This window comes from Diadema antillarum, unplaced genomic scaffold (genome assembly GCF_040938485.1).
Source record: "Diadema antillarum isolate AM-2024a unplaced genomic scaffold, OU_Dant_1.0 scf00000084, whole genome shotgun sequence".
Taxonomy (NCBI): Eukaryota; Metazoa; Echinodermata; class Echinoidea; order Diadematoida; family Diadematidae; genus Diadema; species Diadema antillarum.
In genome coordinates, this window is record NW_027270973.1 from 472,868 (window position 1) to 617,046 (window position 144,179).

Consider the following 144,179-nt stretch of genomic DNA (forward strand, 5'->3'; position numbering starts at 1 on the left):
CTGGCTCCTTTGTGCCCCAGCTCATGGAGGAGGAATGGAAGCTGCTTAGGGAAGAGGACCCAACATTTGGGGTATGAAACAGAAACTGAGACTGGATATGCCCTGCCTAGCTGACCATTTGGCCAGGGGCATATTAATGGGGGAAAGTTTGTTGTATTGGGGTATGCTCAGAGCATCATATAATTATGCCTCTTGAATCATGTTAGTCTGTACACTCTTACTGCACTGCAGACTGATTGTACTGGGGTGCTTTTAATGTTGATTGCAGTAATAGCCGGTGGTATGGCCATGTAGCAAACTTGGAAGACTTTAGAAATTGGGGCAGTTTATTAACACTGAGAAGCAATCAGGGGCAAAGAATAACTTAGAATATTACTATAATGTATGACATTTCAATGACCAATGCAGATATTAAGTCATACATACCGATACCACAGATAGTGTGCTTGATCATAATTTCTGAAGAAATTATATCTTTATTTCTCTATATTTCCCTTGCTGTGTCCATCGCTATGATTTAATATAGTGCAGTTTTGCTTGGTTGTGAAATGAGAAGAACTCAAGAACCCATGTATACTGCTTTCTTCCAAGTTTGAAGTTGTACTTCACAATTTGTAGATGTACTGTTTGCAAAGGAAATGAAACTGGCCATTTTTTTGATGTCATTGGACTGATGACCTTTTGATCACATGACAAGCATTTCCAGAAAACTAGAATGATTTTCACAAAAATTTTCTGTTGCAGATGATTGAGGGTGAGATTGATCTAATGGAAGCACTGCAAGAAGATTTGATGAAAGAAGGTGAGACATGTTCAACTAATGCAAGCCTGGCTGTTGAGATAATGGTCATTTTCAAGCTTTGACAGTTGTGTAACTTACCCTTGCACTGTGTACTTCATATTGCAATTTTTAGAATGCCATCTCAGAACTGAATGCCATTAAAAGGAGTCAAACTGTAGAATAGTTGAAGTTAAAGTACAACTGTAAGAGAACACAGAAATTGAAGAGATTAGGGAAAATAGTAACATTCTTTCAAACTTGACACTTATTTGTGGAATACCAGCAAGGTTGTTTTATTCATTTACTACTCCAGACCTTGACAGTCATCTCATCCAATACACTATACAACTCTCCAGTCCAGTTTACAGAGACCATGCATTCTCTTCCTCTACTTTTAGCTTTCTTGCACTGTAATATTGTTTTTATATCTTGAATGCCAGATTGTGAGTAAGTGTGCATAAGCTTTGTGACTTTGCCCAAATTTTGATGTTTACCATGAGATAGCCCTGGAAAAATTTAGGAAGGGAGAATGAGGACTGTGTTGAATAAACTCAAACTCCATGAGACAAAGAGTATTTTTTTAGTAAAGGTGGTACATTCTGTCTTGACCTCTCTACAGAACAAAACATTCTTGCTGAGTATGAGGCAAGCTTGAGACTGGAGGAGGCCCAGTTCCAAGCTACAGTCAGCCACTTCCACTCTGATGCCGTCATGTGTCCAGTCTGCAAGAGGTAAGCCGTCTCACAAAAAAGAAGAAGAAAAAGAATATAGTACCTACAGTACTCATATTCATTTTCCTTTTCCTTATCAAAGGTAAAAAGAAAATGAACAATTTAAACTAACAAATGGAAATGTACTAGTTCTGTCATATGGCTTGTATGTCACAAGATTAATTAAAAACTCTAAATATCTAGATTGAATGTCAAGAAGTTATTTGGTATGTGACCGTACATCACAAAACCCCACCAACAGTTGCACCCCCTGATTTTATGTGAGGACTCAAAATAGGTGAATTGGGTCAATGTAGTCAATCTTGAGTAATTCATATTTTCTTAGAGAGCCATTCTTCTACATTTTTCTAAAGTTTGGTGTTATAAAACTAATATGGAGTTGTGTTTTTAGCAGTTTTTCTAGAACACTTTTTTTTTGTAAAAGAGTATGATTAGATATGTCTTAGAGGCTCCTTTTCATTTCTTAAAAGTTCTTTTTACCCTTTTTACTTTCAACTCTAATAACTTTTGAAAGGATGGTGCTACTGCTTCAAAAGTTGGTATTAGTTGTGGATAGAATGTGTTGATAAAACTTACTCAATTTCAGCTTAACCTGATAATCTCTTCATTGTTGTTGCTGTGGTGGATTACATCCTGTTTTTTGTCCCATTCATTGCACAGACCTCTTGCTAGCATGGCTTGGTAAGATTAATAGCTTAAAGGGATTGTATAGTTTTGGTTGAGACCTAATTTCAGGTTTCTAACATTTTTTGGTGAGATAATGAGAAACCTCTTATGAGATATGAAAGAGCATGTGAGTCCATGTGGAATTCAACATTTATTTGATGAAAATTGGTTTTGAAATGGCTGAGATATCCGAAACAGAGCGATTGTAATAAAGTGTGGGACCCACACTTTATTACGATCGCTTTGTTTTACTTTGTTTTTGGATGTTTCAGTCATTCCAAACCCCGATATTCATCAAATAATCTTTGAATTCCTCTTAAAATGGTATGCTCTGTACTATTTCATAAATGTTTTCTTGGTATCTTGCAAAAACTTAAAAGCCCAATTCTCATCTCCATCAATACTGTACTATCCCTTTAAATAGACCCGAGAGACCTTTGGAACCTCTTTTCTCAGAACACACTTTTCCAGAGTGTGTGATGTCTTTCCAATATTTAGATAGGTTAGGAGAGTCCGTTTACATTGAGTTATATGTCATTTCAAAGCTGAAAGTCTGCTCTTTCAATATCTGCCATTCACTAAAAATCTATGTTAACTAGCATTTTTGTTGTTTTTGTGATGCAGGCTCACATTTATATATATATATATATATATATATATATATATATATATATATACAATGTATATAGCAATTAGCATCCTATTTGATTATACAATGTGTAGTATGCTGTACATTACTAGCTTCAAAGATGTGCAAGAAAATATATGTCTAGGAAAGAAATGGTGAGCAGACTTCTTGGGTGAAATGCTTATGTTTAATTTGGAAAATAGGACAGTAGTGGCAACATCACATACATTGCAAATGAGAAGTGCGTAAACATGTTACCAGGACACTGATAATAGTATACAAATAATGACTGCTATGAGGGGCACAGTTAAAATTATGGGCCCGAGGTGATGTGAAAACCGTACCATGCCCGAAGCGAAGCTGAGGGCATGGTTAAGGTTTTCACATCACCGAGGGCCTACATAATTTTAACTGTACCCCGAATATCAAGCAGTCATTATTTGTTTTATATACTGAAAATATAGATTCCGAAACATAGATACCGAAAATATAGATTCTAGTCTCTTTTACAGCACTTGTAAGTTGTAATCAATGCTGATCGACAGCGCGGCGGTCGTTCGTATCATTGGTGCGTACATGAGTGATCATCTATGTGTACGTGTACACAGTGTATGTACGGGGTTGCGAGTTGCGACTGTCTCCAAACCAGTCCGCTAGTCTCTTTTACAGCACGCTGATCGAATGCGTGGCAGTCGTATCATTGGTGCGTACATATGAGCGATCTATGTGTACGGGGTCGCGACTGTTTTTAAAACCTATTTACTAACTGTGCCCGGGCCCCGGTCACAGTAACTCAAAAATAGGGCACAGCTATTTTCATGACTTCCCTTTTAACCAAACAGATGAGAGGATTCTAGAAATGAGGTATATAATGAGCTCTAGATTGTGATGCAAATGCTATTAAAGATGATGCAGCCTCCGGGGTTGGACAAGGAAAAGAGCTGTCCTGCACATGTGCAGAACACTATTTTCAGCCTAATTAGCATTGTCTTAGCGTTTGCATCTCGGAACTAAAGCTTGCCATTGTTACACACCCAGGATTTGAAGATGTCACTATTTCAACTAGATGACTGGTCAATTATTTGATCCTAAACCTGTATTCTCCACATATTGTTAATGCTAGACAAGACAGTGAGTGTAATGATAAGCCCAACCATATTTGATAGATTTCTCTTCCTAAGCAAAGAACTAATCATTTATGTACTTGTATGTGCTCTCTTTGGTTACAGTTCGTTATTCCGAAGGCTCTTTAAACCAAAGATTCGTTATTCCGAAGGTTCATTTTTCCGAATTTCATTTTTGGATTAACGGATCTTCGGAATAACAAACCTTCAGAATAACGCCACAAATGTTCGGATTGACAAACCCTTTTTCATTTTCGGATTAATGAACCTCTAGGTGTAGGGAATTTGTGTGTTTCGGATTAACGACCCTTCGGAATAACGAATCTTCGGAATAGCCAACCTTCGGAATAACGAACAGCACCCACTCTCTTTTCACTTCACCTTCTTTCTGATAATGCACATACATGTAATTTATCAGTAAATTTACAAGAAATTACATTTTTGTCTCTCTTTCATAGGAATGAGCTGCTGTTGAATCAAGGGATTGTGTTTTGTGTGTGTGGCTTGAGAATAGATACAGAGGTAAGATATACAAGAGTATGAAATGTAATGCAGAAAGTTGTGGACAAGGATAGGATATTATATATATTTTTTTCACACTAGTTTATACAGGGTGCTACGTAACTTTCTTTACCACTTGCCTGGTCGGGCAAGAAGATTTTCAAATTATTGCAGAACACTTGTTTGAACATGAATTTTACTTGCCCGAAAAGAAAGAATTGATTGTGAGATATGTATGTGTGTAGGGAACTGAAAACCAGATATTGAGGTGATTGTCATGATTATATAGAATTTCCCAATAGGACAGAAAAAAAGGAACAGACCATATGTTTGTGTGTATGTATGTATGTATGTATGTATGTATACTACTACATACACATGGATCATATAAAATTTATATCTTTGCCCACAAATCCTCTTTTCTTTATTGAAGCACAGTAACTGATACAGTTTGAATAGACGTTATTCTTATGAAAACGTGTGAGCATGATGTGAAGTTTTCACACTGTTGTCATTTTGTATCACGATGATTGTAGTCATTTCATGAATATGATGGAAATGTCATGCTGCTATTATGTTATACAATGTATTCCTTGTTTTATTACATGTATCTCTGCAGCAAGACTGTTTATCTCTGAAAAACATTCAAGAGATGCTTGAGATCGGCGTAGCTGAGCACAGTGCATCCTGTACCTCAGAGCCAGGCTTTGCCATCACAGATCTGGGTGGAACACACAACCTTGTCATGTCATGTGAAGTAAGTATATAGGTGCTTTCAGTTATAATTATTATAACAATTAAGATGAAATAATGATAGTAATAATGATAATGACGATCACAATAATTAATATATGGTAGTAGTAGCAGTAGTAGTAGTAGAAAGTAGTAGTAGTAGTAGTAGTAGTAGTAGTAGTAGTAGTAGAGGTGGGCTATAGAGGGTCAATTTTAGGTTATATTTTCAGAACATGCTCATCACACCTTAGTTTGATGACTTTTTGCCTACTGACACCATTTTTGAAAAAAAGAACGAAAAAAATGCAAAATCCGGGGTGCCCTGGCCGAAATCGTAAAAAATCCAAGATGGCCGCCGTTACAGCTTAAAAAAGACATTTTAGGCTATAACTAGGCTATTTTTTTTGTCTATTGAGATGGTTTTGGTGTCTAACCCCATGTTTTAGGGGTCAAGGAAATGGATTATAATGATAATTTTAGTGTAAAATCTAATCTACCACATGATACTAAGCCTTTTCCCGTATTTTGGGTTAAATTTTCCTTCTCCTTTACCCCTACCCCAACCGCCATTTTTTGCACTTTTTTCTGTATTTTTTTCAAGTCATGTTAACTACCATACTCCTATTAACAAGTTCCAGCTATCAATTTGGTTTTTTTCTACCGATACTACGGCAAGAAATACAAATCACTTACATTATACATGTGTCATGCCAATACTGGTATGTGGCTGGTGCATTCAGGATGCATGGTAACTGTGGAACCAATGCTAATACTGTATCTGCTTTATAGCATTTATTATTTCACATACCAAGGTACCAGTTTAGTGCACCTTTGTAACCCCATATCACAATGCAGAATTCATTGATGCCTAGTTCACTCTCAACAGTTTCTTCAAGGTTGGAATATGGGCAGAATTGGTCGTGTGTTGCCATTGGTTGACTTTAGATTGAATGCATTCACCATCTTTTTTTCGCGATTAATGTGCTTAGAAACATGAGTATTAGGCGCTATACAAGTGTTATTCATTATCATTATCATTATCATTATTGAACAGTAGGCAGATCAGGGGCAGGGAAATTGACTCTCCTCCAGTCTATAGAGGATCGAGTCAAGTTCACCTTCATTTCCATCTCAGAGATTTGGTTTCAATAACTTAAATACAAGTGTGGGTGCACAATAATCTTGATGGGATATGAGTGTGCAGTATGATAGTTCTCTACACAGACGTAGAATAGCTTTGAGTTTGGTGAGATCTTTGGTATCCAGGCATTCCTTGAGTTCGTCAACATTGTTAATGGGCCTCCCCATGTTTTACATTCCTGTAACAGACAGCTTATATCGATGCACATGTACGTGTACATGTACACAACTGCTTGTGCTTGGAACACATGTGGGAATTTGAAAAGAGTGAGTAGAAATAACTAATAAAGTCAAAAGACACTAATTACTTCAGCTTAAGGAACTTTCAGTCACAGAGAGTGAGATGATACCCGGTATGTGAGGAACATACGTTGTAATTTGTACATAACATCTGCTTGTCATAGAATTGGTTGAATCACCCAGATGGTGTCAAATTTTTCACCAAACCTGAGGACTCTATTGCTTTATAATAGTACTGCAATTAATGTACATGGTGGTAGGGAAAAGCAGGCATGACAAATAAAGGACCAAGTGGTGATAGTGAAACACAAAACCAGGCTATGAGATGAAAAAGTGACTGAGTTATGGTAAAAATGTGTTTTCTAGGCAAAAGGGCAGGTGCAATGTACACATCTATATTCAAAACATTACCTTTGTGCTGGACAATTGGCATATCACAGAAGGCTTATTCAAGTCATTTTACAAATTTGTACACCTACAGTAGAACTGTTCACTGACTATTGTTAAAGGTCTTATGACTAAAATGTCAATGGGCACTATAAAGCAGACAGTATTAGCACTGGTTCCACAGTTACCATGTATTCTGAATGCACCAGCCACACACCAGTGTTGGCATGACACATACATGTATAATGTAAGTGAAATTTCTTGCCGTATTATCGGTAGAAAAAACCAAATTGATAGCTGGACCTTGTTATTAGGAGTATGGTAGTTAACATGGCTTGAAAAAAATGCAGAAAAAAGTGCAAAAAATGGCAGTTGGGTAGGGATAAAGAAGAAGGAAAATTTTACCGAAAATATGGAAAAAAGGTTAGTATCATGTGGTAGATTAGGTTTTATGCTAAAATTATCATTATAATCCATTTCCTTGACCCCTAAAACATGGGGTTAGACACCAAAACCATCTCAATAGACCAAAAAATAGCCAAGTTATAGCCAAAAATGTCTTTTTTAAGCCAAAACGGCGGCCATCTTGGATTTTTTATGATTTTGGCCAGAGCACCCTGGATTTCGCATTTTTTTCGTTCTTTTTTTCAAAAATGGTGTCAGTAGGCAAAAACTCATCGAACTAAGGTGTGATGAGCATGTTCTGAAAATGTCACCCTCTATAGCCCACCTCTACGTAGTAGTAGTAGTAGTAGTAGTAGTAGTAGTAGTAGTAATAATAATAATAATAATAATAGTAATAATTATAACAATAACAATAACAACAACAACAATAACAATATAATGATGATATAATCATTGTCAGTATTGTCATCATTGTTATTGTTATAAAGTAATGATGTGATGATATTAATGATAATGCATTCATCATTCATCGTCATATTCATAACTTAGTTTTTCTTTATTCATATATTTGGCATGATCACATACAAATACAAGGAATAGAGAAAACAGCAATTTGCAAAACTGCAGAACCATGTTTTGGACACTTTCACAAAATCATGGGGGTGTTTTTTTTTTTATGTTTTGAAATCTTCAGCACGTGGTATTTGCATTATTGTGTCATGGGGGGGGGGGGGATGGGGGTGTGGGAAAGTGGTTCTTCCTTGAATATCATCAGAAGATTACATTCAATTAGAGCCTGACCTGCCACAGCATCCTTATTTTCAGGGGGGGGGGGGGAGATCTTTCAGATGGAAATGCAGCACTGGAGGATTTGACATGTAGAACAAAAGTTGCAAATTTCTTAATATTATCTGCTGCCATCTAGCTGTAAAATGATGCCAGTCCCGTTTTGTGCTTCTGCTTCTGTGTAGTAGTCTTTCTCCTTGGCTCTTACATAGGGTGAACACCCAAGTTTGAATGGATATGATAAGCCTGTTCACACACACTGGTAATAAACATGTTGTTTTGAAAGTCAAGTTTTCGCAATGTAACTGTGAAACCTTTCATTCTTGTGTATGGAGACAAAGAATTGGTTACCTCTCAAGACACTCATCATGAGGCAAAAAATAGGTCCATTTTTTTTTTCTAAATCCTCGCAATACTTTGCTCTGCAGTGTGTGTTAACGGCATGTGAAGAAACTATGATTTTTCGGGGTCCCACAATACAACTTGCCACACTAGGTCTACACACTGGGTGCCTGAGGTCACTCTCCAGTCATTATCAAGGCATGCACAGGTTGGAGATTCAAAGCATTTCGTGTGCAGCTGAGTGATATTTCTATGCAGTATGTGAATGGCGGCAAAATAAATCTATTTTTGCAACGTGATGCAATTTAGGATAACTTCTTTGTGTGAATGCTGTTATAATATCCCATTAGGGCTCTTTGTGCTTATTATTCCTCAGCTGAAATGAGAGAAGTGTGACTCAAGAAAAGCTTTTCTCTTTAAAGGACTTCATCTATCTCACTAGGAGAAATTGGTAGATTACTTGTGATTGTGGCTATTGCATTAGCAATGCACAATGAGACACAGAATATGTGTTTTTTATATCCATATTGTACATGTATTTTTGATATGTTTCTAAAAAAGGGCACCTGGCTAATATTTTGAAGTACAGATGTTGCATCCAATTTGTGCAATTGTTGTTAATGCCATTTGTTAAAAATGAATGACGAGTCCATTATCATGCCGGTTATTGTACCAACATGGTAATTATACACATATTTTACCCTGTCCAAGAAAATGTCACACTGCATGTACACAGTTTGTACAGATCTTTAGTGAATATGTTGCATGATATCCTCAGGGCATGGGAGAGTGCTTTTAAAGATTATTCAGATAACTATATGTTAAGAAACACACACAGAGTAGAATCAAGCTCTTCAATACCCTATATAACCCTGTCCTTCCCCCAGTGCTCTATTCCCTCAAACTTTATAGGATGCACCAGTTTTGATGCAAGGTTGTGAATGATGTTGCTTATTCATGTTTTTATGCCTCCGCCACAAAGTGGTGCCGGAGGCATTATGTTTTCGGGTTGTCCGTCCGTCCGTCCGTACGTACGTACGTACGTCCGTACGTACGTCCGTACGTCCGTACGTCCGTCCGCTTTCGTTTACGCGATAACTTGAGTAATATTAACTGGAATTTTGCCAGACTTGGTCCAAGTATAAAGTATGATGGGGCAATTATTTGATTAAATTTTGGGTGAAATCGGCTGAAGGTTAAAGGTCAAAGATCAAGGTCAAATCATGAAATTATATCCGTTTACGCGATAACTCAAGACTGGATGGAGCAAATTTCACCAAACTTTGTTGGAGGATGATGTATGATGGGACAATTACTTGATTAGTTTTTCAGTGAAATCGGACAGAGGTCAAAGGTCAAAGATCAAGGTCAAATCCTAAAATTTATCTGTTTACATGATAACTCAAAACTGGATGAAGCAGCTTTCACCAAACTTGGTCCAAGGATGATGTATGATGGGACAATTAGTTGAGCAGATTTTAGTGACATTGGCAAGAGGTCAAAGTCAAAAGGTCAAGGTCAAATGCTACAAATGTTGCAATTTCCCCCATACAAATTGTATCTATGCAATGCCCAAAGGTATTTTCTTGAAACTTGGTGTAGACATGTACTACTGCGTAAAGATTCTCCAGAAAGAGTTTCATGTCATAAGGTCAAAGGTCAAAAGGTCAAAGGTTAGGTGAAAATGTTGCAATATCACTTTTCTCGCAAATGGTTCAATGTATCTTCGTGGAACTTGGTACATACGCATGTACTGTCTGGCAGGGATTATCTAGGGAATTTAGGGGTCATGGGTCAATAGTCAGGGGTCAAAGGTCAAGGTCAACTCCTCAAAATTTTACTATTTCCCTCATGTACTAGTATATAGTATGCAATGCTTGCATTATTAGTTTCAAAACTTAATACATGCATTACCTAATGGAGATTCTCCGCGAAATTTCCAGCCAGAAGGTCAAAGGTCAAAGGTTAAGGGTCAAAGGCCAGGTTTCAATGCCCCCTCCAAAAAAAAAAAAATAAAAATAAATAAATAAATAAATGAAAAATCTATTTTGTACCGTCATCACACTCTTTCTTCATACCTTGGAAATTACTCAATGCATAAACTTTCCCAAAATTCCCCAAATATGTGTACCTGCACTCTTAGAAAATTATAGCAAACCCAGTTCAAGACATTTCTGACAAACCTGTCATTTCAATATTTTGCCAGTTATGTAAAACTGTCATGGATCACACATTGTGAAGACATTGTACTATACGCCTATTGGGAGAATCATGCATTATGGCGGAGGCATCAGTCGCCATAGTGACATTTCTAGTTCAATGTGCATTCTCTTTTTCTTTTCTTTTTTTTTCTCCCAATATTCCCTGATGTGCTCCCTTAACCCTAAAAAGACTGGGCTATTTTGGTAGCTCGAAAGACTGGGGGGGGGGGGGGGTTTATGGGCCCCCCTTAAGATCTCGGCCGTGGATCGCGCGATTGCCGCGGAAATTTGCACAATAGTAGTGTGCGATGTAATCTACAGTCTTCTTTTATTTTATTTTGATTAATTATGCTAATTTATGCGAGAAATCAGACTCTTTGATCTAAATCAGTAAATAAAGCTCCAAAAGTGCTCATTTTTGGTCCAATATTCTTTGTGGCATTCTTAGCAAATGTACTTGAAAAAAAAATTTGGTATCAAAATTAATTTCTTATTTATTTTATTGTTTTATGAATTTTTAATGTATTTCCTTGTTTTTTCGACCTTTTGTTTTTGTTGGGTTTTTTTTACAAAATATGTGGCAGACACTTTTTGAAGCATAATACTCCTAAAACAAATTAATTTTAGCCATTGAGAGTAAAAATAAGCATATTTATATGAACCATGTGAAAAAACTCAATTTGCATTGACTTTGTACACAAAATCAAATTTTTGAGCCATTTTCGGCCTCACGTGCATGTACAAAAAGTTATGCAACTTCAGAACCGTACCCCCGGGCGTCACAAATTTGGTGTCAAAATGTGCGGGAAACGCGAAAGAAAAAAGTCATTGAGCATCGCGGCGAGAGCATTGCGTGTTGCAGAGTAATCGCGCGAAATGTCGAGGAGGGGCCTTTTAGGCCCCCCCAGTCTTTTTAGGGTTAAGTTGGTTGGAGAGGCCTAAGGGCCATAGTGATTTTGATTCCTTTTTTTCCAACCTGGCAACTTAGGGAAGCACATCAGGGAAAGCTTGATATCTTGTATACCCTTGTATTACACTTGTTTTGTTTGTTTGTCTGTTGTTTTGATACTTCACTTGTATGTCTTGCAGATGCCAAATAGATAATGATAAATAAATGATAATAGTGATAAACAGTTTTATTACAGACAGTTATATTATAGACAGTTTTATTACAGACAGTTTTATTACAGACAGTTTTATTACAGACAGTTTTATTATAGACAGTTTTATCCCTTGTAAGTGCAGAGGATTTCAGTGATAATGTTTCCCCATTGTCTGAGTGTGTTGTCTTTTGTTGTCATTTCTGTCTTTGCAGGATTGTGGCTTCCTTCACATTGTGATTTGACCCTGCAGCTTGCAGCCACACAACAGCATGGAATATACAGATGGAGAGAGAGAGAAAAAAAAACGATGGAAAGGTGAATAGATACAGAGAAATAGAAAAGGAAATATATAGATAGATAGAGATATTTAAAGAGAGAGAGAGAAATAAAGTTGGAAAGATGAATAGATAGAGATAGAAAGAACAGGAAACAGCATGTAGATAGATTGAGAGAGAGAGAGCTAAGATATAAGTTGTTTGTCTTTTCATGAAGCAAGTGATGACTGTCAACTGTTCTGCGTCAGATACCAACTACATCATGCCAAGAAATAATTTTGTAGAGTATGAACAAAGGGTAGATAATAAGCAAAGACAGAGTAGATATGATAAAAAGGCATTGCTGGCAATGTACCTTGTAAATCTTCGTAGGATGCACATTAATTGTCGCCGTGAAAAGATAAAAGAAAAAAAAAAGAATATTTGCATCTTTGTTGCTATTCACAAGAGGATGAGATCCACTGAAGATTGTAGCCCTCCTATGCAACCTTCCAAAGTGTTACTACAAATTTTGTCGAGAGATGGCATGTGTTGTCAGAATAATGTGAGGTACATCTTGTGTTCCGTTGGCTTTTTACTGTGTCTAGCAGTGAGGAGTGACTGTAATCCTTGGACTTCCTGTCATTTTCTGTTGAAACCAAAGATTTTCTCAAGTTGTGTGTAAAGACAAACAGGCAAACTCTGCCATATCAGGGTTACACTGCAAACATGAGTTGAATCCAATGATATTTTCGCCTCATCAGCAGTCAGTGTTTCGTCAGGGAGTTTGTTTCTCAGCCAGATCCACCATGATGCTCTGTAGAAGAAGCAACATTCCCTTTATGTCTGCCATCTTAAAGGGACATATAGCATTAAAATCCTTGGGAGCATAAAGACTGACTGTAAATGTGCCTTTCATAATCTCAGCCAAGGTAAACATAAAAGTCAGTCTGTGGCATGAGCAGGAACCGTTACATTGCTTACCCCATATCTGGAAAAGAAGTTTCACAGTTACCATTATGCGATGTCACTCGCTCTTTGCAATGGACAGTACCGGTACCAGTGTACCTACAGAGGACCTGATCAGGCTTCTTATAAGAGGATATTGTTTTGCAACTCATCCGATGAAAAAGTAGCCATTTATTGTCATCTGAAACTTGCCTCTATCTATACAAACATACAACAGAAAAATATTTTAATAAAGAAGTGTTGTGCATATTTGTCTTCAGCCTCAAAGACATATTAGAATGAAAGAAATCAAAATTTCCAAATCATCCACACTTTATGGTGGATATCTCCCAAGTGACATAAAATCCCTTGCGAAACTGTAAGAGCTGTAATTGCTCGTGACTTGTCAATCAGTGCCTTGGACATTACAGCAGCATAACAATGTTTGTTTTTGCAAGAGAATATTAAGTAGAGGGGTGAAGGTTGAGGTTTTAATTTTCTCCAGTTTGTCTCCCTCTACAGGTCAGCAATTGCGATCTTACAAATTTCATTTGTTAGAGGGAGACAAACTGTAGGAAATTCAAACCTCAACATTTGTATTGGTTTTTCAAGAAGGAACAACAACTTCTGTAGCAGCAATTTGTAGTTTCCCAGGACCCCATTTCATAAAAGATGTCGGGATATAAAACTCTTGCTAGAAGAGCAACTTCCCTTAGCAACAGCCAGTCAGGAAACTAGATTCTTGTCATTATCATGGCACTTGCCATTCCAGCAAGAGTTGCTATGATGGCAACTTTTTATGAAACGGGACCCTGAGCTATCAAGTCTCCCTGATTCTGCAGGAGGCTTCCTTATAACTTACGTTGATATATCTCGTCATGTCCTTACAAGACAGTAATTATGAAGAGTCACTCTGATCAGGGAATTACTTTCTTGCCTACTGAGATGCATGCAAAACACAATCATCTTCCTTGTTGCTCTTTGAAACCTCCTTGATTTTGATGTGGGCTTGTTGGCAGCCATGGTAAACTGCATTTTGTCCATAGTTGCTAAATTATATTCCAATGGTTCAACAAACAGTGGAGAATGTCCAAGCATGATATGGGAGCTTGAGCAGAATGGGATGATACTATTATAGAAATGATATTGTAGTCTGTAAAGTATTCATTAGAAGAAAAAAAAAAGAGTTGCAAAGGTTTGTGCATTGTTGCGACATGTGTGTTGTTTTCCTTCTCAAATTTCATTGTGGAGGTAAAGTGTTTGATGAAAAGTTTTTATGATTCGACAGGACAAACTCAGCTCTTTGTTACTTTGTATGTGCTTTGTAAGCATAATGTTGGTCTCAGTGAGGCTTTTTTAATCTGATAAAGTATATTTTGGTACATGTCTGTATCCCTAGTGGTAGATTTATAGAAGTAAAATCATGATAAGAAAGTGAAGCTATACACTGTCTATCTCAAACAATGAGTATTTTTTTTGTATGTTATGTGTATCAGTTTATCTGTTGTGAGAAGTTTATATATCATGATAGAATATATGCTCAGTAATCTTGCAATTGAAATTCTATCATACGGTTATGAGGTGTTATTTATATGTTAATAAAATAGAATAGAAGGGACAGCAATGAAAAATATAAAAACAGTGATGTAAGTGATACCAAGCGGTTCTTGTGGAGCCTTAGTACTGATCTTTTTTAGCATTTTTTTAAAAAGAATATTGTTGTATGATATCCTATTACCAGGTATATACTACTGTAAACGTGGAAATTTTTGGGTGTTTTAATTTTCACATATTTTTCACTACTTTTGGCTAGGGCAATTTTCCAAAATCCGCAAAAATGTCTTCACAACTTTCTCTGCACGTTTTGAACAGGTTGACAATTGCGCAGTGCAAATTCAAGAACCCTCCAATATTTCCTAATCCACTCAGCGCGAAAAATTTATCGTGCCAAAGTATTGACGTTTACAGTAATACACGTAGTAAAACTTTGTTGTGGACTGAAATATACAGAATTGTCAGTTTGGATATCAGAGCATTTAAAAAAAAAGATAGACACAAGTACATTGTGATGTTAATTGGCAGATCTCTTCTTTATGACATTGTGCTTGTGTTTGTATATTGTGAATTTGAGGTGTCGTCTTCTATGACCATTTTCTATGTGTCATTGCATGTGGATTGATATACAAAATAAAGATAATTTATGATGCTACTGTATGTGCCTTCAACTGTTTAAAGAAGACTATGTAATGAGAATTCTATGAGAATAAAGCTTTGTATAATGACTCTTCAGAATTCCTTTGCACGTGACAATTCTGTGTTTGTAAAAATGGGGCAGTAACACCTGCAATTTTTCAGTTTTTTTTTTTTGAATGTGACAATGGGTTGAAAATGCAGGGAGCATTCTCACCAAAACATGGCAAAGTTGAACAATATTTGTACCATGTAAGTTAGAAAGAGGAAATACATTTGGGATGCACATCCAACAGAGCAGAGATTCATTAGGGGAAAGTGTGCTGCGATGAAATGGTCAACTGCTTTGGTAACTTTGATACATGTAACATTTATGTGGCATGATGCAAGAGTCTCTGTTTCAATCTCTGCTCATCGCAACAATAAAGTTTCCAGACATCAACTCAATCCATTCTTCCCTTTCATTCGCCAAGTCCACATTCCAAGACATTCTCTGGTATGTGTACAATGTAGCAGCCGACACAATCTTGCTTCATCTAGATGGCAGTTTACATGGACACCGCACAACAAAGGAAAACAGATCACTACGGAGATATGTTTTTTATAGCAAAAAATTTGTAATTTTCCACTCTTTACATCGCCTTCCATGTCAACATATTTTCCTCTCTCTCCCTCCACAGCAGGAATATCCATCAGCCAGGGAGAAAGGGGCTTCACATAGTTTCAGTCTACAGCACATGGGAACATCCGAAAATTGACACATTTTCAATAGATCAAGAGAAAATGACCCCCAGGTTTTGCTTTTATAACTTTAAAACTTCAATCAGATGATGTTTACATCTTATTTCATCTCAACTTGCACGTATTACCACCTTGGAGTCATGTCAAGAACTCTAGTGGAAATAAGTAAATAAAGAGAAGAAAAAAAAAAAACTATCACTATTAGGATACCCTTTTGCTTCATCATCATACTCCAAAATGATGGACAGAAATAGATACACACAGAACTAATGCAAGAGTGCCAAGGAAGAGAAAATTCATGCTGGAGATATTCTCATGCCATAAGAATTGAACCTTATTCTCCAATTCTCTAGAATGGCACATTTGAGGAGATCAAAAACAATGTATTACATGACATCAAAATATTGAATAAAAAGAGCAAGATTACACCAGGGCACCATTTCACGAAAGTTGTCAGCGCTGACAATTACCATAGTAACAGTCAGTGACAAGAGCGTCTCAACCAATCAAAACCAAGGATTTTACTGAAATAGCGCTGACAACTTGTCAGCACTTACTACATTGATGAAGCACCCCCCTGCATGTCAAAAACAGCGAATGCGACACAAGTACACCTAGACAGGCGGCTGACAGGCAAGAGGTAACAGAAACAAGGTAAACTCTTCACAATAAAAGGAGGGAAACATTTCACACAAATGTAAACGTGGTAAAACAAATATCCATTAATATCTAGCTAACAGCATCATTACTGAAACAAATAGGAAAGGAAAGAATTGCACACGTAAAAGAAAACAAAAATGCTTAACACATTGCACTCACGGGTTAGCATGGACGCAGCATGCGCGAGCAAAATCCCTATCGTAGCTGCATGCCAGATATGCAAGTAGGATTTTTAAAATATGACGAAAAATGCAATGACATCACCTTAGCACTCCTAGCAAACTTACATACTCGCTACAAGGGGTTCCCATGAATACATTAAGCCCTTGCATCAAATTTAAAAGTCTTTACTGCAGCAAATCAAGAAAACAAAGCATGTTCAATGTGATCACATCAGATCACAATTAATTCTCATGGATAGTTTAGAGGGGGAAAAAATAAAGGTGTCAAAAAATTTGTGAGAATTCACCGCAACCATACTTTTTGTTTCATGCCATGTATTCTTTTCTCAACCTGCCTACCCTTGCATAAGTGTGTTGCATGCATCCACAACTGAAAGCTATGGTAAGGTAATAGCTGCAGAGACAGAAAAACAACATGCCTTCCACATTGGCATATCATTCAGTTCCACCGCTATACAGTCCACTATAATAAACCCCATCAGATTTATACATGCATGGATGGTGAAAACTCAGAGCTGTTAAGTACACAACATTGCATAGATAAATGAATGAACTTGTACATGTAGTTTGGGGTCACAAGCAACATTGATACTGGGAGTTTTTTGTTTTAACACAACAAAGAGACTTGTACAATTGTACCTACATACACACACACTAACTAGGAGATCTGCATTGACTGCTTGAGAAATGACAATCGAATGCATGGAAAAGCAGTGTCTCGACCAGATCTGGGGGTCCTTTCATTACAGTGAATTAACCACTCTTTCTAAATGCACTTTGAAGAAAGAATAACATATCCAAATTGCTTCCATAGCCACACACACACACACACACACACACACACACACACACACACACACACACACACACACACACACACACACACACACACACACACACACACACAAAACAGTGCAAGGTATATGGCATAAATGTGGGACTGATCCTCAAATGTATGCCTTTGGAAAGAATACACCCTCACCTCCACTGTATTCTTGCTGAACATAAATTTACGAAGTAACACAAGGCTTGCTTTGTTTAAAAATCTCCCCCGTGGGAGGTACACCTGAAACTGTCAACCAGACAACTTGCTTGCAGTCGCTAATATCCTGGCAAAGTAAATGTATAGCATTAAATCTATCAACATGGGCAACCTCACTAAAGAATACACGTATAAATAAAATTGGCACCTCTGCTTGAAACACACATCTGATTAAACATTTCATGGAACAATATTGTTTCAGCTTTTAGATGATAAAGAATTCAGGACCATGCAAGGGTTTTCATGCTACATAGAATACATAAAATGTTCTTTAAAGAAAAAAAAATGTCATAAATTCACAAGGTTTAGCCCGAGGGATATTCTAATCATAATCGTAATATAATAAAAGCTGTAAAGGAGAATGACCATTTGACCCCAAAACATGAATATTGGTAAATAGGTATTAAAGGAGTAGGAACTACACATGTACCTATTCAGTTCTCTCCATAAAGATAGTTTTTTTTTTTTTTTTTTGGGGGGGGGGGGGGGGTTCTTCATTCATTTGCCATGGTGGAAGATTTTTGAGAAAGTTTGCTTAGAAAGCGGGCTATCTTTTAATTTTTTTTTTTTTTTAAACTCAATCAAAAAAAAAAGAAAAAAAAAAAGAAAAACCAAAAACCCACTGCCCTCTGTAGCTGGGTTTGAGCTCAGTCATTTTTATTATTGCAGCAAATGTTGTAACCACAGACACTAGCATCTTTACTTCATTGGTCATCCCCAGCCCCACGCCCACATTTGGGCTTTGAACACTTAGAGGTTGTCTCTACTTCACCAAACATAGAAAAAAAAAACATCTAAAAGATAGACGTTCTGATTTGCACATATGATCAGATCATGTGCATGATATTCTATTTCGGCTGTTGTTGTTTGGGGAGGGGGCAGTAAAAAGATATACTCCTTGTCATATCAAAAGATGGCTCAATATAGGACTGATAAAATATGCCTTCTGTTTTATTTTGTGTCTGTGTGTCTGTGTGCAAAGGTAACTAAGAGTGGTTATCTACACAAGCCCTACCCATTCCGACTCAATGTCATCTGAAGCTACCACTTGGTATTTGGAGGAAACATCAATTACATTTAATACACATTTCAGCGACATACTACCAAAAAGTGTAGTTTTTGACAGGATGAAGGGATTTCTGGAGTTATGCCATCATGTTCCTTGGAGGTGTGTACAGCATTCTCAAGTTGCTGCAACAGACTGCTGAGATCTCCATGGTGCTATTCCCAACAACACGCCACGACACTTCATCAGTTTAAACATTACTCTTACTTGCCTTCTGCTACACAGAATAATCCACTGATAGCCACAAGCTTTGCAAACATACATATTGCACTTAAAGAAGTATAAATAACACTACTCACTTATCATGACATTTGCACAAAGTGAGTATGAAGCCCATACAAAAAGCATTTGAAATAGGCCCACCATTTATCACGTGGCCACAATTTATATTCTACCAATATATGACTTTTCAATAAACCTCTATCTTTTCTTTTAATTATATATTAATTCAATCATCAAAAATTTCATAGCAATTTACAGAGATCATTGACTTCAAATTGTTGCCATGGTAATATTGTATCTCAGAAAGTGCCCTAAGGGTAGAGCCAATTACGCCATTTATTGCAAAACTGACAATTCATAAGTTTAAACCAAATTTCAGTGCAGCACAAATGCAGCACAGATGACAAACTGTGTGTTAAGGAGATAATCAATTTGACAATTAAAACAAATAATTTACAATTCATATCTCTGTGGTAAGAATGATTAAATTACACTTCTAAATCTCTTCGTCATCTCCTTTCTTGTTCAGTCAGATTTTCATGGAACATTTACTGGTCTGTTTGCTTACATTTTCTGCCTCTCCTATCAAAGTAAAGTTTCTCTTTAAAGCATTAAAACGATAAGTCAGCTTTGTTGCAGGAAAGCAAGAGTTGGCTGGACTAGACTGGAGATAAGAAAGCAACAGTTAATGGCCCAGCAAATGAGACACTGCCACAAATAGCAAACTCTCCACAGTCTACATTTGATCTACATGATTACGTTAAGTATGAGACAAGCTGTTCACTAAATCCTGTAAATAATGTTACGCCCTGAGAATGAATTGTTTGACAGATTGTTGTTTACCGACATACACACAAAACAAAGCTAAAAGCCTTACTTTAAACCTTAAAGGACAAGTCCACCTTAATATACATGTGGATTGAGTGAAGGCAACAATATTAGTAGAACACATCAATGAAAGTTTGGGGAAAATCGGACAATCCGTTCAAAAGTTATGAATTTTTTAAGTATCTGCGCAGTCACTGCTGGATGAGAAGACTACCACAGTGAATGATGTCATACAACGATATATTTAAAGGAAAATAAAAAGAGAATTTCACAAAACTTTACTTTTTGAATAAAGTGCACATTTCTTCGACTTGTTACTGACATATGTTAAGGGTAATATTATTCCCCCTGCTTTCTGAAAGAGAGAAGTCGAGTGTTCTTTTATTATGTGAGAAAAGTGGAAATGTGTTGAATTTTCTTTATTCTTTCTTTATATCGTTGTACGCATGTGACATCACAAGCTATAGTAGTCTTCTCATCCAGCCGTGACTGAGCAGAAACTTCAAAAATTCATAACTTTTGAACGGACTGTCCGATTTTCCTCAAACTTTCACTGACGTGTTTTACTATTATTGCTGCATTCACAAAGCCCACATGTCTACGAAGGTGAACTTGTCCTTTAAAGAGAGGGAGAGAGAGAGAGAGAGAGAGAGAGAGAGAGCATGTAGTTGACTAGAGATAGAAAGGATCACACATATCACTCCGATGTGGTTACATCCAGCCATAGCTACACACACGAATATCAAAGAACGAATAAATATTACAGAGAGAAGGGGTCAAAAGGAGGAGAAATTGGAGGATGCTACTTTGATATGAGAAAAGTCTCATCAATGACATACATGTAGTTCACAGAGGAATATGTTTGTCAGTAGAAACACAGTGAGGAGTGATGGCATTAAATAAAGTATGTCACATTTATACGGATTTTATGAAGAGAACGTCTGTTAACTTTCACCAGTGTATTACCAGACAGATATACCTGCAATACCAATGACGAGCAACAAGTATGCATGACTGATAAGTAACATGCACTATATTTTTATGACATGGTGAAGTAACCGATTGCGGTTATTTCAACAAAGAAATACTACGTGGGGTCTAATGTTGATCTTCCCGTAAGAGCCCTTAGACCACCTCCATAAATAGACAGAGGTGAAGACTTGGTAATAAGCATGACAAAAAAGTTGATCTCTGTCCCTCTACAGCAGTAGGGCATTGTCTTTGAAGTATATCAAACAGAATATTGTAATGATGTGCATAGTTAATAAAAGATAAACACTTGAGCAAGACAGCAGGGACAGAAACAACATAAATGAAAACAGTAATTTTTGGCAGTTTGTAACTGAGATGAAATAATAATGACTGTCAGCCACTGACTTTTCCTAACAAAAAAAAAGAAAAAAAAAGAGGGAGGAACTCAAAGTCCAGTCACTTTCCAATCACTAGCTACTGAGTCCTGAGATCAACACAATGCATATACTGCTTGTCCCCTGCTTGAGATCTGCCAGCAAATAATCTCTCATAGCTTGAGTCTCGGCACACCTGAAATGTGGGCTGACACGTCGCCCATCGCTGTTAAATTAAATTCATCTTCACCAAGATTTCTCTGTCATCTTGAGTTAGTTCCACAACTACAGACATGCAAACTACCGATGTAACAATTTGTCAGGATTACCACCACTGCTTCTGTTTTCTAATCAAACTACAATGTAGCACCTCACGATCTTACTCTCCTTTTCTCATTATCAGATGGGAGACATCCAACACAAGAGATTCGCTTTTTAACAAAAACAAACCAAATGCTGCATACACGGTGTATTTTGCTGTGTTATTATTTTCATGAACACCAGTAAACACGAGAATTTCACAAAAAATATATTGCTTCTCACAAAACAAATCCACCGTATATTGGCTCCAAGGCCAGAAATCACTGGACTTTTCTCCAGATATGGATAATACCATTTTTTCATTCTCCATTCTGATTTCCAATTACTACAACCACTCACAAAATTAAAGAAGTTCCATTTTGTGAAAATTGCAAAATATGCGATGTATGCAGTAGACATATCAGTGAAGATTTGAGCCACAGGAGACTGAAAATTACCACAAGCAATATTTCGCCTTCGACTAAGGCGGCCATTTTGGGGCACCAAATGCAAGTCATCTATGACTGGTTTGCATGTTGGCACTTTGTCACGATGTTTCAATTGCTGCTTTCAATCTATTTCAAATCTCCACTCACTTGTTGCACTTCATCTCCTGCTTTTATCAAAATGATTGACTTGTATGGGATACCTCCCCTCTTCGACTATGCAGGTGGTCAATATCCTTACGTTAAATCATTTCAAAAAATTTAAAAAGACATCTCATGGTCAATGGCCTAAACTAAGCCTCCCAAATCTTGATTACTGTACACAATAAAATCTGAGGATCAGCACATCCCCATTTAACTAACATTGCACATTGGAGTCACCCTACAAAATTTACACAGAAGACATTTGCATTGTATTTTCACACAAAGGTACGACAATAAGAGTTTGTGTCTTAGAAACGCAACACTGTACACGTACAATACAAAACTCTTTACACTGTGCTTTTATATGATTTTTCTGGTATCAACACTACAACGGTACATGTACACTAATGGAGGCCAAACATAGTGTTTGTCTCCACGTGGCGGAAAGATAAGACGCGAGGTGACATGTGACATGCTCTGTAGTGCATATGCTGGCAGTGACAATGCGATTGGATGCATAACCTTTGACCTCATCTTGCAAAACGAACACAACCCAGCAAACGACGCGTCAGATTCGGCGGAACAGGTCCTTTGGTAGACGATATGCACATGGCTTCCTACCTTGGTGTGGATTCTGATCTTGCACTTTCCCCCTTTCTGACTCCCCTCTCTCTACATAAAACTTGAGGTGATGTTCACATCTCCCATAACCCGTTGAGGACGAGCCCCGAGTACACTCAGACAAGCGTCTACGGGAAATGCGTGTTGTTGCAAAATTAAACCGTCCTCAACAGGTTAATATCAAGACTTTTTATTGCAGCTTGTTGCAAAAGAGAAAAAAACTAAATACAACGCGTGTAGTCTTTCATTGTATTACTTCTTCGCGAAAATACTCATGTGTCCAACACTACGCTAAAATGATGAGAGCTGTTGGTCCAATGTCTGTCCATTTCCAGAAATGGGTGACTTTGTCTGCCATCATGATGCATCTCCACCTGCTCACAGCTGCCTCCACATATGACACTTTGCCGCTGAACTGGAAATTGTAGACCATACATCCTCACCCAACAATACCATAAGACTATTGCTGTGCCTGTCAAATCTGAATTTGAACTGGCTTTTACAAGCACATAACATACAACTTAATGATTTATGTTTGCGTTCTACCTAGGAATTATCCCACTTAATACATGTCTGGTCGTTTCTTCTTCCATTCCTCCACTAATGTTTTGACCTTTCCTCCTTCAAAGAAAGAAAGAAAAAGGTCGGATGACGCTGGGTTCAGAGCACACAAATCACATGACGTACAAATGAGACTGGTTTCCCTATGTAAGGCAAGATTGGTGTCACAGAGAGTCTGAGAAAGTTCTCTCGAGTCTGTCCGCTATGGCTGGACGCTTCAAGACTGTCCGTATGTGGGAGAGCAGTGCCTTCTCTTTCACTCCTATGGACAAGAGCTGCAAACAAAAGAGAGAACAGAGGAAGAAAATTGATATGTAGTACTGAATACCGAGTGTAAAATACATGTTTTCATTTTCTATTGCTTCACTGTTTAATCCTTTTGCGCTGGTAATGTTTTCATCATACTACAGTACTTCCAAATTGTTTTATCTGCATGATGGAATGCTTTAATTCTTGTACATATCTGAACGATGTAAACTAGAAGAAATCAGTTCATTGCATTCAACAGCCTTGTAGGATGGCCCTTGCCCCTTTGTGCATGCATGTTGGTTACATTGAGATATCAAAGAGTGATGTGACTGGCGTAGTGCCGGTCAAACTCACCCGTCCACAGCGACTGATCCCCAGGATCCTCTTGCTGTCAGCGTCCGGCATACAGCTGAAGACAGTGAGGTGGGAGGCCCGTGAGCCACAGAGGAAGGTTCCTGTCTCCATGTCGCAGACTTTAACCCTCCCCAGCTTGGTGAGAATGTACACCAGCCCCTGGGCGGAGCTCACCTGGTAGGTGTGGACAGAGGGGAGATACCGGTTTCAATGAAAACATTACACTCTCATATTTCACTCTGAATCTCAAGGAAGAAACTCAAACTAAACACATTATATTGTTATATCCTCTCTAGAGCACTGTGACAGTAATTCATGGACTAAATTCCCTCTTCTCATTCCTCCTGAAAATCATACATAGTAATAACCTTCAAATGTTAATAAGGAAGAAACCAAAATCACATCTTCTTTATTCCCGCTCTACCTCCCTGGTGAGAGAAACAGGAGTAGAATAGGTAAAAGACCTACTTCTCTTCTTCAATCACTCTTAATAAACAGTGTTAATGTATTACAATTAGTATCAGACATATTAAGTCAATATCTACCTTTCATCTAGACATCTATTCAACTTTCTGCTCACCTTGTGATCTACTTGATGCATTCATCTGTCTAGCTACCTTTAAATCCATCAATCAATTAAGCTATGATGAATAACAGCAAAAGGTTTCTGCTCAGAGTCCAAGAAGACATTGGTTCATAACAGTAGTAAAGGAACCTCTGTGAAAGAGGTTGTTTTAACGAATTTTTGCCCAAAGGGCTTTGTCAACTTCAAAGATGCGTTATTATGGGCACGCTACCACTGACGACGCATCTTTTATTTTGATTTACACCATCTTCAAAATAAAATCTACCATTTACTTGACAAAGCCCTGTGGGTGAAAATTCATTAAAACAACGTTCTTCACATAGTTCCTTTACTACTGTTGTGAATAAATTAATCTATTTATCCACCCATACATCAAATGTCAATTCTATCATTCTATTTGTCCCATTTGTGTCTCAAGGATGGGTGAAATTTCTGAAAATATCCAAGCAGGGGCTAGTGATTTGTTTCTGCTTCCAGTAGACTAGCATTCCTTTACCAGGGCTCGACATTAACTTTTACCCTGGTGACCCAATCAGGCCACTAGCATTGAATTTGAAATGTTGGCGGCCCGAAAAAGAAGTGTAGTGGCACTGAATAAATGGAAACATAGCAATCTAATTTGAATCTTAGTTGCCCGATCGAGCCATCAGAAGATATGCTTTTTGAAAATTTGGTTTTTAGTGGGGCCCGAGCCACTGAGCAATTGCTAATTTTAAGCTCTTTTTTTCGCATACTGACAATTTCTTAGAGAGAACAGAAATGCTCAGTGCCTCGTTACCTGCACATTGACGGGGAAATCGTATCTCTCCTCCTCGTCAAAGTTGACTTGCTCCGAGTGGTTTGTCAGGGCACAGTTCCCGTCTATGTGCGGTCCCAGCTCTATGATATGGATCTGATAAGCCGTGACACAAAGAACATGGAATCATGATTTAATCTAACTACAATGTACCAAGGAATGATCGTAATCATTACAACAACCTTCTCACCATGCATGCACACACATAAAGGGGTAAAAAGTACTATAAAATATTTGGGCGTGGAATTTTCTCTTTCACAAATGCAGGCACTGACAAGGTCAAAGTCATTGACAATGTAGATATGTTTAATAATCTTTATATACATGTATGTGGCTGTTTACATACAGTTTAGTGCTCAGCAAGTAATGATTGAATTCTCAGTGCAAGCAGAATCTTCACAAAGATTTCTGATATCATACATTTGCATATACCTAAATACAACACGCATATGGGTTAAGCAAGAGTTTTTAATGTACATGTGTATTTTTGTGAAAACTAAATTCTCTGTATTGTAGCCTATTTGAATAATTCAAATTTTTTAAAGTAAAAGGAACACTACAATTGCATCTTGGAAAAAGAAGTGGGAAGAAGTGATATCTGGAAAATCAAACAAATAATCACACATTCCAGAAGATTTCCTTTCCTCTTTATCCTAAATATACCATACAATTACATGTAGATTTTCCCTTCGTACTGAAGTATTATTCCTTTAAAAGGGCCTGGCAGGTTTAACTGCAAAAGACTGAGGACCTTGGGGTGCATTTGCATGGCACAAAGTATCAGCATTACATTTCAAAACATGGAAGTCCCTTGATGTGGAATTTAGTTTGTACTGACACAAATATATCTAGAAGAAATCAAAGCCAGTCACGAAAAGGACTCTGAGAATGAGACATTTTCTTTTCTTCCTTTCTTTTCTTTTTTAAGAGAGGCTTTTGACAGAATCTGACAACAATAAAATGTCTCTAATTTCAGCATGCTCTTAAACATTCCTTCAGAGAAAGAATGAGAGCCAGAAGTGAGAAAGACTCAAGCCCACATTCTTCTGGTGTTTGTCTCCACTCATGCTGCACCTGCCCTCAGCTGGTGTCTGTCTACATACATTTTGGTAAAAGGAAAATCGGAAAACAAATGTGTAAGGTATGCACCAGGCATAGCACCCTTTTTCTACCATGTCAACACATAGACCCCGTTTACAGTGCGAGGCTCGGCCGTGGCCGAGTCCGCCTTCATTTCAGCGTAAACGCGCAAAAGGCCAAATGTGGGGCCAAAATTGGCCGCGCATTTGGCCACGCTCCGGAGGTGGTCTCGGCTGCGGCTGAGCCGCGGCTAAGCCTGGGCTTTTCTCAGTGTAAGCGCAAACTGGGCCAAATGCGCAGCCAATTTTAGTCTGGCTTCCAAACCCTCTGCCCGTACTATTTCGCTATTCAGGATATTAACCCCCTCAACATCGAAAACTAGTATAGTTTAAGGTGGTTTTGTCCTACAAAGGATTTTTCCTTCGGCAAAGGCCTTTGCCCGAACTGAAGTCGCCACGGAATCCAGTTGGAAAAGGGTCTGAAAACCAGACTATACCAAATTGCCTTTGTTTACAAGCAGAGCACCACTACGACAAAATATTGAAAGGTATGAATTAAAAGCGCGGCTGAGCCCCGCAGTGTAAACAGACAAAATTGCGGGGCTCGGCCACGCAATTGAGGCTGGGCTCGGCCGCGGCTTGGCCCAGCCCCGCACTGTAAACGGGGTCTTACACTTTCACCCTCAAAATGCTCTCAATCTCTCTCTCTCCTCTTCTGTCTCCTTTTTCTAATTCTATCTCTTTTTTTCCTCTCTCTCATTTCCTTTGACATTTTCTCCTCCCACTCATATCCGTGCCACCTCTCTTTGTCTTTGTTTTCTTTTACACTCACTCCTTCCCTCTCTTTCCTCTTCCAGTCTTTTCTTTCCTCTACCATTCTCTCATGCAATATATCTCTTCATCTGTCTGTCTGTCTGTTTGTCTGTCTATCTCTCTCCACCCGTTTCTACTTTCTGTCTGTCCTACCTTTCCCTGCTGGCCTGCCTGTCGATTGACGAGGATGAGGACGGAATTGTTGAGCTTGTTGTCGCTGCGCTGGTAGGAGGCGAAGCTGACAGCCTGCGCATCTATACACTGGCTGCGGTCGATGGTGGCCGAGTAGATCTGGACCACACCTGAAACCGATCTGGAATCTCCATCCTGTCGAGACATCCAAAAACAACATGAATGTAGGTAAAGATCCACAGAAGGGCCACTCCCACTGGGAATTGTCATGACTTTCATGACTGCAATGTCTACGGTATCACTTCAAACTATTCCAAAAAAAAGGTTGCGAAGTTAAAAATTGTGCAAGTTTTTGCCACCGTAATGTGTGTGTTCATTTTGCTGAGCATTCTGCTTCAGTACACCTATGGTTACAACATAACAACAGCCTGGGGTGTGAGCTGCTTGTTTTCTGGTGTTGCCATGGGCAAGAATCCAAACATCAAATGAACATTATGTGATTATATTGCAAATTTTCTATGGTAAGCATTCTCCATGCATAATATCACAGCATAAGTTGTGCTCAACTAGACAAATTGCATTCCAGTCTTTTTCTGGCCTTTGTTGCAGAGTTGAATAGCAACTGCCACCCAAATGTTCTGATTTCTCTACATAGTATATGCAACAAATTTTCACTGGCAATGTGAATGGTCCTAGAATAAAGAAAAGATCCATGCTCATCATAATATGTCAAAGAAAAACTTATCTTGGGCATATGTATGAAAAAGGAACTGTTCAAAGTAGACTATCCCAGGAACCAATCTATTGTTCTTGTTCCATGTTTAACAACCTTTATAAAAAGGGCTATTATTCTCATTACCCTCCCAGGAATTGTAGTTCTTGCATAATCCTCCGGGATTAGTGCATAAACTTTGTCCTACCAGAAATATATCCAGATGAATTGAGCGCATAATGCTTTATCCCAAAATGTCAAGGCTACAACAAACAGTATGATTAATATTCTGAACAATTTCATACTATTTCCCTGTTTTCTCTTTTTACTCTATCAATAGCTTGAATGTTGAATAAAAACAAAATATTGCCATTTATATTGCTGATTTTATTTAATACACATTTTATTGATTTAGATCAAAATAGCACACATTGCTCTCTTTATACTGTTGCCTTTTTAAAAGTGATGAAACTTCTCTAATACAGAGCACCATGAAAGGTATATCTTTCAACCTTGGGTGAAGTGAACAGCCTCTTAGCTGACAAAATTTATGAGGAAAGCCATCACAGCTCAGGGCGTAACTTAAACCCTTATCTTTGAATATTTTACTTGCAGTAAATCACAAAGAGCAACAACAGCTAAGGTACGCTTGAACAAGAGAGCAGTTCCATGGGATCTGACTACATGTGCACTACAGCATATGAGCTGTGAGTTCCTAATGATAATGCTGAAATAGGTTTTTATATTGCATTACTTTACTGAATATTCAAATCAAACAAAGGAAAAGAATTTGTTCCAAACATGGAAGAAGAGCCCAGGGCATTTAGAAACACAATAATGAATATTTAGAAAAATAATGAGACATTAATTACATACACATCTTTTTAATGTGAACAGGGGTGTTTGATTGCATTGACCCTTTTGCACACTTCTACACTGTCCATTCATTACTGATTTTCTTTCTTTCTTTATTTATTTGTTGTAATAACTGATGACTTTTGGTTTATGCTTGCGCAGTTATTACAGGATGGCATAGTAGCATCATGGCTCTTCAGAGAGGACAAGGGAGAGTTATTGCCTCATTTTGTTTGTTTTGGACAAAAAGACAAACCCACGGGAAGTATTAGGATCTGATGACTGGATATCATGTGATCCCTGGAAATCCAGAGCTACCTATTAGAGCATTATATCTCCTGTGTGTAGGCTACTTCCTATGGCAACAGATGAGAAGAATACATTTAAACTTCAAAATTGCTGGAGCATACTCAGGGATAATTATGTATGAACAAATTACAATTAGGCCTACATACTTTTTCACAAGTCTCAATTTAGAGTCATTTTTCTAACCTTATCAATAGAAGAATAAATATACATACACTGTATGTTGTAAATGTATAAATGATTTGCTTCATTAATCCTCCCCAGCCCCCAGTCCCCAAACACCCTCCTCTCCCCCCCCCCCCCCCCCCATAAAAAAGGTAAAGAAATCCTACCAGGTATTCTGCATCAGAGGATTACCAGTAAGCAATTTTTGGCATGAATGTATACTTGAATAATAATAATTCGCCAAATTTATATAGTGCAGCTACTATATAAATATACTCTACTGCACTGTGATGTAACAGAGCTCCTAACATTGTTACTGATGAAACACACAAAAAAATAAGTAACAAATTAATCAAAAGCTTCTAAAAAAAGGTAAGTCTTCAACAACATCCAATCTAAAAGCTGATGAGACACTTTTGGTTGGATCTAAATAGAGTCTAAACCCCAGTTACCAAAAGTTCTATTAAGAAAGAGGTCACAGCCAGAAGTCCCAGGTCCATTGTCCTAACACAGGTCATCCAGTCATCATTCTTTCCTGCCTCTATAATATAGGTTCCTATACCTGTAGGCTCTGGAACCCCCTACCCCCAGTTCAGCCCTAAGCATAGCTCAGCTCAACAACACAAGAAGCAGCAGAAGCTTTTTATTTGAATACAGACAGATAGGCTTTTCAGACCATTATCATCACACATCATACAAAATGTATGATGGTGCACTTCATGGGCATCTGGTACTTGATTACAAGAAGAGTTTTGTGTTTTACCAAATTCAAACTGTATTGTGACAGAAAAATCATTTTTTTTTTACACTCCACATCTGATAAGAATGGTCATTTCTATTTCTGTAACACAAACATGCCTCTAAAAAATTAGGGCATGAGGGCAAACATTACCTGATTAAGTATGATTCCAATCAACAGATTATGATATTGTATTCCAGAGTAGTATATTACACATCACCCCATCATCCCCCCCCCCCCCTCCCCAGGGGCGCATTCAAATCACTGCTTACTATCAATTTGCATGAATGCTGTGAATCTGTGCAGGACAAATGGACAAATGACCAACTCTCATGCATTATGAACCACTCATTTTATTGTGAGATAAGTATTTCTCTTCTTATTTTACAGGACAGCAATGATTTGACACCATTGTTGTCAACCTACTAATAGCCATAGTCCCCACAAGGTATAATCCCTGTATGGAAACTGTTCATATAGCATCCCTTATTGAGCTTTGGGATACAGAGAGGAAAGTTCTTTCTTGTGATATCAACTTGGACGTGCACGAGGAAAATGGATGACCTCAAAGATGTTTTTTCCCCTCCAAGCCAGGAAGCCAAACCTATCAAAGACATCCTCTGACATTGGGGGAACAGCTGGCTGTCATTCCGGGCACACCTGATCGCCTACCCCAAAATCCTTCATCATTTTGTCGCACCATTTATTGCTGGCTTGCCAGACAAAAACTGGGTGCTGTAAAACATGATATATTCGCGGCATGAAATTTTCGCGAATTGGAGCCGACAGCCTTTTTCGTGGCATGAAATTTTCGCGAATTGCCACTGGCGTTCAATGCATGTAGTGTAGACAAAAACTTTCGAGTGCATTTTAATTTCGCAAATTTTGGCGCTCGCGAAATTAAAGGACAAGTTCACCTTCATAAACATAAGGATTGAGAGAATGTAGCAATATTAGTAGAACACATCATTGAAAGTTTGAGGAAAATCAGACAATCCGTTCAAAAGTTATGAATTTTTGAAGTTTTTGTGCAGTACCCGCTGGATGAGAAGACTACTGCAGTGTATGAATAACTTGGATGTCACATGCGTACAACAATATAAGGAAAATATAAAGAGAATTTCACAAAATTCCATCTTTTGAAAAAAGTACACATTCCCCTGACTCGTTACCGATAAATGTTATGGGTGATATTATTCCCCCTGCCTTTAGAAAGAGGCAAGTCAATTGCTCTTTTATTATGCGAAAAAAGTGAAAATATGTTGAATTTTCTTTTATATTTTCTTTATACTGTTGTACGCATATGACTCACAAGCTGTAGTAGTCTCCTCATCCAGCGGTTCCAACACAAAAATTTAAAAAATTCATAACTTTTGCATCGATTGTCCAATTTTCCTCAAACTTTCACTGATGTGTTCTACTAATATTGTTGCATTTTCTCAATCCTTATGTTTATGAAGGTGAACTTGTCCTTTAAAATGCACGCGAAAATTCCTCGTTCTACAGTAATTTTGCGTACTTGCCATGACATACAGGGTTCATGGTCCGGTCATTTCTCATTTTGTCTGGTATTGATTGTGTGATGATGTGGTAATATCTATATTTTGGCATTCTTGGCACACAATAAACAAAGAGTTCATGAGCTGGTCTTCACTGCACCAGAACAAAAAGAGCAAATGACAAAGTCTAGTTCCCATGACAGATGTATTCCAAGAGACCAATGGTAAAGAAGGGTTCAAGGCTGGTTTGAAGGGATCACCTGCTAATAGCCTATTCTTTCTCTCTTTTCTGTCTTTCAGCAGGTCAATTAGTCATTTTTGACAGCGTCAAAGCAGACTGCACACCGACTTCTTTCAAAACGTCAAGGCTGTTCTAATGCACTGCATTTATGGAATAATTAATCCCTGTTTATATCCACAGCTGCAGTCCTTTAGTATGAATTATAGTGTGTCAGAGAAAAACAAGTTCCCCCCCCCCCCCCGCCCATTACTGCACTTGCAAATGTATTTGTAATGGGCGCAAATAACAGTAATTAGAGTGATAATGATCAAAATATGTCCTGTGCTGCCAATATGAGCTCTGTGAATCCACTGAAAAATAGAGCTACAGCCAGAGCTAATACCTCTACGTACTCATCCATACATGCCATTAGCTTGAATATGACCATATCCCTGACATGTTGTAAACAAGATCGCAGAATATGGTAGGACACACAAGGTCAACCTCACTGGAAATTTGTCCTAAGTGTCTTTTTCATTGCAAAAATTTTAAAATCTAGGTCACAATTAGGGTCACAATTAGGGTCGCATCTTTCTAATTCAGCATTCCAACTGTAAAAAAAAAAGTGAATCTTTTTGGGTCATGATTATTCCCAAAGAGCTAACCTTCCCCTCCCTCCCCCCCCCCCCCCCCATTATTTGAATGGTATGCTTACATGGCTATATGTCTCAAGGCCAATTCAATATATGCATTGGTGTGCCACAGCATGGTAAAAATAGCAAGGAGCAACATACACAGTGCACTGTGGGATGAAAAATTTAACCATTTTTTGCTGTCAACATTCTCTCTGCACAACTTCTCATCTTTTTGCAAAAAATCAGGAAATTTTTTTTGATTTGGATCGCGACCCAAACCTCATCTAAAAAAGCCTTATATTTCAGTTCTCACTTAAACAAATTTGAAATATGGGTCGCAATCAGGATCACGACCTGAAAACACATTATTCTGATTGCAATGAGAAAAGCACTAAGGCCTAAAACCTGAGCGCTAAAAAAAAAAAAAAAAAAAAGTAGAAAAAAAAAATCACAAGACCGCAAAGTGATGTAGTGATATCCTTGTACTGTCTACTCATCTGTGCAGATAATTTTTTTTCCCTTTTAAATGGAACTTTTGCACCATTCAGTTAAAAAGTACAGGACAAGTACTGGGCCCCATTTTATCAAAAGATAAAATTGATCTTAAATTTCCTTACCACACAGGCTGCCATAGACTTACAGTTGAAATCAATGTTATTATCAATTTTAACTCTTCATAAAACAGGGCCCAGGTAGGCCTACATCAGTGCGAGCATTTATAACATATCATGATACACCAACATCTCAATGCTGATATTGCTCCAATCATTAATGCTTGCGGTGCTGGCATTCTTTTCACCCAGTCTGAGAACATTCATTGTTTGTTTGTTTGTTTTTGTATTTCAAAGATATTTGGTTGGAATATTACTGTTTTCATGCTTTCCTTTAAATTTTTTTTTTTTAAGGCATGCCTACTTAATAGTAATCTTATTTCCTTTGTTTTTATTCATGAGGAATGCAAATATATCATGTGAGCACCCATACTGACACCATACACTACCTAAGTACAAATGTACCTTTACTGAAACCCAAACAGAACTTTCTGACTAAGCTGATACTAATGACAAAGAATTCTTCTTAATATTCATGAGAAGTGTAGAATGTTGAACATCTTCTATTCTTGAGAGAAAGAAGCCTCATAGGTATCACTGCACCCTCCCCCCCCCCCCCCCTCCCCTTCTCCATCCTTACTCGCTGCCATCAAAAAAAAAAAAAAAATGCGAGATGAGACGACCGGTACATTCATCACCTCCACCACTCTTCTTCATGTTGAATACAGCCAAGTATCACAAGTCTCGACATGCTGGAATAGTGCAAGTCCTTCCATTGTAAATTACATTTTCCCCAGCGACAATATCAAGTGCCCTCATTGATAATGCCACATCCACGAGACAGTCATTTGTGCCGTTTCAAAGAAAACATGGCATGGCCCATTTCTAATAGGAGCCATGGGCATTTGCTGGTTGCTGAACAGTCTGTTTGTCCGAATCATTGTACAGGGACAACACACAGCAACCACTGCATGGGGACAATTTCAAGAGCTGGAATTATATCCATTTGGAGTCCTTTAAAATTATGGCAGAGTATTAAAATGTGGCGAACCTACCAGAAACAGCAACAACATGGGTGAAAGGGGACAGTTACTGTAATTGTGTTAAGGCGTTGCATCAAAATTATACCATGCAGGGTCCTGCAGGATCCTGCATGGTATCATTTTGATGCAACGCCTTAACGATTTTGATAATTAGCAATTTTGATAATTTTGATGCAACGCCTTAGCGATTTTGATAATTAGCAATTTTGATAATTTTGATGCAACGCCTTAGCGATTTTGATAATTAGCAATTTTGATAATTTTGGCAACGCCTTAGCGATTTTGATAATTAGCAATTTTGATAATTTTGATGCAACGCCTTAGCGATATGCAGAATAATGTTGACCCATGCAGAATCACACTACCCCACCAGTGGCTACATCTAATTTTAGCAGTGACAGTACAAGGCGATAACAATGTCTCCACATTCATACCCACACCCTCACATGACCGCATTCACACTGCTATGTCACAAGTCTATTATCGCCAAGGCTCCTTACATTCACTCCTACCAAGATTATCATGGTGGTATTAAGAGCAAATCCCAAACCACCCATGTGCTGAGGGTAGGTTCCCATGAACAGCCAAGTGCCAAATTTTATTTAAAGGGGAAGGCTAGTAACTGATCAGTGGGAATCAGTGGAAATGCTGGGAGATGATTGTTCCAATCCTAATGGGATTCATTCAAGAGTTCATTGTATATCTATTGTTGTGTGAAAATGATTTGCTTCAGAACGGTCTCACATTCAAGTAATGTGCAGATTAATGCTCCGTCACTGACCAGGGACGCTAACCTGGAAGCATTAAACTGCACATTACTTGAATATGAGACGATTCTGAAGCAAATCATTTTCACACAACAATAGATATACAACGAACTCTTGAATGCCATAAGGATTGGAACAATCATCTCCCAGCATTTCCACTGATTCTGATCAGTTACTAGCCTTCCCCTTTGCTGAGGATCAACACGATGGAATGCCATTAGCACCCTATGTAGCAGTGTTAAAATGGTAGTAGATGAGTTAATGCAGACTGACTTTCACAAAACCACTAATAAAAATGAGCCACTAGTAGCTGCACAATAAACACATAAAATCTGCGTGTTCATGCTCCTCTTTTTGGGCCTCATTCCACAGAGAATTTACAGCCATTGCAATTACCATGTCAACAACCAAAATGTTTCACAGCTGAGCGGTTTTAGCCTTGCTGTTGCCATGGTATTAGCAACTATTTCATGCTGTTATTGATGTGCGGAAGCTTATGAAACAGGGGCCTCATAAAAGAAATCACATTAAACTAAAGCTGAAAGAGTAAGTATTGTTTGTAAATTGTATCATAATGCAGTATATACCACCACCAACGTTGTCAGTGGCAGAGGCATCGCACTATAGACAGTTTGGGTGTGGGTATGGTTTGGGGAAGGGTGGGTATGGTTTGGGGAGGGGCGGGGCTAAGTTTTGGGTGTGAATTCTTGCTTCTACCAAGCATCTTACATTTTAACCTCAATGCCACGTTCTCAGAAGAAGATAGCACAAAAACAAATGGAACGAGGCATGACAAGGCATTGCTGCTATTAATTTTTAGTCACAAGGAAGATTTAAAAGAGCATTTCGGGAGAGGTCATCCTGTCCAAGAAAAAAAATAGTCGATGAAGAAAATCTGCAAACACATTCATTAAATTTCTTTATAAAAAAAAAATAACCACCTCTACAATAACTTATCTCATACATTTACAACTGAATATATCTACATTAGCACTGTTGTGCACAAGTAGAGTTGATTCAAGTGATGTTGTGTAGTCACTGCTACTTGACATGATCCAAAATACATGAGAGTTTATGAAATTTGAATTCATTCCCTTGAATAAGTTCAGGTTCAAGAATACAAACCTCATAGTCGCGGTAGAGCCCCAGCACAGCAAACCAGCGGAAGGAGGGGTCAGCCTTGTAGCCCACAATTTGGCAGAAGTTCAGCCGGGCATGTCTGGGGAACGCCTTCATGGGACAGGAGAAGCCTGCAGACAAAGGGCACGGAAGAAAAAATGACATACACTACTGTAAGATACGCACAATAATCTTAGACAAGAATGATGACATGAGGTTAAAAGCTGATTAGTTCTTTATATTTGTATCTGCAAGTGATATCGAGCGTAGGTGTGTTCTGCTATGTACAATACCTGCATGATTTTTGTATATGTGTGTGTCTCTCTGTAATATTACAGTTACATCACGTGAATTTGACTTCAAGTGGTCGCATTGATGTTTTGAATGACTGGACCCTTGGAACACTTATCTCCCCATCATAAAATGTGGATAGAAGTTGAGGAAATTGGTACAAAGCTGAAATCTGAAGCTGAAGCTGAAATCTTCTCTTTCACAGCATTTCCTACAAAGACCAATAATCCCCTCCCTCTCCCTCCCTTACCCCCCCCCCCAAACCTATTCCCTAGGCAAACACACAAGGGTCATACCACATTTGCCAGCCATTACCAAGGTCAACTACTGTGGTATGGGCTGAGTTGCATTCTCAGAGACCACCTTTCACTACAATGCTCAATACAAGCAGACTGAAAAGCGAGCATGATTTTTTTTTTTCTCCCCCCCCCCCCCCCCCCTATCAATTTCTGGCATTTCAGTCTCATCCACCTGACCTTGGCCTTGGCTGGTCTACATCCCACTCCTCTTCCCACAGGAGAGTATTCACCGTTACATTATGCACTATGTTCTGAATAGTGTGAGCGGGTGGTTGTACAAGACCGTCATGGCTATGTAGTGGTGTTACCCATTATCTATTGTAACATAAACCAAACCCGGCTTGCCATGTTATGTTCATACCAACTGATTAAAGGGCAGTTCAGTTTATGGCCACGACCAAAGGTCCCAATGAAAACAAAAATAAAATAAAAAGATAAAAAATAAGCTACAATAAATATCATATCTATATATGCATATAAATGCAGTAAAACCTGTCTTAGCAGCCACCTGTCTATAGTGGCCACCTACCATAGATCATCACTAAAAAAATGTTCCCCTAGAGGAAAGCCATGACAAAGACCCTGTTTAAAGTTGCCACTGCTTTTGCCACCCTTTGGTGGCTGATATGTAGACAGGATTGAATGTATTAAACAGAACCTCCTGACTTCAAGCTGGAACATCATTTTCTTCTGTCAGCTGTATCAAAGCTTGCTCGATGCGGCCCAATTCTCCCCCTCCCCCCCCCCCCCCAAAAAAAAAAAAAAAAAAAAAAAAAAAACTGGATCTAGCAATCTTACAGTTGTACCTCCTTCATCTTTCCTTGATGCCATAACAGGAACGTAAGTAATCTAGCAGTCAACTTGGGGAAAACAACACTTCATACTTTCTTTATGGAGCAAAAGACATAAATAGCGAAACCTCACAAGGTGACTATGCACCTGTTTAAAAATCCACTCAACTCACAGAGTTCATGATATAAATTCCTTCACCTACAAGTGATTGTCGAGGAGAATATGTTCTTGCCAGGTGATTGTTCATGTGAATGTTAGCAATATTACTCAAAAGGTTAGGAGTGCATTTTGATATTTCCAGGATACAAAGTTTGTAGGTCTATTGAGGTAAAACAAAGAGGTAACATGGAGGCGTGCATTGTCCTATTATATGTCATTAGTGACCCCCTATGGCCTCAGAGGAAGTTTGTACTCTCCAAGCACTTGCAGTGTCAAGAAAGTGATTCCTTGTATTGTTCCAAAATTTACAAACAATAGTATTTTAAAAGAATATGTGACATAATCCCATTTTTGCCATGAACACCACACAAAATCTAGGTTACAAAGAGGAAGACATATCCTACTTTCATGTAGAGCTACACAACACGCACCACTGATCGCATGACATGTCATTATCATTATCATAATCATTATACTACATTGTATCATTACTATTATCATTACCACCACCATTATCTCATCATTTTGATTGCCTAATCATTGGCTGATTAGCAACAAATCATGTACTGTGCTAAACATTCGATTCAAACAGAATCTGTAAATCTCTTGTTGGAGAATGGCTGTAAATGACAGAAGAGGCAGGGATTATCGTTTGGTTGAAAATTAGTTATCATGTATGTACACTACACTCTCGTCATCAAGTCTACAACTGTAATAAACAATTTGCTTTGTAAATGACGCAGACAAATGAAGAGTATATCCCAAAATAGTGCACAGTCCCACATTATTTTGGCATTGCAAACAAAGTTTCTGCTCAGTGTTAGCTATCAGAATATTCTCTCTTTTCATTGAGATCAAGCGGCTTCGGTTCAGCTGGGTTTAATCGACAGCCATAACTCTGTGATATGTATTGAACTGTGCCACGCCCATCTAGCATTACAGAGTCCATTAAGTAATTAGCAAATTGCACTCACATTGTATACAACATGTAGGGGTATAAAGCAATGATACTAGTCTTTTCGAGTCTTTATGGTTATCGGAGGTGTGAGAGGAGGGAGGTGTATACATACTCACATATAGTATGCATATATACTGTACATATACATAACTGTAGGCCTACAACTGTACTGCATACAAAATATCAAGCACTGCATATGAATACATGGGATATTGTGTAAATTATGTATGAATTCATATAAGTAGGCGTGTTTGCTAGATGCCATTAACATGTTTACAAGTAAGTGTGCAAGCTTATTTAGACATTACAGTGTATATCATTACTCAATTTTCTATTTTTTCTTCTTTTACACATTCTTTTCTACATGTGAGCCTCCATTCAATATTATCTAGTGTCACTGTGACACTTGATCCTGAGCATACTATGTATTGACTCGGCCTACAGGATATGTGTGTACATTTCAGATGATTTCACTTTCATTATACAATGATACCCCCATAAATACTGGTTTCAGGGAAGCAAGTGAAAACATATGAAATATTCTGGGCTCCCTTATATTTCTAATATTTTGTTGTTGTTGTTATACTTCCTTTTTGCTCAAAGGACAGTTAATAACAACTCAGTATTCATAGCAGTGCATTAAATATTCCAGTGATATTCAACTTGATGCTACAGATGACCACACACAAATTAATCCCTGTAACTTGATAATGGCCCATCAACCATAAGCTTATTGAAGAAGTAACTCTTCAGCCCATAAACTGTCCCAAGCCACCATGTACACGTCATGCAAGTATGGATAATGTGTGAGTGTGTGTGTTCACTGCCTGGATCATATCACTTCTATCGTATCACACCACTCTGCAATTTAATCTTCACTAAATATGGCATACATCTGGCTACACCCATGCATAAAATTGTGTAATATCATTTCTCCCTTCTGTGACTAAACAGAATGACACTGCAAGAAACCTTGAAGTGCTAGAAGGGTTTCAAGAAACCTTTGAGTGCTAAAAGGGCATTTAAGAGGCTCCTGAAGCAAATTCATGATGAATGAAAGCACTCCCTGTCTTGCCTGGATATTCCCAAAACCAAGAGAATCAATATTCCCCGGAATGGATATGGCCGAATGGAAACAGGTTACACTTGTCGATGCTTTCAATCGAGATGGAGCTTTAAATAAACAAGAAACTACCTGACTATTGCTCATCCTTCTTGATTGGATGATACTTGAGTTGACACTTGATCTCTGACAGACATTTCCAAAGCTCATGGTCAAGTGTAAAGCCTGTTTATTCATTGAAAGGTTTGCAATTACTGAAATAATTACAAGATGTGCCTTAATAATAGCAGCAGCAAAGAAACAGCCAATCAGCTACAAACATTTAGGCTGTTGCCTTGGTGATAGTAATGATAAACAACTTACAATAATTGCGACGCGTACTTGTACAATGTAAAATACAAGCTCCCCTCAAGACAATTTGGTCAGACACTGCTTTGAAAACTTGTCGTGCCATTCCAATGCCCTACGCAATCTTGAGTGGTTGAGGGATTCTTGGCATGCGGAAAGAGAAATGATCACTCCTGACAGGACACCCCTGGGACGCGTGTTTACGACTGAATCTGGTTCACTGACCAAGCATGCAGGGAGAACGCTTGATATGACAGGGAAGCCGGTCTATTTAGCACACACAGACACATTGACACACAAAGACAAAAAAAAATACACACAAACACATGATTGTATATTCACATAAGCACAAAAATGCACAGAAATATGCACACCGTTGAACATAAGGACATACGTATGCCTACTCACACATACACACACGCACACACATTACACACATACAAATGTTACACACACACACACACACACACACACACACAAACACACATGCCCATCAGAAATGACGGAGCATCTCCCATGCCTGTGTTTGACAAATGTTTTTGTAAACACGCAATCTGAATGGATTTCAAAGAAATGCCAAACGACCAATGCCCTACTGCCATGGGAGATACAGTATCACTCTCATTCCCTCCAGTTTTCATGTAACTTGCAACATTAAAGACACTTGAATGACTTAACAGTCCTGCTTTTAGAACAAGTATGCACACATGTGCATAATGAGAGTACAAAGAGATAGCAAACTAAGGAAGGGAGCGTCAATGTGCAAATTTCACATTTAACAAGTAGAAGGATGGTTATCACAATTATGCAATCTGTTTTTATCCAGCTAACTCAATCTCCTCGCTGAAATTCAGTTGGTGTAAAATTTGAAATTGGTTCTGCATGCATTCATGAATATGACATCATCACAAGAAATGGGCACATTTCTATCAACCGCATAGGCCGTAATTCAAATTCGTTGAAATTTGTCTACAATAAAAAAAAAACCCTGTGTGCATTATTTCAATATATCTATTATATACTAAAGACGCAAACCCATTCATATGTTGAGGTTATGTGATAAACAAAGTGCTACCCACCTAGAGGTGAGAGATCCCAGTGGTAGATGAACTTTGACCCCACTATGCCGATGACATCATCGTTCAGCCAGGTCCAGTATTGCACTTCGTCTTTCATGTGGCAGCGATAGAGCTGCTTCTCTGCCACAATGTTGAATATCTGGAAATGTCTGCCAGCTGTGCATGTGCGTGTGGGGAAAGCAAATGACAACAAAAATGGTTCATTATTGCGGGTTGAAACTCAATTATATGATACACCAGTTTACTATAACTTGAAATAAGCATATTTATGCATGCTGTAATAATAATGATTGCACCTGCCTATCAAAATAATATAGCAATCTTGTAGTCGTATAACTCAAAATCAAGTACAGTACTGTGGATATATTTCCAGGATACACAGGTGAAATTCACTTCCTTTTCATGTACATGAAGGAATGTGTAAAACAGGCAAACAGCTTCCATATTTCATTCAAAGGTCACTAGCTGTTCCCGGGGTGCAGGAGTCTCTGAGCATCGGAAATTCTTTTTAACATTCCATTACCGTCTATTGAAATGCATTTAGAGTACCACCCATCCGACCGGCAACTGCAGGCTTGCACAGAATTGATGATGAAAACCTCCCGGTCATTAGAATGCTACCTGTCACTACAGATTGAAGCAAAATGCTGCTAACGAAATTGGATTGGACTAAGCAAGGCCGATCACTAAGGATGAAACTTACTCCATGTGTAGGTTGTATACTATCCCTCAACCCTTTCTTTCCTCTCCATATCTCTTGTATTGCAAAGTAGACAACACTTTATTCCTTCCTAATCCCAATCCTCAACCCCTCAAAAAAAAATCACAAATTCTAGTTTCCAATGTCAAATGATCTATATTCTTCATCAAATAATATCCTATGTTTACCCTGAGCATTGGAACTACAGTGTGGCAAAAAAAAAAAATGAAAAAGTTTGTCCAGCAAGAAGAGAAGCAAATTGTTGCTACAAACAAAATCTCTTGTCAAAATTCAATTTGGAATACAGATTGAATGAAAAGAAAACAGTCAGAATGCATTCAAAACATGAACATAGAGGAAAAAAGGAGAGACGATGTGACCTAGAAACTCCACTGGCCTCCTGTGGGAGATACATGTACAGCAGTCTAATTTGACTGGCTGGCTAGCTATCCAGAGCAGAAAATAGGTCAGTCAGGAAAATGGTTGGCATACATGAAAGATTAGAAAAGGTATGGAAAAATATTATTGTATGGAGGAAGAGAGAGAGTCAGACCAAATGCTAGATACACAAAATATGCAATATGCAAAGAAGAGATGGAAGAGGCGAAAATGAAGAAATTGGAGGAAAAAGATGTCAAAAGAAGAAAGACCGATGGTATAGAGGAGAACAGTAATGAAGAAAATTGCAGAAGAAAAAACTGCATAAAAGAGGAGGATAGGGCAAGAGATAACATGAATCTGGAATAGGGTTAGAGGGGGAAAATAGGGAGAGGAACTGGATAACAAAATGAGAGAATATACAAAGAAATGGGGAAAAGAAATGATATCTAAAGCATAGACAAACATGTGAAAAAAGTAGCCAAGGAGATTTACAACATGATGAAGAATAAGAAACACAAGAAAAAAAGAACAGAAGATAGAGAAATTGAAATGATAATGACGATAATGACAACAATGATACTATTACTAGAAATAATGAAATTATAATCATATTATGTCAAATCAGAACAAGTAGTTCAGGGAGAAGCAAGAGAAAGAGAAGATGAAGGGGAAAAAAGAAACGAACAGGAAAAATCAGAAGAATAAATAGAAGATGAACAATATGAGAGAAGAGTAGTCAAAGTGGTGAAGAAACCACTTTTATTGAGCTGGGCAGCAAACACTTTAGAAACAGTGAGGCCAAGGCTAGTGTCAAGTTTCTGGCTGGGAAGTTCTCCCTCTTCAAATTCTCACAGGACTTTCGATTTTGGCTCTCCTTTCACCAGCCCGCTATTCAAATCTAATTTTTTACTAAACTGCAGTTGTTCCCTCTAGTCACCCTGAATAGGGCTCTTTGTTATTTTCAGGACCCTGGGAATCCAAGCAAGGTTTAGGCACAGTACATAATATAGTACAGTCAAGTCATATTGTCTACCATGTAGCCTATACAACGTCTTCATTTCAAGAAAGACGATTTACTGTTATTCTTTTTTGAGTGTTATCATACACTTAACAATTCCATGTCTGACAGGTTTTTTTTCTAATATCACACTTTCAGTACACTGGGGTAAAGAAAAGAAAAATCATACTAAATATGGCAAAAAACACAAGAGATGGCAGCTTTGCAACAAAGTAGGCCTATTTGAATTGAACAAGTACGCAGCTGCTAATAATACAAGATTCTTTAGCAAAAGGGCATCAAAAACTAAAAGAAATGAATATGCAGATAATATCTTGATCAAAGCCATAAAAAGTGTTCTAGGCATACCATTTACTGCAGTAGACTTGATAGACTGAACTTTCAAACAACTGATGGCCGGCCATTGCAAGAATGACTTAGATCCTTGGCTTTACACCTCAAAGAAAATTTCAGAGCAAGTTTCATGAAGAATCATCAGTCCTCATTCCTATACAAAGAACTGTCCCTTCCTGGATTTAAAAACCAGTGATGTCTTTGGGACACATTCATGAGTACTGTGACTCAGATAAACTAGTTGTATATGGCATGCAGTGAACTACTAGTAGTAGCAACTATGCTCCCACATACCAGCCCCAATTTCATTTTCCACCTCAATTCCCCTCCTTCTACCTGAAGTAATAGCTTTGAACAAGTTCCTCTCACAATGACCCTGACTCTATCTGTCCCTCTTTCCAAAGGGAAAACTTGATACCTGGGAATTTTTATCCAAAAGGGATTTTTTTTTTTTTGCTACTCCTGAGATGTGTCCATAAAATTCTACCCTCAAAGCTAACTTGACAGGAGTTATCATCTATGACCCCGTTTACAGTGTGAGGCTCAGCCATGGCTCGGCCGCGGCTCGGCCCAGCCCCGCTTCAGTGTAAACGCGCAAAAGGCCGAATGCGAGGCCCAAATTGGCCTCGCATTTGGCCTTGCTCTGGAGGTGGTCTCGGCCGCGGCGAGCGCGAGCCCGGCCTTTTCTCAGTGTAAACGTAAACTGGGCCATATGCGCGGCCAATTTTAGTCTGGCTTCCAAACCCTCTGCCTGTACTATTTCGCTGTTCAGGATATCAACCCCCTCAACGTCGAAAACTAGTATAGTTTAAGGCGGTTTTGTCCTGCAAAGGATTTTTTCCTTCGGCAAAGGCCTTAGCGCGAACGACGACTTCGTCGCCACGGAATTCAGTTGGCAAAGGGTCTGAAAACCAGACAATACCAAATTGCGTTTGTTTACAAGCAGAGCGCCACTACGACAAAATATTGAAAGGTTTGAATTAAAAGCGCGGCCGAGCCCAGCAGTGTAAATGGACAAAATTGCGAGGCCTGGCTCTGCACTGTAAACGGGGTCTATGAGACCCACAGTAGGTTTGCCCATCAATAAAAAAAGAAAAGTTGGGGAATGTTGTACTCTGACAGAGTCTACAAACATCCCATTCCATCTACCCTCCCAGCAGCTGGCAGTCACGGTCGAAGAAGACAGTTTCCTGGCGAGAAGAATGCCAGCATGTGCCAGGAAAATATTTTTAGTGGAAACAGTCGTCGTTCCGAAGCCAATAGATCCCCAAATAAAACTTTGATGATGACAGTTTCTCATAAAAGGTAAGTCAGACACTCAGGGACCATTCAAACTTTATACCTGCAGCATTTGCTCATTTTTCTTCTTTCCCACTGAGACAAACCTGCCCTCATATCATTTTGACACGATACAACAAAGGCGCTCCTTGAAATTTGCTATTTCATTTTCAATTCATTTCAAATTTGTGGCTGAAAATGTGCTACTGTATTTCACAATGAAGTTCTATTGCAATTTTACAATGAAGTTCTATTGCAATTTCACTTGAAGATCTCAAAGAGAATACTCATAATAAAAGTCATGTTCAATTGAAGCAGCAGAAGAAAATAAACAACAACAGCACAATAAACTGCCTGCTGGAATATGAAACGACTATAACTTACCATAAAGATATCTGAATGTCAATAACATGCAATCAACTCGGAGGTCCCAGCAGAAAACTTGCCTCCTTGCCAGTATCTACCCTTCTTTAGGTATTTACACACACACACACACACACACACACACACACACACACACACATCCAGTTTTAGAAACCACATTCCAATTATTTGGTGCTGTACAGATTGTTAATCATAACTTTTAGTATTCATTCAAATTTGAATTATGTTATTAATTTGTATATAAAACAATACAAAGTAATATAATGCTCACATGACCACAGAATATTTGAAGGAATTTGAAATCACACAAGCTTCAACAAAACATTGTATACAATTACATGTATACCAATATTGACTTTGTATTTTGATAAATAAATAAGTGAGCGAATACAATTTTATTTTTTGAACTGTGTATGGAAAAGAGGAATTCACAAGAAAAGCATAGCTTGTAAATTTTGTGAATTACTCTAGGAGATAGTGTTCCATTAGGTCAAGTACCAGGAAGTAAATTTCTTCTCTATTTGAGCCTGTTGGTGTTCAAATACAGTTGTTTGTTTTGGCAGAAGTTCTAATAGTCTCTAAATTGCTACATGTTAAAATTCATCACTTATCCTTGAGTGGCATCACACTTCAGGAGATAAAAGTTTCTACTTCTTTCACAAATCAGCAAAATTTTGAACATTGTCAGACAGCTAATTTGTTTTGTGTGTATTTGATAAATACAACCAATTCCATTAAACTATTTTTTTTTTCAAATAAGATAGTCAGTGAAATTCAAAGAGATAAAGTCTTTGCAGCAAAATTTCACCAGGATTTGGTGGCTTGTAAAGAAATTAAATAGCCTTCATTAGACCAATGGATTATACTACTGGTGTCTATACAGGAAAGAGTGGAAGCAAGACTTACTGCAATCACCTACTCATACAGTACAGTTACAGAGAAAATGTTGCTCAAGCAAAACATGAATTTTTGTTGGCTGTACGTATACTGCTCTCCTAAAACGCTGTCCATGGGTTGAAACTGAGAAACTTCCCCCAAGGTTTCCTTTAAAAGTTGCCCTTCGAGGTTACCAGTGGTGTGGATATAGATGACTTTCTAGTTTCAGTATCATTTTTTTTTAAATAAAACATTGATAATTAAAATTGCTTTTATTTTCTCTTCACTCAAAACTTTCTCTTTGGGGTTTTGTCTCTTGCAAGAGTCTTAATCACATTAGCAGTGCTCTTGCTGGTAAAGGTGTAGAATTGTGTATCACTCTCATTTCTGTAAGTCATAAGCATAACAAATTAAAATGCAATCTTTACTTTCATGACATAATATCATTCTCTAATTTGGTTTTTTCTTATTTGAAGCTGTCAATCATCTCTTGCACCAACACTGAGTAGGGTTTCCATCTAAAAGGGATTACTTTCATGGCTGCCTTGCAGCAACATAATACAGGAAAATAACACAACATTAAAAAAAATTCCTTATTAATTCATCGATTAATGGAACATGTCTCATTAAACTTTCAATTGTACAGTGCACACTACATTGGAGGCCACTGGCACTTAGTAGGAGGGGGGAGGGGGGGGGGGGGGGCAAGGGAGGGGGGAATGAAATAAATAACAAATGAAGATGTCAGTCTTCCCACATCTTTCCAAAGTGGCTCTTTGGGGGAAACATACACATGGGCGAAAAAACTAGGAAATACAATTGTACATATTATTAAATTGTTGCTGCTGTTTACATTCATTCAGAGCCAAGATTGAGAGACTTTTCAACGCTCCAAATGACAAGCCTTCGAGCCTTCGTACAAGACTAAAAGAAACTCCCCCGCTGGCAACACTGACGTGCAACAACATTGTAGATTGATAGGTTTGTCTTGGTCTTTACCTCTCTCCTGAGAAAAGAGGTCCAGGAGACAAAGTATACTCCTGGGAAAAGTGCACTGGAAAACCCTCCATCAAAAGGAGAAGAAAGAGAAAAAAGAAGCGTATTACAGCAGTCAAAGAACTTTCACTGTGGTGGGATCTGAGTTTGTTTTTGTGAGCTTCTCACATGTTACACACAGCTTTGCCCCATATACACATTTCACCCGAAACGCAAGCTTTGCCTTCTGCAATATGACGACGACATCTGGATATTTCTTCATCACAGGCACTTACAACTTGCCTCAAACACAGCAAACACCATCTGTGCTTTCTGTTTCTCAATCAAGTTTTGGTTATTAATGATGACTTGTGGAGATGTTACCTCTCAAAAGAAAATGCTTTCAATATCACAAATATTTAGGCCTATATGAGGTTGATGAAAGTACAGTAATAGGGCAAACCACACTCAGCTTTGTACAGTGGTATACACACAGCATAACCAAGCAACTACAGAGGATTCGAACATCCAGTCAACATGGGACCATAAAAAAGAACAAATTACTGCTGGTATCATGGCACTGGCATACTTTTAAGGACTAATCATTTGTGACTGGCGACAATGGTTTCAGGCAAAAGTCGGGAATTTTGACAATTCACTTTTTCATTGAATCACATTGCCCATTTCCTAAGCTTTGCATTGATATAAAACACTTGTATTCTCCGACACCGTAAGTGGGCATATAAAGCAAAATATAATGCACTTTTTAAGTTGTTAGCCTGACAAAATTACGAGAAAACGGGCTTTGAAGATTCACCTCTTTCTCAAAGACAATGTCCGAGTGGCGATGCAAGGTGATAATCACCTATCCGTACGATGGTGCCAATCAAGATTAAGCTCCGCCTCTAGCAAACCACAGCGCCTTCTGATTGGTTCACTGAGAGAGTCAAATTTCCCGGGCACCTTCCTTGGAACTCGGCGTTTGGAGCCGACATACACAATGCGTTTCGCTCGGGTTTGTTCACCAGTACGTCTTTCAAGATGGCGGATAAGATAATCGCATGCACTGAAGCCTAATGGTGAGCGTGTGTATGGTGCACGCATTACCCAATGGCATTTTCACACACCATGCCCGTGTGTAAATGTCACTGAGCGGGTGGCAAATCCGCATCTGCATCTTTACAAATTGCGTTTTAATTGAGGTTGATTTGTCTTTAAATCATTAGGGACGTTTCGAAGGCAGAAAAAATAGCTAGAGCTGGCAAGGGTCTGGCTTCCTGTTTTGTTTTGTTTTGTTTTGAAGCCATGAATGTGTTGCATTGTGCAGTGGTGTATATTATAAAAAAACACACAAACACGATTAGGTAGTTTTCTGGTGCAATCTTGACATGCAGTATTTGAATATTGGTCATTTGTGATCCCTCCTTTCCTCTCATCTAATGTCATTTGAGTCAACCTGCTGTCATAATATTTACTACGAGTTGACAGTTTTGAGAATATCGTAAGTTTTCTTTTCACACAATTATGTCATATCGCAGCAATTGACGGATGAGTTTGGAGACCCTGCGCCGTAGCAACACTGGGCATATTGGCGCGGCGTTCGAAAGAAGCTCGAAACTGACGAGTGCGATCCAACATAGGGTGTTTAAAATTCCATTTTCGATAGGAAAAACTTACCTGGTAGTCTTATGATATGAAATTTAGTGTAGATGTAGAAAACATATCAAAGATTCGATTTCTGCAAAAGACCAAAATCGACAAATATAATGGTCAAAATCTTTGTACCCCGCCTAGGAGAGAATTTGCTCTTGTGACTTTTGCCTGAAACCGTTGTCGCGGGTCACATTTTGTTCACTCCCATAACCACAATTTGCAAAAACTTTCAAAACTTTCACTTCTGATCTCTGTAATCCATCTGCCTACTTCGCTCAAGTATGTTTAGAGACACTTGCACAGAACATGATGTCACTGTGATATCAAGTGAGAATAGACCAAGCCACCGCATCTGACGCCATTTTCACACAGGTTCAAAAATGTATAAACTGCAATGCTGAATTACAATTACAATTCGCATCATCTTCCTTACGTACAATCAAGGAAGACTTAACGGATTCTGCGATTTTGAATTTCAGAGCAAGGAGAGGAGGTGTGGCTTCTTTCTGAGTTACCATAAATCACTCTTGGGTAGTAAGTAGCACTCGCCTTGACTACAGTGCGAGCATTTGGAGAGCATCTTTTCTGTGGAAGTGGTTGAAATGTCACCATAAGCTCTGTCCCCAAAACACAATTTGGAGGTCAATCCACACACGAGACTGTTTCACTTTGTAACTTTTCTGGAAAATTGTGATTGGAAAACACCACTGGACTGATATTTGAGTCATGACTGGAATTACAATTCAAGTCACACTCTGCGATTCCAGTTTGCATACACATGACCACAATTTATACAATATTTGAATCACAATTCCAGTGATACATCATTAGAAATAGAATCGTTATTCAAATGACACACTCTCTGTACACGTCAAAACAATCTTAATGCCATATTCCTGTCGAATCCTGTGTCACTTACACATTACAGGATGGCAAGTAGCCAACATCTAGAGAATAATCTAGGAGAAACTAGAAATATCACTTAAGGTGATTAATACCCCCGCCCCGTGACGACAGTCTTACCCAAGGAATGATCTTTCCTTGATCTTCTGCCATTTAAATGCCATTACCATGGCAACGCAACTTCCGACACGTCCGAAAAATATGTCTTGCACATCTTCCCACCAAGACTATTGTGTGTGCCACATTTCATAAGCTTTTGTCAAAAACTGAGGAAGTAATTCAATCCACAAGATCTTTCCTTGATCTTCCACCATTAATATGCCGTTACCATGGCAACGCAGCTTCAGACATGTCCAAAAAATATGTCTTGCACATCTTCCCACCAAGACCAATGTGTGTGCCACATTTCATGAGCTTCAGTCGAATACAGAGGAAGTAGTTCAATCCGCAAGATCTTTCCTTGATCTTCTGCCATTTATATGCCGTTACCATGGCAACGCAGCTTCCGACACGTCCGAAAAATATGTCTTCCACATCTTCCCACCAAGATCAAGGTGTGTGCCACATTTCATAAGCTTTGGTCAAAAAACTGAGGAAGTAGTTAAATCCGCAAGATCTTTCCTTGATCTTCTGCCATTAATATGCCGTTACCATGGCAACGTACTTTCGGGTACTGTCAAAAAATGCGTCTTGCACATCTACAACCAAAGGCACACATCTGTACCAAGTTTCATGGAAATTGGGCAAAAACTGAGGAAGTAGTTTGCAACACAAAATTTTCAATCATTTTGGCTCATAATATGTGAGCTGTTACCATAGCAACATACTTTTTGTCACTGTCAAGAAATGTGTCATGCTGACCTATATCCTAAGACAAACATTCAATATGAATTCCATGAGAATTGGAAGAACACTGATGAAGCAGTTTTGCCATGAAGCATTTTGCCCTATATTTTACCAATAACATGCCGTTACCATGGCAACGCACTTTTTGCCACTGCGGAAATATGTGTCTTGCACATTAACATATTCAGATGAACATCTGTACCTAATTTCATAAAAATTGATCAAAAACTGTGGGAGGAGTTCGCGACGCAAGATTTGTACCCATTTTTGCCCATAATATGCCGTTACCATGGCAACGTACTTTTGGGTACTGTCAAAAAATACGTCTTGCACATCTACAACCCAAGGCACACATCTGTGCCAAGTTTTATGGGAATCGGTTGAAAACTGAGGAAGTAGTTCGCGACGCAAGATTTGCAACGGACCGACCGCCCGACCGCCCGACCGCCCGACCGACCGCCCGACCGACCGCCCGACCGACCGCCCGACCGACCGCCCGACCGACCGCCCGACCGTCCGCTGATTCCTATATACCCCCTTCAAACTTCGTTTGGCGGGGGTATAAACATCTTGTCCCATTCCCTCTTCCAGATGGAGACTGCTTGAGATATGATAAAACCTGCCACCCTACACCACCAATTGCAACAAGCATTCTTCACTCGCACAATGTAAGGAGGGGGAAAGACATTAGATGAGATTTCAGACCTGGTAGAGAACTTGTTTATAAATGTGTTTAGAAAGACACCTAACGCTAATATGCCTACTTTTGGAAGTTTGAAAGCAAAACTGAATCATATTTCCACTGTACAAGGTTTGCTCCATTCTGAGTTTGTATCAGTGATGTGAATGGTTGGACTCAACATAACACAACTGATGAAGTAAAGCTTGTCATGATCCTATATTCACCTCACCATTCAGCATGCATACCTATAAATCTCTGGGAATGTATCAAGAGATGTTTATTTGATCAAAAAATGTTGTCTACCACGTACAGTTGACAAGTAGTCTCACCGATGTGTCTAAATACAGAAACATAGAACAAACCTGTCACACAAACATAATCATAATAAGGATTATTTTGCAAGTCTGAAACCCCTGTCTTTCTTTATTTCTTTCTTCATTCTTTTTCTTGTTTTGCTATTTCACCCACAAACCACTCGAGCTCTAAGTAATGCCCACTCTTGAGGGAGACTGGTAAAATTCACCTCCTCAAGACACCAGCATGTAAACAGCAATCTACTCCAATCTATCTTATTATGTTTGCTTGGCCTAGCCAGGGCAGGAACTCTGCAGATGGAATCAACACATATGGGAAGGTGAAAAAAATACAGAAGAAGATGCAATGAAGAAGCACTGAAGAAAATGCTGAAGGGGGTGGGAAGGGGGGGGGTGTATCCAGTAGATCTGTTCGCACCATCATCTCAGAGGCAGAAGGTAAATCAATGACAACACCATGGAAGATATCTACTGTCGTGCAGCTCGAAAAAATTTTCCTCCGTACCACATCATCGAGATCCTCTTGAAGGGACCAGATATAATAAGACTGTCGGTGACAGCAGACTATCAAAAGAAAATTGTAAGCCCCTACCTGTTATCTGTTACTTCTGAAACCTCCCTGTACTATTTAGAACTTGCATTACAGCAGCAGCATGCAAGATGTTGTTGAGGAGAAGAATGTTAAGAACATGACCTTTGCGAGGAATTTGCTAAGTACTTAATACGTGTTTGTAATCAAACCAAAGAAGTATGAAAAAAATGATGTCCTCTTACAAATAACTGGTAAAAATTAATGAGTAATGTTTAGTTTGGCCAAAGTGTGCCCATGTTCACATCTGGTCACACATATTTACCAGATTCACCCATTTCCTGACTATCAAATTTCTTAAAGCTGTATTCCTTCTTCTCTGGATGACTATGGGGAAGTGTGAACAGACCCAATGTGCATGGCTCCTTCGTTCCTAGTGCCCTTGAGTCTAATCTCAAGTGCCTGTTCTATCTGCCTATTCACATAATGGACAAACCAGTACAGGGGGATGCTACTGCCCACAGAAGACAGCGATCGCTTAGAATTAAAGGCAGACTCCATGTCAATTGCGGGATTACAGTGTTACCACAAACCATAGGTTTTTGCACATTTTAAGTTATTCATCAGAAACTGCTAGGATCGAACAACCAGTATGTGAGTGAAAAACACAGTAAAAAAGATCCTCCTCAGAAGTGGCATTTTTTAATTAACTCCACAGTTTCATTCATTTATTTGTTTTTATTTAGTTTAATGCTCTCTCCCAATCTTGCCAGTTTTATTTTGTTTTTTGGTCATGTGACATCCATATGCTACATTCAAAGACAGCAGCTGGTTGTACATGCTCACTACGAACGAAAAAATAAAAATAAAAAAAAAGATGACAAAGAATTCATGAATATTCCCATTTTCCTTGAACATGCATATCTCCTGCTAAAACATTGGAAAGTTTTCTACAAATGTAAATAGTACATCAAAAATCTCTGGTTTTTCCATTTTAATTTTTTTTTTTCAATGTAAATACCCCTATGGTGTCCCTTGAGATAACTACTTGTGAAGAGTCACATCACATGAAACCATGCATACTAATACTGTATTTTGTGGTTAACACACAAAGGGTGATGTTTATGAATGCATACAGTGTAGTGTCCCATCCAATAACCAAATATGGACACTATTGATAAACTATAATCACAAGTTGTAACTCAACATTGATGAAAATATCAATCTTTTCTTCTCTTCTTTTCCTCTTTTTAAGGTTTTCAATGGGGGAAAATAAAAGAAATTTGAAAAAAAAAAGTCTGAGAGACAGATTCCTTTCAATGTTGTATCAAACAGAATAATCATCAACAGTTCCCTAACTTTCATCATAGTGAACTGATATAAGTCTATAACTGAATGTTGAAATATTTTCTTTGTCATTATTGCTACATTATACAGTTGTAACACTATTCCTGTCAACATATTATCATGACTTCCAACAAAGTATACTGAAACATTTACTCCAAATCCAAACTGCTTTTAAGACAGCAACGCATCAACTGTATCCCATTGTGTAAATGCCATCCAAGCTTTCATTATCCAACAGATCAACAAGAGGGCTGCTTCACCAATGCACACTGCATAACATGTGCCCTGCTTGCCAATCAATGTAGAGAATGCAGGCTTGTGTTTGATCAGCTGAGCCATCCAGCAAATTACTTCCACCACTCTCATAAAGCTTGCCACTTTATTTTTTTTTTCAAGCTGGAGTGTTGTCCTAGTCATCCAGAGACTCCAACTCTCCCGTTTTCGATGGGAGATCTCCCGCCGAAAGCCCATTTTTGCAAAATCTCCCGTTCTCCCGCTTGAGATTTAATTTCTCCCGCCCTGGCTCTGTGTCTCCTGCTTGAAATGATTTCTTACTTAATGTCATTGTATGTTGAAAAATAAGCCTTAGATAACACGAGAGAGCATCTAGAACCCCAGAGCTTCCAGGGTCCTTAGGCGGGCCCTGGACCCCGGCCGCAAAGAACTTCGCGCTTCGCACACATCAAATTGGAGTCTCCCGTTTGCTAGGGGTCTCAGGCGGGAGAATCTCCCGATCAGAAGGTGCTTGGGGTTGGAGTCTCTGGTCATCCATGGATTGAAGTAAACTTGATATCATGTACTGATCAGTCATTCAGTTTTGAGGAATGTGTACATGTATGTATGTGTGGGGTTTTTTTTGGGGGGGGGGGGATGTGTGTGTGTGGGGGGGTGAGAGTTCCCTATGCCCCCCTTAACACTTCATCATAAGATGTGGACATACCAGTACTGTTTCGTCATGTGTGTGAGTGAGCACACAGTTCCATAATTGCGGTTGTTGAGCATGAGTGCATGCTCCTGTTGTTGGTATTGTTGTTTGCAACTTCAAATTTAACTTTATATTATGAGTAACATTACATTGTAAATGTTGTGAGACTCTCCTTGTAGACATGAAAACATATCGTAAACACAGAAGACAAATCCACTGATTATTTTGATTGCTTCCAGAGAGCAAAGCTCTAGCTTGAGAACTGTAGCATGAATACAGTGCAAGGAATAATAAATTAACACTTGGTACTGCAACATTAGTCTCAGTGAAAGTTTGAAAACAAGATTCAAAAATATAGTTTTGGTGTTGGAACACTGGGTGACAGTACCAGAGGATATGATTGGACAACAATACAAAAAAAAAAAGGACATCTAGAATTATGAAAGAGCAATGGACCAACCACTTTACAGGGGGAATTTTACCCCAATGTCAATATCTGATGATTATTTTCCCTGCAGTCACCTCTTGTCTCCTCATGGTTCCAACACCAAAACTTTAAAAATTCTGCATCGTCCGATTTTCTTCAAACTTTCAATGTGATGTTGCTGCTTTCACTCAATCATTGCTCTTGGGGTTTATCTTCCCTTTAAAACATAAAGCCGAACAGTCCTCATATCAAGAGACAACTTCTATGGTTACCTTGCAGCCATTTGATGGTTGTTCTACGCCACAAATGGACCCTATTCAAATCCATTAAGACACCTCCTCCCTCCCCCAATGAATAAAGTAAGCCCTTTACACAATGTATGCACTAATATTTGAATTAACTCTGTGAGTACCACCTGCATCTCTACAGCATATGATAGAGTGGTGCTTTAAATCAGTGGTTTGGGGAGGGTTAAATGGATTGTACAGTACTGGTTGAGGTGAGATTCAGCTTGTAACATTTTGCGAGATATTTGGAAACCACTCTATGAAATGTTAAAAAGCATACAATTCTAAGGGGAATCAAAAGTTTGTTTGATGAAAATCGTTTTATAAATGACTGAGATATCCAAAAACAAGGGAAAACAAAGAGATCCTAATAAAATCCGTGGTCTGTCAATTTATCAGGATCACTTCTTTGGATATCTCGGCCATTTCAAGACCAAGTTTCATCAGATAAAGGTTGAATCCATCTTGGAATTACAAGCTCTTTCATATTTCATATGAGGTTTCTCATTATCTCACCAAAAAATGTTAGAAACCTAAAGATCAGTCTCAACCAAAACTATATATTCCCTTTAACAGCTTTCATCTCACACCATCTCCAGTTGTTGGTATTGTCTTTCCCAATTCTGTCAATCCTGTCGCCACACTATACAGGGTGTATGAAATTAATCTGCAATCCTGACGGCATTTACAGCAAAATTTCCGGGGACAGATTCCTATGCAGGAAGAATGTAAAGAAGGCAAATTTTTGATAATGGCCTTTAATACCATCTCCCACCCACTCAATTACTGCACACACAAGAGATCCTCGGCGGCATACCGTGCTGGATCAAAGTGTGGGGTTGGTTCCACAATCAGGTATCAGTTCCATAGTCACCATACACACACATATGACAGGAGCGCTACATGCACAGATGAGTGCAGGTCGGAAGATGGGGGAACCACCAGTGAAAAGCGGGCTCATTCTGTCTTTTTCTGATACATTGCTCCACACTAATGCCCTGGAATTTGTAAGAGTACAGAAGAAGCCATCAGACTAATAGGACATGTGCCTGTAGCATAAAACGTTTGCGGCTGGGATTGGGGGGGGGGGTAGAATCTTTAATGTGTGAGTAATGAGTACATTTTCACAAAACCTGTCGTAAAATTGCTTAATCAAAATTCCATCTTCTTTGAATGAGAAATTTACTCATTGTCAGGGTGTACTCCCAGTCATGACAATTTATGCATATGGCATATCAATACTTTATATAAACATTTCCTTTTTTTTTAAGAGGTATGATTTATCATTTGTAGAGAGAAATAGCTTAGATACAAATGGGATTTGTCGTGCGGATATTGGAAACACTGTACGTTCTTTCTCTATGTCATTCCATGCACGATACATAATGCGGGACGTAAAACCCAAAATTTTCATGATCATGAAACTTTCGGTATTTCGCGAGGAGCCACGAGTCACATTAGTAAAATGCATGCGAAAAGTTTTGTCAACGCCATCCAGTACATGGAGCATGCTTATAATTTTTCTGATGGTTGGCAATCAGCAAAACTTTCATGCAGTGGGAAAGGCTCAAATTCACAAAAGTTTTATGCCATGAATGTTTCTGGTTTGACAACAAACACTTCGTGGTCTAATGTGGGTTGCTACTTGCTTTGAATGCCCATGAAGTTGTTTGATAATACTCACAGATGGAATACTAATCTTCGCTCTGCTACAAAAGACGATCTTCACATTTTGTGCATGGCTACAAAATCGCATAAATTGGCTGTGGGAGAGGAATTATCAAGTACATCGACAGACCTCCACTCATACCGCTTAAAAAGCAGTTACTTCCAACCACACCTGCTCCCAGTCCAGCCTTTTCACCATTGGAATGAATCTACCAGATCTTAAAATGGGCCAGAACAGTGGATATGGTACAGACCACGAATGTAAACATATCGAAATGCTGCTAGACCAAATTGTAGATCTTCAGTAGGAGGGAGTACATTGAGTTTTGTAGCCTTCTGTTGTTAAATAATACTGAAAAGTTGCCATGAGGTGGAGCGAAACTTGCAATAACAGCATTCCACACCATCTGTAAATCATTTTCACATATTATTCACACTATCATTGATGATAGGCAGAATAATTAGTTCCGCACTAAAAGTTACATTCACACAGTGTTGTCATTCATTATCGATGGTAGGAATAGTAGTTACATGTTGGAGCTATGAGTTAAATTTGATGATAAATCTGGAAGTAACAGGCAAGCAAACGCCTGGCGACCAAGACTACACACCCCATGGCCAGGAGCAAAGGGTTGCCACGCACTTTTGAGAGACAAACTACCGCGAGGAGAGATTGGGTTGCGCTTCAATCACGGGACGCGGCCACTGGCAAATATCACCATGGGATGACGCCCCTTCAGTGATGGGAGAAAGTGGATTGCGGATTGCTTAGTCGTCCACAAATCATGTTTATGCTCCGAGCTAAAATCCTTCCATGCAGGATATTAAGAAGGCTGATCTCGGAGCTTTCGTGTACAGGCAAGGAATTTCTAAAGCACACGTTTAATGTCAAAGCAAGTGTCTGGTATCTAAAATTTACATTTAATTTGAAAAAAAAAAAAAGTCTTTCTAAGGTGTCATATTCTGGTTTGCATGTGTACATGCTTTCATTCAGTAGAATATGTCTATTTTTCCATTTTCAAGGCAAATTGTACAATAGGATGTTTATGTTTTTGGTGCATTCTGCCTAAGCTCTATGCTACTGTGTACGTGGATCATTAAAGGTGTACATTTGTATTTAGATTGTATTGAATTTTCCATTCATTTACCATGTGCTACAGGAAAAACAACCAATAAAACAAAATATGCTTTGTACATTACCTTAAATGACTCGACATTGACAAGGGAGGATATTACGCGGTTTCATGTGACTTGCCAACAGTCGTTAAAACCTCCATACATCCTTCTTTTCTTATCTTTAAATTGCCAACTGTCCAGTAGACAAGCCAGCTGTTTGTTTACCACCGTGAGGAAGCCGCAATTACCGTGCACCCGTCAAATTGATTTGTGCGTCATTTTTTCGCCCACGCCCATCACAAAAGCCAGCAGCCGTGGACGTAAACATGTTCCACTGATTAGAAGAAAAGAAAAAAAAAGAAGAAGACAAGGAGAACGAACAAAATGCCATTGGTCATCTCTCCATGATGACGGCGAGAAGTGAAGTAACTGGCAGGGAATGAGTTTCATCTCGCTGTTTGATTGTGGAGACCTCTTTCTACTGATGATGTTGTCTTGACCACTCCAACAAACTTGCAAACTGACCATCTGGATTGTCCTTTGATGTTCCATCAAAACACTTGCCCGAGAAGCCCCTGCCAAAGAGTGCTCTAACCAACTCGTGAAGCATGCTTATCACATGAGCAATTTGCTATATTTGTCGTTACTATGGTAGCAGCCAGACAACAGCCAATAAGCTCTGAGCATTTAAAGTGTTGCCATGGTAATATCATTAAATATTCAATTTTGGTGAATGCAAAACTTTTTATGTGCTGATAAATCACTTCTGTGGGTCCTTTTAACCCATTGCGAGTATACTGAGTATGACGAGTATACTCGGGCAGGGGTCTATGGGAAATGCGTGTTCTATATCATAGCAAAATCAGTCCGTCCTCAACGGGTTAAGAGTTGTATAGTATCCCCAAATTACAGTGTATTTTTGAGATGCATGATTTCCAGGATGGGAAAAAAAAAATCAATATAGAATAGAATATGTTATAAAGAACAGGGAGAAAAAAATGCTTGTAATCATGATTTATCTGTTTACAAAACCAGTATATCTAGAATTTATTCCAGACAGGTGCAGCAGCATAATTATGGCACCTCCCCCCCCCCCCCCCTTCCACATCATCTCTTTTCTCATTTGTATTCATGGAGTACACATTGTAGATGGTTAACATGACATGTACAGATTTCCAACTGACAGGGGATCCAAAAGGAGACATAGCTGCAGGGAACCCAACAGCATACATCACATCTTGTCACATCTTGTAGAGAAATCTGCTCATCTTCTTCTTCTGCTTCCTCCTTCTCCTCCTTTTCCTCCTCATCTCAAACAATCACATACAGGCATGATTTATGCAGTTGTGGCACAAGTGTGCGAGGCCAACATTTAAAAAATGACAATCAAGGGGAGATTTTTATGACCCTATCCAAACATGCACTTGGACAGACAGACAGATAGACAAACAGACACACACACACATACACACACACACACATAGATATGTTGTACGAAAAAAAAATATCTATTTACTGTCAAATGAGAAACATTCATGGCATGAAACTATTGTGGATTGCAGCCAATGGCTCTTTCAGCAGCGTGAAACTTTTGCAAATCACTACTTGTACTCAATGCATTGTGTAGACAAACACTTTTGCATTATTGATGTACATTTTCATTTGCATGAATCTTGGCTCCTTACGTAATTTGCAAAAGTTTCATGCATGCACAAATTTCTGGTTTTACAGTAATGATATACATGCTGACTCACAAAAAAAACAGCCAGACAAACAAACAATGCATGCACACACACATATTTTGTACACCAACATACCGTATACCTACACCCACACACACAAGCACAGAAGATGGCACGTAGATGGTCTGATTGTTAATTATGCCAATCAGGTCTCAAATGCAGGAGCTCCAATTTGGGGGGACAAAGGGGTACCAGCATCATGCAGCAGCTCATAAATATTCACACTCTCAGTAGCAGTGTTTTTAATACTCCACTATGTTTTTCCTTGCCTCATTGACTACCACGTGCATGGTACACAGAGTATCCAATAATACACTGTATTTAATACGATGTATTACTGGATAATCTGTGTACCATGCACGTGGTAGTTGATGAGGCAATAATTAACACAAAAGGGAGAATCGCATTAAATATTGCATCATATCGACAGCCCCACGAGGAGTTATGATTTAAAAGACAGTGCCCAGTGATCCTGACCCAAAGTTCCATCATATTCCCCATAATAACTCTTATAAGTTAATGCTAATCATGAAAATGTGCACCTGCGACAAATTAAGCTTGATTGTACATAAACTGTACCAACACAGTCCATTAATGAAACATGAGCCATGAATCAAATACTGCCTCCGCTCTTGTCAAAACGTTAGTCTTGATCTGATCTTCTTGACATTTACTTTACACACACATACCGTATACTCACTGAACGATTTATATTTCTCATATCTCACTGCGTCTACCCTGCATTGTTCTAAAAGCATTCTTAGTTGTTGCTGTTGTTGTTGTTTTGTGTGTGTGTCTCAAGAAACCAGAATACACAAGTTCACATTTATTTGCTTTAATAACTGTATACCTCCAGATATCACACACTACATATAAATTCAGTACAATGCATCAAAAAGGAAGAAGGTGCAAAAACTGCATCTAGGCCTATACATTGTAACTGGCTACATTCCACTGCTATGGTGATATAAACTGCAATGCGCGCATTCATGTTCTCCGCAAGTATGACAAATTTAAGCTGGATGCCATCAAAACAAGTTGTGAAGTCTCTTTAAAACAAAGACAGTTTAGAATGATTAAGACTCAAAGAGAGCATCTGCTGAATGTATATGTACAATGTGACTCTGGTGATCAGAATGAAAGAGACCTGCAGAGATATAATAACAGAAAGAGAGAGAGGTATTTGAGACAATCTGCTTGTTTTGCTGCTGAAAAAAAAAAGGGTGGGGATGGTGCAATAGGGGAAAATGATAACTTGCATTACTACGGACCAGAATATAGCAGCTAAAAATAGAAGGATAAAACAAAAATAACATAAAGACTTATAAGCCTGCAGCACCAGGCTTTATGTGATCACTAATATCCTGACAATCTAAATGCGGTTGGCTTTTACCCCTGTTTTTGCTCTGGACGTGATTGGTAATTGTAATCTATCCAGACAACATGTGCCTGATGAAAAGTCCCCCCTCTTCATTTGCATAGGGGCTTAAGAGTAATCAGACCCTAAATTTAGCACAAAAAATAAAATAAATAAAAACAGCTCAGGAAAAAAGAGGCCATATTATTCAATAAACCTCTTCAGCAAACCATTTGTACAGCTTGTAAATTATCTGACTTCTACAATTTCACAGAAATGAATTGAATGAAGAGAGATTGAAGAGAGCACTACAGATACTGTACAATGTATACGGCCTTGTACATAGACAAGCATGCATGCAATATATACGATTTTGACAGTATTTGTGTCAAATTGCAAACTATGTTTTAAGTGGTTAAAGAAGTGTGAAGAAGGGAGGATATTTAACAGCACAATACCCTATAAATGCACTGAGGCATTAAATCATTCCATTTATTTGCAAATCACACTGCAGTTGGCCTGTATACAGAGTGCAAAGGTAACAATGTAGGCCTACAGTGTATGTTACATCTTTAGCAAGTTACATCGGATATACAAGTAAATTTTCATGAATCAGGACTTTCTGATAATCTCACAAGTGGTTAAGTCTGTGATCTTGGAGAACAATATATTGAAGGGAGAAATGTATGTAGGCCTATGTACATGTATTCATGTTGGGATCAGAGTTGATATTTTTGCATATAAATTTGTGGTAAGTATACAACTTGCAAAATTCACAAAAATAAAAACCCTGCAAAGTATAGGCCCTATGGCATACACAGTATACACTGTATTGTACAAGAACAGTTCAAACCAAAAATGGTGACGGCAGGAGACATGTATACTGGTTAAAAGATGAGATACTTTCTCACTGTTCTAATGCCGAAGATCTTTTAACAAACAAGACAATTTTTCACCCCACATGGTACCAATAATACAATGTAGGTAATTCCCCCCCCCCCTCTCCAAAAAAAAAAAAAAAAATGCAAAGGTCTAAAACTGAAGACTAGGCATAGGGGGGATGGGGGAAGTCCAGGATATGAGTCAAAGAGGTAATCCACAGCCAGGCTGGTGGTACTAATGATTTCCCCATCTAGGGGCAATTACCTGGCGAAATGAGACCCTTCATGACGCATGGCCATGATGAATGGATTCCAGCACGCACTCTGACTGCACATGATAATCAGAATATCTCCATACAAGATGCTGGATTTGGAGGTCATGGTCAGAGTCCCCAAAACAAGAGACATATATATGTACAAATGTATCCTACAAATGTATTTCTAGGCACTCACAGAGACATGCCAGTTTGATTTTTGTGAGGACTCACCATCTATTATGTTCATGTATTCATAGTGTAGGTGTGCTATTCTTAGATGAACCATCAAAAATAACCCAGACACCATTATACTATGATGCATTAGACTGACAGGTGTAAAATTGCTGTTTCATCATCTATATGGGACAGCTCACTGTTCCAGATTCAATACTTGCTGTTACAATGTAACATAAAGACAGTGGCCAAGGGCAATACCAAAAATAAGTAACAGACCCCCAAAACATGGCAAATGTAATATTCAAAAGTGTCAATATCATCTACTTTGCACACATGATTTAGAATTTGTGGCATTTAAAAAAAAAAGAAGATATTTGATGTCCTATCTTAAGATGAGCATTGAAGTAAAACCAAATTCTGCTCTTATTTTTGTATATCTTTCAGAATAGTTTGTACATATGTACAGCTGTACATATCATTATCAATCAATCATGATTCATATTGTGATAATAATATTGTGCAAATAATTGCTACTTGTTGTTTTATTTCATTTATGGGGGGGGGGGGATCTGACTCATTTTTCGAAGTACCAAAGTGTGGAAAATATAACAAGTGTGTGGTACCATCATTGTAGAACAGGTGCCCCACATCAAAACATACAAAAACTTTTTAACTAGAAAAAAGTACTGATAAAATGTCACATGAATACATACTTCAGACAACATTGCTAGCTGACACAAAACAAAAGGGGCCTTTTTTTAAACGATGATTACTCCTGCAACTGGAAATTCTACGGAAGCTGATGTCACAACTCTGTTCACAGGAACATTGGCCATAACTATTACCATGACGATATCGTCCTTAAAAAAAAGTAAAATGAACAGGCACCCTTAAAAGACTTCCCGCGGCCCATGAGCTGGGTCTATTTTCAGCATGCCCTGCTGTTGCTCACCACATTACCCATTGTCTTGGGGACAAATATAGAACAAACTTCTAAAAAGGGAAAGTTGACGAGAGTGTCACCATTCATGACATCACAGTCAGGGTAAATACCCTCAGATTTGAATGTTCTTTGACACAGCTCGCAGTAAGGTTTTAACTTTTATATTTTGTAAATTGACAAACTGCTCTGTGTCATTTTCTGTTTATACCTCTTGGTACCGCTACTTTTACAGACAAGGGCTGCCATACTTACATTGTGATCTATAAATTCAAGCAGCTTCGTACAACAGCAATGTACCGATGTATGCAGAGAAAAATATACACTGTAGATATTATGCATATTGTACATGTCACAAAGCACACATCTGCATCAGGTTTTAAAGCAAAACATGCATGACACATTGTACATATGTATACATGTATAATATTGTACATTGCGACATAAAAACAAACACACAGGCACAATACTGTACATGGATTTAAATATAAAGTAACGGTACACAGGTATACATGTAGTACCTACAAAACATCCTGTACTACACATGTACTATCAGTATATAAATATTTTCACTCATGTGATGGTGAAATTATTTTTAAGGTTAAGGCAAGTAGACCTACACAAACTTGGACTGGTTTTGTGTTTTAATGGCATGACTGACACAAGGATACTGTAATACCTGGAAGCATCTAACCACATACATTATGCATACATTGTAGATCAATAGCATATAATCACAAGATCTCATCAATGAAGCTGCCTAAAAAGACCAAACTAGGGGTGAAAAGGTATTGAAAGTTGAAGTTGTGTGGATTACACTCAATTTGTTGCCTAGAATAGAATATTGTTGTGTGCCCTGACCCTAGGTGAGAAACAATCACATGAGTGAAGGCACACTCATACTATGAGAAACACTAAAATAAAGCTCATTAAGATTGCGGAGTACCTCAGATATAATCAACTGAGCAGTTGGTTGCATTTAATGAGACAGGTCTGTTTACATGGGTCATTTCCCAGAAGATGAGTAAAATGTGATCTACATGTATAAAACACACAAAGGTTCATCATCCCCTAATCAACCCTGTGGTCACTCTGACAAGATTAATCGTTGACCACTGACGCACAGGAACACCTCGGGGCCACTCATTGATTAAACAATCCCCTAAATGCCAACCTCCCCCACATGACTACATACTGTTAACCCTGTCAGCCCCATAATGTCAGAATACTACTGAAATTATACATGAGCCTGTCACTGTTAGTACTGACAGACGTATTCAACCCCTCAAATCCCTGAATATTTGTGTGGCTTTGACAACATGATAAAGGTCAGTAAATGTTTATTTCATCAGATTAAAGTTCAACACTGCATACAATTATGTAATTTGGGCTGTGATCATAAACTTGGCAAGACCTCTGAGCGCATCGCTGTAAATGTACATGTACAATTGTAGTTGAGGTACAAAAACTATTGAATAACATTATCTCTTGTGAACTGTCCTCGTCAAAAACGCATTTCACAGAGCTCAACAAAATGACATAATTTCCAAGGGGGCATCAAAATTCCAGAGAATATTCAAATACACTGTACATGCTGACAAAATTCATGTATCAAAATATCAGTTTCACTACAATCAATACGCGTAGAACAATTGTATTTATAACCAATGCAGATTAAGTGATGATTAAGTGATAATTAAGTGATCTAATTATTCTTCATATCACTACAAAACCTACATGTATGACTATGCATTTAATGTACATTTTAACCCACATGAGCTGATTCTACGATTTCCCAAAGATACTTGCCTGAGTCACTCGGAACTAGTCTTCAATGGATTCTATATGTACAACAACCTTGGTGTCCTGGTATTCCACTGATCATTGTGCCCCATTATTGTGCCCCACATTATGCCTTCTGTCTGTCTCTGATCACACATCCACATCCCACACTACCAACACCAAGTCCCATGCACAAAACCTTACTCTCTTCTTTTAATAACCAACGATGGAAAAGTAAATCTTTTCCTTCATTTCCTTTTCTTAACTCTGTGATCAAACCTTACAAGAATCTGCAGTGATTACCATCTTGTTCATCTCTTCTTTATTAAATTAGGAAGAGAAAGAACGGAAAGAAACTCTTCCACGGTGAGACGAGGAGGCTGGCTAATCTATCACCAGGTAACCTGTCACATCCTCTTCCATCTCAGAAATCCCCGCGAGACTTTCTCCGCTCCAGCTTTCTCCAGTGCTGCTGCCCCAACTCTTACTGCTCTCCTGCAATATTTTCCTCCAGAACGCCCCCCCCCCACCCCCAAGTCACATGAAAATGACTGCAGTACTGCAGGAAATAAGGCTGATGTAGCATACTGTAGCATGACAAATTACCCTATAACACTTCGCTTCGCCCAGGCCACATACACAGATCCAGATGTGCTCTTGTTGTGTTCTTAAGGTTTTGTCATAAAGCCAAGATTCCAAACGCTATAACAGTATCCCATGGATGCTTTACATTAATGCAATGAAGTTCTGTCAGCACAGATAGAAACAACCCAAACAACAGCCAGACAGATAGATGGGCAGCCTATAATAACTGACACATGGATGGACAGAAGAATACTGTACGAGCTGAAATCTTCGCGTACAGATATTTTCGCGAATTGCTACTTGGAGGACATTTTCGCGTGTTGTTAATTTTGCGGTTGCGAGGGTCTACAATGTAACTGAACTTAGTTATTCACGCGTTGTTATTTTCGCGTGTTGTTATTTTCGCGGTTCAAAGGCGATTCACAAAATTCGCGAAAATAAAACCATCGCGAAAATTTCAGCTCGTACAGAACTACCTTTCCTCACATAGCATCACAATGTGCTTCAAACAGGCAACTTGCCATACATAAACCCCATAAGTCACTTCAATAGCAGGTTTCGGAGCTCATTTCAGCACAAGTTCTGATTTGACAGTTTTGAAAATAAAAATTGATAATTATGTACTACAGATGTACACATACAGTGTACAATACATTGTTTTATATTTCCCATTTCCCAGGTATACCTTGTGAGAGAGAAAGGTGACAGCAGAAAAGACAAAGTGTTCTGTAGATCACACAGCGTAGTTTATGTTTCCAAGAAAGCAGAGGTCTGAGGGGGAATGCACAATAATGTTTCCAAGAAAGCAGAGGTTTGTGCCTTTCTACATGCCCCATTTTCTCGAAAATGGCAATACACAAGGGGCCCATCATAGCCTTGCTTTCATCATTATTCTCTTTGATAGTATGATGTTATTGCCAACGAAGCATGTGATCATTTATCAGAGGGACTGAAGGTAAGATTTCATGAGCCTCTTTTAATCGCTCCAAGTCATATTTTATCATCAGATCAAGTATTGACCTCCTTTACTCAGAATATCTGCAGCAATTCTTCATTATTAAAGCTTGCCCCAGGCTTGCATGACCTGGCAGCAATTACTGAACATACATACCCAAAGCATAAATTCCACCCATTGACATTGCTGTGCTCTATGAAGCAGTACTAGCAGAAATTGTACATTATTAGGAGCGACATCAAAGGTTAGATTATCCATAAATTTTTAAGCATTCCCGAATGAACTGGTATTATATTGAATACTATAGTGTATATTGATTACATCCTGTTTTCTTTCCAGACGTCTTCTCGTTACAGGATGTTTTGGTGAGTGTCCACAAGGTGGAAAATATTAACTTGTTTTGGCTATCTGGCAGTAATAAGATGTACACTGTATGCAAAATGCACCCACACACACACACACACACACACACACACACACACACACATACATAAAGAGCATTAAAGAGCAAACTGAGAACAGTGTTGTAAAGGAATGACAGACACATCCCTGATTCATGTAGATTACAATTGTACAGTTCTATTGAGATGCCTTCATCTGTTCTCTTGGCAAGCTTTACTACATTTTGGACATCTTCTTCAAATGCTTTAAAAAGGAAAAGTTTAAACTAGACTAAATGACCAAATTCTTGAATAGCGGAGTCTCATGCACAGAGAAGATGAATGGTGGCTTGATCTGCATCAGCGTCAGGATTAAGGCACCATACAAGATTAGCATTTTATACACACAAGAGAACAGAGTACATATGTAAGAATTTTCAATATACAGAACAATGAAAGAAGAGACTGCCTCCTTGTATCTGTTACAGTAGCAATGCACCTCTAGATCCATACCAAATATTGTTTAGCACTTTTTTCTATTCAACCAAAGAGCATGTGTACACACGTACACACACACACACACACACACACACACACACACAAACAAACACATACATTGAGCATGTTTTTTGAAAAGTTATTAACTACTGAATGCTGACTTATCTAAGAAACAAACTTGTTTGCTGAAACATAATGTTACTCTGTATGTCATGATCTAATAAAATAATTTAGCATGGTAAACATGAGTTATCATTTGATAACCGATGCGGACCATTTCCCTAGGTCCCCCACCTAAGAAAGAGAATAAATTTTTAAAATATTTATACAAGCAAACAACAAAATACAACTACACATTTTACCGACTGGGCCAGCTACCTTACAAAAAGTGGAGACATCTCATGAGCAGATTCCTCTAAATCACACTGTAGGAGGAAAACAATTTCCTCAGATTGAAAGCAGACAGCAAGGAGCAGCATAGCCTCCTCTTCCTTCATCTACTCTACCCTCCAACCATCTTCAAACGCACTCATCAAATATTCAGCCCGATTTTCTCCGGGAGTCCCGTAAGCCTGATTACACCGGAGCAAGATGAGCAAAACATCGCTTGAACCGGGGCATCCTCTTTAAAAAGAAAAAAGTAGCAGGGAGATTTGCACTATTGAAGACGGAGCAGCAGTCACTGATAAAGTCTTGACATAGTGTAGCATCAAGCTTCCCAGTAAAATTACATAGGCTGTGAAAGGGACTCTGCAAGTGAACAGTCAAGTGGTTGCCTGCTTTAAAATAAGCGCTTTAAAATAAGCATTCATAAGTACCACATAAAACAAATCATATCACATGATATTGTGATTTTATCCTTTTTTTGATAAATGAAAATTAAAAACAAAGAGACTATGTTGTGCATTGAAGCAGTAGTATTAAATTGTAAATGTGTCTAGGTCTACCTTTACAGGTCTCATGCTATAACGTTAATGAGCGATGAAGATACATTGTAGTCCTCAAACACATGACAGGCAGGTAATGGATGAAGAATAGAAATTGCTTTATAAATGCAGCTTTAATGGTCTGTCATTGAGTGCCGGACTAAGCAAGTCGTACGTACTGTAACGTGGAATCAACTAATGAAGCAATCAATAGGCTGCACATCAGCCCATCAGCAACCCCTGCAACTGGATTGGGAATACATGGCACCTCTCTCTCTCTACCACTGATACTATGAAAAGTGAAAGATGAGAACAAACATGCACAGGTCTTTCAATGAGGAAAAGCAGAGTTCACCAGAAAGTCTCATCTTTTCATACTGTACACCCAGTGTGAAATCTTGTTCCAATGCATGAATAGAAAACATTCACCATTTGTTTTATACAATATCCCAGATAGAACTGGCAAATGATCTGCAGTCAACCAATCAGGTAGCAAGAATCTTTATAGGAATTGTATACTGCCACCCATGTACATTGTACACTTGTACACCGTGTATAAACTCAAATTGTGGAGCTGAGAGGGTTAGGGGAGGGGCTAACTTCCTGGGCAAACCTTCCACAGTCCCCTTATTTGCACCGAGTATGGCACACTCTTTCCAATTTGTACTGAATATTGGTCTTACAGACAAATCTAAATGATATACAAACACTGCGTGCTGCTCTATGGAAGAGACATCCTCTTCACTCCATAGCAACCACTCATCTTTCTTGGCAACCGCTGATGTTCAAATCTTGGGGAAGATGCTCACAAAATTAACCCAGTCCTCCTGAGATTTAATGAGACAGTACAACTGCACAGTACATCACAGCATCATCTTTTCCCCCGAAGGTTTTTCATAGATCTTTCTTGGAAGTGAGCTCCACTTGTACTGCCATGATTAAATTATTTGTCCAATATTTAATCAGATGTCAACCATTACATTTGCTGACTTATTCTGAATTATTATTAAACTGTTGGTTAAAGAGCATGGAACATCATTTACACTTTAGGTACCGGTACTGTACACAAAAAAACTAATCTCTCATCCAGATTCTACAACGTATTGCCAGACTGAGCAAAGAGCAAGGCATTGTCTCTTGCATTAATACTGCATGCATTCAATGATATGCAACAAAACATCTACATATAATGTACATCAAGTATAGCGAGTTGACTTTCATGAGGCTGTCATCAATGCAAGACTTTCATAAATCATCACTTTCATTTTTAATGCAAGGCTTTCATAATGCTGTCGTCAATATCGACAGCAATACGAGAGCTCGGCCCAGCAGTACTACGCGCCGTGTACAAGGTACTTTCCTCGCTCTCAACTGAAAGCCTGAGCATCGCCAGCAAAAGCCACCCTGACTTTGAATGCTTTCATATCATGCATACTTTCACCACCAGCTGTTGGCACCGAGGATTGTGCAATATTACAGCTGTCATCCTCCATGGCCTGTAGACACAGAGTATTTCAGAGGAAAGGAGCAGTAAATCTGCCCGTAGTAAAGGAGACTGCCATTTCGAGCACCTACAACTTTGCCCTGCCCTGGCATTATGGGAGGCTTTCTATTATACCCCTCATCTATCACCATCTGTCATGGCTGCCAAACATCACGTACAATGTATCTTCATTCTGGATTTATGCACTTCTTGGCTTCCTTTGACTTTCAAGGAAATCACTGTCCTGTCACATCTGTAAATCGATGAAGATTTGTCTGTGTACACCTCTAACACGTACATTGTATATTATTGGGGAAGTCATTTCTTCAATGATAAGCAATAGGCTGCTACACCTGCAGTTCATTTTGAAAGTACTTTAGCAGGCCATGATTTAATCTATCGATCATGACAATATATTTGCTCTCTTTCTAATTTATGGGACAAATTTATACTCTCATGGCAGTAAAACTGATTAGAGTCAAATTCCAGATAATATTTGTAATTTAATGTACAGTAACTAGTAGTAGTAGTAATGTAGCATTCCAAAATAAAAGTAGTAGCAGCAGCGATGCTCATAGCAGTAGTACTTAGTAGATACCAGAACAGCTTCCAGAGGGTAGAAGAATTGCCTTTCGCAAAAAAAAAAAAACATGTTTGTATCTAGGTCCTATTGGCCACGAACTAGCAACTAGTATTAGGTGGCATCATACTGCAATTTGTGTATTACTCAGGTGTCCACTGTATGAAGTAAATCACAAGCATTTAATATTGTATATATGTAAGTTGTTGAATCGTTCTTGATTCATTCTATTAATCTTGCCTAAAATGTATTCTGTGCATCACGTCGAAGTATTACATTTGTAGATGGCAGGGGGGGGGGGGGGGGGGGTGACATCGGGGGGGTAGGAGGAAAATACTCCCAGGACGATTCATGACTTTCAGCCACTACAAAAGATACACGACCACACCATAGGAGTCATAAAAACTACTGGGCTGAGACAAGCAACAGTGACATTCTGTGCCACACTCTCCCTAGATTGATAGCCCAATTAATGGACTTCTTCGCTCCTCTGTAAAGCTTAATTTATATTCTACGTGCCTCTATTCGTAGGTTGACACTTGAGCCGAGTCCATATTTTCCAATCACACACGACAGCAACCCAACACGGTTATCAGACCCCGTTCTGATCCCCTCCTGCCCTTGTCTTTGCAATAGATTCTGTCATCAACTTGGGATTGTCTATCTTTAGCAATTCACTCAGCTGTTTGCTGTCTAATGGCTGAAAATAACCACAACAATATGACTTCACACACCAGGATGTTGATCTTTAGCACTGGCATGAAGAAACTAAAACACAGCATTGTATACGTGTACAAGTATACGTACAAACAAGCCCGTACACAGGCACATTTTACCTGCCTCATTTATCCACATTCAAACGTGCACTGTACAATGTACTTGATTTTATGATTCAAGGGAGCAACAAGTGTGTCCACAATCATGCAATAATTGTCTGTTGCACCAAGCTACATGCAAACAAGACCTTTTTATTTCATTGTGTAGGCCCTACTGCATACAATAGCCATACACTTCATCATAGATTATAATGCAGGCTTTTTATTCCAGGTTCAATGGAAGCAATGGTGTGTAAACTGCAGCACAGCCCCTCTCTAAAGTGGATGTCCATCGTTTAATAAAAAGTAAAGGGATTTAAAATAGACATAATTGATGCATGGGTACATACACATTTTACAAAACAAACTAAGCCTGATGGAATACTGCACAAATCCCACACAATGGCCGACAAAAGTGCACATCACACTTTCTAGCAATAACCTTGCACCTTTATTGTACACACACTGTAGGCCCTATGTATGTCAACAGAAAGGGATTTCATACATACATATCTCAATCTCCATAGGCTTTTACTCTGACAAAGAAGTCTTGTAATCATTTTTGCAAAAATACATAATTTCGTTCATGGCTACATTTACAAAGTGTTTTTCAAAGAAAAATCTTTCCCTGCTGATCATTATTCTGTTATATGACATTTAATACAACAGCTGTATCAAAGCCCTTGGCCTTTAAATCAAAAGCACAACTCTACCAACACTTGTAAAAGTTGTAACATGCAGTACAAGTGCATGTACAACACTGTACCTACTGTATACTAACTATACAATGTGTGCATATTACATTGTATCCTGAAAGAAGATTATGCTAGGATCCTCTTTCTAAACTGCTCTACACACTGTACGTACCAGTATCAAGATGATCAAATTTACAAACACACGATACAATGCAGGTGTTGTGCTCAATATGAGTAGAACTAATTTGTGAAACACCTTTTTTTTTAACACTATGATTGGCTGAATATAGCACTCTCTTCAGTGGTGGATCGGGGGGGGGGGGGGGGGGAGGGGGGGAACAAGGCTTGCACCCCCTTTAACTTTTTTATTTTTAAAGAAATCATCTTTGTCAGCGCCCCCTTCTTTATTAAAGCGTACTATACTGTACCCATGCCAGAGGAGCGCTCGAACTCTCCCAAAGCATACTATACCATGATCATCTGTAGTGTACTGTTTCAAGTCCTTCCTGATAGTAGCAGCCAACCACCTGAGTGTGTACAGTGTTCGATATCTTACAGTTGTATTTTACAGGTTTAGAAATGTCAATAGTAGTCAGCATGAAGCTCCACTATCTTATACAATGCATTTACTTTAATAGTGACAAAAAAAAAAAATTGAAGCAGGCCTGTTTAACATGAGAAAGTAAAAAGGAACAAACAAACAACAACAACAACAAAAGGAATCGCGACTCCTGAAATTCATACGAGCACTTCCAGAGAAGATAATCAGTGAAAAATTGAGCATTTCAGACAAACCTTTGAGAGCCAACCATGGCTTGCGAGGGTTCATCATGGCAGAGTCCGCTGAGCACGGCCAAGTGATTGCCCGTGGCGTGCGACGCGTGAGGTTGATAGCCGTCACGCAGTTGTCGCGTTTCTTCTTCTTGCTGTTGTGCCGGCAACAGATCCAACGGTGGGACGACATTGTGACCCGTGGAAAGGTCACCTGTTCTGACTTGACCCCATACGAGGACAGCTGGAAGGAAAAGGGGGGAGGGGCAAAGATTGAGGGGGGACGAAAGTTTACAAAGTTTAGCAATGCAATATGTGAGTGCTAGTAAATACAAAGTTTAGCAATGCAATATGTGAGTGCTAGTAAAACAAATGTACTATTTCCAGTGTTTCATGATCTCTGTACCAGTACTGGTTTATTATACATTGTCAATGCATGCATATGTTAAATATATTGTATGTTTTAAAGTACAGCTGTACATTTAATAACGTGCATTCTTTCCTTATCAGTACTTCATGACAATCTGTACAAAACTTGACCAAATGCAGGGCTACATACTAATTCATTTTTCTACTGGTCGGACCTGTCCGTTGGACCAGTAGGTACCCAGTTTTTCCATGTTTTACAGATCCATTCCTGTAAAAGTCATTGGTCCAACAATGATTTTACTGGTCAGAGACTGTCAGACCAGTGCCAGTGTGCAGCATTGCCAAATGAAAGAAGAACAAAATAATGATGTCACTTACAAATGTACACACAAAGTTAATCCTCAAGTTAAATCCATGACAAAATCACACTTAGCCCTTCAGCTCCAATATCACAAAATCAACTTGGCTTTGCTTTGTTTTGTTTTGTCTGGTTAAATTTGACCAGAATGTAGGCTTTAAAGCAACACAGGCAGCATGAATGCCTTGTAATGTATATTACGTACACTCTGTATGTTTAAATGTAGGCCCTACATGATGTACATGTATTGTACCTGCACCAGCAGCCCAAGATATCATGTAAGATTAAGAATACCCCTAATACAAACGATATGTTCTCATGGCATTCCTAAACTCAATTGAAGTTTTAATCCTCAAAGATTAGCTGGTAGTTCATAGCCTAATGTGGATACACTCAAAAGTTAGCAAGATCTTAATAAAGATTAGACAATGATTAGAACCACAAGACATCTTTGGGTTTATACTCTTTCCATGAGAGGGGGGGGGGGGGGTGGTTCCCCACTTGTACAGGGTAGTTTAGCATCATGTAGACATGATAATCAACAAACTCGAAAGTTAGTGCATGACCTCTCTGTGAACCCTATTCCCCCTCAGCTTCCGGGTCAACCTCCAGTGCATGTTGTGCACTACTGTATCGTCACACATTACCAGGTTTAACGCTAGCACTGCGTGTATAGTATCTTCCTGTTCATCAAATCATCTCATGAGTGGCACTCTAACTTTAAAATTCAATCTCTAAGATCAGGTGTCACGTACGAACACTTCGCAGTTTAAAATTACATTGTAGACTACAAGCTACTCAATCTAACTTTAAAATTACGAAGATTGCAAATGATATGTGAACGTAACTATTCACACATCTAATGATGTCCACATCTTGGCATGGAATATGACATTTGATATCATAATATGATGTATCATCTACGGCATGATGAGATTAGGCTCTTAACTGGCCATAGAAACTGAAGTACATCTGTACTAATGTACCATCTCTTCAATGCCCTGTCAATTCACAGAATTTCTTCCTTGTTCCCATCAGCATCAGCACGTACAGTTGTATGTAACACACTTTCCACTGCAATGACCTAAACATTGAGGTACACTATATTTTTACAGAAGCTACTATGTATATCACAAATAAATGGTTTGTTCTAAAGTTCAATTTGTTGAAGTTAGTCATGTCTTAAAGGACAAGTTCACCTTCATAGATATGTGGGCGGAGTGAATGCAGCAATATTTTAATAGTAGATCACATCAGTGAGAGTTTGAGGTAAATTGGACAATCCGTTCAAAAGTTATGAATTTTTGAAGTTTCTGCTCAGTCAAGGCTGGATGAAAAGACTAAGTAAGCTTGTGATGTCACATGAGTATAACGATATAAAAAAAGAATAAAGAAAATTCAACATATTTCCATTTTTCTCGCATAACAAAAGAACACTCTACTTCTCTCTTTCAGAAGGCAGGGGGAATAATATTACCCTTAACATACATCAGTAGCAAGTCGAAGAAATGTGCACTTTATTCAAAAAATAAAGTTTTGTGAAATTCTCTTTTTATTTTCCTTTATATAGTTGTACGCATGTGACATCATACACTGTAGTAGTCTTCTCATCCAGCAGTGACTGTGCAGACACTTAAGATATTCATAACTTTTGAACGGATTGTGCGATTTTCCTCAAACTTTCACTGATGTGTTCTGCTATTCATATTGCTGCATTCTCTCAATCCTAATGTTGTGAAGGTGAACTTGTCCTTTAAGTCTTAAGTCTCTTAAGTGTTCTTAACTACACACTGTGTAGCCTCAGCTCAGTAGGTCCAAGCAGTACAAACCCTTTACATTCTCAAGTACAATGTACATTAACATTCAGGCTCAAAGCCGTATCTTTTTATTGTTACTACTCCTTACTTGATTATCACACACACCCATCAATGTGATCTTACTCAAATAAAAATGTTCTTCACGGAATGTCTCCTGGCTGGTATAAAACATCACACAGTTTCTGTACTACAACTTGGGACATGTAAAAAGATAATATCACAAGTGGTTGAATTCACTATTGAAAACCAATGAACAAATATTGATGAATACCACTACCAGTAAGTATGAAAACTGTATTATCACCTTTCAGGAGAAAATTTACTGAGTTCCCACTATGGAATCCAAAAAGTATCAGACACAATACATGTCATAGATTGTGTTACAGGAGACAAATGTTTTCGCAAGCTATTAATTTTGCAGTTATCAGATTAGATCATGTCATAACGATAACAAAGCATTATTTGCCTGGTGCCCTTGAAGAGTAACATGATACTAGAGCGAGCTATCTAATAAAGTTAAAGCAAAGTTCCTGAACAATATGAATGTCTGGATAAACACCTTTAACATTGTGATACACACATGTAATGGTTACACGTGCACCACCGATCAAAGGAAATGAAACCAGGGAGAAGTCTGTCCTGTGATTTACTCCATAATCTGTCCTGAACACTTTATATTACATGTACATTGTATGCTGTATAACATTTATTAACCTCTCTCAAGATCTAGGAGCAATTCACTGAGTAATTGTGATAAATGGGGAAACGAAAACTTCTTCTGCTGGTTACCTCTTTGGTTGCATCTATGATCATTTCCTGTGTTGAATGTATCATTTCCTTAGAGTTTTAATGACATCTTTTTTTTCTACAAGGTGTGTAAACACACCTTTGTTCAAGCATTGCACGGCATGTATGATAAGGGACTCAAACAAAATGCTGCACAAAGAAAATATGTCTCATATAATAACAACACATGCCTTACAATCTAAAACTTGTCAGATTTCCCTGGTGAGAACACAAGGGCACTGTGCCTCTAACAAAGAACAAAGGATTTTCAGGACTTTGATACCTTGTGCTTGTATGCCAGTTTATACACATTCATGGTTTACTGTTTGAAAACCTTTGCACAAGGATATTACCACTATTTGAGGGTAAATATTTGGTCACATGCTTCATTACAATTGGTGTAATTGAGTGTGGTGATGTTTCTTTCCGACTGCACTGTTTACATGTCATCTGTGGTTCACGGACTACAAGACAATCAAATTATTTGCCTGCACACGTCACATCCTGTGTAGTTTGTGTGTTTGAGGTGTTTCTCAAGTTCACATTGATTTATGATTACTGGGGTAATGGGAAGTTTATCACAAACATGAATGTGGATTCAGTCATCATATGGACAAAATATATTAGGAAAACAGTTAATTAAGTGTGAGGAAAATTACACAATCTCTTTAAAAGTTCACAAGAAAATATTACGAGAATTCCACATAATGTTCATATTTTACACAAAAAAGTACACATTCTCTACAATTAATACTGATGACGATTTAAACATTTGTACACGTGTACACTGTATACAGCTGTGAAGTACAAAGTTTGTATGTTTATATCCTCCTGCCTCCTGAAGTGGAAGTGTCCTTTCACTACCGGTACGTTTAATAGAAAAATGAAAATGTGGAATTCTCTTTATTTTCTTTGTACACTTACTTTCCACTTCTTACAATGTCACTGAACTGTTGTCTTCTCTGCAGAAGGCACATTGCTTGACTTGTATCGAAACATTTACATGTAAGAATTCAAACTGTTTGAACGGATTGTCTCATTTTTCTGAAACTGCACTGATATGTTCAACTACCAAGACTAGAACTGCATACACTATTTAAAAGCCACATACACAGTGTATAGGCCAACAAACCAGTACATACACACTGCTGTATATATTTCCAGAAAATGCCCCCCAAAGTTTAAAATGTAGGTTTCCTGCTCACTTCAGGGCAAATTTGAATATTGAAAAGTTTATAGTACAGGGTATGATTCATTTTATGTAGAGTAAATGTGTATTATGCATAGAATGTAAAGAAAATACACCCTTGTATGTGTAATGTAGAGAAGAATTTATTACCTGTACTGGAATAGAATTTGCAAACTGCTAGCTACTTGAAACTGACCATGATGGTTGCCTCACGGTCAATGGTGAAGCTTTGAATTAATCATCGTTGACCACGAACAGATGGACATACAGCTTCAATATTGATCACACAAATGGGGGTCTGACATGCAATTAAAGAGCCAATCATGGGCACAGAAGCAACGTCAAGCTTCTATCACATACAGATTGTACCCCATGGAGCATGACACTCGTCTCGTGCTAAAAATACATAATTTATATATATGTAAAGGGGAGATCAATATTCCTTATATAGCATCAAACATACCCTCAGTCTGCTCACAATACTGTGAGTATGTGTACACTATACTATGAACACACATCATTCAACACCATATCTTTGGTGCATAGAGACTTACTGTACAAAATGTAAGTTGCACCTTGTCTCTAATATTTCGTGCAACTTTGGAATAAAAAGATACAAGTTTTTCTCTGACATCTTCTGACAATAAACAGTATCTATTTACAATTATTTTTCCATCATTTAATATTTTCTGATACTTGTAAATATACTAATTAGGTAAATTTGAACCATATAAAATAGGAAATTGTGTCAATATTGGCTCTTACAATGTATATTCTCCATCATCACCTGGTGCATTGAGAGGTTCTGGATTGTTGACATACATACAGTACATCAGTATTATTTCTCAAAGTAAAGTAGCATAAAACAGTGTATATCAAAATCAACTTTGTGCTTTCATAAGGGACACTTCCTATAGTCTGAAATTCACATTCCTGTGAGTGATTGTTCACAAGTTGGAAAACAGTTGTGCAGTTTTTTTACCAGTTTGGATCAGTGAAACTTCAAATATCTACAAGTTTGGATATGAAACTGTATGATCATCAATTAACTCGTACAGTCAACTTTTAATAAAAGCTACACATTTGTAGTCTGCTACACAAGGGACATCCGAATGGAGCTGTACAGGGATTCCCGCTTTATGATTCTCGCTGAAGGGCTTGTTTCTCTTTGAGCTGGATGATGGGCCAATTTTGAATTGAGTCACCTCCCACTTTGCTGCCTTTTCACATGCTATACCTGATGAAAAGTATAAAGGCGGTGATTTGATAGATATGCCCTCTCTAAAGTTTGGTAGAAGTTGAATATTTGCTGTTAATTTTGACACTTACAACTCACTCAAGATTCACAAGCTACTGTATCACTGCGTATACATGCTGGCTGCACAATTTGAAACTGAAGTCAGTTGCTAATATTTTCTTACAAATTAACTTTCAAGTAACTGAGAGCTAAAAAAAAAAAAAGACGTCTAAATGATATTAATATGGCAAGTTGAATAAAGTCACATGAGAAATGCAGTTCCTAGATCACACAAGACCACACACACACACACACACACACAGAAATACTGAAGTCGAAGACAGACACATACTTGCACACACATATACACCCATACATTTCTCAAAACTGACTTCTTTCAACTTGCTGCAATCATTGCACACTGATTTTTAGCTCCTGTGTTGAGTCTTGTTCACACAATTAGACAGGTAAGTTTTTGTTTGTGCAGACAGTGTACACTGCCAGCTCTCGCAAAGAGTGACTTTGTTTTGAGCTATGACTTGAAAGTTGACATCAATATTGACACTTTCCGACAGCCGATTTAGGTAATCATGTGATAGGAAATATGCTACATATCCTGTGATTTGGGGTGCAATTTAATTCAGTGGAATGTGAGATATCTAGCTACATGGATTTTGTGCAAAAGTATATTAATTAGCAAAATTAAAATGCATGCAAAAGCAGGGGCGGATCCAGGAATTCCCTGAAGGGGGGCACCTTTACAAACTCAAAGGGGGCACACGCACCCCCTCCATTTTCTTCTTTCTATTTCTTTTGTTTTAACAAAAAATAATGGGGGGGCGCGCGCTCAGTGCACCCCTGCCTGGATCTGCCAATATGTTGCAAAAAGTTCTTGTCTTGAATGCCAGTGGCAGTTCACAAAAGTTTTATGCCACAAATATTCTCGCTTTATACTAAATTACAATTTATCAAAAAGAACAATCTTTCTGTCAAATTGTATATAAATTAGCATCCACATGTGGTACAATCAATTGTACAGTATATCATTAATAAATTTATAATAAATCTAACATGAAGACAGGGTTTTACTGTACGAGCTGAAATTTTCGCGTACAGATATTTTCGCGAATTGCTACTTGGAGGACATTTTCACGTGTTGTTAATTTCGCGGTTGCGAGGGTTTAACTGAACTTAGTTATTCGCACGTTGTTATTTTCGCGTGCTGATATTTTCGCGGTTCAAAGGCGATTCATGAAATTCGCGAAAATAAAACCACCGCGAAAATTTCAGCTCGTACAGTACTTGTAAGGCTTGTTACAGGGAGACATCTAGTCGCGTTCACATAATTTAATACGTAGTTAAAATAGTTCTAACTTATACACAGCCCTGTCGCTGTACAAGCCTGTACATGTGTCCGTGCTTCCCACACAGCGTCTGGTCAGGCTGTTTTAACTTTGACTGAAAGATCGGTCTGTATCTTGTCGTCAGGGATATGTTCCGCGGAGACTACGCCTGGCTTCACATAATCCCCTCAGACGAGAGTCGTTTAACACTTTAAAATTTAACAAAATGATAAAAGACCCCTCCGGACTGATGGATTTTTCTGTCTACAATGTAGTTCTACATCGGGTAGCTATACCAGTACTAGAGTCTATACACAGGCACAGCCCTGTCACTGCGTGTACAGATGTTGCGACATCTGGTTGGGTTAACTACTAAAAAGTAACACATTATACATGGCTCGACACTAACTTTTTTGTTTGGTGGCCCGATGGGGCCACCAAAATCCTAAATTTCACATTTTTGGTGGCCCGAGAGAAAAATTTGGTGTCCCCCCCCCCAAAAAAAAAACAATAAAAAACATTAAAAGTCCTTTTTTTCTTTTAATGAGTCAAATATTTGTTTTATGAGAGTAAGAATTAGAAGTTGGACATATCTACTCATAAATAAACTTCAACAAACTTGCAACACTCACTCTCAGGCACTCATTTTTTTTATATATCCGTTCCTTTGCATTCATACCGGCATATGCACCCAATCAATCGCAATTTCAAACCAGGGAGCGTTGTATTGTTTTGTTATTGCATTTTAATCATGAAGTACAGTATGCTTGTGTCCACGATGGCGCGTGTTGTACCATAGTCTCATTTCCCCCTTTTTTGTTCTTTTTTTTTCTTCTTCTTCTTTTCCCCTTCCTAAGTTAATTTCATGTCAGTTGACATTGGTTTCTTTGACTTTGTGTATGTATTTTTTGAGGGTCCCATACCCTACAAGCTGTGATTTGCTTTTTAAGTGGGACCCTCCAAGTCCATTCTAATCTTTGTATTATGCACTTGTCAATGTAATGACGCACCCCACTACCCCCGGACATGGGTGCGTCATGGTCATTTTTTGACTGACCACACAGGGTTTTTGACGGACACCACAGTCACTTTTTTGACGGACATAACGCTGCAAGTGACGAACACCACAGTCACTTTTTTGACGGACAACACGTTGAAAGTGACGCACACCTCGGTCACTTTTTTGACGGACATCCTCGGTACATTTGACGCACCCCCGTAAATACTGAAACGATTTTTGCATACGTTTTATTCAAGCAATTTCATTTTCTTTTGGTTCGTACACATAATTTGTAAAAGTTTCAGCAAGTTTCCCTTTACCATGTAAGCACCGTATTGTCATTCACCGTACATCACGCTGCTGCTACGATATTCCGTGCAGTAGTATGTATTCTGTGCATGCAATCCATACATGACAATCACATGTAATGTGTGCAGAATGCGCTGTGTGTGCGCGGCCATTGCCTAGTGCGGTGGATGCATACTGCTGCAGCGCAGGTAGGTACACACCACGCCACGGCATTCATATTCCCGCTCGAGTACTGCGTAACTACAGCCAAGTCGCGGTACGTAGAGATTCGCACAGCTAACAGCGTCGCGCGCGCGTTTGGCCAGCTGGTCGGGCTATCCCGCGAGCAGAAAATGGCATGCGGCAAGCAGTTCTTCTGCTGCCGTTTCGACAGGAAAGATTGAACTAAGTTGTTACATCGCTGAACAGTCCCTGGTTTGAGATTGAGTATGCATGATTTCATGGGTTTGTTGGAGGGAAAATGTAAGGAGAAAGGGTGGCTTTTAAATTCTTTGCTTGCCAGATTCTGGCAAGCATTTTTTCCTCTTATTCCAAAACGCTTCCCGACTTTGATTTTCACTTGCCGCGGGAAAGCGCTCACTGTAATTTCACTCGCGGTGCGTGTATCCAGCGGGCGAAAATGCGTGTTATTTTCCATAGCCAAGTGACGTACCATGACGCACCCCTCGGTCAAAATTTTGACCGACATTGATGGGATTTTGACGCACCCCTCGGTCAAAAATTTGACGGACAAAGCTGGTAAAATGACGAACACCTGGGTCACAAATTTGACGGACCAAACGAGGAAATGACGCACCCATGTCCGGGGGTAGTGGGGTGAGTCATTACATTGACAAGTGCATTAGGTATATACCTTAGAAACGAAATTCTGTTGTTACTCGTTACCACTTGTACGTTTTCTTTGAAATTGTTATAAATTTGTTCTGTAAATGTATTGTATATATTTTTTCTGTTTATTCAATGGAAATGGAAATAAAATTGAATTGAATTGAATTGAATTGAATTGAATTGAATTGAATTCAGTCCTTTTCATCCATCCTTTAAACAAATTTAATTGCTAATTTCCGGCACAAAAAGTTACGAATTTATTGACATATTTTTCAAAAAATTTTGGTGGCCCGAGGCGGGCCACCAAATTTGCCCTTTTTTGAAATTTGGTGGCCCGACTTTCATTTTTGGTGGCCCCGGGCCACCGGGCCACCGTTAGTGTCGAGCCCTGCATTTAATACCAGTTAGGTACCTAGTATAGGTCATAGTGACCAGGTGATTAATCTATCTAACGTTAGACCTACAAGTACATCGTACATGAGTACATACACTAGGCACGGCCTACAGATCTACATATTTTAGACAGGGACCCCATCTACAGCCTGGCTTTACAGCTACTTGGTGCCTCGCTCTAGAGTTTAGTGTCTAGTGAATTCAGGAATCAACTAGGATAGTCTAGCTACAAAATAATGTACAATACACGTGTACATAACACAGTGTAAATTTGTTAGATACCTCTAACGTTAACGTTAACAGACTAAAAGGTATTGTAATTTGTATTAGTATTCACTTAACTGTAGTGTTAGTGTTATTAGACTAGGTTAAATTCGCTTTGACCGAAAGATCGGTCTGTATCTTGTTGGGGATAGACCCTATAAATTTAATTAACGTTATAACTTGGCAAATTTAAGCTATGTTTTGCGGAGACTGCGTCTGGCTTTACGGAATCCCCTTATGGCCTTATTGTTAATGTTAGTAAAATCAAAAGAATTATTGGTCTAGGTCTATATTTAGAAAAAATATAAAAAAATTATAAAAAAAAACCTCCTCCGGACAGACGGTTTAATTCTGTCTAGACACGGGTCCAGTCGTCGCTAGCTAACCGTGCATGCTCACTATTAAGTTTTGTCTACACAATATCATATGTGCTTGAGTAGCCCCGGAGACCGCACCGCCAGCTAGGCGGCTGTCGCAGTTAGTGCTTGAGTTGAGAGCATGCAAAGGGCCCTTCACTATCTACCAGCCCCGACTTTGCCCGTGACATGTCCTTCATTTGACGCTCTATCTCGCAGAGATAACCATGCGAGCACAAAAGCCAGAATGACACAAACAAAGCAGCGTAACCCTTTCAACATGTTCAAGGACGATTATATCTTTGCAAGGCCAGCGGACAAATGTGAAATACTTACTTGGAAGACTTGCTGAACATGAACAAGTGGACATTCTCCAACTTTGTCCATCTTTGCTAGAGGATATTCCTTACGTTATCATCCTGCGGAAAAAGAGAATTAATGTAGCCGTGAATGATTCACCCTAGGTCCTGAGAATGAGAACGTGTGTGTGGAAATTTAAGAGCCGGTTGTAGGGGTGAATCGTGGCCGTATCGTATCGGATCCCTGACCCTGGTACGGTGGAACCCACTGCACTGTACGTCGTCGGTGCTCCAGTCTCGGTAGCCAGCTAGCCGAGCCGTGTGTTCACAACGAGTGACAAGGCAACGATAAGGGCTGGCAATCTGTAGCTCCCATAGTGTGTGTAGTTTTATGTACAGGTGCATACTGTACCCGGCCGTGTATCACTACACACAGGATAGACATCGCCAGGGTCCATACAATCAATCAACCCTTGGTTCGCTAGTGCGCCCTCCCCGTTGAAATACCATACAGTTTACGATTTTATTGTACAATCACGTCATTGATTACATGTAGTACAAAGTAGTACAAAGTAGGACACTTGTACATGTATTTTGTCCTGTGAACACAAGACAACCGTTAGCACCGCTACCATTTGAGGAGGTATGAACTGCGTTACACTTTCATCATATTATTATCATATTATTTAGCGTATGATAATGGAATGGTTGAATATTCGCGTAGGGGAGATGCAGGAGAGTTGAGCCATTTTTTCTTATTTGGGAAATATTTCCCAATAATTCGTTGCTTTTTAATAACAAGTGTTTGCTACCGAATTGAAGTACAACCATAACGCTGTCTTGTACCTCTGAAATTTTTATTCTAAATTATTGCCTAATTTCAAAAAAAAAAAAAAAAAAAACTTTCTTTGAAAAAAAGAATGTAAAGTGGTTCAACTCTCCCGCAGTGTGAGGAGAGCTGAGCCATATCTTCAGAAGAGTTGAGCCAGCTTTTGGAGACAAGTGCCACATGTAGGGGAGTTGAACCATGGTGTAAACAGAATATACTGGGAAAAGATGATATTAAAAAATAAGCTTACAAGTAGCCAGAAACATACCTTTGCAGCTAACAACGTTGGTTTTATCTTACATTCAAGTATAGGAATCGACTCATTATACGCACTTTGTCAACGTCCCTTATAAGGATCACTCGCATTACAATGAAGTTTTGCTTAATGCTATTTTGCAATGGGACTTCATTACGTTTACTCATCGCTATGTCTTAGATATTAGGATAGTCCTTTACATAATAAAGCAAAGTAAAAACAAGCTACTCATCGGAACTGCAACCTGAATCTTAGAAAGTATAACGAGGCACCATTGTTATTGAAACATGCTAAGTCATATTCTTGTAATATTATAGCAAACACATATTATTTTCCTTTTCAGAGTGTTTGTACTTTGTATCAACCTCTGTCTAATTGATATGAATGACACGTGAATAAAAACTACAGACAAGTAATGTAAGATAGCTAACAAAAACCATGAACTTTGTGAGAATATAATCTGTCTTTCTGGCTAGTAAAGTACAAAATATTTCTGGTGCCATTGCAGCAGAAAAGTAGTCATTATGTCCAAGAATGACACGTGTACACCGTAAGTTTACATCCATATGTGAAAAGCAAAGATCATTAGGCCTATATAGGTATATAGTACACAATGATTTATGGCATGTGCGCTCAGGGATTCGCTGATATTTCCTTTGGATACATTATGATTATTAGTCTAAGGATTCAGGCTTCCCCTGATGTGCTTCCCTTAGCTGCCGTGCATGAAAAAAAAAAACACTAAACATTTTTTTTTTTCAATGGCTCTTGGGCCAACCAACTTAGGAAAGCACATCAATTAATATCTACAACAGATTGAGCACATACACCCAAGGTAGTGTGGTACATCATAAAACTAGAACTGTCTTTATAGCGACTGGCATGCCTCCGTTACCTCACACTTTTATCCCAACAAGTCTACGGACCATTCCGCCAATGCAAGACAATGACTTCACAGGATTAACATAATTTATAACAATAGTGTATACATTTTCATGACTATACTTTGAGCCGTTACAAAAAAAAATGATATCAATCTTATCCATGTGACATTGGTTGTTTCTTTAGAAAAATTCCCTGTGATGTGTAGAGTATAAGTGATATGCAAAAGTGATGACGACTGAGAAAGGATGATTTTTATAAGGTGTGAGACTGGTTTATACAGGAGGAGACGTATAGAAGAATGACTGGGAGTAACAGTTATTCGCGAGCACATGCTCATCACGACAGAAAAGGTATATAGCGCCATCTTTGTCTTATAGGTTTGCACGTGCCTGCGAGTGGAACGTGGTCCAGGATGTTGGTGTAGAGTTTGAAGGATGTGCGTGTGTGTGAAGGGGGGGGGGGGGGGGGGGGTGGGGATTATACAAAAGAAAAAATCACGAACCCAGACAAAAACAAAAACAGACCTGAACAGATACTAGCAAAACAGCAAACACAAAAAGAAAACCGATGGTCAGCTTTAATCCATTGTTTACCGGAATCGAGAGAAATCATGACATATATTATTGGAAGCAACGGCTTAACTTTGAATACATCAAAATCATTAACGTTGCTCTGATTAAAAGTTCAATTTTGAGAACTATGCTTAAACATATGTTTTTGTGGACCAACATTGGTGCTCCAAATATAGCATGAAATTAGTTTTCTTGATAATGATATTATTCAGCATTTAAATCAGTCGGATATACAGTCAGATATGAACTTTGTCGCTGAAAAGGCTGCTCGAACGCTCACCACAAGTAATGAATGCTGACACTAATGCAATGAACTAACACTCATATTGAAATTTAAGGAGAAAGAATTACTTGCTGTTGATCAATCTCCTTCTGGGTGTCCTGTAAGGGTTTTTTTCCTCGTACAGCTATGTTGAGACGTCTTCAGCTTCACACATTCAAGCTTTCTCCTTGTCTTCTTCGTCTAAAGAGACCCACAATTTCACCCTAATACGATTTAGAACACATTTTCCAGAGTGAATTGTCGAAACAAAATTACAGTAAAAATATGCCAGGTCAATCGTCAGCTACTTCTAAGTTATGATATGTCTTACAAACGAAATACTTGGAGGAAACGACTTGATCTTTGCACATCAGTATGTTCTCTGCTCCCTACAATCAGAAACAAAAAACCTATAACATAAAGGTCTATAAAGAGAACCTATACGTCAAGCCAATCGGGCTGCAGGTCTTGGTTACATGGCTTACTTTATGTATTGTCTGTTGGCTGGAGACAAAAAAAGATGGTAAAAAGGGCTCATTATTACCCACTCACAGGTAGTAGCGGCCAGGATTGCGTAACTAAAGCTACGGTCACAAAGGTTCGTACGAACGATGCGTTCGTACGAATGTCACTGTTCGTATGAATTCTGGAGTTCGTAGAGATTCGTAGATAGGGCACAGATTCTAACGGCTTTCTTACGAATTTCGTACGAACGCTGTTTAATTCGCAAGAACAACTTAAGACCTTTTAGAGAAACGAAATTATTTTCAGTTATACAATGGCCCTAGAATTTGTACGTTTTTTGTAAGAGTGCCTTGAGTTATTCTTTCGTATAGACTTACGGCCATCTTACGATTTCTTTTTGTCGCAAGATGGTCGTACGCGCAACTCACGGCACACTCAAGTCATTCGTAAGAAGATTTTACGAATTTTTAAAAAAATATTTTGTCGGGTTGCTAAAAAGACGCTGCCGTGTCCTGTCAAAAATTCTGTAACAGTTGAAAGTTTTATACTTCAAGATGGCAGCAGTACCAAGGAGACTACAACTGTATGATTGCATGGATCAAGCGCATGATGCAGCTCTCCTCTGTGCTCTCCATTCGGCATTGATCTTGAGTGATTTATTGACCTGGTCTTTGTTTCAAAGTTGTACCATCCTGAAGAACTAAGCTCAGAGATTCTGCAGGACTTATTAGAGGACATATCTGCATTAAATGGAAGAGAATTTTGAAGAAATTTTATTTGTGAATCACGTCAGTTTCTTTGAGTTTGTGCTGGAGCCATGTTTAGCTGCAGAACCTGCAACAGCTCCTTCAGTACCTGGCCATGCATTGTTTGGACCTACAACACCAGCACCTGTGGAATAAAAGCATCAGTCTGGTCTTCTGACAATGAGTCCTATTCATCCTGTTTTGGTTGCTACCCTTGGCATTTTAGCCTTGCTGAATGTGGGAGGGGAATGTGCTAATTTCCCATCCTTGCATCACATTGTGCAGCAGCCATTCACAAGGAAACAGTTTCTTCAAAGAAGAATTGCCTACTATGTGAACGGGTCAGCGACCTTCCAATGTCAGCTGCCGAGGGATGGTGATGTACACCCTAACCCAGGTCCGGATGAGCGTGAATTCAACAGGGAATCAACGTGCAAGTCATTATGTCAATCACAATATACTTCGCAAGATTTATTGGAGCTGCAGTATGGAAGTAATTATCTCCTGCCTAAACATGTGTATGCTACAATCAAGACACTTGGATTGAATTGCATAAAACCCACAAGGCGAAGCAAGCGAGGTGGGGTAAAAACCAGAAGTTGCCGCCACCAACGGGGTACAGCTCCTAGTCCAAGTGTATGTTCTTCCAGCAGTAATGCTAACATCACACATCCTGCTGCTCAACTTACATGTAATCTTCCCAAAGATACTCCAATCTCTGTTATCACTGTCAAGCATCATAAAAGAAATAGGCAGTTCAGTAATCTGACTAAGATTATTCCCCAGTCTTCTTTTGCAAGTTATTTCAAGCTTTGCTCTCTCAATGTGCGTTCCCTGCGCAATAAGTCAATCGCAGTGTTTGATTATATATGTGATAGTAAGGCAGATTTGCATGCTTTCACAGAAACTTGGCTCACCGACAAAGATTCGGCTGTTATTGGTGATGTTGTTCCTACCGGTTAAATTCAGTCATAGGCCTAGAACAGGCCGTCGGGGAGGTGGTACAGCATTGATGTATAGAGATTGTTTGCACGTTAAGAAAGTAGATGACGGTGAAAAACAATCATTCGAATTCAGTGTGCATAATATCACTATCAACTCTTTTCAGTTTAGAATTATCAATTTGTACAGACCACCTTATTCTGAACAACACCGAATTTCATTTGGAGTTTTCTTGCATGAGTTCAGTGAGTTTCTGCAACCACACCTCTTTTGTAAAATCCCTCTTATAGTAACAGGTGATTTTAATGTTCATGTTGATGTGAATGATAATTTGGATGCGATAGCTCTCCGAGAATTGCTTGAGTCTGTTAGCTGTATACAGCATGTAGATGTCAGTACTCATACTCATGGTCATACTTTAGATCTTATCATCAGTAGAAGTTCAGATGACATAGTTGTTGGAAAGCCTTGGGCTGATTCATTGGTTTCCGATCATATGTCAGTCATGTGTCATTTGAGAACACAAAAACCATCAGTAAAAGTAAAGAAAGTTATGTGTCGTAAGATTGCATCAATTGATTTTGACACTTTTCAGAATGATTTGAGAGCAAGCGATCTCAGTACTTGCATGTGTGATGATTTAGATGAATTGGTCTTATTGTATGAAAACTCTTTGACATCTGTTCTTGACAAACATGCACCACTTGTAACAAAATATGTGAGTGAGAGGCCCAAAACACCTTGGTTCAATGAAGATATTCGGCAAATGAAACGAAAGAGACGTAAAGCAGAAAAGAAGTGGATGAAGAGCCGCAACAAGTGTGATCATGATGATTATAAGAGTATACGGAATATGACCTTGTCTTTAATGAATCGTGCTAGACAAGATTATTATAATGGATGTATAACTGAGAATGCTGCTGATCAGAAAAAGTTGTTTCATATTGCAAAGTCTTTGTTAAATATGAAGAAGTCCATAGTTGATTTACCACCACACATTGATACTGAAAATTTTGTAAATGAGTTGGGTATGTATTTTGAGCAGAAAGTAGTGAAAATGTGTGAAGACATTCAGTCAAAAAGAGCAGATGGATTCCCCAACCAATCTTCTTATTCAGAAGTTCAAAATAAGTTGTCACAGTTTTCTCCGTTATGTGCACATGATGTGCAAAAGTTGGTTCTGAAGTTAAACAAGAAGACATGTATATTGGATCCAATACCCACAAAGCTGGTTGTAATGAACATTGATATTTTATTGCCAGTTCTTACAAAAATTATCAACCTGTCTCTGACAAGTGGACACTTTCACAGGAATTGGAAGTTGGCTATAGTTAGACCATTACTGAAAAAGCCCGGTGCAGATTTACAGTTTTCAAATTGTAGACCTGTTAGTAATTTGCAATATGTGTCCAAACTGGTTAAAGCAGCAGTAGCAGGTCAAATTCAGCAACATCTTGTAGCCAATGATTTACTACCACCAATGCAGTCAGCATATAGACAAAACCATAGCACAGAAACAGCCCTATTAAAGGTGAAGAATAATTTGCTGTTAGCAATGAATAAGCAACAGGTGGTATTTTTGGTTCTACTGGACATAAGTGCAGCTTTTGATTTAATTAGACACGACATTCTTGTAAATGTTCTCCAAACACATTTTGGAATAACTGACAGAGCATTGTCATGGTTTGAGTCCTATTTGAATGATAGGAGACAGAGGGTTCAGGTCGATTCCAGTATGTCCAAGGAGTTTGATGTACCCTGGGGTGTGCCCCAAGGCTCCTGCCTGGGTCCCCTTCTTTTTACTTTGTATGCTAGTAGGTTGTTCCATGAAATTCAACATTATTTCCCAGAAGTAATGTGTCATACCTATGCAGATGATACACAGCTGTACATATCTTTTTCGCCTACTGCAGCAGATGAAAATTATACTGTGTCTATTATAGAGCGATGTATTGTGCATCTTCACAATTGGTTATTATCCAACAATCTTCTACTCAATGATAAGAAAACCGAATTTGTAATATGTGGCACGCAACAGCAAGTTTCAAAATTACGCACTGAAAGCCTGAAAGTGATTGATGTTGATATTTATCCTGTTGATTCTGCACGGAATCTGGGAGTGTGGTTTGATTCACGCCTAGCTTTTGACAGATATATCTCTGAAGTATGTAAAAATTCATTTTATCATTTGTTTAATATGGCACATATTCGGAAGCATTTGACACGGGAAAGTACTGAAAAAATCATCCATGCGTTTGTCACAAGCAGATTGGATTATTGTAACAGTTTATTTATGGTTTACCTGATAATCAGTTAGGTAAACTACAAAGGGTGCAAAATGCATGTGCTAGAATAGTTTGTAATTCTCCTCGTTTTTCTCATTGTCGTCCATTACTGCGTGCATTACATTGGTTGCCTGTAAAGCAGAGAATCATATTTAAAACTCTGCTAATTGTATATAGAGCTATTCATGGTACAGCACCAGTGTACATACAGGAACTTGTAGAGTTAAAAACATCATTTCAAACATTTTATCATCTTCGAAGTTCACGGGATCAAACATTATTGAAATATCCATCGGGGAAATCAAAAGTTACTCTTGGTGACAGGGCATTTTTGTACGCTGCACCAAAATTATGGAATAATCTCCCTTTGTTTGTAAGACAAGCAGTTACAATTAATGAGTTTAAGACCAGGTTAAAAAGTCATCTCTTGAAGTTGTGTATTTTCTGTTTGAATTTCTTGTATGCATGTCATTTTGTAATGCGCAGTAGAGTATATCATTATAGTAGCTGCGCAATATAAATGTCCTTTTATTATTATTATAACTGCAGCTGCATCTGCAAGTAGAGGAGGAGGAGGAGGAGGAGGAGAAAGAAGAAGATCGAGTGGTTGTAATCGCAGCGGTCCCCCCCCCCCCCCCCCTCTCGCTCCTTTCTCCTCATCTCCCTCCTTTCTTTTCTCCCCCTCCCCCTTTTCCCTTTGATTGCCTTCCCTTTTGGTCCCATATTTAACAGAGATGCTTTCTGGTCGAACACCTAAAACAGAGTGAGGATTTGAACTTCGCGCGTTTGGCTTTATACCCCCTAAAACTCAACAGTTGCACAAATTGTGATGACCTACGCCTTACGAGTCCCTTACGAACGCCTTACAAACTCGAAGAGTTGTTCGTAAGAACGCCGTACGAATCTCCGTTCGTAAGGCATTCTTACGAAAGACGTAAGAGCCCTCTATGAACGACTTAAGGCGTTCTTACAATCATCATAAGAATTTAAGGCTTATAGAATTGTCTCTCGACCCTACAAAATCTTGCGTAGTTCTTACGATGTTCGTACGACGTTCGTACGGCCGTCTTACAAAGAGAGGGTTTCGTACGAAGTTAAAGAAAATCTTGGACAAGACCATCAAACAGGCTACGAACTTACGGTCTACGAACAGTCTATACGAACGCTGGTTTCAATGTCTAAAAATCGTTCGTACGGCGTTCGTATAGCAGTTCTTAATGGTATTTGTGACCGAGCCATTAAATTTAACTGTATCTGGCTAATTTTCAATTAGCTACACTAAGGGGAATAATTTTTCCCCCAATCACCATCTGGACTTTATCATACTCTGTCTTTTAAATGGAAATGTGGCACTGACCAATGAGCCACTTATCAAATCATGGAACTCGGTAGCTCCGATGGTGACACGACATTTGCTCTTGCGACAATCGGTCTTTTTTCTCCAAGTTCTTAAGGTTAGGGTTAGGGTTGTGATAAAGTTTTAGGTTAAGTTTGATGTGAGGATTAGGGTTAAGGTCAGGGCATGCTTTTGGGTAGAAACTGTGATTGGCCTAGTGTGTAATGGGAGCAATATTGTCGCAGGGGCAAATTTATGTCATGGAACCTTATCCGTAGTTATCCGATATCTCTGGTAGTCAACCCTGAATGGGAGAAGTGAAATGGGGAAGTGAAGCCTATAATATGCGCTTAGATTTTTGATGTGAATTGGTGTTGGCTTGGTGCTGGTTTAGCATTTATACCAGGCATCATTATAATCGGTAAATTCACATCAGAACTAAAGTTTCGTATGAGACATGCACGCATGTCACAGAGGGCATGGAAACTTATTAAGACGTATGGGGCTCAAGTCAAAACATTTAAAACACAATGATCCGTTACACTGGCGTTATGAGATACAACATGAAATAATGACGAGCGAATTGAAAGGGCACGGCCATTTGACTGACTTGAAAAGAGAGGTGGGAAAAGAGACCGGGGGGGGGGGGGGGGGGGAGGTAAAGACATGGTATATCGTGCGAGCGGGGGGGGGCGGCGGAACGAGGGAGACAGACAGACAAAGACACAGATAAATATCACTGCAAACACCTCATCAAGGTTGCATTTCTCGAGAGTCGAGAGGCCTTATTTCATTTTTCCCTTTGTCACCTGCTCACTGATGCATGAGAGTCACCTTAAAAAAAGGGCAGAGATGTATAGCGCCTCTCCAGGCATGGTAGATCACAGGAGTTGCTATAGCGAGCTCCTATAGTTAGATACATTGTAAAGGGTCTACTAGTAAAGCGGTAGCGTTCTGGTGCAACCTATTGGTAGATGATAGTCCCCTCTCCCTCTCTCCATCTCTCCCTCTCCCTCTACATCTATATATACATCTATACAGTAACACTATACAAAAAAGTACCCCCGTATTCAAAATAGTGCCAAAACAACAACAACAAAAACACACACACACACACACACACACGCACACACACGCACGCACACACACACACACACACACACACACACACATACGAGTCGAATCATTTAACACGATAATTCGCTCATGTATTTACAAACGTGATAGTAGTGGATGGGTATAATATTTGGGGAAAAAATACTGTTCAACCCTCCGAAAACTGCAAAACCCTTTCAGATTTTTGTTCAAACGTTACGCTATTCTGATGGGGGGGGGGGGTACTTTTTGCTGTGATCTCTCTCTCTCTCTCTCTCTCTCTCTCTCTCCCCCTCTCTCTCTCTCTCTCTCTCTCTCTTTAAAATAAAATATATATATATATATATATATATATATATATATATATATATATATACATATACATATATATAATACATATATATTATATATATCATATACAGTTGTATATGCATGTGTATGGACAGATATATAGATATGAAAAGAAACGGAGAGAGAGAGAGACGAAACATTAAAAAAAAAGAATAAACGAGTAAAACGAGCAAGACAAAGAAAAATGGAGGAAAATTATGTGTTCACCTTATGTATATGGAAACCTTTATTCAAATGTACGGCATATTGTATTTGATAAACAGCAAATAATGATGACATATTTTGAACCAGCAACATTTGACTCTGATATATTAATTCTGAAGTTAAATAGTGAACAAACTTACAACGATACATCTTAGAAGTGCATTAGAGTCATGATGAACAAATCTGTAGGAAGAACTAAGTTTTGTAGTAACCATGACAACCTTTTCTTCCCCGAGCAATAGCTCCAACTAAAAACAATTAAAATTTGTGGAAATGACACCTGTAAGTTCTATTAACATTGATATTTAAACTGATGCTAATATTGAAGCTTCAGAAAGAAAGAAAGAGTAAGTTATCTTAAATAAGTACATTAAAATATAAAGACCGCGAAATCAGTCAAAAAATATGAGCGAATTGTGACAAGTTATGACAAACGTATGGACCGTTGGTATGTCAGCAGATCATGGTTGATTTTTTTTTTGTTTTGTCGTAATAATTGTCTTCATCATGCAAAACCGTGTTTGCGTCCTTTCTTTTTTTGTGTGTCTTCACAAAACAAATGAAATGACCTATCGAATCTCTTTGAAGAAAACAAAATTCTTTCACACAGCAGTAATGTGTCTCTGCCACGCGTCATGACGAAAGTGTTGTCATTTTGAGAAAATACTGGTATTCCAAGGGGTCCCAGCTTCTTTGGATATCTTTCAGATATCGCTCGAGTAGTCCACAATACGTTGCTTTTGTTAAATCTAATCCTCACATAAAACAAACTAACAAAACTATTTCCGTAAGATTAAACTTAAAAAAAAAGAAAAGAAATCTATGCTATATCTGCCACAAGACGCATTTGATGGCGTCTGCGCTCATTTGACGCACACATTAAAAAAACAACAACAACAACAACGGTATCTCCTGCTGTTTGAATTCTGAACAGAGAATTTCTTGTGTGTGCAAGATTGCAGGTCGTATATAAATAAATTCTGAGCTCATACATCTGCATTTCTTTTTTGTTGGCTTGTTATTGTCACGTCATATATGTTCTGCAAAGGTATGGTTTGATATTTTCATAACATTACAAGAAAGACGGATTTTCAACAATGATTCTTAGAAAATAGATGTAAACTCTGCATGCACCATAATGTGTTCGACTATATAGTACGAAGTCTATTATTGTGGGATATAAGCGGAATACGAAACGAAACAAACCCCGACATGATTTCAGTAGCTATGATTGTCTCTAGAATTGCGCGCAGTGCGCAGAACATCTAACCTTCTGACGAGGCCTCTAGGCTTGGGTTTAATAAAATATTCGACAAAACGCGTCAGATCTGTTCAAGACTAGCTTGTCACGGTGCAGAACCACAAGCAAACAAGACTGTGAGTGGCGCCACTTACGTGCTCGTTCTTCCTTTCCTCAACATTTTCGTCTCGTCGCTGCACCGTGTAGAGTGATAGAAATCTCGCCCTGACGGCCCTGCCACAAGGCTATATCATATTCACATAATACTTATCTTACTTAGTATTTAATATACCTCCTTTTTGTCATACATTGATATACCGTCATGTCAGCCTGCGAGTCATAGTGAGATGTGTTCGGATTTCAGAGGCTGGAAACTCTTCGCAGCAGTAATCCGGGCAGTATAATAATCACGGAAGAAAAAAAGATACTATTCAAAAAGCGACGATAGCTTCCTGAACAAACCAATTTCAGTTTTTCTTTTTTGCATGTTTAAAACTACTTGCATAGACATGGGTTATACGCATTATCAATATCACTACATATTTTTGAGCCTCACTTGTTTACAAAAAAAGAAAGAAAAAAAGCTGACATCACAAAATCGGTACGTCTATATATAATATTCCTGACGATATATGAATACTTTTGATACGCGGCTACTATAATATTACACCGATTTACCAATGCTCTTCCGGACATCAGGAAAGCTCACCTGCGTCCAGCCTGACATAGCAACAACACCAATGCATAACAATGTTATTGTCATATGGATTTTACGTACTATCGTCTATTCAGTTTGAGCTGAATACTTTGTTAGGTCCTCTATACGGAGCATGATGATTCATAAGTTTGAATACAGGTATACAAACCGCGGCCTTATAGATATAATACAATCTGTAAAATCAAGCAAGTTCACGTATTTGGCCACGTGACATTTAACTATAACGATGGTAAAAATGGCACTATAAAACACAAACAAAGCCGTACGCATGATTTTTTTTTTTTTTTTTGGGGGGGGGGGTACTTCTTACGGCAAAGTGTTTTCCTTCAAGTATATCACTTCTTTTTAGTACAATAGTTTGAATCGTGTCTATTTCATATCCAAATATGCATAGTCTTTGTATCATGGGAAGCCGTATACATGAACTTTCGAAAAGGGGTGTTGTCTGCGTACGACCCTGTATACCAAGCATCCTATATTGTAATAAGCAATTATATGGATACTCTGTAACATCATATTGACGTCAAGATATCATACACATCGTTTCATGAATTGACGACATTATCATACATCAACCACTATGCACACTAACATTATGTGCATATCTACAATTGAATAAATTCATCGAAATATAAATTCATGCTTTCGCTACTTTTTTTTTGCAATATTGTTGCAAAGAATCTATAATCTGCTCCGTAATTAGGGGTAAACATGCAAGTGTTAATAACACAAAGAACTGAACTATTACGCGAAAATTAACCCTCTTCGACTATTCGTCCATGTTTGGTGAACAGCAGTAATAATTGTTACTCTCAATGCGTACTACGGCAAAATCAGTTTCAGCATATTAGCTTCCATCGGGTGTAGTTCCTTCGTATCACCCTATAAAGGGAGCAAATCGCCAAAAATGGATGAAGCTTTCGTTTATCAGACTCCTCAGTAAGCGACCTATAGTAATGATATCAATATCATGGCGTAAGAAACAATCTTTCATAGGGGAGAAAGCTTGGTGCACACTTACAAGTAAGTGTTTTTTTGTGGGGGGGGGGGGGTGAAATGCATCTGTATTTGCGGGTGTGCCGAATTACTACACGCACATTGTATGCTATTGGTGTGTGTTCGTGTTAAAGGGATTGTATAGTTTTGGTTGAGACCTAACTTCAGGTTTCTAACATTTTTGGGTGAGATAATGAGAAACCACTTATGAAATATGAAAGAGCATGCAATTCCAAGAGGAATTCAACGTTTATTTGATGAAAATTGGTTTTGAAATGGCCGGGATACGCAAAATAGAGCAATCCTAATTAAAGGTGGGATCCACATTTTATTAGGATCGCATTATTTTACTTTGTTTTTGGATGTCTCAGACATTCAAAAACCGATTTTCATCAAATAAACTTAGAATGGTATGCTCTGTACTATTTCACAAGCGGTTTCTTGGTATCTCACAAAAAAAAGTTAAAAGCCTAATCCTCACCTCCACCAATACTGTACCATTCCTTTAAAGTTCATTATATATTTCCTTCAGCAGTCCGCATTTTAGAGAGACCATTGCTGAGAATCAAAGGAAATTCTTGGACAGCTCCAAGCCGTCATTCCCAGCCGTCCATGCTCGAGGATTCCTTTTACACCACAGCAAAGATGTGCGTTAGTAGAAAGGGCACAGCTTCTTCTCCTTTATCTTAGCACACTTTAACTGCTGAGCACAATATCCGGCAGGGAATTCAACCAGATACTGATCCTTTTCACTTTTTTTTTCTATTCCCCCACAAAGTCTGTTAAAGTCGGATTGATAGAGGGGCCATGTTCTATCACATGGCGAAATATCCCTAGAATTTTAGGCGATTCCAGGAGTATTGGATACCTTTCTCTGCATGTGCCTATAAATAAACACAGAGTCAAGTTGCATGTAGGCCTACTTCGGCTATCTACGTTCATGTAAAGCCATAACCGAACGATGCGAATAAAAGAACTGCGTTTATCGCCATGCCATGTTAACATCACTCCAGTTCTCATCGATTAATTGTTATCATCAAGTTCTTAAATCTTCCACGCGGATGGCTGAACATAGTATCGTAATATGAACGACATCTCGCACTTAGCCCATAGCCATGCACATGGAAAGTTACACATATTTGAATTCGCTATATACCAGTAACGATTTAAGATGGTTAAAAAGAGCGCTCAGTTGTCTGCATAACTGCTTCTAAGTTCCACCGTCGCATCAGCTTCCCGCGGAGAGGCAGCGTTTGGAGCAGAAAGTGAACGTTGAGGGCACAGTCACTCCAATATTAGCCCCCACGTTGACGCAAAGGATAAAGTTTTTTACAGACAAGTTGCATGTTTCTCGGTCCCGAAAGTCTCTTGATGATGAAACCGCCAAGGGTACGGCAGGGAGGATGTCGGGCAGGTGAGAAATATGATGCGATGTTCTTCGAAGGCGACGTCGACCACTGCTATGCCATGCTCTCTGGTTCAACGCTCGAGTTACCATCGACCGTGGTCGACTGTTCCTCGCCTTCTTCCTGACGGGTGACGACGCCGTCCTTGTCCATCCGATAGTATAATTTCCTGCAAGAAAATTACGAAATCAGTTAGAGTGAGACTTACACATTAATGGAAATGTGATACTTCGCAATAGCGACAGCAAAAACTGTATCATATGGATCTGGGATCACCTTCCTCTCTTCATTTCTCCTCATCTGATTGTTCTAGCGATATTCTGTATCATTAGTGGATTCTTGCAAGTGAGAATGTGTTAGAATATCATTGATGTGCTGCTTTCTATATTTCAGTGAAAGCAGAAATTTACCCGTGACAATTTTCATGTCTAATGTTCATCCATCTCCCTCAGACACTAATCGACAGACTGAAGGATTTGGAGTTAAGTTGACGATCACGTTGCGACTTCCAAAGCACTGACGAAGATCGAACCTCGCAATAAAAATGCAATACGGAATAATGTTCATAAAATAATATGAATTAATATGAAAAATAAAATAAAATGGAATAATGTATATAAAAGTGACTTGTTTCCTGTTGACTTACACCGAAGTTATTCCAGTGTTAAACAGGATAGGAAACTTTATTGTTTGCCGTAAAGTAGGGATATTTACATCAAGTTTTTTCTTATATATATATTTTTTTCTTTACTCCTGTTGGCGAATTGAACTGGGTTTTGAATGTGAATGGCCTGTGAACTTGAACGAATGTTTTGATGAACAACAAAGGGAGGTAAGGGTGTTCTTTTTTTTTTGTAAACAGATGGTGGGTTAAAAGTTCACTTTTCTGCCGATAAAATTCTGTCAGTAGTTGACGTTGAATCAAAATTGATATTGACATCATACTTTTGGTGACGAAAATAAAAAAAAAACCCGTTTGGCGTGAAGTGCAGTAATATGCTAAAGCCACTCAGCCGGTCTGTCCAATGCAGTGGAAATAAAAGACCTGCTCGAAATGACATCTGATTTGTCTGTCCCAGTGGGTGGCCTGGAGGTACTAAAAAGGGTAAATTATGTATCTATTTCAAATTAAATCTCAAGCGGGAGTACGGGAGATTTTGCAAAAGTGGGCTTTCGGCGGGAGATCTCCCGTCGGAAGCGGGAGAGTTGGAGTCTCTGGGTATACAACATGTAATTGCTCTATCTTCCTACTCACAAAGAGCTTGCCGACTTTATGTGTTGCCTGTTAGGATGTGATACGAGTGAAAATTAATTTTAAACACATTTTAAGGGTAAATCGAATCTATTTACACGAAGGAGGCCAAACGTACAACCTTGTCGAGACACCATGGACAAATTAAACACTTTGCGCACGGGATCATATCGTCACACGTAGTGCATGGCTAGGCGTGAATAAGCCCGCAAACAGAGCATGCATTTTCTGGCAAACACCAAACATCACGATCCTACACTAAATACAGAGTACTAGTACATGTACTTGCTACCTGGAGCTCCATATTTATTTTGAGCGTGTGTGTGTGTGTGTGTGTGTGTGTGTGTGTGTGTGTGTGTGTGTGTGTTGCTATAATGACGTAGGGAACAATAGGTCTATAGTAGGAGATTGGCAGGGTCATACAGCAGACGATATTTCCCCTAACTAATTCAGTTTGGTATTGCTTTACCACTTTACCAGTTAGAAGGTGATTGTATATATAGTAGACTTATCAATACAAAACATCTTAAGATGAGAATGAAAAAGGGAACATTATCAACGTTGATCGATTATATTGTTCGTGAAAGTAGGGGCTGACTGTCGACCATCTACCTACTTTAAGGATATACTGCATGGCTCCAATGCAACTGAATATGGTTTTATACGTGCATTACATGTACACACTATTTTATTTATCTATTTATTTATTAATTTATTGAAACATATTTATACAGGATAAAAAACGATCAGCTAAAAGCTGTTTTACATCGAAGTCCTGTGTAGAACAATGCATTTTCCTGCACTGATGTTAATGATATCATATTATGATACCATGTAAATGGTATACTATATTATCCTTTACAAAAAAAGTTACATTTTTGTAACTCAGAGACTATCATGAGGAATACCAGACATGAAACTGGTAACTGGCTGTCTTCAGGTGTATCAAGAAAGGTCCATAAAACACACGCCTTTTTTACGTTTTCTGTTGGTACTATATGATTCTACCCAGAGAGAACTGACAATTTATGTCCTCAGACGCGGGGGAACTATAACACATACAAACACACAAACACACACACACATACATATATACACACACATACACACACAAACAAACAAACATTACATACACACGCACACACAGACACACTGATGAACACAGGTTAAGTGAAAATAAATACGAAAAAAAATCGCAAAAGACTGTATCTATATCGTTTGCAGTTGATTTTGTTTAACGAGTATTTGAATACCTCTCTGAAAAAAACCCTCAAATTTAGTATTTAGCTTTGCGTTGTAGATTTATGTGAATTCATTCTCATAGGAAAAGACCTTGGACGCGTAAAGAGTTGTTGAGCAAATCCCAATTGTAAATAGCAAAGATACAAAATCCCACCCTTCCCGAACTCGGTAAATATCTCGACATTTTGTTCCACCCTTTCTTTGCAAAAATAAACATTTACGATAGAAAAAGAAACTCGAGTGATCTGCACCATGATGTCGGCACATATAATAATTCTCGTTTACTCTGAGCGCCGTAGGCAAACCTTTATGTCGTCACTTGGATGAAGCAATACCGTTTATGGTAAACCGACATTTGGATCATGCACAGTTCATTCATGGTAGGCCGCTCACCGGGAACGTAAGGACACACTGCCGTATAAGACAAGACGATTAAGAACATGTTCTTGTATAGCATGGGACCCCCAAAGAGCACGCAGTGACATATTGCCGTATAAGGCAAAGTAATGAAGAACATGTTCTTGATCTTGTAGCATAAGACTCCTTGAAGAGCACGCAGTGACACACTGCCGTATAACACAAAGTAATTAAAAACACTAGTGTTCTTGTAACATAAGATCCCTTGAAGAGCACGCACTGACACGCTGACGTATAAGACAAGCTATAATTAAGAACGTGTTCTTGTAGCATAAGACCCCTTGAAGAGCACGCATTGACATGTTGCCGCATAAGACAAAGTAATTAAGAACACTAGTGTTTTTTGTAACATGTAGATCCCTTGAAGAGCACGCAATGATACGCTGCCGTATAAGACAAGGTATAATTATAATGAATTAAGAACAAGTTCTTGTAGTATAAGTCCTCATTACGAACATCTGTTTCATGTGTACATTCCACCACCTTATTTTCATTTCGTTGAAAAAAATAGAAAAAACATATTTTGTGGTTCAGAAGGACCACGTTCGCGAGTTCATGCTCACACTCGAAAGTCTGTATAGGTCCTATTCACTGAAATACTTTTTATCGCGTAAATTGGTCTTATCAGTAACAATGTGATTGAATTGAATTTATTGCCACTTCATGCGGTAATAAATTCAATTCAATTCAATCAATGTGGAGATTATATATTGTCATTAAATTTGACGCGATTTGTCATCATTGTCACTCATCGGCCGCGCCCTGCAATTAATTGTACAATGTCCAGGAGTTCTGCTTGCGCGCTGAACAATATTACATAGAACAAATAGTACGGACTTTGGCATATACCATAATCACATATACATCTCCACCCAGCATACTCCAGTAAACGTCATTTTTTTATGATCGGAGCTGACATTTTCTCACGCAGATGACGTTCTTCCGCAGGAACCGTTTAAAAACCGGAGAAATATAAAGAGGGGAAAAAAGAAGAAAATTGACTGCAATAAAATGCGCTTATCTATCCGCCCCCCCCCCCCCACCCCAAGTTATGACGTCTGTTTGGAAGGCGTTGACTGCCGCACCCGTATATTTGCATTCCATTCACGGAGAAGGGGACAAAAAGAAGAGCAATTGTGAATTTCGGAAGGGCATTGTCCATGCACGGGAACACATATTATTGCCATAAAGACAGTAATACACTGGAAGGCGTTTTGGGGATTTTCAGCGGAATGATAGTCTATTTAAGTGTATTCTTTTTTGCTGCTGTTGTTGTTTTTTTATCCCGATAATACTCGTCAACACTAAACTAGAAACTCGGGTTTTCGGGTACTCAAGTATATAGGGGCGTAGACCTTTGAAAGATGAGGAAAGTATCATATAAGGCCCATGATTGATGATCAATGCTATCATTCAAAACAAAAAGGCCCACTTTTATAAGAACGTGGTAGATAAAAAGAACAGGAAAGCCATTTAGATATTTGTTGTCATAATCCGTAAAGTCATAGATATTATTTTTTGAGTAACGAGAAACCCCTGTAAAAAGTGCTGCAACTCAGTGCGGAACTAACAATCATGATCATTACCAAAAATTCGAAAATATAGAAATTTAGAAGTGTTTTAGAAAATACCACTAAAATATTACTTTCAAAAGATTATGCCTGTATTTTCTATCACTATTCCCCGTCTCTCTATCTCTCCCTCGGATATGTAAGAAACTGATGAAAGAAGTGTCTAGCTACTTCCAGTGAAATCTTCTTTCACTGATGTTTCTCAGCAAGCATGGTTCTTGGTCATTCGAAGAAGAATGAAACTCAAATATGTTGGTAGATCGAATGAACGTAGCAATATTTATAGAGCGCATCAGTAAAAAGTTGAGGAAAATCGGACTATTCTTATAAAAAAAAAGGTGAATTTTTCCTTCTGGTGAGAAGATGAGAAGAATCCATGTACAACATTTCGTGGCGTCACGCATGAACAACGATATGAAAAAAATATAGAGAGAGAATTATTTTCATTTTTCTAGCATAAGGTGAAGCACTTGAATAACCTCTTAAAAACAGGGGGAATTATATTACCCTTAAAGTACGTCAGTATCAAGAAAAGGGAATGTGTACTTTTCATTGAAAAAAAAATAGATTCTGTGCAACAATACATAAGAAGAGAATGTGGGATAGTTAATGTAATACATATAGGCCTACATTAAAGGATGACTCACAGCAAAAAAGGAGAAAAAAAAAGGTATCAATAAGTAGAATTATCTAGGAATTCGACGCACACGATTCTGAAGGGAAAGTGCAATCTTAGCCTGACATTTTGTCTGAAAGTACAAGTTAATTAAAGGTGTAACACTATCATTACCATTAAACCTTATCATATGGAGAATTATTGTACAGTGGGTATCGCGTGGGAGTCGATGCAGAGGACTATTGTCCTACCGCCAAAGTTCCGGGGTGCTTTGTCCGGATTAGTTTTCCTTATACACTATAAGAGCTTTGACGTCACAAGAAGATTAGAAGAAAAAAAAATGAATTGAATGAATTGATGTTGCGGCAGGATACAAAATGAAAAAAAAAGAATGCTATCATGACGATGATGTGGTATGGAAATGAATATGATTGGGCTTGAAAGGAAAGAACCCAAAGACACCCATGGAATACAGAAAAATAAGAGCGAGATCCCACATCCTATAATAACTGTTTATGGCGTCGAATTCTGGAAGAGAATAATACTGTGGTCCAGATAGGACTCTAACTCGGGCACCTGCAAGTGGTCAGAGATAGCCAATGATCGCAATGGGTGGAAACCCCTCTTTGCTGATGATACCAGGTTAGGCAGGAGGGAACACTGGGCAGACAGGACATAGTATGATGAAAGCTTGAGCAACCTAACTTGTTTGTTCAGTGTCTTCTATATACTAGTGGCTGACATTGGTCATTATAGCTGTCTGTCGGTGTGTGTGTGTGTGTGTGTGTGTGCGCGCGTGTATGAGTTTCAGGGTGTGTGTATGTGCGTGCGTGTGCGTGTGTGTTGAGAAAGAGAGAGAGAGAGAGAGAGGGGGGGGGGGGGGGGGGAGGGGGAGAAGGAGAGGGAGAGGGAGGGAAGGGAGTATACTTTATTACGAAGTAGAAACGGCGCAGAACAATAATTATGATGCACGATATCATTTCACAGATTATTACTACGTAGTGCTTCAAGCTTAGCTTTCTGTTTCTTTATAAGCTATATTGTTATACTCAAAGTGCTGCCCGTGTGATGCAATTACTTTTTACATGGTTCCTACGGGACAGACACACTGTGTTTGTTTGTTTGTTTGTTTGTTTGTTTGTTCGGTTTTTTTTTCGGGGGGGGGGAGGAGAGGTGTTACAATTGGTCAATACTTAATTTTCTACGAGTGCCAATTAAGAAGCCGCGAAATCGAAACCGATTTTAACTGGAGTCGATGGCATTTCATCCAGCGATTTGTAAAATCTCTTCAGGATCGTGGTCCTGTAGCCCTTTCACTTTCGTTTTTTGTTCTTTTAGGAATTTCAGCCTATGATAATGATCGTAAGGGCCAGGAACAAAACTTTGTTTCGTTTAACGTTTTTTTTTTTTGTTTCTGTTTTTACTTTCAAATAAAAAATGGGAACTGGTTATAATTGATTGCTGTAGACAGGAGTCGTTTTTCATGGTACAACGCTTTTCTTTTGTGTTTTTTTTTTCAAGAAAGCCATGGGACCGTGAAGGGAAAAATACGTCCAGCATACCGCTGGTAAATTGGTATGATGGTAGAAAATAATAGAAGAGATTCAAGGTGACATGCTGTCTGGTTATAAACTATGGGATGTTTGGTTTTGCCTCATTATCCATATCTGAATGAATTGAGATGCACAGACATAAAGTCACACACAAACACAGACATGATAACACTTATCATATATATGATTCATGATATGTATTATGATCGAACAAACCCACGCATTTGCACCCACAGGAAAACAAATAAATAATCAAACTTAGTAAAAAAAAAGGAAACGATCCTGAGAGTCATTCGTGCAAAGCATTAGTGGCGAGAACAATGTGATGAGAGGGAAGAAAGGGAGAAGGGGAAGAAGAAGAAGAAGAAGAAAGGACAAATAGAAGAAGTAGGAGAAGAAAAAGACGAAGAAAAAGAGCAGCAACAGCAATAAATATAGGATCAATATCTCATCTTTCAATTACACGTCTTACTGAAATCGTAAATAGCATAACCTTCACTAAGACTGGAATGTGTAACTAATTACACATTTACATTTTATCTTGATCATTAATGAAAACCCACACCTAAGTTTGTTAGTGTGTTTGTTTTTGAAAACATTTATATAATAATACAAGATGATTTCACCAATGGATGCCATCATCTGTTGTTTCTATAGTTTCGTAACGAAAAATTGATAAAAGCCCCATTCATGTGCTTGTTATACTTTCATAATGAATGAATAAATTAAAAGGTACTTTCATTGGGTAACATCCATGGCAGCCCGCAGGCTGAATTGCAAAACATAGTATATATATATATATAATATTGCACAAAATAATTGACCATTTTCATGTCACTACTAAGAATATAGCTCACAGTTAAAGGGGATGGCTAGTAACTGATCAGTGGGAATCAGTGGGAATGCTGGGGGATGATTGTTCCAATTCTTGTGGGATTCATTTTTTAAGAGTACATTATATATCTATTGTTGTGTGAAAATTTTTGCTTCAGGACGGTCTCATACTCGAGTAATGTGCAGTTTAATGCCCCGTCACTATACAGGTATGCTAACCTGGAAACATTAAACTGCACATTACTTGAATATGAGACCATTCTGAAGCAAATAATTTTCATACAACAATAGATATATAATGTACTCTTAAATGAATCCCACAAGGATTGGAACAATCATCCCCCAGCATTCCCACTGATTCCCACTGATCAGTTACTAGCCATCCCCTTTAACAGGATTGATGAAAATCTTGTTTCGCTCCTATTTTGACTGACTGTATATCTAAACATAAGGGAGTCTAACTTTGAGCGATTCACTATTATAGCAAGCTTCTGTTCGTCTGGTTGGAGGATTGGACGATCAGGTCGCCTAAGGAGGAACGAACCGGTCCAGGGAGGAAAAGCATCTTATAGTTTGGGTTTATTTTCGTTTTATTGTACATTCGCCAATTTGGGATCACTTCAAGCGAGATAAGAGACGCGTATATCATATTTTGGAATTTCTATGACGTTTATATATTTATCTGGCCAAAAATCGGACAGATAGAAGGTATAAACGCATTGTTCGGCTCCTGAAGTCCAGAGTAGCAGACAAAAACTAGCCAGTCAAATTTGTAGGTTGGGTGAAGCTTAATATTTGTCGTGATATATTTTGGCCCAACAGATAAAAGTTGTCTGTATTATACTACAGGTAGAAGCAATTTCGAAGAAACAAGATATTAACATGATGCCTGAAGGAATGTAAATACTTGCCTCTTGTCTGCAATGAGCAAATGAAGGGATAATCTAACCACAGAATGACATCAGACAGAACAATAGGTAAGAACACGAGTGTAGAACTCTTTTCACTTGTTATGTTCACATGTTTGTTTTTCGTTTTCTTTTAAAACCCTCTCTCTATCCGTCATTGTCCGTTGTTTGAAATACCAATACATCTTCATGCGATTGAAAAAAGCGAGTCATTTGCGGTTAAAGTTTTAAGTAGGGAGCCTATTATAAAGTCAGACATCGTGTCCCCTAGGTAAAATATAAAAAAAAGAGAAAGAAAAATAAATACGCCTGCTAATAATGATAGCCAATCCCAATGCATTGTCATAAACTTCATGGTACATTGTTGCAAACATGCATTGTGATCATAGACGTCACTGTATTGTCCCTCGTGTATTGCGTATATTGCTGGGCACGTTTCTTAACCGAGCACCAAAATGCACCTCTTTATTTCTGTTTCAAGGCCCATCCCATCCAACTAATCACTGAAGCTTTGTGTAATGCGTTTCCCACACCAAGTTTAGGCTCATCAAGGAGTGTCAGGTAACTCCTTGGGCTCATCAAGTTGATATATTATGTCCCATAGTATCAGATTAGTGACTTGTTTTTGAGCAGAGTGCAGAATCAAAATGGTTGACGATTGTTACAACTGTATTACAAAGTGTTAAATCTATACTCTACGAGTATCAGGAATTTAAACGCAAATGCATAGAATAAGATGGAACAGTAGGCTAGTTAACCTGACAATAGACGCTGCTGTTGCTCTGTTTGTGAACTGAGGTCTATAATGATTGATGACCTTTAAGATTTTTGACCTTTTGGAGAGTGGTATTGGTAAAATACTATTTATCATGAGAGCACATGGGAAATGGGCCTACTAGTACTACCATGACTACCATCGCTACTTAAGTATGATCTCTCTTTTACTTATATAAGTATCATTTTCCACAAAAATGGGGTTTATATTATATGTAGGCCCTAGATATGTACATAAGTGCGTGTTTGTTTGCGTCTGTTTGGTTTTTTTTTGTGTGTGTGTATTGCACATACAATCCATGGAAAGAATGCATTTCATTGTCTGTCTGGTAATATGCAAATAAACCACTTCTGCATTAGATATTCACACACAACACTTATATACAATCATGACGACTCCCAACCATCTTTCATACATCAGTTGATGTGAATGATGGTATAAGCATAGGTGAGACTACAAGAATGGTAAATAAAAAAAAAAAAACCAAAATAAAATATAACCCGTTTTTCCTCTTCTATATCGACGGTCAATCGTTAAATCCCCCAAATATGACTTGTCATTCTGCGCATGATGTTTTGCATTCACAATCGAAGGAGAGGAGAATGGTAAAGGTGATAACAAAGTTACACTTTTTTTTTCTGGTCTCTTTCCTCTGGTCTGTAATTCTGGGCTAATTCTTACTTTTTAAGCAAACCACTAAAATGTTAGAATGTGTATTTTTGCAAATACGTATTAGTGCTGTCACTCCAGCATTAGTAAGTAGAACACAGAGTATGTCTTGTGGGATAACTTGATAATCTGTCACAAGTTGTTTGGATAAAAACATCATCAGACAAAAAAACAAAAACAAAAACAAACCAAACATAATTACATCATTATATCTGGTATGTAAAGGTTTTTACTTCATCCGACAACCTCCACATATATCCGAGAATACCAATGCACTCACATCTAAACGACGAAATTCTCTTCCCCCCCCCCCCCCCCCCCCCATCCATGGAGAACGATTTTGAAACCAAGAAGTAATTTCTTACCTGGACAAAGTAGGGTATTCATTGATCATTAGGTTCTTGAGTTTCTCGGCATCCATGTTCACCAGACTCTGTAACTCGTTGATCCTACTCTCGAAAGTCACTGTTGACTCGCTGGATTTTCGAGGTCTTATTCCCGGGATCGACGAGCCCTGATCCTGTGCTGACATTGACGTTGATGAGAATGACGAGGACGATGGGGCTGGTGGCGGGGACGTCGGTCCCGGGAAAAACGTGGCCGGGAATTCGTCGTCGCCTTCTCCAAAGGCAGAGTCCCTCGAGTCGGCACTGCCCTTGGCTGATCGCCTGCTTGCGACGTCGGAAACGTCGACGGTGATAGGGTCAACTGCTGGAGGAGGTCCGCGAAGTTCGGCGGGGGGACCTCGTTTTGGCGGCCAGACATCCGCGCTTAATTTTCCTGGAGTAGGTCGCTGTGACACATTAACAACCATCTCTGAAGTCTGGCTGTCATTCACAGAAGATTCTGACGATTTTCTCGAGGCGATAGGGGTCGTCCGTTTCGACGACGAGGAAGAAGATGAGGAGGATGTCGTTGAGGTCACTGAATTAGTTCTCTTGGGCTTAACGGAGGACGATTTTGATTTTGATTTTGACGATTTCGAATGGGAGGACTTTGAGTTTGTGGGTGGAGGTGGCTCCAGAGGTGGTGGCCCTGAGACAGGTGATACCACCCGATCTTCACCTCTTGCTCCACCACTGGCACCCTCTCCACTTGCAGAAGAACCAGGTGGACCCCCCTCCGCGACACTCTTCCCCATAGCCTGTTTCCTTCTCATCTTCAACATTCGCTTCCGTTTCAAATCCTCGAAAGCCTCGATGTATGCCTGAAGCTGCCAATACGTCAGTGCCTGTGCCTCCTCCGGTTTATCACAAAGAAATGCGTGCAGTACCAGGACCTGGTTTGCTGGGGAAGGGTCGTCAGTCATTTTGGTTATGATGGCGAAGACCTGTGGATGTGTTAGTGATCCTACCCCATACGTGATGTGATGCAGTGGTATAAAAAATGTCAAACCCTCCTTCTTCGGCTTTAAGAAAGGACCCGAGACCTCTCGACACATCATCCCGTCGACGTTGAACGCGAGCAGCGTCTTAGGCAGTTTCTGCTTCTCTCGAAGTTTGCATAGCTGGTGCACCGGTTCCTCGACGGCTTCGCGCCCGTATTCCGCATCGGCCGGCATCCTGCCCAAATAGTGGACGATAAAGACAGGGTACTCGTTGGGACTTGTCATCAACATGCCGGACATGTCCTTAAACTTTCGCCTCTCCCTCTCCTTGAGCTGTGCCTCCCGTTTCTGTCGGTCTTTGTCGTCGATGTTCGAGTCATCTTTGCTCCTCGGTTCGTCCGCCACAGAGTTTTCGGGCAAGTCGCGGGTGGCGCTCACCTGGACGCTGTGTCGCTTCGATCTCTTCAGCTCTTTTGCCTTTTCCTTCTCTTCCTTCTTCTTGGATTCCTCCTCCAAATCGACGCTCTTCTGTCTTCCGAACTTCTTGATGAACGACATCTCTGCGCCACTATCCTGTACAATTACCTTTCCACCTGGAACCGATTGTCATGCAGAACACACCTACAGCTCGACAGTGTGGCCACTGGAGCAACAAACACGTTCGGCTAGCTCGCAATGCCGTCAGAATCGTCTGCGAAAGAAGAATATCAGATCAGATCCTTCACGTTGTTCTGTCAAACTGGCGCGTTCCCACGACCTTGGCCGTGGGGCACCTCTCAACAAAAGCCAATTTCGACAAGTATTCGATGAGTTCTGCACACTACTGTGTATGGATGGCCCTCGTGTACCCGTCTCCACAAGCTGCACAGCGTGCGATTTGAGTTTTCCACTGAGAGTACACAAAAGGGATCGTCCCTCGCCTACGCAAAGTCAACAAAAGAGCGCCATACAATCTACTGCATAGAAAAAGTAGAAAACACCATTGCAGTCCAGACACAATCGACTTCGGATGCCTGACACGATTTTCACGGCGTTGTAAGCCCGCCGGCCCGTTTAACCGTTTCACGCCAAAGTCAATCCCCTTCTGATGGCTTTGAATTACGATGTCCTAATGTTGTCATACGATACTAAAATTCACATGACTCCCACATAACTTTAATCTGTTGATTGCCAAACTCCATTCCCACTGAATTTTCCCGTTGTTCCGAAGGCTAGAGCACAGGGCGCGAACAGTGGCGATCACACAAAATCGATGCTGAGCACTGCAATACGCTCAGCGCTACAGAAAAAAAAGCAAAAACAAAAAACGTGTTCGCCAGTCGCCGGTTCGCACCCCTTGCCCACATTCACCTCCAGAGGAAATGTACAGTGCACCGGTGGGACGTTATACATGCTGCGCACCCAGTCAGGCGTGGCGTGCTTGAAGCCATTGTTATCTGAAGAAGAAAGCTAACGGATGAAAGGAAGCAAAATGAAGGTGCATGACGAATCAGTTCGCCCCTTTTGAGATGCAAAGGAGGATTTGGGAATTCCGTTGGGCGATTGCACCCGGTAAGAAATACAATCTTATTGAGGCAGCTACTCGAGGGTGAAATCTCTCTGGTCTGTGAATATATAGACATCCAGTCATAGCCGATCTTCCTTCTTCTCGCAAAATTACCCGCAGTAAAATTGTCGTCTGAGACAGCAACTTGAGTGGATGGGTGAGACCAACAGACTGTATTTTGAGCATGGGTTCTGTGAGGGAGGTCGACGTCATGCTTTCTGTTTTCGCGTAGGTCTTTTCTGTTACATCGTATGAAATATATTAGGTTATTTTCTAATATTTTTCGGTTATATCATCATTCATCATTCAATCTCATGACCCGGAAGTCGAGGAGGAGTCGGGAGAAGTGATATGGAGATCGGTTGTCGCCTACCGGCTCTGTCATCTGTGCTGCTGCAGCTATACATTCTTTGAAGTTTTCCACCCAGGATTTGGGTTGTCAACCTCTGCTTCTGTCACATCCTAATGTCCCTTGCATATATATATATATATATATATATATATATATATATATATATATATAAACACTCATATATACATATATATATATATATTTATATATATTTATATATATATTTATATCTCCATATGTATATATGTGTGTGTGTGCGTGTGTGTGTGTTTTTTTTTTGTAATCGCCAAATATATTCTGAAACTTCAACGTTGAAAATTCAATCTATAATCTAGTTCATTCCATAGCTTACTTTTTCATGTTAATTTAAATATTTCTGGTCCACTCTTCTCGGTTTATGGATATTACTTATTACACCATTTTTGTCAATAGACAATAAAGCTGAAGAAATATCGAAAGCTTCCAGCTGGTATCTGGCGACATTCCTTGTCATTATTTGTCATATATATATTATATATATATATGTATGTATATATACATATATATATATATATATATATATAAATGAATATATATATATATATATATATATATGAATATATATATATACATATATATATATGTATATGTATATACAATATATATATATATATATATATATATATGAATATATATATACATATATATATATGTATATACAATATATATATATATATATATATATATATGTATGTATAGCGTTTGTGTGTGTGTGTGCGTGTGTATGTGTGTGTTTAATACATACACATCACATAGATGCCTACCTCACATTTCCTTAAGTATCTTTTGATTGATGTTGAATTCCGCAAATTTCAGTAAGCTTTATTACACGAGTGACTGCTTTACAGCCATGACCGATATAAATTCGTCATCAGTATCTTGCAGATCATGAAGCCGGTAAACACGAAAACAGGACAAGGCAGTGATCCTTCACGTGTTTACCCAGACCCGTCGCCAACATACTTACGTGATGTATTCGATGAAAATACACACACATACACACACACACACACACACACACACACACACACACACACATACAAACAAAAAACAAACAGATCCATTTACATGTTTATATAGTTATATGCATGTATATAAACATATGTATATTTATTATATTATAATAAACAAATATACATACATATTCAAGATATATATGATATATTTAATATAATTGCATAATACATATATATATATATATATATATATATTTGTGTGTGTGTGTGTGTGTGTGTGTATGTGTGTGTGACAATGATGCCACAGGATGTCACAGGAAGCTAGACTTTCTTAAAGCTTTGGACATGATTTTATGCCTTCATCAGCTCTATTTGCCTTTAAAACTAGTTTGAATGATAAAGAAATAAACAAATAGGACCCCATTTTTTCTCTCTCTTCTTTCTTCAAATCACAACAACAAATAAACAAAGGAGTATGGGATCTAAGCATGGAACAAAAAATAAGATACGTAAGAAGGGAATATAATAGAATAGATAGAATGAATATAACTGGAATGGACTTACTGTACTTTTAATTTTGATATGTTCATACATACACTTATTCGTCAAGTACTTTTCAAATGTTTCGTATAAGTCTGTTTTATTCTATATCATGTTATTCCTTCTATTTGTACAGAAATAGAGCTAATAAAGACATGAATGTCGAAATTTTCAAAAAAATCCTGCCTCCTGCGACATCTTTAACTTGTCATAGTTCATTCTATTACACCTGTAATACGCTGCAAAGATGGAAAATGCCAATATTATATCAGCATTTTGCAATTACACATATCATTTTACATTAGATACATCCTACACAAACTAAAATTGAGTCTGTGACATATTGATATAATGCAATCATGTTGATAATGTTTGAAGTGTTAATAGTTAATATCATATAAGTAGACTGGGGGTAGAAGTGCAAATGATTGCGCCGTAGAACAGTAATTTTGCATTTTTTATTTATACTAATAAGTTCATAAAGGCCTTATGCTAAAGTAGACGTTCTAGGCTTGCAGCCCCTTTTCCTTTCCTTGGAAATTTCTCTCTTGAATCTGTAAAATTCGCAAAGAGATTAAAATATGATTAATGGACAATGTTCTTTGTCAAAAAAAAAAAAAACTCACAAAAAACACTCACACACAAGAGAATTAGAGACAATGATTTAGAGTCATGTTACATGTGTGCTCATTCCTTTCATTTTACTATTTCCTTTCCCAGGACGGCATTTCTGGACTCCTTATACGAAAGATGGTGGTGTCATCTCCCCTGTTTCGAAATTTTTGTGAAGTTTTCACTTTCCATCGTTGAACCCCGAAAAGCTAATGATCTAACAACAACAACAACAACAACAACAACAACAACAGCAACAACAACAACAACAAAGACAACAACATCAACAACATCGACAACAACAACAACGACGACGACGAATCATTTGAAATGCAGACCACTCATACAACCTTGAGAGGCTGGGTAACCCACTTCTACTTTGTAATTCACAACGAATCTGGTTCAAGGTGAACGTTTGAAAGCTGAGGTAATTATTGAGGTCCACGCTTGAACCCCATGACTATATAGATAAGATCACGCTATGGAAGTCACAAATAATAGATATTATTCCTCTTTATGAACGAAAAAAAAAAAAAAACCTTGGTTATTGTTGTTTATCACGATATCTCGCCGACCCACTGTTGTTCAGCTAGGCGACGGAAGTGCCACAAGGGTCGCGGTTAACTCTCAAGCAATTAAAGGTGTAGACGAACCACAGCGATATCTACGAGTGCTCATACGTCTGGAACAAACAAGTTGGCGTCAAGTTTTCAGGTTCAAGGGTGAAATTGTATCTATGTATTACTCCTCTTAGTTTATTTATTAATTTTCCTCTTTAGTCTTTCTTTAGTATAAAAGTGGAATTGGGTCACTTGCTGACTTTGTTAAACGACAAAAGACTCATTCAAATTGTACACATGAGCACTAACTGCAAAGGTTACCACATCATTCAGATTTCCGCGCACGAGCACTCATAACAGAACACACAAACCAAACCTATACAGAATCTACTTCATTTTCCTGTACCCATATTTATCGCGCCTCTGACCGTAACACATTTAACACCAAGACAGTTTCAAAGCCACAAAACAACAATAACAACACCAGCTTTTAGGACCACTGTCTCAAGCAGGCCCGTAAGTAGAATTTCTACGGGGGTTCAGAATTAGAGAAAGTGGACCACTTCCGGGTTAATCAGCTGACAAGCAAATACAAATTCAAAACAAAAAAACAAAAAACAGTGCATTTTTTTTCGTTTCTCATGCCACTTTCGGGTTTCATCGCCTGACAAGCAAAAAAGCAAAATCAAAGCCTTTTGTACCTTCTTTCAATGCCCACGGAGCCTTGGAATACAAGGAAAAGTAGAAATCACGCGGTGCGTAATATATGTCCCCGCCGGAAGTAGCATTTAGTAGCAAAATGTACAATATAGGTAAAAAGATCAAGGTCAAAGGTCAAAGAAGTCAAAGGTCAAAATTCTATGTAGAAGATTTGAAGCCCTCACCTAGTGCCATTACATAAAGCAAACGGAATCGAAATCGGGTTAGAAATAGCGAAGGAGTAGCATTTTGTAGCCAATGTACAATATAGGTAAAAAAATCAAGGTCAAAGGTCAAAGAAGTCAAAGGTCAAAATTCTGTGTAGCAGTTTTGAAGCCCTCACCTAGTGCCATCACATAAAGGAAACGGAATCGAAATCGGGTTAGAAATGGCGGAGTAGCATTTGGTAGCAAAATGTACAATACAGGTCAAAAATCAAGGTCAAAGGTCAAAGAAGTCAAAGGTCAAAATTCTGTGTAGAAGTTTTGAAGCCCTCACCTAGTGCCATCACTTAAAGCAAACGGAATTGAAATTGGGTTACAAATGGCGAAGGAGTAGCATTTTGTAGCAAAATGTACAATATAGGTCAAAAATCAAGGTCAAAGGTCAAAGAAGTCAAAGGTCAAAATTCTGTGTAGAAGTTTTGAAGCCCTCACCTAGTGTCATCACATAAAGCAAACGGAATCAAAATCGGGTTAGAAATGGCGAAGGAGTAGCATTTTGTAGGCAATGTGCAATACAGGTCAAAAATCAAGGTCAAAGGTCAAAGAAGTCAAAGGTCAAAATTCTGTGTAGAAGTTTTGAAGCCCTCACCTAGTGCCATCATATAAAGCAAACGGAATCAAAATCGGGTTAGAAATGGCGAAGGAGTAGCATTTTGAAGCAAAATGTACAATATAGGTCAAAGGTCAAGGTCAAAGGTCACAACTGAAATTCTGTATATAAGTTTCAAAGCTCCCATGTAGTGCTATCATATAAAGCAAACAGAATCAAAATCGGGTTAGAAATGGCGAAGGAGTAGCATTTTGAACATTTTGATCACACACGGACGCACGGACAGACGGACACGCGGACACACGGACACACGGACACACGGACACACGGACACACACACGTTCGGAGCCCGTTTCATAGTCCCCTGCTCGAAAAAATGGATCTGGGGGAACACTCGTTGAGGTGTTTGTGTCTGGTGTTTGTGTCTGGTGTCCGTGTCTGGTTTCCCGATTCTCTGTATTGCTCTATCGATGGTGATTAAAGCCGAATCTTTCGAAGAAACAGACTTCAATCTGTTCGACAGATTTCATGTTCACTTTCTCTTGGTACCTGTGTGCCTAAATAACTACATCGTGTATACAGTTGTGTACCACACAGTGGCACATCCACTACAACTGTCACTGAAAGCTGAAATAATGCCATCTCCCGAACTCGCATCCATTGAACAATAATGACCAAGTGCAAACTATTAAAAGTACAGTTTACCATTGGAAGTAGTAATTTTTTAATGTTCGAGTTATCACATTTGGGGCTTAAGTGTAGGTCAGTTGTATCACAAAACACCCTACCATATAAACATTTTGAAATAAAACCTAAAATATAAGGAGATATCATTATTTTTCTCATTAAACCATAACTGAAGACGGTTTATTCTAGAAACATTTTTATTATAAATATTGTTCACATTTTGTATATCCGGATTAAAATTTTTACATTGGTTGTTTCTTTCCCTGACATTTTAGAACTACATGCATTTTGAAGCACTAAAGCTGGGTTTTTGTTTCATCTGCAAATGGTAAATAATGCCTTCAAAGATAATGAGCTTGCATTTGAAGGAAACAAAAACAAGTGCCAGTAATTACCGAACTACTTTTTACTTCTTCATTTTAATACATTTACAATTTTTTTCCCCTTTTAGATGGGGGTGGGGGTTAGCTTGTGAAAAGAAAAAAAAAAGGTTATTACACAGCTTTGTACATAATCATAGTACCTGACCTATACATCTAGCTTGGCTCTGAAGTGAAATGACATATCTTGTCCACATAGGACTTTGGTTAATGTGACAAGATAAATTTTCAGATTCTGCAAGATGTAGTTGCATCACTGAAGTCTAAAAATCAAACACTGTACAGTATGTCCCCCCCCAAAAAAAAAAAAAAAAAAAAATGCAATCGAATTTCCGCATTAATAACTTTCAGTATGATTGAATTGTCTGAATGATATTTCAGGGTTTAAAAATATAACATCTTACCTATATTTTGCAGAAAACCCCACCAAGTTTGGTTGAGTGGCCACAGAGAAATGTGGATTGTTGTTCGCATTCTCTAAATTCTTATGTATATGAAGATGGACTTGTCCTTGAAGCATGTCATGGGTCTGTTCTTCCAAGTTTAGCACTTTGATGCTCTTCTTGGAACTGCATATTAATATGTACACACAACGGACAGAACTTAGGGGGGAGGAATTCCTGACATGCTCTACAAAGATCCTCATTTGTCTTTGACAACTGAATAAATCGGATGGGGTTTTCTGTAAGATGTGGTATGTCATAGTTTCATAACCTGAAATTGTCTTGGATTGAATCATTAGTTTTAAAGTTATCATTACGGAAGGTCTGTTGTCATTTTTTTTTTTTTTTTGGGGGGGGGGGGGACATACGGTAAACAAAGAAACAATTGCACTCTGATCTCAACAAATGATGCCTCTGTATTTACCAGCAACCTAAATTAAATGCTTTCAATAGACAATGTCTGACAGTCAATATTCACTGGTCAATTTTCTGAACATTTGAATTTATTTTCAGATTACCAAATGCAACTTTGGGTGCTTGCATAAAGTCAAACATAAACAGTACCAAGTATTGCAACACAATACAAACAAAAGTACAGCAAGGAATGACAAGAAAGGAAATTTATGTACCTTAATCACATATGAAATAAATCAGTATGAATATAAGCATACACGACATATCTTTACTGATTGACAAATTGCCCTGCATCGACGTAAATCGACGTAAAAATCTTATTGTACCATGTATCTTGTGCAGTTCACAAGAAAATTCACAAAGATTCATATTCCTTCACAAAATGGGGGGAAGCATTTTTTTTTTTCAGGTCAATAACAACCACACACAGATAAAAAAAAAAGTAAAGAGAACTGTGGGTCTTGGGCTCATTTGAGCTTTCATGGCACTCCATCTGATGTTTGGACAAAAACAAAAACAGAAACAGGATTGGGGGGGGGGCACCATCGCCATTTGCACAAACAACGATCTTTTTCAATCATTGATGATTACTGCCAAGTTTGGAGGAAAAAAATAAAACCATCAATTTTAAGGAAGATGAAAATGGGGAAATACTTTATGTATGACACATGCCAGATGATGTAAGATCATACCTAGCTTAAGCCATGTAGCTCGGGTGTGCTGACAAAGATGAAAGAATCAGCATAAAGAATCTGAATGAATGGAGCAGAAACCTTCAACTTCGTGGGATGGTTTAAGATATCTTGTGCAGACGACATATTTAAAAAAAAAAAACTATCAAGGTCCAAGGAGAAAAAATAAGCATACAATGATTTTAATCGGATTTGGATGACACAAGACATTCACACCAATCAGCCACACATTTGATACATCACCTAACCTCATCAAAAAAAAAAAAGACAAAAAAAGACAAAAATAAATAAACTGGTCAGGAAAGATGAAGAAGAAGCATTATGAAAGTGACCACAGATCAAAAGACACTGAATGACTGATCATGAATATAAGGTACCAATCTCAGTAGACTCATCAGTCAGCAGGTGGATGAAACAAAAACTGGTATCAATCCAAACTTTGCCAGCAAAGTTTTAATTAAGAAATGCCTCAGATAAAATGTACACTGTATTGCCACTTAACAATGTTTGTATTTGATAGGTGCTATGCTCGTGCTCATTTTTCAAATAAAACACCATAACCTTTTACACACTCCTGTACAAGAATGTTGATCAGCTATCAGTTGGTACATAAAAAAAAAAATTCATAACAAACAAAAGAAACAAACAATACAGTCAAAACCACAGTACATTGTACAGGTATACTGTTAAACGAGGAATGTTCGTGGGCATTTTAATTTCGTGAATTTCACTAGAGCCAATTAGATTCATGATATCAAAATGCATGTGAAAGTTCTTTCCTACACTAATACGCATTGAATGTAAGAGGCAACTCACGAAAATATCACGCCGCGAAAAAGGCCGTGGGCTCCAATTTGCGAAAATTTCATGCCATGAAAATATTGTGTTCTACAGTATACATATTTCTCTGATGGGTACATCTATTCTTTCATTTCAGTCTAGCAAATATACTTACTTTGCCAGATCCAATGTGGTTTCCTTGCATCATCACTTTTTTTTTTCATTCGACTGGGGGTAGAAGTTCTTTCCTATATGTCAGAGCATTCCCTATTGGTCCCTAACCTCGCCATGTCATATCACATAACCCTGCCATGGCAAAAGGAAGTAATGAAATAGTATTTGAAATCACACCACTGACCTCTTATTAACAAGCAAATAAAAGTTTTCATTAAGTTTTTCTTTTTTCCAAGGCCAGGATGAAGCACTGCAGTGGAGTAAAATTCTATACGGTAAATCCCGAATGTCAGGGGTTAAATGATATGAGATGTCAACGTTAGGGAGACAAAAAGGCCCAAATTCACAAAGGTGGTACAATCTTTGTCCATGGTGTAAACCATGGACAAAGATTGTACCACCTTCGTGAATTTGGGCCTAGATGTCAGTTGCTAAAAGTCAGAGGAATCTAAAAATTTCAGTCAAAATATTGCATCTAATATCACTACCAAGTTTTGCAAAATTACAAATATCTATCTCTGATATTCTTACTTCTTATATTTTCCCCACTCACATTATTACCTCTGATATTTTCGCCTCCGACATTTTTACATCTGGTGTTTTAGCTGGAGCATCTTTACCTCTTAACGGTTTTACTTCTTAAGTTTTTGACCCTGCCAGTTCAACCTCTACTTTTTGTTTCAAACCTTTAAAGGGATGGTACAGTATTAGTGGAGATGAGAATTGGGCTTTTAACTCTTTGCGAGAAACCAAGAAAACACTTCTGATATAGTACAGAGCATACCATTTTAAGAGGAATTCAAAGTTTATTTGATGAAAATCGGGTTTGGAATGACTAAAAAATCCAAAAACAAAGTAAAACAAAATGATCGTAATTAAGTGTGGGTCCCACACTTTATTAAAATCATTCTTTTTTGGATATCTCAGCCATTTCAAAACCAAGTTTCATCAAATAAACATTGAATTCCTCATAGAATTACATGCTCTTTCATATTTCATAAGAGGCTTCTCATTATCTCACCAAAAATGTTAGAAACCTGAAATTAGGTCTCAACCAAAACTGTACGATCCCTTTAACATATGTTTCTGACACTTTCACACAAAGCCAAAGGACCAGTAAGCACCTCAGCAAAGCAGTGTCACAGATATTATGATGTTTTGAAACTTTGCAGCTCCAACACAGATAATTTTGGTACATTATGCAACATGGCTGGTAACACCATTTCTGCCTGGTTTGATTACAGATTGTGCTGAGTAATCACCATCTTCTTGCAAAATCACATGTCAGCAACATCTCTTTACTTTTTTGCTCAATTTGGTAATTTGGTTGAAACATCACAACACATTATGCAAGCGAAACCACTGTTGGCTATTGCTAGAAAAACAATGAAATCATCCACATGTGCATCATGACAAATACATAGAATGTTTGGAAATACTGTAGTAGAATGTGCCACACTGCTCCATAAAAAGACACCTAAATCTTGTCTTTTTATTCATTCATTTATCTCTGTTTTTTTAAAGTGATAAGAAAATTCTGAATGTGCATGGAAAGACTAGTTTGTGAACTCTTTCACTTTTTTAGTATACTTTTCTTTGGTCATCTGTGTGTGCATGTGAGAGCATCTCAATGCTTGAACAGCAGTCTATGACACTGATGAACTGATTATTAATACCCACATGGTTTAATCTAAAAGTGTTGCCATACCTCTGATGAATGGTGCTAGACATGGTCATTTCAATATTGACAAATCCCTGCTGTTTTTAGCGTTAAGAGACATACTCTGAGAACAGCAAACACATTTTCATGCCTTGATGAAATGGCATGCATAAGACTTTGGAGGTCTCTGCCACACTCCTTAAAGGGACGTTCCAGACGATTTTCATAATTTCACATCATGTAGTACATAAATCGACAACTTCATGTACAGATTTATGGAATTTATTGTGGTTCTTGAGCAGAGAAACAACACTTTGAAAAACCTTAAAACAAATTACACTGAACAAGGATGATGACATAGGAGGTTCACATATTTCAGAAATGTAGCAGTGTAATTTCATTACAATATCGCTTGCTTGCGAGTTCACCTGTGTATAATCTATGCATGCCTTCTTCTTTTGTTGTGCTTCCTTGAGCCCCAACTCATGCATTCTTATGGTTACTCTGCCATGTCTTCATCCTTGCTCATTGCCATTTGTTCTAAATTTTGAAAATATTCTTATTCTTCATCCAAATTATCACAAGTTCTGAAACTCTGTCTTCAGACTAGTAGAACTAATTTATAGTTGTTCAAGTGTAAAAATCTGAAAATCATCCGGAGGTCTCCTTTAAGACAGCTGACTCACATGGTATTTTTTTTAGCCTTGTGATGAAAGACTGCCATCTATCAGCAGAGGTTGGTCATTGATTCTGCTGGACACCCAAAGTAAAGTGGCACAACATTCACATACTGAAAAAAAAAAAAAAATTGCCCCCTTTCTTGTATCAGCACCAAGTATGACGTCCGTTCCATATCAACTCAACACATCACAACTAGTGTTATTTTGTGTGTGTGTGTGTGTGTGTTTTGTGTGTGTGTGTGTGTGTGTGTGTGTGTGTGTGTGTGTTATTTGCATTGCAATTTGTTCTACATTACTGCCATGGAAGCAATAAATGGTTGTAAACAAGCACCTATGGGACCAACAGCTCTAAGGCCCCTCTGACAGATTAGGCAACGAGGGTAGAGCACCTTGCCTGGGGGCATTAATGATGCCGCCAGGGGACTTGAAAGATGGACATCAGATTGACAATCCATCATCTTATCCACTGGGCCGAATGCATAAAACAAGCAATTGCTTGTAAGCAATTGCTTCAAGCAAAAGCACAAGCTCGTCTAGTAAAAGGTGTAGCTCAAGCAATTGCTTAAATACATATGCATAATCTTTTGCTTGTGCACATACCTTTTGCTTGCATTCAGCAAGCAATTGCTTAGGGTTCAAACAATAGCGTCACGCCTGTGCGAACACAAGAACAAAGGCGAGTGTGGCAGCATGCATTTGAAAGGGCATGTGTGTGCGGAAACATTTCCTGACATAGCAGAAGAGCTATGAAATGACACTCATAAATGCACACACAGACGCACACACACACAACTATACACACACTCGTATTACTGGCTGATTCCCACCACTGCTTACAATAGCCCGCATCTGCCAGATCGCACGTGGAGAGACATCTCCTTGCTCTCCACCGAAGTGAGACATCCTACCTGTTTTTCATCAAATTTTGCGTGCTAACCACTGGACATTCCCGTTGTTGAAATGAAAAATTTCTTACTCTACTTAAGAGTAATTTCTTGTAGATTTATACCACTCCTTCACAATTGTTGTCTTTCTTCCATGAATATGAAAATGATACTTAAAAGGGAACGTCCTAGATAAGCAAAAGCTCAAGCTCATTTTACAGAGCTTGGAAAATCGTAAGCAATTGCTAGCTAAGCAATTGCTTGCGGACAGCAAGCAATTGCTTGTACTTGCTAGCAAGAGCTTCTGCTCGCAAGCAATTGCTTGTTTTTATGCATACGGATTCGAGTAAAAGGCTAGCACAAGCAATTGCTAGCGTTTATGCATCCGGCCCACTGTATGTTGCTGCCCTCCATTCACCCTCTACATTGTAGATGCTGATGCAAGAAGGTCTGCATTTCATTGGAGGTCAAAGGTCGTAATGATAATGGCGATGTATGTCATAATGTCATATTTCGTCTACACGAGACAGACCTATGCACTTTGCCCCATCTAAGATTGCTCATATGATGAACAGACAGAAACCAGTAAGGAGCAGACTTACGATGTACTTCATTCATTGCATCAGAATCTAGATCCAATGACAAGCTTCCTGGGCAGAAGACTTTGACAGCAACATTTAGGCATGATGCACTTGTACTTGATAGCCAGTGACTGCCGTTACTGCAAAAGTGGTTATTTCAGTGCGAGTAATTTTTCACACTTGACGGGGTAAGATGAATTTTGCATGTTCTTAATTCTGCGGAATCAAGACGTTTTACTAGCGGAACATATGATGTGTAAAAATATTCACGTTTTCATTTTTGCGCTGGTTTCTGGTCGCGCTAAATGCGCGAAAATTTCCACACCATGAAAATTTCCAATTTCATAGTAATACATCTCAGCAACAAACCAGTCTGGAGTCCATCAAAGCTACCATGTGATCCAATCTCAGAAATAGTCTGTGGCTTTTTTCCTCGAAGGACCTGAAGACGTCCTCTTTGGTAGGTCTAGTAGATTGTCTGTCAAGCTAGCGGGCTCGGACTGGCTTCTCGTCGAGGCGGGGCTAGCCCCAACAAGTTGCTGCCCTCGCTTGGTGGCCGGTGACTTCCCTGGAGTCAGACCCGGAGTCCTGTTCGGTGTTCCGCCTACAGAGGGAGTCCTGCTGCCCATGGAGCGAGATGGGGACGGTGTGTAGCTGGCACGTAGCGCCTTGTCCGCATGACCCACACTCCGCTGGACGAGTTTCTGGGCAGCAGAGGACAGTGTTCGTATTCTTTCCATGGAGTTTACAGAGCCAAACCTCTTGGGAGATGGGCTGTGTGATAAAATGTGAGTGACATCGTATCAGTCAGAAAGAACCTGCCATAAATACAGCCGCAATATGAAAAGCATCACTATGACACAGCACATTAGGCATGATATGAAAAATCTATCCTAATAACTTCGTCATACGTAAATATCCCTTTCTGTATCCAGTCTTATTCAATAGCAAGTCAAAACACAATGTGACATTTTGCTTGCTATCTTTCATCTAAAACCACAACTGCAAATAATTTACAAAGGTACACAAACAATAGTACATGTACAGGTATATTAAAACATGATGTGATTTGATTTTGAATCATGATTTTTTTAATTCGGTTGTTGAGAAAGCAGAGAATTTCTGAAAGCAAGCAAAATAGGACCGACAGCTTCAAGTCCGTTTAGAAAGACTACGTAGTGAGGTTTAAGTGTCTTTCCTAGCAATACAACCACACCACTGCTACCAGGGAAATGGAACCAGGAACCTAATGAATTAAAGGTGCATGGTCCCCATGTTTTAGTCAAATGCGTACGCGGGCGCACGGCGCAAGTTCCCTATAGAGACCTACGCTATCGACTCCTCTTTAGCGCTTACGCTTTGGCCCACTTCCCCGAGTCCGAAGAAGTCCGATCCACTGTAGTCAGTGGTCCGATCACAGTTCGGCTCATGATTCGGCTGAGGGGGATGACAGCTTTAGCAAACTTCTTTTGTGACGTCATAATAACAAGCACATGTGCACACACCCTGGCATTACTACAGACAGTGCGATGCGCAGAGAAGATTACAAAGGCAACGTTACTTAGCAACACCCACGCATTTTACTCTTGATGACAGCTCAACTTCGGTAATCTTTGTATCAATGCTACGGTGATCGGCAGCATCATCAACAGCGCCCTCTACACTATCGGGACTATGCCCCTTTAATAAACCATGGTCTTATCCACTGAGACACTACAGCTATTAAAGCAGAACAAAACAAGCAGGTCTCCAAAAAAGAAAAACTGTACAACCCTCTTTTCCTCTTTACCTGACAAGATTCTGGGTGACCCTCTTGAGGGCCTCCTCTTTCTTGGCACGGTTCTTCTTGGTCACTTTGTCGACCAGCGACAGACCAAGCCTCTCCTTCCTTGGAACTCCCGGCATCTACCACAAACAGAAATATGTACATACATGAAACGCCTTCGTCCAGCTCAGAGTCTAGTTCAGTTTCACTCAGGAGTCTAGTTCAGTTGCACCCAACTTCCACTTTTCCTTGGTTTAATAATTATCTGCATCCAAGTTTTCATTTTCTTTTCTTTTTTTAATGGGGGGGGGGAGGGCTAATTCTCTTGAAAAGCAAAAGAATGTCACAAATATACAGATACTGAGGTATGTGAGTCTGCTAGTGTTTATTATAGGGACTGTACAGTACTGGTTGAGGTGGGAATTCAGGTTTATAACATTCATAAGTAAGATAATGAGAAACCTCTTATGAAATATGAAAGAGCATGTAATTTTAAGAAGGATTCAGCATTCATTTGATGAAAATTGGTTTTCAAATTGCCGAGATATCAAAAAAAGTGATAATAATAAAAGGCGACAGGCCACGCCTTTTATTAGGATCTCTTTGTTTCACCTTGATTTTGTATATCTCAGCCATTCCAAAACTGATTTTCATCAAATAAACTTTTGATACCCCTTAGAATTACATGCCCTTTGACATCTCATAGAGTGGTTTCTGAATATCTGGCAAAATGTTAAAAGCTAAATCCTCACCTCAACCAGAACTGTACAGTCCCTTTAATCATTAAAAAACAAACAAACACATGATTTGGTGTAATTTTGTCAACAGTAGTCCTATGGTGATGTCATTTAGAATTCAAGCATTCAAGATTCAAGTGATAGTCACAACTACTTTTGATGCTCATCACTGAAATCTTTGAAAACAATTTGCTCCATTAATTCCATTCATTCTGCTAATAACTTCTTATCCAATAGGTCCACTACACAACACTGACATATTCCAAATCTTAGGTGTCATGTGCAACATAAAACGGCATTGTTTGAATTCACAGAACTTGCAATACACAAATACGTATATACATATACAGGTACAGTGTTGTACATGTATATTCATTCTGTATGCGTATAACATTCATATACTCTAAATGAAAAAACAAAAGAACAATTTATCATCAATGACTACAGAAGGCGTCAAAGTCAAGTGTGACCCACTGCTGGTCACCTGTGCAGACATAGTTTTCAATTCATAAGCAGGACAGACAGTCAGAAGATTAAAGAGCTGTGTCACAGGAGTGACAACTATACTACATGTACATGTAAGTGAGCATTGGGAGGTACCTTGAACTGCGGACCTCTGACCACAGACACGGGTGTGTCACCCCCGTCCAGCCTGAAAGGGGTGCCCTCGATCTCCCCCCATGTCATCATGGGTGAATCATTCACACCTGCAGGTCAGATCACAAGAGTTTCAGAGTAGGTGAACATGCAACGAGGTGACAATGAATAAACACATTGCTTTCATGTAGGAAACAGACATAAAGGACAAGTCCACCTTCATATTCATGTGGATTGAGTGAATGCAGCAATATGAGTTTAATAGTAGAACACTTCAGTGATAGTTTGGGGGAAATCAGACAACCTGTTCAAAAGCTATGAATTTTCAAAGTTTCTGCACAGTCACTGCTGGATGAGAAGACTACTACAGTGTATGATGTCACATGTGCAGAACAATATTTATAAGGAAAAAAAAAATTCACAAAACATCTTTTTTTTTGAAAAAAGTACACATTTCCTATCTTGTCACTGACATATGTTAAGGGCAATATTATTCTCACTGTCTTCTGAAAGAAGCAAGTCAAGTGTTCTTTCATTATGAAAGAAAAGGGAAAATATGTTGAATTTCCTTTATATTTTCTTCATATCCTTCTACACATGTGACATCACAAGCTGTAATAGTCTTCTAATTCAGCAGTGACTGAGCAGAAATGTCAAAAATTCATAAAAAACATTTGAACATATTGTCCGATTTTCCTCAGACTCTGATGTTTTCTACTAATATTGGTGCATTCACTCAATCCGCATAGCAAAGGTGAACTTGTCCTATAGGAAAGGCAAAAATCAACAAAGATAGCATGCAACCTCACAACAACAAAAAGAAACAAAGAAAGAGAATGTATATCACTGGTTCAAATTTGCAAGTTGTAGTCATTTTTATGTGTACCTCTCATCACAATTTGTGAATGAGCATTACTGAATAATGTGTTTAATATAGAGCAGCATAGCTCATCTAATGAGTGTCAAAAGGGCATTATATTCATGAACTTACTGTAATATTAGCCACCTTCTGGCTCTACTCTGGTATCACACTCTTGCTGTAACCTATTTCTGCCTACTGATTGTATATCCGGGAACTCTATTCATGTACATACAGTGTACACACACAAACCTTACACATACACATACATGCAAAAAATATACACATGTCATACAAGTGTACATTTTTTCTCTGTTAGTATGTAAAGAAGTACGGTCGGGTGAAACTGTCCCATTCAGTCGAGCAAAGCCTGTACGGAAATTTGCCAGATAGGAAATGCCACAAAGTAAACTTTCTTTTATATTTTCAAGCTTAATCACATAACTTCTCAATTCGTCCAATGTCATATCTTAAAAGACTTGAGAAACAGTGCTTTATTGAGAAAAAGGTTTATATCAGGCTTTGTGGCACTCATGATGTTAAAACATCTACACAGTGTATAAGAATTAAATTCATATTACGCATGAATGTCTCACTGAACCAAACAAAATCCTGCAGACAAAGAGTGGACACCAGCTCACCCGGTGCTGGAGAAGGTGTGGCCACAAACCCATACCCATTGACCGTTGGCCCTTCCGCTGGGTTGGTCTCCTTCCCATCGGGTCCCACCTTCCCGTCCCCCTTCGTGGTCCTTGCGAATGTTAAAGTCTCGCTCGTATTGGGTCTGGCGAAGGGGTCAAGGGTCAGTCTGGTGTTGGAGTGAGAGATTTCTCTCTCCTTGGGCTTCAGCATGACTTTCTCTGCAACACTGAGATCAACACCTGAAAGAGCAAGTGTAAAGTGTAGCCCCACGGCGTCACTAACTCTGCATCCACTCCACTCTTTAAGTGACTAAGTCTCTGTGGCTTTGGTACTGAAGGAATATACAGTTGCCACTGTTTAATGAGGACTCCACTAAATTGGATCACTGCTGTAATGGGATATCATATTTCTTTTGCAAGCATGAAAACTTCAAACGGGATGAGATGGCAGTTAAATGGGACGAAAGTTACATGAGATAATCACACAAAATGGAAACTTTGCACAAGATTTCTCTTTCTGAAGACGGCAAATTCAAAGTATTAACAAGAAAATGTAACCATTGGTGTAGACAATCTTGTAGTAGTCATGAAAACTATGTATACGAAGAAATGTTCGACAACATCTGCAGATTCATAGCTAGACGTACAGTACACCACAGAGTCCATCAAGCATGCTAAACCCAGCATGACTCCTAAATGAAATATGCCTTCATTTGTATTTCTGCATATCGATATGTGTTTACTGAACATAAAGTACCGTCAACAGTGATGTAAAAAACTTTGGTGAATGCATATAATTACATACACTATTTGAGTTTGTGGTAATATTCAAGTATGTTTGTAGTTAAAGTGTGATAGGAAAGCTTGTGCAATGAACTTTGAACTGTACAGATGACATAACTCTGACTGCTATAAATCACAACAGTTCCTTAATCAGGGCAAAGGGTCTTACTGTATATGCCAAATATTTTGCGAGGTTTTAATTTTCGCAAATTTCTCAAGTCAGGTGCTATTCGTGAATCTAAACACACACGAAAATATCAACGCTGCTCCCGATATGAATGTAACATGCACACATACATTTCTCTGTTCAGTACTGTGTTTGACAATCGCGAATCTAACCACTTGCAAAATTGTTGGGAAATCCCGATAAAATAAAACCATGGTTATCATTTTCAGTAAAAATGGCAGCTCTCTGACAATTTTTACTCTTTGTTAGGGCCCAGCCCACTGGCGTTTAGGAAGATTTGCGTATGAATTGCACGCAAAATTGATTTATATTCGCTAAGCATTTACAACCAAAATTTCGTGCAGCTCAAAAATTCTGGCGACGGAAAATCATGCCTCTGCAGATAACTGCAGATGTGTGCAGACGTCTGCCGACTCATAAAAGCATGTTTCACGAATATTGTGGATGTTTAGCGAATATAAAAAAATTTTGTGCGCAATTCATATGCAAATCTTCCTAAAACCCAGTGGGACCGAGCCCTTAGTTCCTACTGTGTGTAATAGCATGTACACGCGTATAGTATCATAGGTTTGCCTGGATTACATTGGAGAAGTACAATATGTTATGTTGCTGGATTTTATTGACCAAATTGCTGACACCCTTCGATCATGGCATACCTTCAGGGACATACATGAGGGCGTTCTTCGCCTGGTAACGCCAGCCATCCACTGAGTTGCTGCGGGACTCGATGGCCAGCTGTTCACTGCTCTTCAGCTGCAGCATGCTGGCAGCCTGCTCCTCGTGGTTCTGCTCGGCCTCGTAGAGCCAGGCGTGCTTCTGCCGATGTTTCTCCGCTGACTTGGCCATGATCTCGCTGAAGGACTCGTTGTCTTCACTGGTGTGCTTTGCCAGGTACTTGTCCAGGGAAAGAGACGTGTCACTCTTGGCTGTGCAACACCAGGTTGAAAGAGAGAGAAAAATAATAACCACCCTGATGCATGAATGCAGATTTGATCTTGAAAGAAATCCCCTCTAGTAAGAGGCCAAACACTCTGTCCCTCAGATTAGATATAAGAGACTTTCTTTATTCAAGTGTTGCACAAATTTGAGACCAAATTTGCAACTTTTACGAAGCTACGCCCACTTTTGTAACTACAGTCAAACCTGCCTTAGCGGCCACCTCTCTATAGCGGCCACCTGTCTATAGCGGCCACTGAAAAATCCCCCCGAGAGAAAAGCCATGTTAAAGACCCTGTATATAGCGGCCACCTGTCTAACGCGGCCAGCGGCCACAAATTTTGTTTCCCGCGGTAGATTTTAACCTGTCTATAGCGGCCAAAAACCCGATGGAGCCGTAGCCGAGCTGATAATTCAGGGTGTTTTTCTGCTTTTTAGCTGTGCCAGTCATTTCTGGGCAACATTCAGTGATCGCCACCGTTGCATTCATCACTTATTCAGTCACAATAATGCACTAATTCATGACTGTGCACATGCTACATCTAGTGTACTGTGCAACAATTTCATAAACACCGGCATTGTGCTATGCATGATACACACGTGTGCATACGTACACACATAAATGTACATGTATACAACGATGATACATGTACATGTAAGCAATGCACACAAAGTTGGATTACCTGTCTATAGCGGCCACCTGTCTATAACGGCCACTTTTTCCGTATCCCTTGGGTGGCCGCTATAGACAGGTTTGACTGTACATGTCTCCCCAAAATGGGTACAATTTTGTGATTTTGTGTACATTTTCTATGGAAAACAGTGCTCCATCATGAAACTAAAAAAAACCTGATTATTTTCACTATTGATCACTTTGATTGTCCTCAACTTCCAGCTGCGCGCCGTGCCTCGCCCTAGCAGAAACTAGAGCATGCATATGCAAACCTCAAAATAAAATCCATAAAATTCATAAAAATTTCTGGATCACTACCAAAATTTAATCATCAGTTTCTTGCGTCATTCTCAACCTTTCCTCTAAGATACATCCAAATCCATTCACAACTTTTTGAGTTATTTTGCACAGGGGAAAAAAATAAAATAAAATAAAAAAAACGCTGATGAAAACATAATCTCCTCCCTTGGTAGAGGTAATAAGTGCTGTGAGTGGTCTGGAATGGGCTGAAAGGAGTCTTACATTTTTCTCCCGGCTGAGTCAAATCTTCTTCCTCCTCCTCCAGTGGCCTGTCCTCATTCTTGTAGTCTGCGGTGGTGCTCCGCGGCGTATTGCCGGGAAACTGACCGGGAATGGGAGTCTCAAAGGTTGACGGAGTCTGGTCCCGCTCTGTGTAAGGGGCAAAGATTTAAAGTTGGAGCAGATTTCAAAGAACAAGATTTACTATCGGAATGGCAAGTGATAAACTGTTTATGTTCTACACTAACACAATATAGAATGATGCACATAAACCACTAAATTGGTATGATACAGGTCATCACACAGTATAAGACTTTCTGCTTTAAGAGGGGCTGACTGCATAGTATGTTCAATTAATGTCACAAGAGTAGCATATAGGATATACAGGGTATATACATGCACATACAGACAACACAGGGCTTGCATGGGAATATACAAGGTAGTCCATGTATGAATATTAAACTTAATAAAAGGAAAAATGTAAGTGCCAAACACTACTTATTTTTCACAATTTGATGCCACAATTCCTGAAATGAGGTCTCAATGATCCCACTAATTTTTGCAGGTGGTGACTTTTGTAAGTGAAAATGCACAGAATGTTTAAACCCCAGGTGGAACAAACATAGCAAAGAGATTATCAGTTCCTTGACATCGTGTCAAGACTTGTATTAAAAGTTAAGTAACCTCCCTCAATGGCATTTCAAACCCTTCAGATGGATTACTTGGCATGCAACTCCTTCAGCAGTCATCATCTATATGATGCTCTCTTCATTTAAGCATTGCTTGAATTTGTACTCTAATTTCTACAAAGAGATAACAATTGTAATTTTTAACATATTGATTTGCCATTTAATGGTTTGGATTTGCACAAATCTTTTTAGAGTGAAGTTCATAGGGCTATGTTTGGGTCTTGAGAATGATAAATACGGCTTTAGCAGGAAAATTACAAATGTACAGTGCAAAATCACTAAAAACTTTCTGGCACTTATGCATTTGCTTGTAACTAATGCCACAAATACTGTATCATGTGCCACACATGCATGGCATGAATGACATGCGGTATGTGTGTAACATTTCTCAAATATAATATTTTGCAAATTTGAACTAGTAAGACAATTTTAAGAGAGGCTCACTTTGAAATTGAGAAATACATTGACAGAATAAAAATAAGTACTGTATCATCCCTTTCAGGGAAAGACCTAGTGATTTCCAACCTCGGGGACTACATAACGTGCTAATAGTGAACATGCTACAACAGACAATTCAACACTCTATCATCGTCTTGAAAAATTCATGCACAACCATCCACTCTAATTTTCTGACCTTGGAGTGGTGTGATGCCAGAGGTGCCAGGCCTGGAGGTACGGTCAGTCGAGGCGTACTTAATGGCCAGTTCTCTCATCTTGACCAGGTCGTTCTTCTCCATGGCCTCCATGTACTCCTTTTGAGCCTTCAGCTTCTTGAGGTCAGGGAAGAAATCCCGCTGGATAATCTTCTCTAGATCCTACAAAAATTTAATTATTCATACAATCATTGAGAAATGCACACATTGCTAATAGTAATACATAAACCTTGCATTACATTTTGCAGTGTTTTGCCGTGATACACAACTGGTGCATACAAACATTAGATGTTTATTCACCCAAATGTGAATCCATTGTATATCACAAAACAAGAGATAAATGCATGACTATAGGTGTGTCACAAACTATAGCAGTAGAATCTGTCGAGCTGAAATCAGGTTGTAAATGTATCACTGAATTGTAACTCACAGAAGAAACTTTGACAAGGTCTGATGATTGTTCAAGCAACATATCTGTGTTGACAGCACCAAATATGAATACACATGATGTATTTCCAAATGGCACGATTCACTTGTGCAATGCTAGACTACTGCATTATGAAGTATATCCACTTCATTCTGTCATGTGGGCAATGTTTAAAAGCAGTGTCCAGTAGCAAGGTCAGTTTGTTATTGTTAGAATTTGGGGTCTTATTTTACTTCACATGTAATTTCTCTGGAAGCAGTTGTGCATATTCTCAGCTCTCAAGTGTTAACTATTATGATGGACCTACATGATTAGATAAGTTTCAAATTTGAAGTGGCAATAATGACAGACAGGGCTGCACACTAACCCATTTTTTTTTTGACTGGTCCCACCTGTCTGTAGGACCTGTAGGTACCCAGTTTTTCCATTTGTTACTGGTCCATTCCAGAAAAAGTTGCTGGTCTGACAGTGATTTTTACTGGTCAGGGACCATCAGACCAGTGCCAGTGTGCAGCGTTGATTATGAATTTCTCTTTTTCATTGATATGGAGGTATGTGAAATTTGGAGTATTTGGAAGGCACTGAGAAATCTCTCAGTTGATACGCTTTGTAGATGACCACATAACTAACACATAGAGTAATGGTACTAATGAATTTTGATGATATTGATGATGATGATAATGATGATGATGATGATGATGATGTAGATTTTGCATGGTTTTCAAAATAATAAAGGGTCCACTTGTGAAGTCTCATGGTACTCACGCTGACAAAATCCTCCTCATCCAACACCTTCCTCTTAGGTGGTTTCTTCTTTGTGGTCACGACATCCAGCTCGGATGAGGCTGCAACGGCCAGGGCCTTTTCACCAGCCTTCACCAGGGCCATGTTATCCTGAATGCTTCACATTAAGAGTACAGTAAAGGCATCAAGCATGTGTTCAACTTCATGCAAATGACAGTGACTCCATTTTAGCATTCTCTGAAAAAAAAGTTCAATTATGACTCTCTTTCATCCAATGTACCCCCCTCCCCTCCCCCAAAAAAATTAGGATATAAATATGTCTCTTTTCATATCCACTTTCAAAAACATACAGCTGGAAAATTTGAAAATCGGGTAATCCCATAACGCTATACTATAACAAGTCGGCACCTACTTTATAATTCACACTATAAATAAGTGTGAATTTTAAGTTCATACCTTCTTTTCAATTTATCATTTTGAACAAAAAATCTTTCTGCTAAAGCAACTAACAACTTTAACATGTCAAAGAGCAAGCAACAGAGCAACAGCTACAATAGAGCTATACTGTCCTGTACGTTTAAAAATTAAAGGGATGGTATAGTAGAGGATCGAGTACTGGTTGTCTTGAGGTGAGGATTCAGCCTTTAGCTTTAAATTGCAAGATACTTACCAACAACTATATGAAATGAAATTCTATGTGGAGTCCAAAGTTCCTTCAATGAAAATTGGTTATGAAGTGGCTCAGATATCCAAAAACAAAGTTAAACAAAGCAATCCTAATAAAACAAAAGGGTGGGTCCCACCTATGGCCACATTTTAATATGATTGCTTTGTTTTGGAAATCTCAGCCATTCCAAAACCAATTTTCATCAAATAAACTTTGAATTCCTTTTAAAATAATTAATGTGCTCTTTCATATCTTATATTATAAGAGGTTTCTGATTATAAACACCAAAGGCAAAAAATCATTATAAAAAAAATTTAAACCTGGAGCGTCTAGCCCATATAGAAAGCTAAAGCTCTATAACTAATCAACTACCAACTAGACTAAAGCTCTATGAACTGTCTAGACCTAAGCTCTATGAAAAGCATTCAGTCAAGACGAACTATTTCCCTTTCAAGAAACTGTTGTGAAATTGACACTGATCTACTGCATTTCTACCGACGGGACCCCCAGGAGGGGTACCCCAGAATAACATAAATAGAAAAAAAAAATCAGGGGAGTTCGATGTCGACAGATCTCCTTGCAGTGATGCCAAGTTCAACAAAATTTTATGAGTGAGATTTTCATGACTCGGCATCTCGGCATGCGAATGTGCACGCGAGCGAGGGTGTGGGAGGGGTTTTTCCCCCCTGTGGCCTCCCACGGTAGAAAGCTTTTTCAATTTTTAGCTCTTAATGGTGCGATCAGGTGCATACTAAAGTGACTATTTTTTACTTACTAGTATTTTGAAAGACAAAAGGGAAATATACCTTCATTTGCACCTATCACTTTAATTTTTTGAGCTATGCTCATTATTATAGGCCCAAGTTGCAGACTTCGCCCCATGCGTGAGAAAAATGGGTGCCATGCGTGAGATCGTGAGATGGCCCCTAAATGCTTGAGTCTCACGCAGAATGCGTGAGACTTGGTAGCTCTGCTCCTTGTAATGTAATTGTATAGATTTTCATAGCTGCCATTCCATGGCAATCCATTCCCATTAAAGAGCTTTTTTACCCACACAGAATCAAAGGAAAGGGACCGTTGCTTCACCGCCTTCTCCGTGATCTTAGTCTGGTCACAGGGAATTCAAACAGTGAGAAACATTTAGTTCATACAGACCCGATAAATAATGAGGAAGAATACATACATACCATCTAAAGACGTATACTTCATATAATCACTCGTATTATCTTCGTTTTCATCAACGTTACGTAGGCCGTAGCAGCATACAGCGCAGGACGTGAAGGTGAAGTGCAGTGTGTCATTCCCTGTTGTGGGTGTTCAACGTTTTGGTACGGTACGATCACGCAGTAAATATAGTACAGTTGTACATACAGTCGTTGTTGTACATGTATGTACAATTTTCTTACGTTTTGCTTACGATCGGATACTTCATAGCTGCCCCACATGAGTGTGTGTGTGTGTGTTGGGGGGGGGGGGGGGGGAGGGGGTGGGGGAGGGGGCGGTCTATCGCCCGGGTGGAGGAGGTTTCTGTAGAATAACAGTAGGCCTAGTATTTTATTCAGAAACTCAAAGTACAGAGTAGTTAGCAAAGATCGTGTGTTGATTCACCCCCCCCCCCCTCGAGATTCTGCAATCGCCATGAAATTTAGCACAGGTATGCATTACCTGTTGCGTAATCTACCAAACTAGGCCCCTATACAAAAAGAAATGGACTAATTTTCATTCTAATAATCAATTGTGCTGATATATGCATAAAATCATACATTTTGCTCTAAATCAGAAATGTTATTGAAATGCTATTGACAGAGAAGCAGACACATGAATTATTTAACGAGCGATGAACGTCCATGTGTAGGACTATGAGCATATATCAATATACTACCCATCACTTTTAATAACCTTGAAGAAGGAGCTCTGATGAGGAGAAGAAAAGGAAGAGGAAGGCGGAAAAGAAGAATAAGATTCAGAAGGACGTAAAAGGAAGAAGAAGATGATGAAGGTGATGATGAAGACCCTATACAAGCTTTGCTTTTTAGTGGGACCCTCCATTTTCATTCCAATCTTTGTATTATGTATATGTATATACTTTAGAAAGGAAATTCTGTTGTTACTCGTGACCACTTGTACGTTTTCTTTGAAATTGTTACAAATATGTTCTGTATATGTATTGTATATATATATATATATTTCTGTTTATTCAATGGAAATGGAAATAAAATTGAATTGAACTTAATTGAATTGAAATTGAATTGAAGAAGAGTGAAAAGTAGATGACGAAGAGGTGGAAGAAAAAAAGAAGTGAGAAGCAAAGAAGAAGAGGAAGGAGAAGCAAAGAAAAGGAAACAAATCCAAAGAAACAGAGTAGGAGAACGACAAAGATAAAGAAGAAGTTTAAAATGATTACGAAGTTAGCATGTGTTCACTAGCTAATAACACGAATGCACACAAACGGACATACTCAAACACACACACGCACAACACCCAAACACATTTGACAATGAAAGCAATTTATTGACAAGTAAACATTCAAATTGGGTTTTTTATTTTTCAGTACATGTAACTAAACCTGTCTAATGAAATCCAAGGATACGAGTCATACAATTATGATCTAACAAATAAATTGTCGATGCAAGTGTATCAACTCTGTGATCAAACGTATGAGTCCCATAAAATAGTGATCTAACAATGATTGTACTCAATATTTCATGATTTAAGTGCTTTAATACCATATAAAGTTAGCCTCATCGACCAAAACTAGTGTAGCCACGTTGTTCTTAGCACCAATCTTGTTAAATCATATAGGGCCTTTTCCTTTTCTCTGGTATCGACAAGTTTTATACTTGGGACAAGAGAGGGTAAGCACTATCACCAACGATTCTTGATATTCATTGTCCTCTCTGATTTACGCACCGGCCAGGATTCGAACCAAGAACCTCTTAACGGGCCCAGAGCCTCGTTTACTTTACCTCAATGTCCATCACTTTGGTGATCTTCAAAAGTACAATCGGTCTCAGAAAAACAACAACAAAAATATAAGAAAAGACATAGGAAAAATAGATCGTAAAATTCCGCGATACATTTTGAGCCCATGATATGCGAAGGAGCCTAGATCACATAATTATTAATACGACAGCAAATTATAGAGATGGAGTGTATATAAGATCATTATTACAGATTATGATGTATATTCTAAATAGCACGACTCTCATGTGAATTACATAATATACAAAGAAATATTTCAAAATAGAAGAAATTGGATAATTTTGGTCGTATTTGAAGACCACGCTAAAGATGGTTGACAGTTTACTCATACCATTTAATATGCAACCTGTACGTTATTCAAACAGCATATTTTTCTAGACATTTCTCTCAACGGTCTATAACGTTGTCATGAGAATATTATCATAGACAACAAGTCATGCAATTAGTTACTTATAATCTATATCTCTCAAAGTGCTTTACTGTTACTAGTGTTATTGTATCTGTTAGCATATGTAAAATCTATTCAAATCATAACAATCTTTCTGTAGAGTCAATTGTGCAATGCCGAAATTACACACATTACAACAGTCTCCGGCTGCAGTATGTGCTGTGCTTAAACAAATGAATGAAATGAAATGAACTGAAAACAATAATATGCTTTGTACAAATTCAATGGAAGCTTATTAATAAAACGAACATTGATTCTAACTGTCAGAAAACTATATAGATGTTGTTTTGGGATTGTCGACAGTTTTATTCAAAATCAGGCATTATCTTGACATTTGTGGATCCGGAAGTAATCGATGTTTTCTGCTGGAAGTGCTTAAGAGAGGAAAATCATATTAATATATCAAAAGAAAAACAAATGACAGAAATGTAATTCTTTATCATCATAATGATAATGGTATCAGTCTATGTATTTGCTAAAAAAAAGTATACATCATCAATGGTTCATAGATTTTGATGTCTTCTAAGAGATGAACTATATTGCATGCATTTGTTTTTGTTGTTGATGGTTTTTTGGCTGGTTGGCTGGTTGTTGTTGTCCTTGTTGTTTTCTTTTGACCACACTTCCTCGACCAAATTGGATGAGGAATGTGAAGAAAAGTATCGCCCCGGCTCTATGACTGTAGTTTTACGGTCACAGTCTTAAAGGGATGGTGCAGTATTGGTGGTGATGAGGTTTTGAACTTTGAAATAGTACAGAGCATACCATTCTAAGAGGAAGTCAAGTTTATTTGATAAAGTTCGGTTTTGGAATGGCTAAGATATCCAAAAACAAAGTAAAACAAAGTGAGCGTAATAAAAGATGAGTCCAACCTTTTATAAGGATTGCTCTGTTTTAGGTACCTCGGCCATTTCAAAAGCAATTTTCATCAAAGATATGTTGATTTCCACTTGGAATTACATGCTCCTTCATATTTGATGAGAGGTTTCTCATTATCTCACCCAAAATGTTACAAACCTGAAGTTAGATCCCAACCAAAACTATACAATCCCTTTAAAATGATTCAATTTTATTGTAAACAATTTCTCTGTATAAATAACTTTTTCTTCGCTTGCCGGCCAGTACATTATTAAGAGACTTAGTTATGCCGCCTCGTCAGCTCCAACAATCACAATATTGTGCTATAACAGAACGTTCTTACATTATCATGATTATGACACAATATGAGTATAAAAGGATAACCATCTCGAAAAATTATTTCGAGATGTATTACACGTTGCAGCACTTTTCCATGCAGTGGTGAGCAAACCTATACAATATTATGACGTATAGAATCACCTGACGTATATTCATCCGCTGTACAACCAAGATCTGATATCCGGAGGATTCAGTGTGTCCATGTCGTGATTTGCGGAAGATGTTGCGGTCAGCAATGGACACGGGGCATAATTTGTGCTGGCTTTTCCCTCGAGCCCGGGGATCAAGAGAAAGTTAAGTCTTAACCGACAAGATTTCCGGTGACTAAATAAACCATAATATCAAAGCATAATCTGTAGGCCCTTATCATATCCCGTCTGGACACCGCAAAGCGGTTATTTGCTACTAAAAAAAGGTTCTGTGGATAAAAAGAGAACATTCGCGTAGGTCCAAATTTCTACTACGGTCAAGTCAAGCTCAATCTGCCCTTGTACCCATTATAATCTGCCCTTTAACGTCTGATATCATAAAATTTTACTTGAGCAACTTTTTTTTTTTTTGTGGTCCTAATACCGTCAATACTGGTCAGAAGGCCAAATGAAATCATCCCAAAGGCACGAGATGTGAAACGAAACATTTATTATAGACCTACAATCTGATTGCATAAACCTATAAAAAGTTCGTATGGGTAATTTTGCGTATCAAATGGAAACGGATTGCTACCCGTATACTCATGTTTGTTTCACTACATTTAGAGTTGAATCAAACAAACAGAACGATTAAAGCTCAACAAAATCGGACAAAATGTAAAAAAGTTTTAGAGCTTTAAACTTTTACCTGCTTATCAAAAGTAATAATGGTGATGCAAGTTAAATGAGTGGCTTGAGCCTTCACGGATTTCCTTTGCATATACTTTTGCACACGAATTTTCAGTGATTTTCGAATGAATGCAAAACAAAACGAAACAAAAAACAAAAACAAAAACAAAAACAAAGCACCTGCAAGATAAAATCCTGTCTATCATTCTATTCCAGCGTTGTTAAAACATTTTGAAAATTCATCAACAAGAAGAGTTCTGAGTAGGATTCAGAACAATAATGACTCAGAAGGCCATCAGGCATGACATGATAGGTGTCAAGGTAAAATTTACTCCTCAGTGATTGGGTTAAGCAAAAGAAAAAGCATTCGTTGCGATGAACAAAACTCTCATGTTTTGTCAATATCAAAATGATGACGTAAAATGGGAGGTTGCAGAAATACCATAGAAAGAAACCATCCAACGCATCACAGCTAATAAGAATTTTAAAAAAAATGTACAGCTGTGACACCCCCGCCCATGTAAGTAAAAGAAAAAAAATAAGAGAACATAGTTTCTGGTTCCCAAAAATGCTTAAAGTCTGTAGGATTTATGCAATGTCGGATTGACTACTGTTAATCCGGTAAGTACACCATCTGTCTATCTCAAACTTCTACTTGGCATCATATTCATTCAGGTCTCCAAAAAAAAAAAAAATGTTAGAGTTCACTCCAGACATTGACCTGTATAGACGAGGTCACCCACAGTCGATGTAAATATCTCATTGAATTGAGTAATATCATTATTGATTAAAGTAGAAAGTTGTATTGGATGCAGGGAATGAATATTTTCCTTCTCCTTTATTGCTCCACTTCATTGTTGATAAGCGTAATCCTACACCTAATTTTTTGTATTCGTTGTTGTTGGTACCGCTAGAGCAAATGACTAGACTTTTGTTTAAATTCTGAATTTATGAATCAAACTGTACTTATCATGGCTTCATGTTATAAAATCAACACACATTACAATCCGGTGAAAGAATTTGATTTTCTGCAACGCCTCCATCGGCGGGTTCCAAGTTTCCGAAAGATGTAAAGTCTGTCCGGTGTGCAGAAAACAATCTCACCGCTCGGCTGCACCTGTAGGTAGTACCAGTTCCTGGCTGGTTTGTGTATTCTACGATCGTTGATGAGATGACTGACTTCCTGCGTATTAATGATGTAGAGACTGATGGTTACCAGTCCCTTCTCGTGTTGCACCCAAGCGACGATCACCGAGTTCCGCCATACGGCTGGGTAGCCCTTTGCACCGTCGGGCCCAGTGATGTGACGTAGATGGTTCCCGAGCCCGTCCAATAGCACGACTGAATTCCCGTTGTTTCCTCTGGTGACGAGATGTCCATCGACACCAAGCGCAGATATTTGCGTAGGCTCAAGTCCGTCACACGATACATCTTGTATGGGTCTCCCGCCAGAGGGTCTGAAGACTTGAATTCTGTTGATGATTCTTGAGTAACCAACGTATATAAAATCATTGTGGTTTACGCAGAGACCTCCAAATGCATCAACCTTCAAAGTGGCGAAGTGAATGTCAAGTTTCTCACCTGCTGGCGTGTAGATGTTAAGCGTGCCTGACTTATCTCGTATCACGTAGTTTCCGTTGGACAGTACCCCCACCATTCCGAGTTTCTCCGCTGTCAGAAAGGTCTCTTGCAACACGCCGTCAGACGAATAAATCTGAAGACCTCCAATTTCGCAGGCCAGGACAATATCACCATCAGGGGTTAGAGCCATTCCATTCGTGCTGCCTGGGTTCCTGAGTTGTACCTCAGTGCATTCTTCAAAGTCAAGCCTGCCCAGCTGCAATTCATTCCGACTAATGAACCGGTGGAACTTTAAAGACTTGGCCCGGAGAAGAATGTCCTCAGTGGTTAAATGTAAGTGGTCGTCGCCTTTGGCCCTTAGGCTTTGGCTCAATTCGGTGCAAAGCTTCTCGTATCTATAAGTCAGTCGTTCTTCCTCGTCAGGGTCCACCAGAATACTCTCAAGCTTTTCTAGCTGATCATTAATTGTGTTAATTTGCCTTGTATTGTCGTCTTGACTAGAATGCAAATCTCTGAGTAACACTTTTTCATGCTCTTCACATTCAGCGATGAGGGCGTCCTTTCTACATCGCAGTCGTTCGACTGACTTCTCGTATGTTTTCATTATCTCACACTTATGATCATTAACGATGGCAAGCAATTTTGGCCTTAACTCGACGAAGTGAGATTTGCGTTTCTGGAGCTCACAAAGCTTGTCCTGACCCTTCTTCTGCAAGCAGTAGCCATTGGAGAGATTCTCTTTGTCGATTGTCGACACATGTATAATCGGGTGGGCAGACGGTTTTTTGGATGCTTTCGAATGACAGATTGCGCAGACTTTTATCCGACAAGCGAGGCAGAAAAATTGCATATCTTGGGAGGGATGGACAATGCATCTCGGTTTGATTCGAAAGGTGCTGGTCTCTACGTCTTCCACCCTTACTACCCTATGAGTGTTGTTCTTCCGCCACCTGGCGTGCTCTTGATGACACGAATCGCACAAGGAGTCTCGACACTCGTAGCAGTATACCTTTGCATCGCGACTCTGATGGCATGGGTCCAAAGTGCAGGTTTTCGTGAAGCGTGAAAGTCGAGAGGGTTGTGCACGTGATGATGCGGTAACCATGTCAGAACGCAACGGAATCTGCTTTACCTCCAAAACAACCCAAGATTCATCTAGCTCTGGGAGCAGGTGAGGTCTTGGCACACCACGGGGTTGTTCACAGACAGCGCAGTACACGTTTCCATCAGGGGCTGGCTGGGGAGATTGCATTTGAGCGAAACAAGCCTGACAGAATATGTGAGAGCAACTCAGTGTCGTACCGTCGGGGATTTCAAGGGTGCAGAAAGAGCACCTCTGCCCGTCGGTCCTCGGTGTGTGGCTTGCCACATCTGGTGGTAGGTCTGTTGAAGAAAAATAGAAACAGAGGAACAAAAACAATTAACTTGAATTTTTTCCCCTTATCTGTCACACAATCATGTGAAATGTAAGAATGTTCGCTACAATTACATTAAAGTGAAGCTGCCCATCATGTAATAAAAAACAAACAAACAAACAGAATACTACATTAAAGATCTTTATTCGCCTTAACTTTCAAAGGCTATTTGCTTTCATTTATATTTAAAGTTTATACATCTCTACATACATTTTTCTCACTAGCAGTGGTCACTTATCAAGGTGTTTTCTTCCAGACGACCCCAATGTCTTATATCTGGATATGACATACACGATAATTTCATTGAACAACAGAACTATGACTAACAAAACTCAAATGCCAACTGCCTTTTATAATAACGGCTGAATGATTGGACGTGACAGGAATGAAATAAAAATACATTGACTCACAGGAAGGTCATATTTGGCTATCTGTAAACCAAAACTTAATCAAATCAACTTAGCAATGTTGTGATTATCCATCTTACAAAAATTCCATAAAAATCATCATCTACTCAGCGATGATGATTTATAATTACATGTGTATTATCATAATCATGGACACAATGCGTAATATTAGTACTTAGTTATAATGTTAATCAAAATAATATCCTTCAAAGTCATAGATGAATATCTTGGAGGGATGTAACTTCATGGAAAAAAAGCACGTGACAGATTGTTTTGTCACTGCACACTTTGATTGCAGGAACACTCATACAATAGGTTACAGCACTTCATATTGTATGTTCATGCCTCCTTCAGCAAAATGTTCACTCTAACAAGGGTAAAGCCTCGACAGTGCTGATAGCTCTTCACGTGGCGACAGTTCACACGCATACTGGTGGGTGGTAACTATAGAGAAGTTAAATACGGCGTTTGTCGAATGTTATTTTCTAAACCTATGTTTATATTCTGCCGGAAGTCTATGCACATCATTTAAGTTACTGACGAAGAGCGGCAAGTACACACCGTTCAAGCACTACAGACATCACTGGCAGGATTATGGGCTTATTTGCATTATCCAATTTCACCTCCTTTAAAGTCATCTTACAGTAAATTTGACCCATCGGCCTCATCACCTGAGTAGGCCTATCAGCCAGCTTTTCAGCTTTTGTTGTTTTGGATAACTTCATTGGAATTTACATACCTATACCCTTTGAAGAATAGAAAAGAAGGCAAGTGGGTTCTCTTATACGTGCATGTAAAGGTATGACTCTTCTACACGTGGGACTGACGGCTTAACTACTCCTTCGAAAGACTTGGCAATGAATAATAAGGAGCCTTCCCCCAAAAGACATTCGATATCTTCCACAGATTACTGATTATGTAATTACTCCATGTTACCCGGCAGAGAAGAAAGCTGGACGTGTTTTCTGGGTTGATGCTTGTTGTAGGTAGGAGAGGATGCCTGCACACCCATCAGCTCCCGAAGATTTATTCTTCATTTTCTCTGTTCAGTCCAAATATTAACACATTTTTTTCATGCTCATCCATTTCTCACATAACAAATTATGCAGTTACACATTAGATTTCTTGCCTCTTTTTCTCCCCTAATGACAGGAATATAATTACAGAACCGAACCGGAAACTGACGAGAAAGACAGACGCTCAATTCTGAAATACTCAACTCTGCTAAAGTGGTAGTTTTTTTCAAAGGCTGGACATATATTCAAATAAAAATGTTTCAACACTTACCACAATCATTGCTTGAAATGAAGGAATCCATTTGAGTTCCTGATGCTTTCACAACGTGCGGACAGCAGGGATGGTTATGTTCAAATTCTCTTCTTTTTTTTTTCGAGAGTTAGAGAATGATAGGGACAGAGGGACATAAGGGATATCCTAACATGCCTTATGCTCGCTGCCCGTCCAAAATTGCAGTTTATTCACCACAAAGACCAGAGTACAGTGAGTCCCGGCAAAGCGTAGGAAGCGTTGCCTTTGTAAAATCTAACGGATGTTGAGCAATGAGAGTAACTCATACCCTGGGTATTGCATGCAACCGAAAAAACCCAACACAACAAAAATTGCAAAACAGGCGTTAAAGCCCTTCCAAGTTTGCAAAGTTCATTCAAAGGCCTCGTGAAATTCTGTGGCTATAAGATCTTATTTGCTGATATCTGAGCATTATTTTCGAACATATTCGAACAAAACTAATGCAAGACATGGAAAGCTACATTTTAAGCAGGAGAAATGCATCTTAAGCTGGACACACATATAGCTGAAACTGGAGAAATTCAAACTCAAGCGGGAGAGCTGGAGATTTTGAGAAAATTGCTTCGAAGCAGGAGGGTTGGAATCTCCGAAGCACACATTCTATAGCTGCGGCTTTGATAGGGCGGATTTGAGGTGCATGATTTATGGGAAGGGGCTTCAATGTTAATTGGGTACATGGTTGCACGAAAGAAAAAAAAAAGTACAATGTTCAAATCAAGGTCACATTGTCAAAACAATCTGACAGATTTGACTATACATCAGTCGAAAGGCAAATGGCCGAGATGTTTCAACATGCTCATGAAAAACGCTTAGTAGCATATACTAATTTTCCCAAAAAGAAATTCCTCTTCAAACGAATTTCAGCGAACGTACTTGAGGGAGTTGTGGAAGGATATGTAAGGGAGGGTACCCTCATGGTATCAAACGGGTGATGTTCGTTATTCCGAAGGTTCGTTATTCCGAAGGTCCGTTATTCAGAAGGTTCGTTAATCCGAAAGAC

The 144,179-nt window shown here is 38.7% G+C and overlaps 4 protein-coding genes across 4 annotated transcripts in view; 1 reads left to right on the top strand and 3 right to left on the bottom strand.

Moving 5' to 3' along the window:
- The window catches only part of LOC139717879 (RPA-interacting protein B-like), a 14,005-nt gene extending 1,996 nt beyond the window's left edge, over nucleotides 1–12,009 (top strand). Inside the window, exons 2-7 of the mRNA XM_071629367.1 lie at nucleotides 1–71; nucleotides 745–802; nucleotides 1,401–1,512; nucleotides 4,389–4,452; nucleotides 5,051–5,188; nucleotides 11,980–12,009. The exon at nucleotides 1–71 is cut by the window's left edge and continues 115 nt beyond it. Of these exons, the coding sequence (XP_071485468.1) occupies nucleotides 1–71; nucleotides 745–802; nucleotides 1,401–1,512; nucleotides 4,389–4,452; nucleotides 5,051–5,188; nucleotides 11,980–12,009 (473 nt within the window). The remainder of the gene's footprint in view (nucleotides 72–744; nucleotides 803–1,400; nucleotides 1,513–4,388; nucleotides 4,453–5,050; nucleotides 5,189–11,979) is intronic.
- A 10,903-nt stretch (nucleotides 12,010–22,912) lies between these two features.
- On the bottom strand, nucleotides 22,913–83,229 carry LOC139717887 (clathrin heavy chain-like). The gene is made up of 8 exons (XM_071629375.1): nucleotides 82,979–83,229; nucleotides 72,418–72,637; nucleotides 40,928–41,083; nucleotides 35,945–36,069; nucleotides 27,349–27,522; nucleotides 25,286–25,399; nucleotides 23,922–24,095; nucleotides 22,913–23,593 (listed from the first exon to the last, which is right to left on the bottom strand). Exons 1-8 carry the CDS (start codon nucleotides 83,027–83,029, stop codon nucleotides 23,483–23,485), a joined length of 1,125 nt encoding a protein of 374 aa, XP_071485476.1. The 5' UTR covers nucleotides 83,030–83,229; the 3' UTR covers nucleotides 22,913–23,482.
- A 24,498-nt stretch (nucleotides 83,230–107,727) lies between these two features.
- LOC139717880 (uncharacterized) lies at nucleotides 107,728–109,902 on the bottom strand. Its single transcript, XM_071629368.1, has one exon. It carries the CDS (start codon nucleotides 109,249–109,251, stop codon nucleotides 107,728–107,730), a length of 1,524 nt encoding a protein of 507 aa, XP_071485469.1. The 5' UTR covers nucleotides 109,252–109,902.
- Nucleotides 109,903–122,346: 12,444 nt separating this feature from the next.
- Nucleotides 122,347–132,503, bottom strand: LOC139717881 (splicing factor ESS-2 homolog). The gene is made up of 8 exons (XM_071629369.1): nucleotides 132,378–132,503; nucleotides 131,167–131,347; nucleotides 129,847–129,993; nucleotides 128,372–128,641; nucleotides 126,746–126,985; nucleotides 125,249–125,355; nucleotides 123,936–124,051; nucleotides 122,347–122,920 (listed from the first exon to the last, which is right to left on the bottom strand). Exons 1-8 carry the CDS (start codon nucleotides 132,498–132,500, stop codon nucleotides 122,554–122,556), a joined length of 1,551 nt encoding a protein of 516 aa, XP_071485470.1. The 5' UTR covers nucleotides 132,501–132,503; the 3' UTR covers nucleotides 122,347–122,553.
- Between the last annotated feature and the right edge of the window lie 11,676 nt (nucleotides 132,504–144,179).

Excerpts from the sequence above, each read along its gene's own strand:
- LOC139717887 (XM_071629375.1), bottom strand. The coding sequence starts at position 83,029 with ATGGACAAAGTTGGAGAATGTCCACTTGTTCATGTTCAGCAAGTCTTC. Across the intron at positions 72,638-82,978 it reads ATGTTCAGCAAGTCTTCCAA|CTGTCCTCGTATGGGGTCAA; the intron begins GTAAGTATTTCA and ends TTTTCCTTCCAG. Across the intron at positions 41,084-72,417 it reads GCCATGGTTGGCTCTCAAAG|CTGGCAGACATTTCCAGATA; the intron begins GTTTGTCTGAAA and ends GCACATGCACAG.
- LOC139717880 (XM_071629368.1), bottom strand. The coding sequence starts at position 109,251 with ATGTCGTTCATCAAGAAGTTCGGAAGACAGAAGAGCGTCGATTTGGAG.
- LOC139717881 (XM_071629369.1), bottom strand. The coding sequence starts at position 132,500 with ATGGCCCTGGTGAAGGCTGGTGAAAAGGCCCTGGCCGTTGCAGCCTCA. Across the intron at positions 124,052-125,248 it reads TCAGAGGTCCGCAGTTCAAG|ATGCCGGGAGTTCCAAGGAA; the intron begins GTACCTCCCAAT and ends TGTTTGTGGTAG. Across the intron at positions 122,921-123,935 it reads GTCACCCAGAATCTTGTCAG|CCCATCTCCCAAGAGGTTTG; the intron begins GTAAAGAGGAAA and ends TTTATCACACAG.